Below are 136,985 nucleotides of genomic sequence, written 5' to 3'. Positions count from 1 at the left end.
TGGACCCCGTGTCAAGGAAGCTACAGCATGGGCCTTGCTGAAGGGGTCGGTGGCTCCTCAGAGCCAGAGAGGTGCCCCTGGTCTTGTCCCCGGTGCCTCTCACGGGTGCCTGGAGCTGCCCACCTGCTCCTGCGGCGTAGGGTCTCTGGCCTCGTGGAGCCTGGGTCCGTGTGTGGGCAGAGCCCCCAGCGCTCTTTGCTCTTGGTCACTTGGCAGATGCTGAGCTGGGACCTGGCTGTCCCCTGCTGGGTAGAACACCACCCCCAAACACCACCCCCCAAACACCGCCCCCCAAACACCGCCCCCCAAACACCACCCCCCAAACACCGCCCCCAAACACCGCCCCCCAAACACCGCCCCCCAAACACCGCCCCCCAAACACCGCCCCCCAAACACCGCCCCCCAAACACCACCCCCCAAACACCACCCCCCATACACCACCCTGTGTCGCAGCAAGCGTTTGATTTTGCCCTTGGTTTGGGGACAGGGAGAGAGGGACAGGGAGGGAGGTGGGCAGACCACCCGCCCACATATCCAGGCCCCCTCTGGGGCTGGGGGCTGCAGCCAGCTGGTGTCCACGGGCTGAGGGGAGGGCTGTGGGTCAGAGCCCACCTGTGGCCCATCTGGCTTGGGCCTGAGGGCTGGGGACCTCTTACACAGCCCAGTGTCCCCCAGAGTGTGCCAAGAGGACCAGGTGGAGGCTGTGTGGCCCCCTCCCTACTGTACTCCCCTCTCCCCTGGGACAGTGGTCCTTGTCCCCAGGTTCAAGGGCAGGAGGGGACCCCACCCCAGAGTGGCCTTTGGAAAAGCGGCTCAGAGCTCCGTTCTGACCTGCTTCTTCTAGAAGATCATCCCTACCCAGTAAAGTGGCCAACTGGGGTCCCAGGGCCCTGCATTGTGACCTTGAATGGATCTTGCTGCTCTAATAAGTCAAAGTTCATCCTGGAGGGGGGCTGGGCCTTCAGGCCCACGGCGGGAATGAGAGGGGATCTGGAGACCCACATGAAGGGGGACCCTGGGAGCGTCCAGAGCTGGGAAGGCAGCAGGTGCCACCCCAGGGCTCCAGAGGGGGCAGGGCCTGCGGTGCCCTGTCAGGCCCTGTCCCCGGGCCAGGCACAGGATGATCTGACATGTCGGGGGCACAGCTGTGGCCGTGCGCTTCGGCCATGGACCGGAACTCACCCCTCGCCCCTCCAGTGGCTCCCCCCCACTGCCTACGCCCCTGCAGGGTGGTGTCACCTTCCTGCCACTGTGAGGGGCCCAAGGAAGTCCCTGGATTCGGTGGCCTCTCCTGGGAGCTTCCAGGCTCTTGAGGACACCCCAGAAGAGGATCCAAGACGGGTCAGGTTTTGGCAAAGAGGCTCCCATCTCGCCCCGTCCCTGGGCTGGGCCTCGCCCGTGGCAGAAGCTCCAGCAAATGGCTGGGGTGGGTCTCCCTGGAGGTCCCACCTGCAGGGACTAGGCAGGCCCCCACCCAGCTCCCCAAGCCACAGAGACCCTGGGCCTGCTCGGGCCGGTTCAGGTCCGCACGGCCTTGAAATGGGTCTTTGCTGACATAATAAGTTAAAGTTCATCCTGGAATTGGGCTTGGAGGGTGACCAGCCCCCGCCCCGCCCTGAGTGGCCACTGTCCTGGGCACCTGCCCCGCTCCTCCACCCCCCAGCCCCCCATATGGTCTCTGAGGAGTCTGGAGATACCTTGGGAGGGCTGTGGAGGGGGCGTCTGGGCTCCAGGGCTGGGCTGGACCAGGCTCTCCCCAGGGCAGGTCGAGTCAGGAGCCCGGAGGGAGCTGTTCCTTCTGCCCCGCCCAGGACGGTCCAGGAGAGCTGCCCTGCAGGGAGGGGGCAGGGAGGAGAGGGGCCCTTTATGGTAACTTGGGCAGAACCCGAGCAGACATTATGTGTCTTTCTTTGCTCCTTGGTGTGTCCCCAGCAGTTCCCCTGTCTGATGTCACCCCGAGGGTGTACCAAGCCACCTGTGGGGCACTCGGGCGAGAGGCAGTGATTCTTCTGTAAACCTGCAGCATGAAGGCGGCTCCCTGAGCAGGTGGCTGAAAGTGTGCATCTGAGCACAAGTCCAGTGGAGGCCCACTGTGCCTCCTGGGAGGCTGCAGAGGCAGCGAGGGTCCTGCCTGGGGGGTGGGGGCTTCGCTCGTGTGTAAAGGAGCCAACAGGAGCACGTGCGGTGGATCCTTGGCGTTGTGATGTCACGGGAGGGAGTTTGCTGGGTTTCCTCCTGTTTTCCCGTCGTGAGGAACTCAGAGGAGTCGAGGTGCTTTTTTAAACAAACACCCAGCAACCAGAGGGAGGCACGTCCCGTTGCTCACCTGGGATGGGAACCTGGTGTCAGGTGCACCTGTTCTGCTGGCGTGGAGGCTTCCTACCCAGGAGGCGGAGGACTGCTGGCACAGGAGTCCAGGGCCATCCCTGGACGTAATGAAACCACATCTCAAAATAAAAAGGGTTGGAGATGTTAGTGACAGAGCACCCTGGGGTCCAATCTCCAGCACCAAAAAAAAAAAAAAAAAAAAAGAAAGAAAGCACAGATGGCCAAAGAGTCAGCCAAAAGTCAGGCAGGAACGGAGTCAGGACTGTACACGTGAGCTGCACAGCGTCATGCAGGACAACTGACACGAAACTGGTGTCCCGAAGTACTGCAGGGTACAACCTGTGGAGCTGTGCCCGGAGGCCCCACCTCAAATTTTGAATTGGTTCTAGATGTTTAAAAATGGAAAGTTTTCACATAAAAATCCAGCTCTCAACTCTTTTTGGTGTCTATGTGGCAAATGTGAAGACCTCAATAACACGGGGTTTATGTTCCTGCAGAGTGCCCCGAGGCCAGGCCTGAGTTATGGCTGCCTGAACAGATGGGGTGCCCCAGGGATCCACTGAGCTGACTCCGTCCTTCCGCTGGGTCACTGGGTCCTGGAAGCATCTGAGTGGGTCCCCGCTGGATGCCGCTTTTCATATCTGTTGAATGGGTGGAGAGGAGGCTCTTCCAAATCACCATAGTTAGAGACAGAAGCCGGTTCCTGCATCCCGACCAGATGGGGGTTGCTATGGCAACTCCAGCACGTGCTCTCGCCTGCTTCAGGGCCGGTCACAGAGCCTCCCCCCAGAGGCACGCTGGGTCCCAGGTGCTGGTGAGTGAACGTGAACGCGGAGGTGGCTGGAGAACAGCTCGTGCACACAGGAGGCAGGAGTTCTGAGACTCGGTCTCCCCGGGAAGGATGCCTCCTATTATCCACCTCCCCGTGGAGTCCACATGGTGAACAATTGCAAACGAGCCGCGTTTAGGACGCAGAGATGTGTTTTCTCATTTACAAGAAAACCAAAATGAGTAGCGGCAGCCAGTGCGGCAGAGTGGTTGAGCGAATGGGTTCTCAGCCTGGCTCTGCCGCTCCCTTGCTGTGTGACCTCAGACAGACCATGAAACCCCTCTGAGCCTCAGTTTCATAATAATAATGCAGTACCAGCAGCCTGCCTCTCGTAAGATTGCTGTAGCACGTGTGGTGTGTGCAGGGCGTGGCTGGGCGCTCGTGACCACCAGCGGCTCAGCAGTGGCTTCCGTGCAAACACAGAGACATCTAAGTTGCTTTGGGCCTTGCTAGGTTGCTGAGCCTGGCTTTGAACTTGTGAATCTCCTGCCTCAGCCTCCTGAGTCACTGGGGTGACAAGCGTGCGCACCACCATGCCCAGATGCCATGCTGACCGGGTCTAACCGGAACCTGCTCTCACAGATGTTCTGGTTGGGGAATGGTCCCTGTCTCCCTGGGCTCTGGGATCCGGTTGGTGTGGGGGTCAACCTCCCCCCTCTGGAGTCAGATCTGCAGGCAGGCTGCAAGTGAAGTGCTTTTTAAAGAAAAAGGCACGTGGAGTGGGCATGGTGGACCCCATTCACGGTCCTTCCGTTCACCTCGTGTGCCCACTGCTCACGCCTGTCGGTGCCATCACTGTGGTAGGCAGGCCTCTGTCATACCCCATAGTGACAACTGCCTGGTGTGGGTCAATGCCCTCCCCTTGGGTGTACAGGGAGCCTTTGACACGATGGCCATCCCCTGTGGCTGGGTCACGCTGCGTGGCCTTGACTTGAAGAAAGGGGGATTATCCTTGGTGGGCCTGACTTAATCAGGGGAATTCAAAGGAGGGAGCCGACCAGGGGGACCACAAGGAAAGGGCCCAGGAGGGGCCTCCAGGGGCTGAGGGCGACTCCTGGCCAAGTGGTCACACGACTGCCAAGACATGAATTCTGCCCACAGTCTGGGTGAGCTGGGAAGAGGTCCGGGGCCCCAGGACCTGATGAGCTCCTGGGCCTGACCTCTCCATGCCCTGAGCAGAGACCCCGTGTGTCTGCCGGGACTTCTGACCTCAGAACTGTGGCCCACGAAGGGCAGGTGCTGGTGATTCGGGGAGACGGAGTTTTAGGCATCAAGTTTGTGAATCTTTCTGATGCAACAATAGAAAACTAACAGGGCCTCTGGATTGTTCCCAGAATTTGTCGACTTTTAATTTGCATCTCTGCCTGGACCCTGGGGGCAGGCACGTTCTCCTTCCAGTTTCTGTGGATGGACTTCTGACACATTCAGGGCTGACCATTCAAATCAGAAACCTGACCTGCCAAACTGCCCTCCCGAGGCCAGGCTCGGATGGGTGCTGCCCGGTGTCCCCAGGCCTGCCCCGGGCTGGAGATCAGCTACCTTTTTAAAACATTTTATTGTGATAAAATACGTGTCACTTGCAGGGAAATGGATGGCACTAGAGCAGATTATGCTCAGTGAAGCTAGCCAATCCCTAAAAAACAAATGCCAAATGTCATCTTTGATATAAGGAGAGCAACTAAGAACAGAATAGAGAGGAAGAGCATGAGAAGAAGATCACCACTAAACAGGGATGAGAGGGGGGAGGGAAAGGGAGAGAGAAGGGAAATTGCATGGAAATGGAAGGAGACCCTCATGGCTATACAAAATTACATACAAGAGGAAGTGAGGGGAAAGGGGGAAAAAACAAGGAGAGAAATGAGTTTCAGTCGAGGGGGTAGAGAGAGAAGATGGAGGGGAGGGGAGGGGGGATAGTAGAGGACAGGAAAGGCAGCAGAACACAACAGACACGAGTATGGCAGTAGGTAAAAAAGTGGATGTGGAACCGGTGTGAATCTGCAATCTGTATACGGGGTAAAAATGGGAGTTCATAACCCACTTGAATCACATGTCGAGAGCTTTGTCATGTTTTGAACAACTGATAATAATAAATACATAAATAAACTAAAATACAAGTCACACAAATTTGCCCTTTGACCATCTGGGGTGGGTGTGAGTGGCATTTGGTCCAGGCACAACCCTGAGCAGCCACCACCAATTTCTGGTTCCAGAACTTTCCCTTCATCCCCAAGGAAGCCTGGTGCCGCCAGCCGTCCCCCCACTGGCCGCCCTGGCCCTGGCAGTCATAGCCGCCATCTGTTGCTGGTCACCGTCATTTGACTCCCTGCTGGTGGACGGGCTGGGTATCCGGAGGACAGCACTCAGCCCCGGCTCCGGGACGCCTGCTCCCCTGGTGGGACTCGTGCCCATTGCCCCCCAAGTCCCATTGTCACCCCGATCTTTCTGGCTTGAGACCTGCATGTGTCCTGCCCCCTTCCCTGTCTCTGCCTCCCCTGCAGAGTGGAGGCCTGCCCTGCCCTGCCCTGTGCTGGCCTCCCAGGGCCTCTAGGTCTGGCAAGTCGGGAAGGGGGTGCCCAGGAGAGAGTGGGGGGACGTGGGGACTGCGGCCCAGGGAGGGGCAAGTGCTTCTGAGGCTGGCAGCTGCCGTGGCCGGGTGTTCCCCAGGAAATCCCAGGTGGGGTATCTATGGGAGGTGAGTGGCATCTCATCCCGTAAGTTCCCTTGTTCTGCCAACGCAGAGGAGCGGGTGTGGGGAGCAGGGCCCCCGCCCCACGCTGGCCGCTTTGCTGGGGAAACAAGGTGCGTGGGAGGCAGCCGGGCTCCAGGTGGCTGCAGGAGACCTGTGCACCCAGCTGTCTCCAGGCCTCTCCCTCCTGCCAGGCCCTTGGCAGAGTCCAGAACATTCCCTCCAGCCGCCCGGGTCCCTGTGACTGTTTCCGTGGCACCAGGAGCCTCTGAGCGAGCTCGGGGTTGTCCTCCTGGGCCCCGCGAAGCCCCTTCCAGCTGAACACCCCACCCGTGGGATGGAGGCGCCCTGGGCCTGGGGCCAGCCTGGACTGATGAGCTCCCTGAGCAGTTGCTGGGGGAGGCCCTGACCGTCCAGCCGGGGCGCTGGGGGCTGGGCAGCCGCTGGAAGAGAGGGAGAGGGAGAAAGAACCCCCACCACAAAGCCCGGTCTTGGGGACGGCTGGCCACACCTGCTGTCGGGGCGGACCTGGTGCCAGGGGAGTGAGTGTCGCAGGGAGCCCTGGCCGCAGGCTCATGGCCCTCACGAGGACAGCACCCCATGTCCCTCAGCTTGTTCTTCCGTGGCACTTATTGCCACTTGCTTATTCACTTCCTGTCTTTCCTGTCTTTTCCTCTGGGAGAGCAGGAGTTTTGTTCGCTGTATCTCCCCAGCTCCCAGACCAGCTGCAGGCCTGGGGTAGGTCCTCAAACCTCCGGGCAGGTGGTGCACGTCTGTGATCCCAGCATTGTGGGAGGCTGAGACAGGAGGATCACTCACGAGTTAGAGGCCAGCCTCAGCAATTTAGCAAGTCCTTTCTCTAAATGAAAAAAAAAAAAAAAGAAAAAGGGCTGGGGATGTGGCTCAGTGGTAAAGTGCCCCTGGGTTCAGTCCAGGCATGGAGTAGGTACTCAGTTAAACCATGGAGTGCATCTCTATGCCAAGAAATAGCTTAGCGTTTGCAAAACAAAACAGATCAGGATGCACACCTTCCCGCCATCTTCCTCACTGGTGTGTCTGGGAAGCCCCAGCACCACCACCAGGGGGTCTCAGCCCTGGCAGTCTCACCCCCTGGGAGCCCTGGGCAATGTTTGGACACATTTGAGACAGTCACACCTAGGGCTGAGGGGCTGCTAGCCTCTGGGAGGGAGAGGTCAGGGATGCTGCTGGCCGGCCTACAGAGCTGAGGATGCCCCCAGAGTGTCCAAGTTCATGTGCCAACGTCGAGGAAACCCGACAGACACGGCATCCTCTGTGCCGGCTCCTCACCCTGCTTCACAGCAAGTTCAGATCCTGGCTCTGCCACTTCCAGTCCTGAGGGTTTTACCCTCCAGAGCCTCACGTGCTCCATCTGTGAAATCAGCCAACGATGGCGCCCGGCCCAAGAGTCACTCCTGTCAAGCCCCTGGGAGCTGAGCCATCGGTGGCCCTGGGCTCCTGCCAAGGATGCAGTCTGTGTGGAGAGCCGAGCCCAGCCTCACCTGGGGAAGCGCAGGGTCCGCCGCAAGGGCAGCCCGGGGCTCTACGGCTCACTCCCCACGTTTCAAAAGTGATTCCAGCACCAGGCCTGGGGTCAGCCAGGAGGGAGGGGAGGGAGAGCAGCCCTGATGGAGGCCAAGCCTGGAGCTGGCCTGGACGCGGCCCCAGGGAGGCTTTTAAGCCAGGACCATTATCCTGGAGTGGCACGGTCAGGGGCTTCCTTTTATTTATCTCTCTGTCTATCTATTTATTTATTTGTAGTTGTAAGTGGGCAAAATGCCTTTACTTGTTTATTTGTTTATCTTATGTGGTGCTGAGGATCAGACCCAGTGCCTTGCACACACCGAGCTGTAGCCCTGACCCCAGTCAGGAGTTTTCTACCATCTCCAAGAAGAAGGGGCGCAGTTAGGGAGAGACCAAATTTTGTTTTGGCATATGTAAAGCAAAATCCTCCCGTGGACTCAGCAGTTGGAAGGAAATGCGGAGACAGGTAGTGGAAGGAGGGGGGCAGCTGCTGGCCATGCGCCAGGCCCCGCCCCACGCCAGGCCCCGCCCCACGCCAGGCCCCGCCCCACGCCAGGCCCCGCCCCACGCCAGGCCCCGCCCCACGCCAGGCCCCGCCCACCGCCAGGCCCCGCCCACCGCCAGGCCCCGCCCACCGCCAGGCCCCGCCCACCGCCAGGCCCCGCCCACCGCCAGGCCCCGCCCACCGCCAGGCCCCGCCCACCGCCAGGCCCCGCCCACAGCCAGGCCACGCCCCACGCCAGGCCCCGCCCCACGTCAGGCCCCGCCCCACGTCAGGCCCCGCCCCACGCCGCCCAGGCTCCTGCCCTGGTGCGGGGAGGTTCGTTTTCCTTGCTGGCTGAGGTTGGATGGTTTCCTTCTGTGCGGACAGGCCCGGTGTCCACCCCCCCACCGGGTCTGGGGCACTGGGGTCACAGGCAGTGTGCAGTAAATCAGTGCTCCTCCCACTTTTGCCACCAAGTAGTGGCAGTGTGACAGTGCCGGGGAGGGAGTGTGGGGACAGCTTCGGGGGGTGTTCTGCGTGGGCTTTGTAACATCAAACCTGGGGAACATGGGATGGGTGGTCCGGGTTCTCCAAGGCCAAGCTGGCAGTCTTACCTGTTCCTTCAGTGAAAGTAGAAAGAGTGTTCAATGAGCCCATGAAGGGTGGCCAGGGACGGCAGGCGGAAGGGCCAGGTCTGCGGACCTGTTTGTGCTCTGTGTCCCCCTGGGCAGGCGGCAGCAGGACCCATGTCTCAGGGGTGCCCAGCAGCCAGGACCCATGCCGCGATTTCTTTTCTTTTTTTTTTAAAGAGAGAGTGAGAGAGGGAAGGGAGAGAGAGAGAGAATTTTTAATATTTATTTTTTAGTTCCCGGCAGACACAACATCTTTGTTGGTATGTGGTGCTGAGGATCGAACCCGGGCCGCACGCATGCCAGGCAAGCGCGCTACCGCTTGAGCCACATCCCCAGCCCTCCATGCCGCAATTTCAGAGTGCTCTGGGGGCCCCTGGGAGCCCAGGCCAGGAAGGACAAGGTGGCTGGTCAATTATTCACGACTCACCCTTTACCCCAGGTTTTTAAAAAGTGAATGCCAGCGGCCATGGGCCCTGTGTCCTCGGGTTTCACTCTGTGTCAGCAGCTGGGCCCCAGATTCAGTTTCTGATCCCACCCCAGGGATGACCTCGTGGCCCCTTTGCCTTCTGGATGCCAGGTGTCCACACTGCCCCGTGGGGCCACAGAGGGGGGCCTTTGCACGTTGCCACTGCCCTGTCCCACCGCAGCCTCCTGGTTCTTCCTGGGGAGCGCCCACTCTGGGCGCTGGTGAAGATTCCTCCCTCCAGACCCCGGGCTCCTCGTGGCAGGGAGGCCTGGGCCCGCTGTCCCTAGAACCCAGCACACAGTAGGGCTCATCCACTGTGGTTGAACCTGACAGCGGCTCTCAATAAGACCCAGAGGATGCCGAGGCCCCATGACTCCAGGCATTGAGCTGCTGGCTCTCTTTGGTCATCTCAGGCTTCAAGTGTTCCAAAGTCCCATTGGCACTGGGGCCAGCAGGAGGAGGACAAGCCCTTGGGGGCAGGGCACCGAGTCCACGCTGTCCCTGCTTAGATTTCCCCTCCCGTGTCTGGGGAAAGACTTACCATCATTTTCACTTTGGATCGAGGGCAGGGAACACAGTGCAGCGTGCAGCGGACCCGGCCACGGTGACCACAACCATGTCCCCATCAGGTCAGGAGGAGCGTTGGCAGCCCCCTCTGCTCTCCGTGCCCAAGTCAGCTCCTGACAGGGCAGGACAGGCCAGCTGCCCGTCTTCCCCTGCAGCCACTTGCTCTGCATCTGGCCGTGTCCTGTGTCAGCAGCTCTGTCACACACAGGTGTCAGTCCTTCTGCATGGCTTCCGCTCTCTTGGGAGATCCCACTTGGGCCCCCTTTCTACCGCGGATGGGCACTGAGCAGCTCTCCAGGTGGAGCGACTGTGAGGGGCTGCTGAGAACATTCTCTCATGAAGGTGCACTCTCCTGTGGGTGGATTCGAGGAGTGGGGGAGCTAGGGTGTGGTGACTCTGTGTCCAGCTTCAGTGGACACCTGAAATCATTAGCAAGTGTTTACCTAATGCACACCTTTCCCAAGTCAGGGTGCTCTGGCGTGGGCACACAGTCCTGTAATCCCAGCAGCTTGGGAGGAGAAGCAGGAGGATCACAAGTTGGAGGCCAGCCTCAGCTACTCAGTGAAACCCTGTGTCAAAATAAAAATAAATAGGAAGAGCTGGGGGTGCGGCTCAGTGGTGAGCACCCCCTGGGCTGAGTCCCCAGTGCTGGGGGCCAGGTGGTGGCCACAGCTGCAGCTGGCCTGGCCTTGTGGGTGGCCATCTCCCAGCGCCGTCACCAGGGCCCTGTGTGCAGAAGGGTCCGTGCTTGGGACCGAACGCTGCAGCTGCTTAAAGTTGCTGGTGGCTTAACTGTGGGACAACGGGCATGTCCCTGTACTCCCACCCATAGCCCACGGTGGGATGCTGGCCATTCCCTGGGGTTGGCACAAAGGGCCTGAGATGAGGTGGCATGAAGGGGGGGCACAGCATCCTGAAGGGGCCGAGGGGGTCTCCTGCAGCTGGGAGCCCAAATCGAGGAGCAGTGGTTTCGGAGAGCAACGAGGTCGCCATTCATAATGCGCGAGAGGTCGCCGGGGCCCCTGGTGGACACGGGGCCTTTGTCCCTGAGGACTGTGGACTCTCTCCTCGCAGTCCTCTGGGGGCGGAAGGAAGTGGTAAAGACAGAGCTCACCCCGGCCACCCAGCTCCCTGTGGAGGCTCTCTGTGTCACCTGCAGCTCTGAATGTCCCCAGAATTCCCCGGGGCGAGTCAGACTTCCAGGGGCCAAAGAGATAAGGCTTGATGCCAAGGGCTTTAGGAAATGTCCATGGTGTGTGTGTGGGTGGGGGCAGAGAGAGAGAGAGAGAGAGAGAAACAGAGAGAGAAAGACACAGAGAGAGAGAGAGAGAGAGAGAGAGAGAGAGAGAGAGAGAGAAATACAGAGAGAGAGAAACAGAGAGAGAGAGAGAGAGAGAGAGAGAGAAATACAGAGAGAGAGAAACAGAGAGAGAAAGACACACACAGAGAGAGAGAGAGAGAGAGAGAGAGAAATACAGAGAGAGAGAAACAGAGAGAGAAAGACACACAGAGAGAGAGAGAGAGAGAGAGAGAGAGAGAAATACAGAGAGAGAAACAGAGAGAGAAAGACACAGAGAGAGAGAGAGAGACAGAGAGAGAGAGAGAGAGAAATACAGAGAGAGAGAAACAGAGAGAGAAAGACAGAGAGAGAGAGAGACAGAGAGAGAGAGAGAGAGAGAGAGAGAAATACAGAGAGAGAGAGAGAGAGAGAGAAAGACACAGAGAGAGAGAGAGAGAGAGAGAGAGAGAGAGAAATACAGAGAGAGAGAAACAGAGAGAGAAAGACACAGAGAGAGAGAGAGAGAGAGAGAGAGAGAGAGAGAGAGAGAGGGACATAGGGGAGAAAGGGAGAGGAAGAGACAGAGAGACGGCGCGGCGGAGGGACCAGGGGGCCTCCTCTCAGGCCAGCCACGCACAGATGCCCGTTGGGTGTCCTGTCAGCTCCGTGAGGACTCTGTCTGCTGCTGAGAATGGAATGACAAGGGGACGGGTTTCTCCAGGGCCACGGCCCAGGTGGGCAGCTCAGCAGGACGGGCTGCAGGTCCAGGTCGGCCTCAGTCCTCGCTGCACCCCAGGGGCCTCCTGTGGGAGGCTGCGAGGCTGCCCAGGGCAGGGCCAGCAGGGTGCTTCCTGGGGCTTCTGGGCCAGTTTGTGTCTCACCAACGGCCGACTCTGTTTCTGCTTCCACGTGAGGCCACGCTGAGACGGAGAACCCTCCACCAAATCCCCTGGACCTGCCCTGTACAGCTGCCCCAGGCGGGGCCGGTTGGACTATCTGTCCCATGACGTGGCCGTGGGACTGAGGTGTGGGAGAGGAGATGGAGCCTGGGTGGGACCAGCCTCCAGAGAGAGTCAGACAGAAGCGCAGACAGGAAAGCTGGGCCGGCGCCTCCCTGGGCCCCTCTTGGCTTTGCGGGCCCTGCCCGGCCCTGACCCCGGCCTTGATCTCCCACCCCCTCTTCTCCTAGTGACCCTGGGACCCGGGTCAGCAGAGTGGCTTCACACAGAGCCAGGCGCACGGTGGGGGCGCAGTGCCAGGTGCAGTGGCCACACCCCTTCTCAAGACGTCCTGGGGCTTCCCTGTGAGGGCAGAGCTCAGGCAGGTGGGGCCTCTGCTGGCGCCCCCCAGGGAGCTGGCCAGACAGAGCCGACAGCCCCAGGGCCCAGAGGGCCTGGCACAGGTGTGAGGCTGGGGCTGGGGTCTCAGCGAGGGGTCCCATCTGCAGCAAGACAGGGGTGCTTGGAAGCCCGTCGGCACCCTGTGGAGGGGTCCCTGCCCACACACGGAGCCTCTGTTGGTGCAGCTCGCTCACCGGTGAGCCGAGGCCGCTCTGTCCTCCATGGGCCAGCGCCCTACATGATCCCTTAGGAGCCACAGTTAAAAAGGGAAGGAAAAGCCCACGCACGTGTGTGTGTGTGTGTGTGTGTGTGTGTGTCTACATGTGTGTGTCTGTGTGTGTCTGAGTGTGTGTGTGTCTGTGTGTGTCTGAGTGTGTGTGTGTCTGTGTGTGTGTGTCTGAGTGTGTGTGTGTGTGTGTGTGTGTGTGTGTCTGAGTGTGTGTGTGGTGTGTGTCTGTGAGGGTCTCATGCTGGGCTAAGTGCCGGGCTGGAGTGTGGTGTCCAGCAGTGGACATTCCAGCTGGCTGCTGTCCTCCTCCCTGGGCTCTGTGGAAGGTGGGGGTTGAGGGAATTGCCTGTGCCCCGCCTTCTTCCTGGTCACTCAGGCCGTGGGCCAGGCCCTGCCCCTGGCTGCCCTCAGTCCCGCCCTCTGGTCAGCTGGTCTCCCAGGGGTCTCTCTCCCCCTGGACTCCACCGGCTGGGACGAGGTGACAAGGAATCATGAGACCCTTTGTCTGTCATCTCGGACACCAGGCTTCCCGCATCTGTCACCCCTTCCTGGCTTCCTGGCTTATGCACCTGCTGGAAAGGGTGATAGGTTGAGCTGTCCTGATGCTCTTGGGGTGACAGGACATCGGGCTGAGTTGGCACACATCTGGATCTGTGTCCCAGCATCTCTACTGAAAGCTGTGTGGCCTTGGGAAAATCATTTAACCTCTCTGAACCCATTTTCCTGGGATAAAATGAGGATAATGGTATTTCGATTCCCAAGGCAATCATGACTTTTAAGGGAGAGAGTCAGACACGCTATCTGGGGTGTAGACATGAGGATTAAGGGAGAGAGTCAGACACGCTATCTGGAGTGTGGGAATGCCGATTGTCATCATTCATCCTTGTTCACTCTTCCCGGTGAGCACGGCTTCTTTCCAGGGTTTCCAGTGCTCTGTTTGGGAGTCCATTCTGGAGCCTGGCCTGTGGTCAGCAGCCAGCTCATCTGTCAGTCTCTCTCCCAGTGATGACATTCCTCCAACTCTTTAGCCGTCGCCACCGCCCAGTCTTCCAGGCTGGCCACAGTGAGTGCCATTAGGAGACCACCGTGCGCGGTGACAAGCTTCAGAACATCTACTCGAGGCCTTCCCGTGGTGTGGAAGGAGGAGCGTGGAATCCGGCCATCCTGGGGGGCTTCCCTTCATGCCCAGGGTCCCGGGAGGGGAGGAAGGGCGGGCAGTGGAGGGAGGGGGCAGGTGGGGGCAGGCCGGGCAGCTCTCCCGGAGGCCCCGAGTGCAGAGCTGGTGGGGGAAGCAGGCCCCGGTGCTCGCTGCGCCCAGAGCACAGTGTGGCCGGGCCAGGGCCTGACTTCCCAGAGCCCGGCGCTTGTCAGGCAAGGGTGCCCACGGGAGGAGCCCCAGGAACACTCTGAGGCCAAGTCCCCGAGTCCCTGAGGGGCTTCCCCGGAGGGACCGTGACAGATGCGCTGCTGGGCTGGCGAGCCGTGAGCCAGGTGTGCTGAGGGCTCAGGGGCCTCCTGGGATCCCCGGGCTCTGCTGGCATGGAGCCCCCACACGGCCAGATGTGCTCCTACTGTGTGCTGCGATGGGCCCTGGTGTGGACACACTGTGTGGGGACCGCACTGCTGCAGCAGGTCTGTGGCCATGGGTCTGCGGCCTCCCCGGTGGAGGCTGTGGTCTCTCAGGGAGAGAGGAAGCAGGGACTGAAGGTGTGCGGAGGACTGCTGCCAGGCCACACTCCCGTGCTGTCCTCAGGCAGCATCCTGCACTCTGGACCACGTGGCTTCCTTCCGGCCCGCGTCCCTCCCTTCAGACAAGATCGTCAGTGTCCACCACGCTTCCCTGTGAGCGGAGCTGCGGACAGGAAATGGCCGGGGTGTCCTGGATCCAGGCCCTTGCCCGGACGTGAACTGGACACGAACACAGGAGAGGAGAGTCTTCGCAGGCGGCCTCAGTGCCGAGCAGCAGAGTCTCCGTCAGAAGCGGTGCCAGGTTCTCGGCCGTCGAGGGTCCTCCGGGAACACCCAGGCTTCTGGAAAGGTCCTCACTTGCCTTTGCCCAATGTCCTGCTGATGGCCTGGCAGAGCTGGAATGAGCAGCAGGCCAAGGGGGCAAAGGGGCACGGGGCCTCCCGCCAACCCGCAGCCCGACGCTCCCCGGCACGAGCCTGTCCTGTCTGCGTTTCTCTCTTCTGCTTCTGTCCACTTGGGGTCAAGGCTGGCCCAGCCCTGGGCGGAGGCCGAGGGGGTGGGTGCACAGAGGGGGTCGCCCAGGACCCGGCCAGGTCTGAGGGGACGACGCAGTGGACCGGGCAGGTCACGCCAGGGTGCCCAGAGGTGTTCCTCTTCCTACCCTGTGACAGTTCCTTCCTCTTCCAAGGGGTGCCCAGAGGGGAGGCAGGGAGAGGCTGCTTCCTGCGGACGCTGGGCAGCCCTGTCCGGGCCCCTCCTCGGGTTTCCCCTGAGGCACCTGGAACTTTACCTTTTATTTAATCCAAACAAGAATCCCTGGGAGGCTGGGCAGGGCTTTCAGAACGTCCTCAGAGGGCTGCTAGGGCGCGGCTCCTGGCCCCGAGACCCCGCCCCCACCCCCACCTCCTGCGCTGTCCCTTCTCCATCTGTGGCTCTCACAGCAGGCAGAGTGACCTTTCAAAATGCAAATCGCAGTGTGCCTCCTCGTCCTCTGTGAATGACTTCCATTGCTCTCAGGACACAGTGGACCGGGCCTCAGGGGACTGCCCGGCCCAGCCTGTGGCCGTCTGCTCCGCTCCAACTGGCACCTGCTTCCTTTAACCCCCCTTCCCAGGCCCTCCGGCAGCCTGGACTCGGGTCCCCTCGGTCCCTTCTGTCGTCCTCCACCCCCTTCCTCAGGGAAGCCCCCACCAGGCCCTGCGCTGAGTCCCTCTCCTGGCCCCTGCTGGGCTTCGCTCCTCAGCCCTGTGATGGGGGCAAGTCCAGGTTCACCTCGATGTCAGGCGCGGAACCCGGGCCTGGAAGGTCACCTGTGCTCAGAATCACGCAGGGGGCTCCGAGCTGGGCTCAGACCTGGGCCTCTCCCGAGTGCCCAGAGCCCCTGAAGGCCCCAGGTGCCAGCAGACAGATCCGCAGAGGCTCCCCACCAGCCCCCATGTCCAGCTCTCGGCCTCAGGCCCGTTGCTTGACACAGAGGAGTGGCCACGTTGTCCCTGCGAGGCACCGGGAGGCCTGTGGCGCTGAGAGGAGAGAAATGAGCTCAGATGCGGTCAGACCTCCAGGTGGCTTCTCACAGAAGTCGAGGTCCTCACCGGGAGCCCTGTGGTCCCGGGTGGACGTCACTAACTCCGCCTGGGCAGAGGCTGGTCCAGGCCTTGAATGATCCCAGGTTCACCCTGACTTTCAGAGGGTGGTCGGGCTGTCGTGGGGGACGTTGGCTTAACAGAGGCTCCACTCCACCTGGGAGGAGCCCTGGCGGAGCGACGCTGCCCTTCCGGGCGCTCCACTCGGCTCTCGGCAGGAGGGAGGTGGGGTGGCCTCGCCTACCCTGACCCTGGTGCCTGTGATTTTGGTTACCTGCGGTCACCTGCAGGCCGGAAACCCCAGAAATGAACAATTCATAACTTAAACTCTATGCCGTTCTGAGTACTGTGACGAAGACAGCGCGTCCCGCCAGGGACAGAACCAGTCCTTTGTCCAGTGGACACACACCAGGGACAGAACCATTCCTTTGTCCAGTGGACCCACACCAGGGACAGAACCAGTCCTTTGTCCAGTGGACCCACACCAGGGACAGAACCATTCCTTTGTCCAGTGGACCCACACCAGGGACAGAACCAGTCCTTTGTCCAGTGGACCCACACCAGGGACAGAACCATTCCTTTGTCCAGTGGACCCACACCGTATCTGCTACCCACCCGTTAGTCACTGAGTAGCGGACTTTATCAGATTGACGCATCGAGGTGCTTGTGTTCTGGTAACCCTGACTCAGTAGCCTCTCTGTCCACACCACTGGCCTCACCTCATCTCATTTATAAGCATCCTAATGTCTCTCCCCACCACAAAAGGGGAGAGTACCGTAGGAGACATTTTGAGAAGAGAGACCACATTCACCCAAATTTTATTATGGCTTATGGTTATGATTATTTTCTTTACTATTCATCATTACTGCTGCTCCCTTACTGTGTCTGGTTCATAAATTAAACATTTTTATAAGTAAGTGTGTATGGGGGAAGAATAGTGGACCTACAGATTGGTATGTCTTGGGAACACACCCCCACAGGTACGGGGGGGTACCACATCATCAACCCCATTTTACAGATGGGAAAACTGAAGACGAGCAATCACCCAGTCCCTGCGGGTTTGCAGCGCGTGGTCCTCGTCACTGGCTCCTCGTGCCCTGTCTGCTGCTTAGGTTGACGGTGCTCTGTGCTCCACGGGATTTTTAGATCCTTAATTCAGTGAGTCTTGATCCTACACACAGGCCCAACCCGTGTCCCTTTCCTTGGTGCCTGTTCTTTTACCTGCCACGGGGGGGTGGGGGGCAGTGGCCAACGGTGGGGATTCTGGAATCCGGTGCCCAGGTGTGCATCCCAGCTTGGCCCCTCCTGGGAGTGCATCTGCAAGCCTTCCTGGGCCTGGGGTCTGCATGTGCAGAGGGACTTGGGTGAACCTGAACATGCCCATGGACTGGTGTGGGAGACTGAGCGAGTCGTTGCTGGCCAGGTGATTGGTCAGTGCGTGGCCCACAGTTCTCTGTGCACTGCTGTGTCTAAAGCAGCAACAAACCCACATTTTTTCCAAGAACAGAATGTGGTAGGGGAATTCTAATCTGCCCCTGGGTGGCCGGCTGTGCGATTGGCTTTGCTTAGGGTCAGGAGACCCAGGCTGCAGAGTTGGCCCCGCCTGACTGGCCGAGTGCCCGTGGCCAGGTCACTGGCTCTCTCTGAGCGCCGGCTCACGTCTGTGCAGCAGGTTTAGCTTCTCCCGAGACTCCTCCCAGCATCCACAGAAGCCCTGGCCCCGAAGCCATGGCTGAACCCGGGGGCCATTCTTTTCTTTATAATCAGTGGGTTTAAGATCCACGCGTCAGAGAGGCACCGCCTGCGCTTGGCCACGGGCCCCCGTGGGAAGCCGGGAGTGGTTAATAACCGCTCAGATGCAGCCGCCGCGTCATTCCTATTTTCACTTCGTGGCTGATGAGGGGCCGGGGCTGTCATTGGTGGTGGGGTCCTGCCGGAAGCGTATCAAGGGGCCCTTGGGAGCTCTGTGCTAACAAAGGGGACAGGATGCTGTGCTCTCCGAGGCCACGGCCTTCTCTGGGCCTAAGCTGGGGCCAGTGCTGCTCGGCCCTTCCTGAGGCGACCTGGGAGAGCCCCTTCCTGTGAGTGGTGTGGGGCCGCTCGGGTGGGCTGGGCTGAGCCGGGCAGATTTGTGCTGGTGACAGCCCAGGGTGGTGGCCAGCGGAGACTGCAGGAGGCCGGGAGGAGGCCCTGACCACTGAGGTTGGAGCACTGTGTCTGGGAGCCCGGCCTGGAGAGTCTCCCTCACCAGTCTCAGAAGGAGTCCAGCCTGTGGACATCTTGGATTTGGACTCATGGCCTCCTGGACTGTGAGGCAAAGAAGTCTCTGTTGTTTCAGGGCACTGGTTTGTGGTATTTTGTTATAGCAGCTGTAGGAAGCTGATACAGACTGACCCCAGAAAACACACTTCAGCCCCAAAGGAGGACGCCTACCTCTCCTCTCCGCTCCGAGGAGGGTGGGCAGATGGGCTGGGAGGGTGGCACATGCATTCGCCTGCACGGCTCTGTTTGGGCCAGTGCTTCTCAAACTTCAATGCCGATGCTGTCACCCGGCCTGGATGCAGACCTGGCTCCCTGGGGGTGCCGCACTGTGGCCTGGACCAGGCACTGGTCCGCACAGGTTTGGAGCCAGATGTGTCTCCAAATACGCAGGAGCCGTGGAACACCAGGCGCCCTTCAGGAGGTGGGACAGGCCAGACCTGGTGCAGGCGCCACCCCGTCTCCCACTGCTGATCCCTGGCAGGAAGGGAAGGGCTTGGGTTCCTTGTCCTGCTGGAGTTGGTGAGGGGAGCTGGCTGAACTTCAGGATTGGCCAGGGCGTTCTGCTGATTGACAGGCGTTGGTCAGGAGATCCTGCTGATTGACAGGTGTTTCCGTGGGTGCCTGATGGATGTTCCTTTCCCGGGCAGGCTGCTTTGTTCTAAGTCACCACCACCAACCTGTCAGGTAGCATGTCTGTGTTCAAGGGCTGCGGGGGGGAGAGACGGTGTTCCCAGGACTCGGGAATCCACACAAAGCCTGCAGCGTCCGCTGCCTCTGGGGAGCAGAACCGGGCGGTGGAGGAGATATCCCCTTTTTCTGATCTCTTCTTTCAGGCTTTGGAGACTGTGCCCGTTTGTGGGCCAGGAGGGAGATGCCCTGTTCGGGGCCATGGGTGTAGGGGCTAGTTTGGAGGCCACGGAGTGCAGAGGGCCAGGGGCCAGGAGGCTCCTAAAAACAGACCTTGTGGGTGGGGGCGGGGGCTGGGGTTGTGGCTCGGTGGTGGGGGGCTCACCTAGCCACGGGAGGCACTGGGTTCCATCCTCAGCACCACATAAAAATAAATAAAATTAAGGTATTGTGTCCAACTACAACTAAAAAAAAAAACAAAAAACAATAAAAACAGGAACAACAACAAAGATGCCACCCAGGGCCTGTGGGTGGGAGGTCTGGGCACAGGTGTCTGGGTTTAACGAGCTCCCAGGGGCCTTGACTGAGCCAGGAGCCGGGCGAGGACCCTGAGGAGGACACTCGTCCGCCCTCCCCCAGTGGCAGGTGGGGCTCACCTGCCCACCTCCCTCAGGGCTGGAGGAGGGGAGCAGGGAGTGGGGCTGGGGCACCTGCAGCCCCATGCTGGGCCCCACCCCAGCTGCTCACAGCTCAGCTCTGGATAGGGACCCGTTCCTTCTCCTTCCCGGGGCCATACAGAGCACCGAAGCCCCGGCTTGGCTTTCCCGGAGCCTGCCCCCCTCAGCTCTGGGGCCAGCTCTGAGCAAAGCGTGGGCAGCTGGAGTCCCCCGAGGCCCCTGTCCTCGAGAGCAGATGGTCTTGCCTGGGACTCTCCGTGTCACCTCCCCTGTGTCTGATCTTTTATGAGGAGCCAGTCCTGCAGGGTAGGGGCCCACCCCCACTGCGGTGACCCTTTTCCCAGACAGCCTTGTCCCGAGGTGCTGGCTGGAGAGGACAGGATCTAGCCCAGAGACTGGGTACAAAGTTCTCTCCTGGAACGCCCCTGAGCACCCCCATGGGGTGCCGATGATGCGTGATTTGTGGTTACTAAGAATGTGTCTTTTCTTTTCTTTTCTTTCTTTCTTTTTAAGCTCCTGCATGCAGAGGCTGCAGGCCAGGCCCAGCTGCCCCCACACAGACTCCAAGAGCGAAGGGGCCTGGTGTCCAGGCTGCCCACGTGGCCTTGTCTTGTTGGTCTGCTTGTCCTCAGGTTCAAAACTTCAGGTCAAGACTTTTTAAACAGCCCTCCAGGTGAGCCCGGGTGGGGCTGGGGCTGAGCCCCGGGGCGACCTGCTCTGGGGGTTGGGGGTTGGGTGCTGGGTTCTGTGGCGGCTCTCAAAGGCTCCGCCAGGAACAGTCACCCTGGGTGCGGCACCTTCTGGGGGCTGGGCTCTTTCTGCCACAGTCACTTCCTTCCTGTGTCCTCTGCATGAGAACTGGTAGGTATTGGCATTGAGGGTGGGATTGCAGGTCCCCTGCTTGGGGACAGGACAACTTGGGTTTTCTGAGCAGCACTTTTACCTTTGCTTTTGATCTGCAGGGGCCTCTCACCGTCTCCCCGGGGCCACTGTGAGTGTGTCTGTGCTGTGCTGCAGCCGGGCCTCGCCTCGCTGGTTCAATAAACCCTGCCAGGCCCCCCACCTGGCTGGGCCATGGACACCCCTCTCCATGTCCTGCGTGTGGACTACACAGGACACCTCTGGTCCCTCAACAAGGACACGGTCTCCTTCTTCTGTGTTCCTGACCTTTAGCACATAGTAGGTACTCAATAAATGCATTGAATGCACAGATGTTCGTGCTGTGACTTGAGAGGTCTGACTCTGAGGTGCCACGCTGGGGAGGCCAAGCAGCTGTCCACCCTGGCTGAGCAGGACCTGGACTCCTAAGCCAGAGCTCTCTGGGGGGAGACAGAAGCTCCCTGTGGGCGCCTCACCTTGCTGTTACTCACAGTTAAAGGAAAAGATATGTGGGGCCTTAACTTTAATAGTCTATCTGACCCAGCCCAATATTCCCAATGTGATATTTTAGCATATAATTTGTTTTAAGTGTATCCAGGGCTGGCTCATCTGTCCGTGGGACAGCTCTAGATCTGTATTGCATCTGTGGTCCTGCAGTTCAACACTCATGACGGAATGACCTAGGGGTAGAGCCATGTGTCCCGCCCCATCCTGGTTTGGATAGTGTGTGACAAACACATCAGCTGTCCCCCTGTTCCCGTGGGCAAAGCTGGATGAAGGGCATCTGTGACCTCTGCAAACTCTTGCCACTTTCCATGAACTTAGAATTATTTCAAGTTTTGAAACAGCTTTGACATTTGACACAGTTTGCATTCTTTGAAAAAGAAGTCACTGAACTCTGGTGTGTAATTCCCACCTGTTCCCTGGCTCAGTTCAGAGGCGGCTGCTTCCACCCCTCCAGCCAGGTGTTCCCGGGGGGCGGAGTCCCAGGGGCTGTGCCTCTCTGTGGATGAGCTGCTGATGGCGGGGAAGGGGCGCCTCCTCCCAGCCTGGTTTGAATCTGTTAAGTGGGGATGACGGTGCCCCAAGGAGTGAAGAGGTAAATGAGGTACCGCTGGCCGACACCCAGCCCGGGTCAGTGGCTGGGAGCCGATGTTCCCTAATTACAGATTTGAAATCCAACATGGCAGCTGTGTCTGGCTGCACCTGATGTCGTGCATCCTGCTGCCTCTCTGCTCATCTTCCCCAGTGATTAGGTTCCCTGATGTCTTTCTTCATTTTAAACGCTGGGCAGGAAGGAGGATGAGCCCCCGTTAGCTTGGGCACCTGACTCTGCTGCCTTGGACACACTGGCCCTTCTGGAAAGACCTAGCTCCTGGTGACACTCAGCACAAAGCCAGCCTTGCCTGAAGGGCAGACCTGAAAGAGCTGCATAAAGCCTCTTAGGAAACCGGCTTCCTTCAGGAGCCCTGGGCTGCCGGCACCATAAAAGGCCAATCCCCCACCCCCGCCCAGCAGGGCATAGGTGAGCAGCAGCCTGGCTCAGCTAAGCCGCACAAGCTCCTCCAGCAAGTGTGTGCACACAGGCATGAGCCACAGGAGATCTTGACACCTTTTATGGCTTTAGAGGAAGACGGAGGGCCCCGCACACCACAAAAGCAGAAACAGCCTTAGCCTGTGAGACGTGGTTGAACTCCCGGTGACACTCAGCACAAAGCCAGCCTTACCTGAAGCCAGAGGTGGCACTGCCATTGCCAGGCAGCTGCACTACAGACTTGAGTGCCTGTGTGGCTGCCGTCAGAGGAACCAGAGGAGTCAGCAAAGTCTGCAGGGGTTCCAGGTGGCGCCCATGTTCCATGCCTGGGCTCCGGTGGCTTGTCCCTGCTCCTACAGGCGGGGCTTGCCCTCCTGTCCTGTGCAGTCGGCCACGGACTCCGCCTCTCTCCCCCCACCTCTTCCTCTGTGGAGGGGAGTGGGCAGGAGGTCAGGTGTGGGTGGCATTCAAACCTGACGGGAAGGGCGGGTAGAGAGTGGGAGCCTGTTCTGGGCAGAATGGAAGGGCAGCCAAGCTGAGCCGGGACCTGGGGGTGGAGACCCTAGGCCAGAGCGTGGGGCCTGAGCGGGGGTCTGCCCCAGACAGTGGGCAGTCACAGAAAGTGCCGAACCCCGTGGGCGGGATCTGTTGGGTTTGCCTGGCGGAACTGAGCTGATATGGGTGGGGCAGGGCGAGAGCCGCCATCCATTCACCCCTGGGCTGAGCACCTGCTGTGGCCCAGGTCCCCACCAAGTGCAGGCGTCTTGAGGGCTTTGCCTCTTGGTTACTTAGAGGACAGTGACACTGTGCCTTTCTCACTCTGCCTTCCCCAGCTGCCTCCCTGGAGGCCCCATCACCCCTGCAAAGAGGCTGGCCAAGTTTTGCTTGGGTAATTTCAGGTAGGAAGCAGAAATCGCCTGGTTGTTTTAGGTTCTGAACTTTGAGATCGCTGGGCCCTTCCTGCCAGGTTCCATTTCTTCTTTGCACCCCGTGCCCTAGCCCCTCCCCCGCGTCCTAACCGAGCTGGTGGCTCTAGGGCCAGGGACCAGGGACGGGAAGTCGTTTTCAAAAGAGACAAAATAAACCTTCAAAAAGCATCAGAGCAGCACAGAGGGAGAAATGGGGGAGTAGTGTCACCACGGAGACCAAGGTCCGTGCTCATGGCGGGGAGTCACGTCCGCCGTGCTGACCCTTGATGTGTGATGAGAGGGCACTTCGCCTCCGCGATTCTCGTCCCCCAGCTCCTACCACCAGTGGTGGGCACTTTACAAAACACCTGACCACACTGCTCAAAGCCCCCAAGGCGACCACAGCCAAGGACATTCTGAGACACCTTCAACCCAGAGAAGCGTAAGGGGGACAGAATGACTAAATGACATCTGGGATCCTGGAACGGAAGAGGGACATCAGGAGAGGGAAACTGAGGCGGTCTGAAGAGGACGCAGCCTTGAGTGACTGGCAATGTGTCAGCATTGGTTCACGGACCGTGACACACGAGTCAGGGTGACCTAAGACGTGCCCCGCAGCTGGAATGGGGTGGGGGTCCCGCAGGCGCTCTCGTATCACATCTACGGCCACCGCATCTACTGGTTGTATTTGGCTTAGCCCTGTGTCTGGTGGTGACCACGAGCACCACCTAGTGGCCACATGGCTACGCTGGCCCTGGTCACCTCCGCAGGAAGAAGGGTCAGGAAGCGCAGCCCTGTGGTTCGGAAGGGAAAAGAGTCTGCTTCCTGCCCTGTAGTGGCCCCTAATCCGGGCAGGGACACAGGCAGGGCACCCGGGGGCGGCTCATCAGAGGCAGAGTCGCACCTTTGCCTTGAGTTGGTCTGAGTGACCAATCCTGTGGCACGTGGCCCAAGACGTCCTCCTGGGGGCACCGGGCCACATTTCCTGCTGCCTCCCACGGTGCTTGGGCGTGGTGGCAAGGGCCCTTTGTCCCCTGGGAAGAGCTTAGACCCTCCCCATGACTTTTTTCCTGTCTGTTCTTAGGTCCCAGGGTCACTGTAGCTTGAGAGCGACCTTGACTTGTTAATTTAAAAAGTGTGGTCCCAGACGGTGACACCCGGGCCTGGATTCCACTATGTGGGGGCATTGGGGCAGAGTGGGGAGTGGGAGGCTGGGGGGGGGTTCTCTTCCTTGTGCCCCTCCTCTCCAGCAGCTGCTGTTTTTGACTAGGGTTGCCAAATAAAACCGGGATGCATATATTTAAATCTGAATTTCAGATAAACAACCACAATCATATTTTTAGTGTAATTATGTCTCATGAAATGTTTGGGACTGTTGATATTAAAATTCATTATTTACTGAAATAAAACTTCGCTGAACATGCTGTGTTTTTATTTGCTCCAATTCTTTCATTTATTTATTTATTTTTTGGTACCAGGGATTGGGCCTGGGGTGCTTAACTCCTGAGCCACACACCCAGCCCTTTCTATTTTTTTAAAAATTTGAGACAGGGTCTTGCTAAGTTGCGGAGGCCGGCTTTGAACTGGAGGTCCTCCTGCCTCAGCCTCCCGAGGGGCTAGGATTACAGGCCTGTGCCACCAAACCCGGCTTTACCCCGATTCTCTACCAGCCCCAGTTCCGACCCCTCTGGGTTGGGGCAGTGACAGGGATGAGGTGGTGGGGGCACAACACCTCTGCCTGGTTCCGGGGCCTGTCAGTTTCTGACGGCTGGTGGGGTCCGAAGCTTAGTGACCGAGGACACGTAAGGTGTTCTCTTAGAGTTCCCCAGGTCAGAAGCCTCAGGTCCGGGGTGGGCAGGGCCGCACTCGCCCTCGAGCTCTAGAGAACCCCCGCCCCAGCCCCACCTGGGACCCCCCCTCCGTCTTCCTGCAGAGTGCGGCATCTTCCACTGTCTCCGTCCCTCTGCGTCTGGCTTCCACCTGGACCTCTCCTTCTCCGTCCCCCTTCTGTCCCCTCCCTCCATCGGAACCCCTGTGGTGACAGGGACCCACTGAGTCACCTGGGACAATCTCATCTCAAGGTCTTTAACTCTGTGGGGTTCTGGGTCTTCGGGTGGATCTCGGCCCCCAGGTAGCAAGCTGCCTGTTTCCATCTGACCAGGCTCAGGGCCACCTCCCTGCGCCCTCTGCACCCCTCCCGCTGGGCTTGCCCAGGCAGGTCCCCTTGCTGTGGATGCTGCTGCTTTGGCATTGCCCTGCTTGCCCTGTGTGAAGGTCCCTGCAGCCTCTCGTGCTGGGTTCCCGTCACCTGGGAGGCCCTGGAGGGCCCTTCTGTGCTGACTCCAGGACCGTGCTTTCCTGTCCCAGGTTCCCACGCTGACTGGAGCCCCCGAGAGGAGCCACCCAGGCCTCAGGGGACATGGAATGCCACCTCTGAATCTCTCCCAAGAACCCCTCATCTCCATGGCCTTGGGCCTTTTGCACCACTGTCTGGGGGAGGGATTCAAAAAATTGTGTTCTTCTTTAAGGATTTTTTGGTGAAATTCACATAAGATAAAATTAACCCTTTTAAAATGTACACTTCAGAGGGCTGGAGTTGTGGCTCAGTGGTAGCGCGCTCTCCTAGCAAGCGTGAGGCCCTGGGTTCAATCCTCAGCACCACATACTAACAAACAAAGGTATGGTGTCCAACTACAACTAAAAAATAAATATTAAAAAAAATGTACACTTCAGTGACTTTAGCTGGCTCACACCTGGGGTGACTTGTGTCTAGTCGGGAAGCATTCTAGCCTCCAAGGGTCCCCACCAGGACCAGGTGCTCCCACTCTTCCTCCCGCCCCCGCCCTGGGCAGCCACCAGTCAGCTCTCCAAGGCTCTGCATGACGGACAGGTCATGTGAATGGAATGAGCCCTGCGTGGCCCTCCGTGTGTGGCCCCTCCCGGTGTCCTGTTTCCCAGGTGCATCTGTGTTCCTGCCTGTCTGTATTTCATTCAGCACCTTTTGAATGCCAGGCGTAATCGTGCACAGAGAGTCCATACGGATCTGATGGAAAGTGTGAGTCCACCTTTGGGCTGCTGTGCCCGTGCTGTGTCCCTCCTTACGCAGTGTTGAATACCTGGGCTCAGATTTGGGTGTACATAGGAGAGGAATTGCCGGGGTCACGCAGTAATTGCTCAGCTTTTTGAAGAACTGCCAGACTTTTCCTGTTCGTTGTAACATTCCCACTGTCAGGGTTCCCATTTCTCCATCTCTGCGATAACCCTTATTTCCATTAAGTATTAGCCATCCCAGTGGGTGGGTGTGTTTTTTATTGTTTATTTTCTACTATGAAATGCTGCATAGGGTCCAGCAGGCTTTGTGCCATTTGCTGTGAGCTACATGTGGTTATCTAAACCTGAGTCAAAACTAACTGACCTTCAATGAAATGAAGACATCTGTCTCTCTCTGCTCTCTCCCTCTAGCTCACATGGCACAGCTGAAGTTCATGGGGGCAGTACTGAGGGTCCCTCCCTTGGAAGGCAACCTCGCCTGTATTTCCTGCTGGGTGAGGGTCTCCCAAGCGCCTTGCCAGTCCAAACTTGGAGGATCCTAGGATAGCTCCAGATATGGGCACGGGGGGCGTGTGGTGACAGACAGCAGGGGCCCAGCTGCAGAGGGTGCTGGTGGGCGGCTCAGCCCCTCTGAGTTGGACTCTGTCTCACCTGCCAGGCTGGCTAGCAGGGCCGTCCCCATGGCTGGCAGGACCAGAAGCCAGGACCCTGGGGCGCTAAGGAGAGATCAGTGCTCAGAGTCAGCCTACCTGGGGCCAGCCCCGTGTGCAGCTGCAGCCTGTGGGGACCCCCCTGGGAGTGGCTGGAATAGCGCAATGGCTATTCAAAAAGAAAAAGAGACAGTCTTTTCTTCATCGGCGGCGGCGAAATTTCAGACACTTTAAGTTTCACCCAATTCAAAGACCGCGGAGAGTGCGTCGGCTGTTTGTTATGTACACGCAGCTGGCAACGGCTCCCTCCACATCAGCTCCTGCCCCTGCTGTCGGCACTTGAGAGGCCACTACTCTCTCCCCCCCCCCCCCAGCACATCTCACTTATATGAATTTGTCTCTTCATCGGCACCACAGCTGCTCCAGGGGCCACTGCAGATATGCTCGAGAGCCTTGAGGCAGGACTCAGGGACCTGCTCCGTGTTCCAGTACCAGGTGTCTTGGACATCAGGAGTCCTGTGTGCAGGTGACAGACACCTATCTGGAGCCAGCAGAGGGGAAGACTCGGGGCTCTTCACCCGTGTCATTGGCATCCGTGAGAAGGCATTGGCTGGCTTGGGGACGTAACACTCTGCTTCTCCTGGTACCTTGGGCTCCGGGGTCGGAGGATTTCTCCAGGAGCGGCCATGTCTCGTGAGTGGTGGGCAGTCAGGCCTGCAGCCCTCGGGCAGGAAGGGCTTCTGTTTTTGTTCTAACCTAAATGGCCAGGAAGCATCTGATTGGCAGACAGCAGGGGTGCCTGGGTAGGTGACCAAGCCGACCCCAAGCAGCTGATGTGGCTGGACTAGGAGTCCCCCACAGGATGCTCCATCCTGTGTGCAGTGATCGGGGCTGCAGGCTGGAAAATCAGGCTTCACTGTTGACTGTAAAGCTCTGTTCATGTCCCTGAGGACCAGCTCATTGGTGTCAATGTCACCCCAAGTGCAGGCAAACCTTCCCTTCCTGGTTGCCCCTTCCTTGGATCTCACAGGAAAAGTTGGGCCCCCCAGGCTTTGCCCAAGTGCTGGGGATGGCAGGTCTCTGGTGACCTCTCCTGCCCTAGTCACAGGAGGGCCGAGCCTGGCCCAGGCTAAGCGTGCTCTGGCCAATTCTCCACTTCGGGCATCAGCCAGAGTCCTTTGGCTTCCTGAGGTCACCCCATTCTTTACTTCTTGAATGGCCACCCCTTGGTTCTGCTAAGGAGACTGGCAGACCTAGCAGGGACATTGGCTGGGGGCCTGCGTTCTCTTGGGGAGACGTAGGAACTAAATACAGCAAAAGCACTCGGCAGCGGAGGGCAGCAGGGCAAAGCAAGGCACTGAGGAGCCAGGCAGCCTCCCAGGTGGCCAGGGCGGGCACGTCCTTGGGGGCAGAAGGCATGTCCTTGGAGCCAGGCCAGGTGGAACTGGGACAGGAGGGGACCAGCACCTCCCACTCCTTCAGCAGATGGGGGCTGGGAGATGGAGGAGGCCCGTGAGTGCCAGGCAGGGCAGTGGTGCTCACGGCTGTGGTGGGAGTGCCACACACACAAGTAAACTAGAAGACAGTGCTGCCTCCGTGGATCTTACAGCTGTCCCAGCCCAAAATGCCTGGCACCCCTGGGTTGCTCCTGTGCAGTCAGGTGTGCTAACTGGGGCCACTCACCTGAAGAGGCCAAGAGTTTCCACATGACGGAGCTCAGGTCAAGTTCAGATGAGGCTGTGTGCGAAGGGCCAGCCTCAGGCCTCTGCAAAGTGGGCCTCTGAGTTAAGACGCTGTGGTTCAGGATGTCCAGAAACTGCTGCAAGGAGTCACTCTGGGCTAGAACCCCGGCGGCCACTCCAGTCACTGCTGCCACCGTCTTCCAGGGAGAGCCGCTGGGTCATTTGGACCCACAGAATTTCAAACAGCAAGTTTCTGCTGGTGGGTGACTTTAGAGAGCAGAGTCCTCCGTAGGAGCAGTGTTGTCATTCAAAGGGGTCATTATGGAGAAGTCAGTCCTGCTCCTGCTTTTCCTAGCTTTTCAGTTGGTTTTATCTGTCACCCCAGCTTGGTGAGTGGCCAGGAAGGTGTTCACAGTCGTGACTGACGCGGCCTCGCTGTCCAGAGGGCAGGTCAGATCTGGGATTCAGTGTGAAGTGCTCCAGTGGCAGCAGCATGGGGAGGAGGGCGTATTGGAGGAGGCCAGGTGGCCATTACCAAGGTCCAGCCTGAACCACCAGGTCCTTGGGAAGTGAGCAGACCAGGCCATATCTTAGAGGTAAAGTAGATTTACTAATCAAAATGGGGAGAGGAGGAGGAGGTACCCTCCAGGTCTCTTGTTGGGCCATGGGAGGTCAACAGGAGAAGCAGTCTAGGGACTGCTAGGCTGACCGGGCTTGCTAGGCTGAGTGTGAGGTGCCTACAGTGGACCTATGGGGTCAGAGTCCAGGTGAGCAAACCTGCTGGACCTGTAGGTTAGTGCTCAACACAGCGGGGGGGGGGGGGAGGGGGGAAGGGGGCTATCTCAGGAGGATGCAGAGGGTGGAAAGAGGGGAAGAAGCAGGAGGAGCTGAAGCCAGATGGGACTGGGAGAAGATGGGAGCAAGGAATGAGCACCCCAGAAGCCCAGGAAAGAGCTGAGGAGGCAGGAACGCCCACAGGCAATGCTGCATGCCAGGGCTCAGTGCCCCTTGGGGTCAGTGACAGGGTCCTGGCCAAGACAGGCTTTCAGTAGGCTTAAGAAATGGGCAGAGGGGAAGAAATGGAGGCTATGTGTCGAAACACTTTGGAATGAAGGGGTGGTGAAGCTGAAGAAGGGCACACACAGGTCAGGGAGTGTTTACCAAACTGTGCCACCGGGAGGAACTGGACAGATCCTGTCCTGCCCTCTGGACAGCGAGGCCACATCAGTGAAGACTGTGAACACCTTCCTGGCTACTCACCAAGCTGGGGTGACAGATAAAACCAACTGAAGAGGTGGAAGAAGGCCTCAGGACCAGCAGGTGGGGTGTCCAGGACAGGGCGCTCTGTCTTCGGAGGCTAGCAGAGCAAGTCCTCAGCTGGGTCCCCTTTTGGGTCCCCCTCCTCCCGGGAATGTGCTCAGCCCCCAGCTCAGCCTCGCTCCCTCGCCCCGCTCCTCCGCTCCGCCCCGCCCAGGGCCTCTCCTCCCCAGCAGCCCCGCGGGCCAGGCACTGCCTCTCCCCGCTAGCCAGTTCCCAGTGACCGCCCGCAGCCGCTCCTTCCCGCGGACCCGGTCCACGAGCCCGGCCCCGCCCACACCGCGCCCCGCCCACCCCCCGAGGCGCCTCGCCATTGGCTGGCTTCGTCCCTGGGCTCCGCCTCCAGATTCTGCTTCCTGGATTGGGGCACTCGACCGCCGGTCGGCACCGTTGCCAGGGAACGCGGCTGGGGAGACTCCCCCGAGCAAACCCCTGCTGCCGGACCCACTGGGGTCCTTCAGGTCGGTGAGCTGAGCGGGAGGCGCGGGCCGGCTCTACTGGGGTGCGGATGCGTGCGGAGCGTGTCCCCAGTGGGCCTGAGCCCTGCCGCTCCCCTAGTGTCCAGGCCTGTCCAGGCCCCTGGAGTGTGCCCGGGGACAGCTCAGAGGGAGGGAGGGCCTCCGGTGTGGACCTCTGAGCACGGAAGTACACTGGCCTTCTGCCATCTGTGCGATCAGATCAGAAGTCCCTAGAAGTGCCCTCCGCATGGTCAAGGCCAGCTGCCCGGAAGGGAGAGCCACGAGAGAATGCTGGCATTGACACGGGAAGGAAGCGCAGCATCTGTGGAGGCAACAGGAGTGGGATATATGGAGGATGTGCGGGGATCTTCTTGGCCTGGAGCTGATAACTAAAATGATAGCTTAGGAGGGAAAAGCAAAGGGCCCCCCGGACACGGCCCTCTGAGCCCAGGGTGGAGGGAGGGAAGCCAGCCTTGGGCCAGGGGAACGCCTTGCTTGGGTTCAAGCTGCCCCTTGCAGAAGGGGTACTGGACTCTGGGGCATAAACAGGACTTAAGGTGGGTGGGTTCTGATGGAGTGGTTAGAGTGTCCCCAGAAAGGGGACAGGGAGGGCCATGTTCATGGCTTTAAGGGTGATGGCTCCTCAGAGGTAGAGGGTTGGAGGTTGGCCAGCCAGGGTGGAGCCTCCTCATGATGACAGGACCGGTCCTGAGAAGCTTGGAAAGGAGTCCACAGAGCGTCCTGGGACACCAGCGGGAAGTGTGCCCAGAAAAGGCCCCGTCGTCTGTCTCGCGTGGCGTGGGATCCCGCTGCAGGCCCTTAGGGCAGGACTGCTTCCCTTGTTCCCAGGCCTAGACCCAAGGAGCTACCTCTGCTTGTCTTTGGCCTTCCCAGTTCCCCGGGTTGCTTTATTCAATCCTTTGACCTTGTGTTAAATTATTCACTGATGGTTGTGAGAGCACGCCAAGCCAGGCTTCATTCAAGAGCCTGGCCATAGGTACAGGGACATGGCAGAGGGGGCAAGGTGGGGGTCTTCTCGCCTGGGCAAGTGGGAATTTACAGCCCAGGAACAGGTGGGGGTCAGTGGACAGAAAATGACCAGAGGCAACACCAGGAGGGAGGGGGATTCTGGCTAGCCTGACCTAACCAAGTGTTTGCAGAAGACAGGCCAGGCGATGAGCTGTCGCCCAGGGGTTGGTGGGGGATGAACCTGGCTTTCTAACAGGGGTAATGGGCTGTGAGGATAGGGTCCTCGTGAAAGGTGGATTTTACCTGGAGGAGCACAGATAGGAGGAGAGCCTGACTAAAATTTGGTCAAGCAAGCAAGCAATCTGTCACCTTGGGCTAGTGGACTTTCTTCCATTTTGATTAAGGGTTGAAAAGAGCTTAGTGACTTGTCCCCTAGTCCTAATATGGAGTGATGTGATTTGAACTCAGATCTTTGCCTATGCTTAATGGCAGGGCCCGGAGTCCCATGCAGAGAGGGGCAGGGTGTGAACCAGTGTCCTAGGGGTAGGAGGGACACCATCCTGTTGGCCCCTGCTCACGTCCTTGAAGCCACAGCTTCTCACCTTCAGCCTGTGAGCTTGAGGGCTGTCCTGTTCGCTGTAGAATGGTCAGCAGCATCCTGGGCCTCCGCTCTCCAAATGCCAGCAGGATTCTCTTCTCCCAGTTATGACATCCCAAATGTCTCCCATCATTGTCACATGTCCCCTGGGAGAAGAAACCACCTCCAGGTGAAAGGCTGCTGGTACTGTGATCTCAACGAGCTTCTTTCTCTAAGAGGATGTGACATGGGTCAACGTGGCAGGACGGTGGCTGTCCCAAATACCCAGGTGAACCTATGAAAGTCTGATGAGAAAGCTTGTCTGGGACTGAAGTTCGGGAGCTTGCATTTGGAAAGGGCATATCAGAAGCCTTCTTTTCCTCCCAGACATTGCTGGGAGGTTGGACACTGTTGGGAGATTTCTGTCCTGTCACGTTTGTAGTGAGAACATTCAAAATCCCCTCTTCTGGATATTTTGAAACAGACAGTTGCTGCAATCATCCTGCTGTGGGGAGGCCTCCTTTTGGGTCTGCAAGGATGCATCTGTTGGCCAACCTCCCGGTGCACACCCCTGACATCCGGTGGGTGTTTAAAAGTTGGTACGATGCTCCCTCTCCTGGTTGAGCCCTGGATGACAGTGTTATTTACTGGGGCTTGGGTTTGGACATTTGGCCTGCCCCCTGGCCCTTGGGGTCTACTTGGCACGGCTGTGCCCTGGGGCTGGGACTCCTCTGAAGCAGCCCCTTTGCCTCAGAGACGGGGCCAGCCTCGGCCACTGGACACTGAGCCAGGCCAGAGGTTTTCCTTCTTGGCTCTTCTGCTGTTGTGAAACCTGAGCAGAAGCATTTAGATCAGATGGCATGTGAGTGGCACCGCACACTGGGCTGGGCGACCTGACCCAGCCTGCCTTGGCAAGCCCCGCGGGTCCTGCTCTGGGGAGGCCCCCCCCCCCAGACGCGCTCTTGCGGGTGTGTTAGCAGTGAAGCTGGTCAAGGCAGGCCCCTCGTGGACAGACGACCTTAGTCAAAAGAGGGCGATGGCAGGGACATGGAGGACTGGCGCTTTGCAGGGGACTGTGAAGTGGAGTGCCGTGTGGCAGTTCCTCCAAGTCAGGGTCACCTTAGGAGCCAACAGCTCCAGGGCTCGGCATCCACCTTGGGACTGTGAGAGATGGCTGGAGCGGATGCGGGCTCACCACGGCCCACTCACAGTGGCCAAGAGAACACCAGGGCCCGGCTGTCCCTGCACAAGCGAGGACCTGTTCACATGGTGAAGTGCCAGTTGGCCATAGGAAGGGGTAAAGGGCAGACACCGGTCGTGGCTGGGTGGCAGGACAGCAGGGCACTGGGCGAAAAGTGGGAGGTGGGGAAGGCCATGTGCTGGGACCCGCTGGAGGACCGTCCAGAATGGGAGCCACAGGGGCAGAGCTATGGTTGCCTGGGCTGGAAGTGACAGGAGCGAGGTGCCCCGCGGCTGATGGGCGTCCCTTGGCACACACAGGCGGGGGCTGACAGCACCGTCGATGGCCTAAATGCCCCTGGATCGTTCTCCTTAACATGGTTGGCGTCGCGTTGTGGGGCTCTCACCTCAATAAAAGGAAAGACAGACCCCTGGGCACCCACCTTTGGCCGTCACATCTTGATGGGGACACTCGTCATGCTCCCTGCCACTGGGATGGCCTCCTCCTGGCCCAGCCTCCTGGGAGGTGGCTTCCTGTGGCACAGACCCCGCTGACCAAGTTGCCCGCGCTGGTGAAGGGTTTGTCACCTTGGCGGTGTCACCAGTGCAGTTCCCAGGAAGCCGGGACAGGGGATGAATGTCACAGACTTCACCTTTCAAGAGGCGTTTCCTTGCTAACTGTGCTCTTTTTTAAAAAATATTTTTTTAGTTTCAGATGAACACAGACCTTTATCTTATTCATTTAGGTTTATGGGGTGCTGAGGATCCGACCCAGTGGCTCACGTGTGCCAGGCGAGTGCTCTGCCTCTGAGCCCAGCCCAGCCCCCTCTAACTGCTCTTTTGATGGACCCCCTGCCACCTGGCTTCTTCCAGGCCTGTGACAATGAACCAGGCCCCCGGGTCACCTGCTTTTGGGTGTCAGTCTCTGTTTCTGCCCCTCTGACACCTCAGATGAAAGAGGCCTGCTGGCTAGGACCTGAAGGGCCCGGCCACACAAGGACCGTCCCTGCCCTTGGCTTTGCTGACCCAGTGCAGTATCCCAGCGATGCTCCGGGCATGGCTGGTGCCAACTAGTAATATCTACCACACGGAAGCCCCACTTCGAGGTCTAGTGCATTTTAGCTGCATTTTCCAGGAGAATTGGCACTTACCGGCTGGACCCCAGAGTCGTCGCTGCCTCGATGGTCACTTTGACCTTCCCCTAACTTGTCTCTGTCCTTCTGCAGAGAACCCGCTGGGTCCCAGGAGAGATGGGGAACAGCAGGAGCCGCGCGGAGCAGAGGTGTTACTCCCAGTTCCTTCCCGAGGAGCAGGCGGAAGTCGATGCGCTGTTTGACACCCTGTCGTTGGACAAGGACAGCTCTGAGGCCTCGCCCAGGTCCTTCTCACTGCAGGCGCTGAAGGCAAGGACGGCCGCCGGCGCCCCGTGCGAGCTGGGCCCAGGGTCTGTGCACCCTGGTCCTGGGGCAGGGGGAGCACTGAGGAGTGGGCCCTCTGAAAATCTGAGGGCCGCGTGGTGTCCCTGGTGGCTCCTCTGCCCTGCCTTGCAGAGCCGCCATTGGTCACAACTAAAGGTCCCCTCGTCTTTTCTTGAAGTCACTCTAGTCGTATTTGTATGGAAGAAAGGAGCTAGGAGTAGGTGGAACTTCCACAGAGTTTGGGGTGTTTCTAGCCTGAGCTGATGTGGGGCATGGGGAGCAAGGGGGGCCACTGCCTCCTGCCCTGGAGCCGAGTCTCCTGGCCGCCCTCCCTGACACAGGGTGGCAGCTGGGGACAAGGCTGCTTCAGTGCCTCGGGCGCATCTGTGCCCCTTACAGTGCTCCTGACGCTGTGCTGAAGACTCACGTTCCAGGGTCTCCTTCAGGGAGGTGAAACTGGCCATTTCTATAGGACCCTCGAGTGCTCAACCTGGGCAGGACACTGACCAAGGACTGCATTAGTGCGTCTCCCCGGGAGCGGGCAGTGTGGGTCTGATGGGCATTGGGCCCACCCACAGTTTGCAGACGAGGAGGCTGGCCAGGGAGGCTTTGGGGCTCTAGTTCATGGCGCAGCCCACGTGTGTGCCCATGTGTCTCCTTCAGACCAGGAGCACCCAGTGGGCCTGGGCACACACAGCTGGAGCTGAGAGGACCAGGCAGGCCAGGACCTGACCGTAGTGGACGGCTGAGGTGGTGCGCCCTAAGAGCTGACCTCAGTGCCGGGGAGGGCGTGCGTAGAGCGCTCTGCGACAGAACTCTGGAAGTGGACAGAAACAGGAGTCTCCTGAGAGCGCCCAGGAGAGCTGCAGCCACTGACGCGGTGACAGACGGCACGCTCTGGGGCTGGTGGGAGCCCCGCACTCCGACCCTGCGCAGACCCTGTGACTCTGTTCACGACTTGTGCTCTTTTCTGCTTGCTTGCCGTCCCTGGTCAAATCACATTTGATGTTGAAGCCAAAAAGAAAAACAGTATTTGTATAATGACATCATTAAAGTGCCGATTGAGAAACCCAAAAGTCTAGTGGAAGTGACTAGAAATGCATCTTGAGCACACGAGTTGGGCTAGTGCAGCGGACCCAGGCACTCGGAAACCCTAGTGTGGAGGCCAGATGGCTGTGCACAGACAGGCCACGCAGGCGGATAAGCTCAGATGTGGCAGCACAAGGCTCTAACCCACATGATCTCCTAAGGGGGGGACAAGCAGGAGGAGTGATGGGCAGAGGCAGGAAAGACGTGGCCAACCGGGGACACTGGACAGTATGGCAGGCAGGGCAGGAGCAGAGTGGAGGATCTGATGGCCAAGGCAGCTGCGCTGGGCCCTGTGAGGGTGGGCCCTGGGTGGGGGGGGCTGGCTGCTGAGAGCATCAGGGCCCCAGCCCCCAGCTCACTGCCCTGGGACACTGCCAAGTTGACCTTGTGCCCCTCCAGCCCTTTCTCCCACCTGTCCCCAGCAGAACCGCGTTGGGGAGGCTCTTCCCGCAGAGATGGTCAGCAGACTGTATGACGCTATGCAGAGAGTCCACCCGACTGGGAGGGCTCAGGGGCCCAGCAAGGGCGTCTCTCAGGAGCAGTTCACGGCGTCGCTGTCCCACCTGCTGAAGGGCAGCTCTGAGGAGAGGAGTCTCATGATTCTGAAGATGATTTCTGCCAAGGAAGGTCCCGTGAAAGCCAGAGACCTCCAGAAGGTAGGGGACGCAGGCCCCTGAGTGGTCTTGGCCATGGGCTTGGAGCTGGGGTGGGGACTTGGCTGAGATTTCTGCTCCTGGGGAGCCCTCGACCATGTACCCTGTGTCCAGGGTCTGAACTCCTGGACAAAGGCGGGGGCAGGACTTGTAGGTCAGCCATGTGTGTCACCAGAAGGATAAGGACCTATAGGGGTTGGGGACTTCCTGTCAGCCATGTGTGCCACTGGAAGGGTGAGGACTGTGTCAGGTGGTGACTGCCCCATATTGCGGTCCATGGTGCGGGGTGTTGGAGAGAACTGGCCGGCCCACGGTGGTGTGGTGGGGTCTGGGTCATGTGGACCGTTGTTACAGGTGGAATTGTGGGCTTGCAGTTCACAGAGGATCTGGTTGGCTCTGTGGAGCATGTGCTGGCCCACAGGCAGGAGCTGAAGGGCTGGACCCGGAAGAAGGCCCCAGGAACCCCCACCAGGGTGCAGGCACTGGCCGCCCACCTGCTGTCTGAGATGAAGCTTCCAGGCAAGTGCCCGGCCATCCTCAGCGATGCTGGCCTTGGTGGTAGACTGTGGCCTTGCAGTGGCCTTGCAGCTGTGCTGTGGCCTTGCAGCGAGTCTATCCAAGTGGGGGTGGGAGTAGGGGTGGCTGAGCCCTTGGGTGCGTTCTGAGTGTCATGGGATTTCTGTATGATTCTAGCGATGGCCCCACCTCTGTTGCTGATGTGAACAATGTTTCTCTATTTTTTTGTGGATCTCCTCAAATAACCAGATTTTGATTCTATTGATTTTTTTAAAAACTCCTGTTTTTCTACTATTCCATGTATTTTGCCGTAGTCTTTTGTTCCCCTCCTTCTGTTTGCATTAGGTTTAGTTTGTATTCTTTTCCTGATTTCTTAAGATACAGGTGGAGATGATTGATTTGAGATCTCTCTTCACTGTAGGCAGCGTCAGCGTAGGCAGCTATGAATTTCCCTCTAAATGCTGCTTTAGCTGCACCCATGAGTTTTAGGTTTTGTTTTCATTCATCTTAGTGTTTTCTAATGTCCCTTATGATTTCTTCTTTGACCTATTGGCTATTTAGAAGTGTTATTCATTGGGCTGGGGATGTGGCTCAAGCGGTAGCGCGCTCGCCTGGCATGCGTGAGGCCCGGGTTCGATCCTCAGCACCACATACCAACAAAGATGTTGTGTCCGCCGAGAACTAAAAATAAATATTAAAAAATTCTCTCTCTCTCTCTCTCTCTCTCTCTCTCCTCTCTCTCTTTAAAAAAAAAAAAAGAAGTGTTATTCAATTTTTACATGCTGTGAATTCCTCAAATTGCCTTTGGCTACTGATTTTTAATTTTATTTCTTCATGGTTGGAGAACATATATTGTATGATTTACTGGGGCATCTTTTCTGGCCTAGAATATGGTCTACTTGGGGTATTGTGCATCATACAGTTGAGAAGCATGTATTCTGCTATCATTGGGTGAGAAACAGTATATATTTAGATTTACTTGGCATTTGAGATTTTAAAAAACTTCATGGTGAAGTCTCTCTGCAAAGTAGAGTTACTTTATAAATATGTTACTCTTTTATTATAAAGCCAGGTTTTAAAATACAATTTTAAAATAAGTCATTTTTCAAATATTTAGGAAGGTATTTGGAATGTGGAAAGATATACATATCAGTATCTTGTGGGTGAATTATTTGTTTTATTTTAAAGAGAGAGAGAGAGAATTTTTTAATATTTATTTTTTAGTTTTCGGTGGACACAATATCTTTATTTTATTTTTATGTGGTGCTGAGGATCGAACCCAGCACCCCACGCATGCCAGGTGAACACATTACCGCTTGAGCCACATCCCCAGCCCAATTATTTGTTATTTCAAAGTCAGTAGTTTTAAAAAGAAGAATCATAAAAAGAGAAAACTTAAGTTAACTTGTCTTTTAACTAGAAAAAGTTAAATCAAACAATTAAAATCATCCTTAAGATTTCAGGTAATGAACAGGTAGTGAGAAATGTATTTGAAACTAGTTTGATTAGAACTGATAGGAATTTGAAGCCTCATACAAGTTGGGGAGAGGATGATCAAGTAGTTGGGTTTCTACATTTCCTGGACTTTCTGTATGATTCTGGTGAAATGGGCAGGAGTTAGAGGAAAACCATTATTTGAGGTTAGACCCCAAGTTTCCCTGGGCTGGGAGTGATAGCAGCTGTGAACGGAGGCTTCGCACGCACCAGTGAGTTTAAAAACAGAAGTTCCCTGGGCCTGGCGGTGACCGCACGGCGTGTCTGGAATCGCGTCCCTCGTGCCCACAGGGAAACCGAGGCTGCTTCAGGCCCAGGTGTTTCCTGTGACATCACCGTGTCACCTCACTCTGTAGGTGAGAGAGGGACAACAGCATTGGCTTTTCCCAGATCAACTAGAGGGTCCCCGTGAGGGACCAGCCACCCCACCCTGGACAGTTGACCCCTGGGGTTGAAGCCCTCACAGGCCCCAGCTGCTGAGGCACGGGGGACGCGGCCTCCTTGTCAGGGCCTGGATGTGAGGCGGCCAGCTGAGGGGCAGCTCGGTGGGCAGCTCGGTGGGGAAGGAGAGGACAGGGGTCTCGAACTCAAATTGTTGAGACCAGCACTGGAGAAATAAAGCAGGCCCCTCGTGGAATTCCAAAACTTCATAGCAGCCACATTTGAATAGTGGGAAGGACAGGGAAGGTGATCTTAATACACCCCGAGGGGATCTCGGCAGGTAATCAGTGTGAACAAGAGGCTGTGAGCTATTTTCCGGTCTTTTCCATACCAGGCTCATCGCCAGTCAGCCGAGCCGCCTCCCGTGTCCAGGGTCCCACTCGGTCCCCAGCTCCTGTTTCTGTGTGGCTCAGTCGCTGGAAGGTGCCGTGCTGGCCCAGTGACACCATTTCCCCTCCTAGATGGCAGCAGGCCGCTGGGGCCTCACTGGCTGGACCACGCCTGTGACCGAGCCACGGTGGAGGACTGGGTGTTCAGGGTCCCCCACGTGGCCACGTTCCTGAGAGTGGTCATCCACCAAGGCTTCCTGGTCCTGCGTTCGTCCCTCGATCTGGCCACGCTGGTGCCCGAGCGCCAGGTGGGCCCCGGGCGGGAGTTTGAGAGCGTCCTGGACGTCCTGGCGGCCATCTACCTCAACGCCCACCTGGCGCAGGAGCAGCGGCACCACTGGCGCCTGCTCTTCTCCTCCCAGCTCCACGGGCAGAGCTTCTCGCAGCTGTGCGGGCACATCACGCACCGGGGGCCCTGCCTCGTGCTCCTCGAGGACCAGGACGGACACGTGTTCGGTGGCTTTGCCTCCTGCCCCTGGGAGGTCAAGCCTCAGTTCCAAGGTGAGCCTGGGCGACCGCGCTCCCCGGGGCAGCCCAGCTGTGGGGGCGCCCGCCCGCTGCTGCTGCCCTGGAGGCTCTGGGCAGTGGGGAGCAGGGGCGCTGGCAGGCCTTCTCCTGGCCTCTCCGGGTGTCCTGGACACGAGGGGCCTGACAAGCCAGGACACCTTTCTGGTGCGCAGACCTCCTCCGGTCCTGGCCATGGGATAAAGTAAGCAGGGGCAGCCTGAGGCCAGCTTCCAGGTGAGGACACAGAGGCCCAGTGTCACCCACCCCACCAGGTCTCCAGGTCGTGGGAGAGGCCGGGCTGCGTTTGTCTGGGAGGGACCCACAGATGACTCTTCTTTCAGAGGGACATTTTTGCTGCCTGGACCGACTGGCCGCCCTCCTGTCCCCTCCTCCCTTCTGTGGGCGCTGCCTCCTGGTCTTGTAACTTGGTGGAGGTTGGAAGCTGCTCGCCCAGTGCCAGAGGCCGGGGCAGACCTTCCCCTTCCCCGGGAGAACCTGCTGAGAGCATCCCCCGGAGCGTCGTCAGGCCACGGCCCTGTCCCTGGGATTGGGAGGGGAGAACCAGCAGGTGGAGGGCTGGTGCTCTGTCCCCCTGATCTGCTTGTTTTAGAACCTGATCATCTCTGAGTGCTAGTCCTGACACTGGTGGGCACTCTCCCCACATGGTGTTCTCGCACGCGGCTGCCCTTGCATGTGGACTTTTCTGGAAACCACCGCCTCTGTACCTCAGCATCTGGGGTGGGGTGTCCTTCCACCGGTGACTGTGGCTCGGGGAGCCCAGCTGGGCTGCCTTGCTGTGGCTCAGGCTCTGCTTTAGGACACGAACAGGCCAAGAGTCGGGACCACAGATGACCACAGAGCCACGAGGACACTTCAGTCCACTGCTGGGCCTCAGTGGTCCGCACACGCTGACTTTGGCCCCCTGGTCCAGTGGGGGCGTGAAGAGCCTCGTGCCCTTCAGGGTGGTACGTGGGGGAAACGCGGGAAGTTACGCAGACCAGGCATCACGTCAACGGCGTTCTGCCCTGGAACGCGGGACGAAGCTCCGGCCCAGGGCAGCCTAGGCCTGCGGTGGCCCGGCCCTGGGCTTTGGTCCCCTTCAGGGCAGTGTCCACCTGTGCACCTCCAGCTCTGAGAGGGGAGCAGCCGCACGGCGCTTCTCTTTGGGTCGTTCTGAGGTGCTCTTGGAAAGACTCCAGACTTGGGTGACGGGCCTGGTCCCCGCTCTGGCCCTCGGGGAGGTGCTTGGGTCTCTGCGCCTCAGTTCCCAGAAGCCTGTGACGGTCGTGTACTGACCGTGTTCACAGCTCGGCCGGGGGCTCGATGGGGAAACCACAAAGGAGCCCTCCTGTGGGGTCCACTCCAGCAGGCAGAGCGACCCTGGGGTCTTCCCCATGAGCTGGAGCCACTGTTTCCACGTGGCTTCCCCTGTCAGCAGCCCCAGCTGGACGGGGGGGGGGGGGTCCCTGCAGCCGTGGCCCACGCCGTGGCCCCGGCACCTCTCCTAGCAGGGCCCAGTAAGCGTCAGTCGAATGACAGCTTCAGGACCACAAAGCCCGGCGCCCAGGAGGGGAGGCAGGAGCGGGGGGACCAGGCAGCTCCCAGTGCCCCAGGCCCTCTGCCTCCCGGCTCCGAGGACAGGCGCCTACCAGGCCTCTGTGTGGTCCCAGGTGCCGATTCAGACTTTCCTTCCCCACCTGGACACCCACAGGTGCTCAGGGGGAAAGACTGGCCCCTGCTGTGCCCCAGGCTCATCCCTGTGTGGGGTCCTTCCTCCATGAGTGGCTGTGGCCCCGCCACCTCTGTCCAGCACGTCCTTCCCGCCCTTGCAGGCTGTTGAGGCGCTGCCTGAGGGCCGCCCTGACCCTGGCCACGGAGGCCCCCACTGTCTGAGTGGCGGTCAGGGCATTATTTGCTGGCACTCTGCCTGCTCAAGAATGTCCTCCTCCCATGGTCCCTGGGCCTTGGATGCCCCCTTGTGTCGTCCACGTGCTTCCTGTGACCCCTTCCCTCCTCGTGGCACCCCCCCTCCGTCCAAGCTGCCGAGGCTTGTCCCTCCAGGCCTGGGCGGTGGCTCTCACAGTCGAAGGCATTTCAGCCACCAGGGTCCAGGTGCAGGCTCTGGGCCCAGCAGGCAGCTCTGGGGTGGTCCCTTGACAGAGCTTCCTGTGGGCAAGGCAGGCCCTCCTCCCACCCAGTGCTGAGTGCTGGTGGGGCAGGGGTCACTTCCAAGGCTTTGACCAGTGCTTCTTATTAATCTGGGGATTGAACCCAGGGTGCTTAGCCACTGAGCCCCATCCCCAGCCCTTTTTACGTTTTATTTAGAGACAGGGTCTCACTGAGTTGCTTAGGGTCTTGCTAAGTTGACGCTGGGCCCCAACTTGCGACCCTCCTGCCTCAGCCTCCCGAGCCCTGGGATTACAGGCGGTGCCACCGTGTCCGGCCAGTGCTTCTTGAAACGGCCTGTGTGCTCACACCTGTGCCTCCTCCTGTGTCCTTCCCCTCCCCGAGGTCCTGCGCTGTGAGGGGCTCTGTCTGCAGCTTTCTTCTCTCCAGGGTGGGGGTCTTTTAGGTGGGGACGGCCCCACGTCTTCACGCACACACTCCAGCAGGCTCCTCGGCATCCTAGGGGCCACCTGCCTCTGCTCCTGATTCCGAGGAGGCGGGTTCCTCCCGACTCTGCACTTCCTGAGCAGGAGCCGTGTGTCTGCTGCTCTTGGTGCCCAGTGCACACAGTGACCTGGTGTCCATTGCTCTGTGGCTTCCAGGGGACGAGAGGTGCTTCCTGTTCTCCGTCTCCCCCAGCATGGCCGTGTACCGGCCCACGGGCTACAACGACCACTTCATGTACCTGAACTGCGGGCAGCAGACCATCCCGAATGGACTGGTGAGAGCTGCAGTGCATGGGGTGGGGGTGGGGTGGGTCCCTCCTGGCGCTCAGTGTCACCTCTGCCACCAGGCACGCGCATCCGTGGCTTTGGTTCTCACCTGCACTGTGTCTGTCTGTCCTGTCTTGGGGCTGGGAGCAGACACTCGGGCCAGGGTCTCCCTCAGGAAGGCTGTGGCCTCTGCGGGGCTTTCAGTGGTGGGTGCAGAGGGTGAATGTCGCCTTTTCCCCTGGCTCCTGTGGCGGCCCACGTGGGTGGCAGACCCGTCACGAGGCACCCTGCCCTCCTGCCTCACAGCTGGCACATAGCCAGGCTGGCTGGTGGCTCGTGAAACAGCAGGTGGGTCCACACGGGGGTGGCCACGGCTCCTGGCTGTCCTTGCTGCCGTGTGGCAGCTGCAGGAAGCAGCAGAGGCTGTCGGCGGGAGGAAGACGGGCTGGCCTCCCACTGCGCGCTGGGCCGTTCCTGGAGGGGAACCCCGAGTCGCTGAGGCCCTGGGGCTTCCTCTGCAGGGCATGGGAGGACAGCACCATTACTTCGGGCTTTGGGTAGACGCTGACTTTGGGAAGGGACACAGCAAGGCCAAGCCCACGTGCACCACGTACAGCAGCCCGCAGCTGTCCTCCCAGGAGAACTTCCGCTTTGACAAGATGGAGGTGTGGGCGGTGGGAGACCCCCCAGAGTCGCAGCTGGTGAGTGGAGGGGCTTGAAGGTGGGGCTCCTCTGTTCCTCCACACGGGGGTGGTTGGTCCTGCTTGGTTTCTGGGGACGCTGCAGGCACCCGGCACAGTTGGTTTTGGGCCCTGTCCTGGAAAGCAGGGCCCTGCCCGAGGTGTGTCCCTTTGTCCCCCCTGCCCATCTGTGAGATCAGAAGGCCTGGGCTCCTTGTGGTTGCCTGGCTCTGCCTGGTTGGGCCCTCTGCACCCCCGCAGCCCCTCATCACTCTGGAGAGTGGAGCACCCTGGGCGGGGCCTCGGGGCTTCCTGCAGCAATGGCGGAGCGTGGCTCCCTCTCTATAGAGCCGACCCAGGGCCGGAAACCACGGCTCGGTTCCAGTTCTTGGGAGCTTCTCGCCTCTCTGCACATCATGAATACCCTCTCTCCTTCTCCCCAAGGTCCAGGGCAAAAAGAGCATCCTGGACGTCGATCCCGAGGCCCGGGCCCTGCTGGAGATCACTGGGCAGACTCGCCACAGTGAAGGGCTCCGTGAGGCCCTGGAGGAGGACGCCTAGGCGGGGGGGCTTCCAGAGCCTGGACACGGACATCCCTGGTGCAGCGCGTGCGGCCCTCCCCGGGGTGTGTGTGAGCCTCAGACCCCCCCTCTCCTGCCGGGCAACTCCATGGAGCCCTGGACGGGCTTGACCAGAACACGCCGTGCCAAGAAGGTCCCTCTGCTGCCACAGATAGGATTCTGGGAGGTGACCTCCCAACCTAAGTGTCAAATTAGCAGCTCAGTCTTAAACTTTGCTCATTTCTCATCAATGATGTCCAAAGACACAGACGTTGGGAACTCGGCTGGAATTGGCGGTTCTGGGGGATGTCTTGTCCTGCAGGAAGGAGGGCCACTGGGGCCACTGGGCCTCTGCTCAGGCCATCCCAGTTAGTGCCTTGATGGTCCATTTTGACTGGTAACAGATGGACGTTTGGGCGAGAATCTCGGTGCTTGGTGGGGACAGTGTCCTCGGGCAGGAGCGTGTTTGTGTATCGAGGCCCAGCCGGCGGGGGGTGGGTGGGGCGCTGGAGAGGGGAGAGGGGGGCGTGCAGCGCTGTGGTCCCGCTGTGTGCGTGTCAGGGTCTGCGTCTGCCTTTCTCGACTCTTTTACACAGACCTGCCTCGTGAGCAGATGGGGGCTCACGGGCGCGAAGTAGCGGCTCTGTTGCCAACTCAAATGTGGGGGACCCTTGGGGGTCCTGAGCCTGGAGCTTGCTTGACAGCTGCAAGCAGCCCACCCCGAAAGTCACTGGCGAGTGACATCCAGGGCTGCTGGGGGCCGAGCCGCTAGCCACCATCCCAGCCCTCGGAGTCACTCCTGGCCTGGGGGTTCTGCCCTGGGAACGGGGCGGGGTGGGGGGGGTGAGATGCAGACTCGCCCTGAACCCCAGGGGTTCCCAGATGCTGAGGGCTACCTGGGTGGGCTGCGCCTCCATGCACATCGCTGCCTCTCCTCTGCCGTCTGGGGAGTGGGTGCTGCTGACGACCCTCCGTCTGCCAGGAGCCGTGAGCTCCGAGTCAGACTGTCCCCTTTGTTCTGGGCAGAGCTGCTGCACTGCGGCCCTTGTCCCATACTTGCCTGGATTAGAAGCCATACTGACTCAGCTGCCTCGTTTTGGGATTCTTGGTTTCCCCCAGAGGCCGGGCGGGTCTTCTGCCGAGCCCCACCCCGACCAGGCAGGGCCTCGTGGGTCCCCTCACAAAGCCGCTCGGTGCACAGAGGGTGCAGCGGGCCCAGGGACTTGCTCACTGTCGGTCCTCTTCCCAGGAAGCCAGCTCTCAGGGCTTGTGGGGCATTACGTGGTCTTCCGGATAGGACAGCAGGTGCCCTCCCCACTACGGATCCCAAGAGCTAGGTCCTCAGTGGTCCCCTCGCTTTGGACTTTTTAAAAAAAGTGCAATTAAATACCTCCCAGGTCACACGGATGTGCCTTGATTTCCTTTGTCCTCGGTGTCAGGGGCTGCCACCCGTGCACCCGCTGGCTGCTTGACCTTGTGTTCTTCCTCCCCACTTCCCAGGCAGCACCCCTACACCAACAAGGGGGGCACTGGGAGTGTGGGGGCGCGGCAGCCTCTGGGGTGGCGGGGGGCAGCCTCTGGGGTGGCGGGGGACAGCCTCTGGGGTGGCGGGGGACAGCCTCTGGGGTGGCGAGGGGCAGCCTCCCAGGATAGTGCGGGGCGGCCTCTTTGCGTCCACACACCTTTGTCCCCATCTTCTCCGCACACCAAGAGGCTGGGGTGTCAGCGGGGTGACAGGCCTAATCACACCTGGGTCTGAGAAACTCGTGACCTTGTTTTAACAGATGAGGAATGTTAGGGTTTAAGGTGTCCCCTGAAGCTCCTGTGGGACAGTGTGGGAAGGTTAGAGGTGAGTGAGAGGTGGTGAGACTGTACCCCTCAGTGGGTCAGTCTGTTTGAGGGACTCATGGTTTGAGGATGAGTAGGTGGTAACCGGAGGCGGTGGGGCCTGGCGGGAGGGAGCAGGTCACGGGGCGTGCGCCTGGGGACTGCAGTACCCCTGTGCTGCGTGCTCTCTGCCTGCCGGCTGCCCCTCCACCATGGTCTTCTGCGTGATGCCGGGCCTCACCTCCAGCCCAGAGTGATGGAGTCGGCCGACCACAGACTGAACCTCTAAAACCATGAGCAGAGTACGTTCTCCTCCTGGACAAGGTCCTTGTCAGGTCTTTAGGTCACGGAGATGAAAGGCCAGCACAAATCCGAACAAGAACTCGGTTGGTAAAGGCTGGAGGTCTCCCTGCACCTGAGGACCAAGCACAGCCCAGAAAGTGCTGGAAGGAAGAGGTAAAGCAATTTTTTCTTATGAAAAAGCCGCATGCGTACAAAGTTACGTGTGCACACGGAGGGACGCATCTCGGCAGTGAGCCCTCTGGCCCAGCAGACCCCTGGATGGTCCTCCCAGGGGGGACGCGTCTCGGCAGTGAGCCCTCTGGCCCAGCCCACCCCCGATGGTCCTCCCAGGGGAGCCACACCTGAGCAGAACTCACCCACTGACCGACCCTCATCCGCATGTCTCTGACAGCCCTGCTCCGTGACCCCACCTTCTCCACCTGTGGTCCCTGGTCACTCTGTCCCCGCAGCGCACAGTGTTCTGCTAGGGCCGAAGGCGCAGTGAGGCCCGTGGTGCGTCTTGGTGGGGCCGGGCCGGGGTGAGCCGCAGGAGCTGCGGAGTGGGTCAGAGGCGTATCCGTTCCATGATTTAGATGTCCATCACCCTCCTGCACTCCCTTTAGACCTAATGTGCAGGGGACTGTTGGTCACCTCCGCAGCGACGCCGTGGTGAGAGCTCGCTCGTCCTCTGCTTCTGAAATCTCTCCTGGGCCTGCAGCGGCCCACCCTTCAGGAGCTGCCCTCCTGGGAGGCAGGTCTTTCCTTGGTGACTTCAAGGTGCTTCGGTGGACAAAGCCAAGAGCCCCTGCCCTGCACGGCCCACGTCCTCTGTCTGTCCACCCTGTGGCCTTGGGCAGCATCTCTGAGGCGTTCTGGGGTGGTCTGCTGGGGAGATCTCTCCTCCCTGAGGAAGACAGGACTCGTCCTTCTGCTCCATGTCGCTGAGTCCTAGAACGGGCCTCATCTCACCCCAGAACCAAGCCCAGCAGGCTTCACAGGACGGGGTACACCTTGTCCCCGCTGACGTGAACGGACACGGGCTCATGGCCTGCATTTCTGGGTTGAGGTCTCTTTCATCTTGGTAGCTGGAGTCTCATGATAAGGAGATAAGGCAGAGCCATTCCCCTCCGGCCGTCTTCTGGAACCTTCTGGTGTGTTTGCTTCTTATTTTTCTCTGCACTTTGGTGGCACCGTGACCACTTCTGAAGGCTGGTGGTGGTGTTCTTGAGGTAGCTGCCCCTGTTAATGGACGTTTCAGGCTGACCGGGCTAACTGAACTCTGGTGTCCAACAGCAGGAACCCGGGGCCTGCTAGGTGAATCTCTGTGGTCATTTCTGGAGCTGTGAATGGACATTTCTCCTAACAGGTGCCGTTTGAACACAGGAAAGCTCTTTTGTACACAGCTTCATCCTAGTGATGTCACGGAGCTCTTCTGTCCAGTGACTGTCCCGAGTCCTGGAGGTGTCTCCAGTGTGGGGTTCCGTTCCCGGGCTGATGGGTATGCCTGGGGGACCTGAGACGTACCTTGCTAGTGAGTCCCCAGCTGCTGTTCTTGACAGTCTATGGAGTCTCCTGGAGTCTGACACCGTCACACAGCATGCCTAGAACTAGGGACACTTGCCCACTCTCCCGGGGCCGAGCCCTGTCCCTGCTACCCTGTACAGAATACCTCTAGGGCATTAAGAACATGCCACCTCCTCATTCTGACCTCAGCTCGGTGCTGGCGTCCGCGGAGCTGTCTCCTGTGGCCTTTCCCAGGACGGAAGCCCCCGTGTGCCTGGGTCTGGAGAGCTGGTCAACAGAGGCTGAATCTATAAAAAGCTTTGGGTTTTAGCATCTGTGGTTTTCTTCCTTAGAATTATTAACAAGGAATGTGAAACTAAGGGGTTCACAGAGGTGACCCGTCCACAGCGTTGTTAGCCTGGTCCGGCCGCGTCCAGCGCTGCTGGTGAGCGAGGTGCTCTGGGCACCTTTAATCAGACTTAAGTAAATCATGCTTCAGCCTTTTGCGTTGGTGCTGGAATTGAGACCAAAATAATTCAGGCTCATCCTCGCCCTTCATAAAAGTACCCCAAGCCGTCAGCTGCAGCCTCAGAGGACGGGCAGTGTGGTCACCCTCGGCCGCCTCTGGAAGGGCCCCGAGTGTCACCAGTTGGGCTGCGTGGCCTCAAGCTGTGCATGAACAGGCAGAGACGCAGTTGATAAAAACAAGGTGATTTAATAAATAAATGCGGCCCCTCCCGGGCGTCCCGGAGCCCCGCAGGGGGAGGACGGCAGAAGCAGCCTCCAGGTCTCCCCAGAGGACAGTCCACGCCTGCAGCTGTGCCGCCCTGGCAGCCTCCCTCTGAAGTCCACGCTGAGCCAGGGCCACGGCTCCGAACACAGAGGGCACGGGGACGCCCCTCGGGTGGGGCTCACACGTCCTCTGGGTGCGCCCCGGCTTTCCTGGCTGGGGAGCAGCACCTCTCGCCAAGCTTGGCGAGCTCCGACAGAAGGAAGACGGACGAGGCCAGGCCCGTCAGGAACAGCAGGTCTGCAGGGAGGCGGCGGAGGGGTCAGGGCCGCGCCGAGGTCACCTCCCACCCGAGCAGGTCCCTGGGCTCCCCGTGGATTTGGCGGGCAGACCCTCTTCCACCCGGGGAGGCCTTTGCTAGAAACCGCGTCGGGGGCTCCTTCTCTTCTGCCTGTCCCCATCCCTGCACGGTGCCCGCCGGTGACCCCCATGGATGCTGGTTGAGGACAGGCACCGTCCTCCCCTGCCGAGGCCTTAAGCGCAGCCCTGTGCAGCCTCAGACCTCACCGATCATCGCAGGTCCCTCCTGAGCAGGGACAAGCCACAGGCCGCCCTGTGCTCAGCCCTGGGGACCAGCCCTCTGCTCCTCGGGGGGACGGGCCAGGGCCAGACTGAACCAGGAGGGAGAGGGGCGAGCCCTCTGGACACTGCTGCCCTTCAGGTGACCCCCCGCACAACCCTTCCTTGCTGGGGTTAGGGACTGTTCCCTCCCCTGCCAGCCCGGCTGGGGACATGGGAGTCCTGGGTCCCCTACCAGGGGTCTCGGGACTCCATGTCACTAAATCAGGTCTGTTTTAGCAAGAACTGTAGGGTGGCCCGGCTTCTGGTCTCTAGAAATGTCAAAGTCACAGAAGGCTTGGGGTCCAGGCCACACTCCCCAGCTGAGGGGACATCGAGGGCTGAGCTTACAGTCCCACCCGCTGTAGCCGGGGCCTCGTGTGGCTGGTCCTCCTGCCCTAAGGCCGGATGTGGACCCCTCCCAGGCCCTACTCCTGGCGAAGGGGCCTCTTCCTGAGCCTCCTGTGTCCTCTGCGTCCCCTTCATGCCTCCCTCCTGCCCGCCTGCCGCGGTGTGTGGGGCTTCGGCATCTCGGGGCGCACCACCCACAAGCCCTCGGGCCCTTGCCTGGCGGGGCGGGGGCAGCACCTCCAGCCTGTTAGTGACCTCTCCTCCAGCCCCACACTCACCCAGCGCTCCCAGGTTCTCCGTCTGGAAGATCCTCTGCAGGGGCGGGACGTAGATCACGGCCAGCTGCCCCAGGAGGGACCCGAGGACCGAGTAGAGGAACATGCGGTTCCTGAGGAAGCCGATCTCGAGGATCAGCTTGGTCTGCGGGGAGGAGGCTGCGTGTGGGACCTCACCGTAGGGCAGCGCTGCCCGGCGCCACCTGCTCTGAGCCGCCCAAGGCCTGGACAGACCGGGGCTCAGAGGTGACCCCGCAGGGAGGAGGCTGGCGGCAGCTCTGCTGAGCCCTTTGCCTCCCAGGAGGACGCAGGGCGTAGCCACCGTCATACCTGGGAGCGGCAGGTCAGGGCGTTGAAGAGGTCGAAAAACACGAAGCACGTGAAGGTCATGGTGGTGGTGCGCGGGGTGCTGGCCCCGTCGTCCGGGATCTGGAACGCGCACAGGCAGGGCCGGTGGGGCAGCGGGTCCTCAGGTGCACCATCCTCACCCGGGAGCCCAGGACAGAGCCTGTGCCACAGACCAGGCCCTGGCCAGCCACCGCCTCCGGCCCCGAGCTCCATGGCGGGAGCTGCAGATGCATCTCCTGACCACAGCTGAGTGTGGCCACTGAGGACCTGGCTCTGGGGGTGCCGTGAGCCCTCTAGGGGGCAGTGCTGCCTGTGGAGGGTGGCCCACCTGCAGGGTGGCCATTCCAGGAGGTAGACAAGCTAGCTACCCGCGAAAAGCCGTCGCCTCCAAGGAAGGAGGACAGCTGGCTGCAGAGGAAACCATGGCCTTTGAGGCCCCCAGGGTGGACGCAGAACCCTCCCCAGCTCTGCCACGCAGCATCGTGGGCACAGGTTTCCGGGCATCTCTCGCCTCTACCTCCCCCTCCTGCATGGGACTCTCCCTGGTCCTCCCAACCCAGAGGGATGGGCACGGTGGCACACGCCTGTAATCCTAGTGACTCAGGAGGCCGAGGCAGGAGGACCTCAAGTTGGAGGCCAAATGGATTCCCGGCCTCACTGCCCAGCCTTGCCACTGTAGGACCCAGCCGGGCCCTGCCCCTGCAGGCCATGACGAGTGACCCATGACGAGATGCCACGGAAGGTAAGACAGGAGGACTCTCTAGGTCCCCAGTTGCTTTCTGGTGACAACAAAAGCGGAGGGGGCTGTGTCCCCTCGAGGAGGGAACCTGCGTCTGTTGTCAGCCTCCATCCGTTCACGCCCCGCTGCCGCCTGGTTGGGCACCCACCCACTGGCCTGTGCCCTCCCGGCAGGCGGTGGCTCCCCCCGGCTCCTGGGCCACCCTTCCCTGTGTTGCGTGTCCCTGTTCCCTCTGGTGGCCCCAAGTTCTCCATCTGCCTCCGCGTCTCTCCCCTGACCAGGCAGGGACCATCCAACCCCAGGGTCAGCCGATGGAGCATGTGACTCACCTCTTTCCAGAAGACGAACAGGGTCCCGCTGATGATGGTGGCAGCGGACAGGAGGGTCTTCAGGATGAGAGCTCGACTCAGGATTGTGTCCCTGACGTTCCGTGGGGGCTGTCTCAGCATGTCCCTGTCCACGGGCTCCACCCCCAAGCTGTGCCCAAGACAAGCGACACTCTGATGTGCCCCAGAAACAGAGGAGGACCTCGGCCCAGACACAGGCCTGAGTCCGGCTGCCCACCTGCTGCAGTGCCCGCCAGGATCTCCCGGCCTTCCCCAGGCCCCTCGCCCCTGGCCACCTCTGCCTGTCCTCGAGGTAGCAAGGGCAGGCCACCCAGTGGGTGATGGCACTGGTGCCCGCCTTCCCACCACGCGGTGATCCCAGTGACCTGGTCTTTCCTAGTCTTTAGGCGAGTCCCAGCTCCGGGGGGCCCAGCTCTGCCCACTGCAGGGCCCCTCAGTTCCAAGAGACTCGCCTTCTGCTACCAACCAGCAGGATGGGGGCTCACCCCGCCGTGGCTGGCCAGGGCCCTTGTAGAAGAGGTGGCTCCAGGGCTGGGGGGGTGGTGAGCTGGGCCGTCCCTCCCTCAGGCTGTGCTGCTGGTCACATAGGACAGGTCTGCCCGGGGCACCACCTGGTGTGCCACTCAGCAGGGTGCCAACCCCAACCCATCTTCCCCGGCGCCTGTCTGCACACAGCCAGTGGCGCATGAGCCCCCAGGAGATGCCAGCCCCGGGCCAGCAGCCAGGGGACAGCCAAGACCAAACCCCACCCCACCTCTGCAGTTGTGTCACCGCCCCACCCCGCCCCGCTCCTTCCCCTCAAAGCAGGTGGTTCTCTGGCCTCCTCGGGTGGGGCTGGGCCTGCGTCCCTGCTGCAGGCCTGGGGTGGGCCCGGCCCCACTGTCCGCTCACCTCTGTGCGGGTGGCCCGTCCATGATGATGTTGACCCACAGGATCTGCATGGCGTTGAGGGGACTGGGCAGGTTGAACACGGTGGAGAGGGTGAGCAGGCTCAGGGCCGAGATGCTCCTGCGGGCACAGCACAGAAGCCGCCGTCAGCGCCACCCCGCGGACAGGTGCCTGGGCCGCGGGACTGCGGGCCCCACTCACGTGCTCAGCTGGAACCGGACGAAGTTCTTGATGTTGTGGAAGATGGCCTTGCCTTCCTCCACGGCGCTCCTGCGGGGAGGGACGGGGTGGGGAGAGCGGTCCTGCAGGCCTGGCCTCGCGCAGTGCTGGTGAGCAGGCGGGCGGCCCTGCAGGTACTCCGGGGACACCCTGCTGCCCTAACCGTGTCCACCAGCCTCTGGGGACCTGCCCTGAGGCCCCGAGGCCCTCTGTTCACGAGGTACACTCAGCGCCTCCAATTACCGTCTGGCTGAGCCCGGGCCACTCCTTGGCTAAGACCCTGCAGTACTTAAAGGCCACAGCAACTGGCCGTCTGAGACAGGACCCCAGGAGACGGCATGAGGGCACCTTCCTGAAGCTGCAGAAGGCTCTGCCTGGGCTCAACCCCATTTTTATGGGATGGCGCTGCCACCGCCCCAGGACCCTGCTTTGAGAGGCACCTGGGGACACGTGCCAGAGTCTGGGCCGAGCCTCAGGAGGCAGCTCTCTGGGGACCATGGACCCCTCCTCAGCAGAACCCTGCCCCGCCCCATCTGTCACTGCCGCAGGTCCCGGGGGAGCTGGCCACCGCAGCTCTGGCCACCCATGACCTGCCGGCGCACCGCTCACATGATGGTGGAGAAGTTGTCGTCCACCAGGATCATGGTGGCGGCCTCTTTGCTGACGTCAGTCCCCGACTGCCCCATAGCGATGCCGATGTCTGCAGACTTGAGGGCCACCGCGTCGTTCACACCGTCCCCCGTCATGGCCACAATTGCCCCCGACTCCTGCAGAGCCTTTGGGAAGAGCAGGCGCCGGAGGCTGCAGCCAGAGGCCCCCTCCAGCACCTCCTCCTGGCCTGGCCCTGTGGGCTGTGCGTGGCCGCAGAGCCCCTGGCTCGGGGACACTGGAGCCACACGAACCTTTCCTCCTTTTTAAATGTTTTCTCTCAGGTACTTTGTCACAGCAACAGGACACTAGCAGATGAGGAATCTGAGCCCTAAAACCGTGATGTGCCCAGTATAGAGATTTTTTTTTTTGAGGAATAACTAGAGATTATGCAAGTGACATCAAAAATACCAAAAAGAACTCAATCAGCCCCAAAATAACATGAAAGAAAAAACCACCCAAGAACTCAGGAGCAGGTCTGAAGCCCTGTGCCGGGAGGCCAGGAGCACTGCCGGGACCCACTCGATCCTAAAGTGACAGCCTTTTCCTCAGGACCTTGCTGTGGGACAGGAGGCGATGACATCAACAGTGCCCCCGTTCCACAAGTGAAACCAAGACGTGGGGCAGCTGTCAGGCCGGGCTCCCGCTCCGCCCGGCCACGCCCAGCTCCCAATGACCCCGTTTCCCCTGTCGGTGGCCGGCGGCCCCGAGTCCCATTTCCATCTCCTAGAAGGGTCCCTGGCTGTCGTCTGGGCTTGTGCCTGCCCTGCAGAGGGGACATTCCCCAGAACCCGTGCAGCTAAACGTGGCCACGTGGCAGCACTCGGCGCGGTGGCCTGGGCACTGGGTGAAGTGGAGCCACGGCTGGAGACATGGCCGCCCACCCTGGACTGTCGCTCGAGGGACAGTGAGCCCAGGGGCCACGTCGGGCAGCGCTCACCTTGATGATCTTGAGCTTGTGCTGGGGGCTGGTCCTGAAGAACACCGACACCTGCACCCGCAAAGGGAGGAGGGTCACCACCCGGGGCGCCCCCGCCCCCGCCCGCCGCGCCCGGGACAGCCCACCTGCCCGACGCAGGCCGCCAGCGCACGCGGCTCTGTGCCCGCCACCTCCTCCCCAGACATGGCTCTCAGCGTCCCGTTGCACAGGCCGATGCTTCTTCCTTCAGGGAGAATCCGCACTGAGGACCACACGGGCCCCGGATGGTGGCCCACCCCCCCGCCTGTCATTCCATGTCCCCGATGTCACTTCCTACTTGAGTGTGGAACGACAATAAAACCACAATGGACACCGTGTGCTGAGCACCTGCTACGTTCCTGATCTCAGTCCCACCCCAGGACGGACGGGCAGCAGGCCTGGTGCTCCCCACTTTAAAGAGGGGAAACAGGTGAGTTCTTCAGGGTCACACTAGGACCTGAAATGGTTCTGACTCAGAAGTCTGTGATCCTTTCACACACTAGACCACCTTGGGACAGAATGGGGGAGAGCCGACGTGCGACGACACTCACAACAATCGTCACTAGAATAGGAGGAGGAGACTGAGGGTCAGAGTGGTTCAGTGATTTGCCAAGGGTACACAGCTAGTGGCAGAAGCCAGGCGGAAACTGTCCATTGTGCATGATGCTGCCTGCGAGGTGAAGTCACATCGCTTCATGGACATGGGTAATCGCAACACGGTTGGTCCTCACTTTCCATGAGGACCCCTTTTGGAAAACCTGCCGATATTTTGCAAACAGATACACCTTGGAAGGTGGAGCAGTAGGGCACGGGTCAGTGAATCTCAGATTCTTTTTTGGGGGGGAGGGATTGAGCCCCATCTCCAGCTCCCCCAACCCTTTTTCCTTTCTTTGTGGAGCTGGGATTGTAGCCAGGGCCTTGTGCGTACCAGGCAAACACTCCACCACTGAGCCCCAGCCCCAGCCCTCCTCCCCGCCTCTTTTGGTTTTTAATATTTTTTAGTTGTTGATGGCCTTTATTTTATCTGCTTATTTGTACCTGGTGCTGGGCATCGAACCCAGTGCCTCACACGTAGGAGGAAAGTGCTCTACCGCTGAGCTACAACTCCAGCCATCCCTTTTTATTTTGAGACAAGTATCTCCAGGTTGCTGAGGGTCTCGCTAAGTAGCCCAGGCTGGCCTCAAACCTACAGTCCTCCTGCCTCAGCCTCCCAGGTTGCTGGGATCACAGATGTGGGCCACTGCACCCAGCTTTGTTGGAGCACTGGCCATGGAGCCCAGGGCCCGCTGCGTGCGGGACAGGAGCTGGCACTCAGCCTCATCCTGGCCTCTCAGTCCGCTCAGCACTGGGAGGAGGCTGTGGCCTCCTGGCCAGGTGCCCTGAGGACTGAGGGGCTGTGGCCCTTTCTGCTCCCGCCCCTTACCGACCGCCAGGGCCGTCTCCAGGGCGTCTCCTGTGATCATCTTCACGGACACCCCGGACTCCGTGAGCACCTCAACGGCTTCCTTCACGCCGGCCCGCGGGGGGTCGATGATGCCCACGAGACCCAGGAACGTCAGCCTCCCGAGCTCGGGCCCAGAGGCCAGGGCCAGCACTGCAGGGGGACCAAGACCATGAGGAGTCAGGGCCCCGCAGGTCTGTTCTCGTCCCCACCAGCCCCCGTGGGTCCAGATCCTGTCTGCAAGGGGCTTGGGCACACGTGTGGACTCCAAGGAGGAGGGAGGGTGCCCGGCACAAGACAAGTGGCAGAGAGTGACACTTGTGAGCACTTGTGGCTTGGGATCCTGACCCCGCCAGCAAGCGTGGCCCCCAGAGAGCCCTGCGGGTGTCTGCGGGCCCCATCCCGCCAGGTCCCAGAGCCTGGATGGCAGCGCCAACCCAGCCGCAGCCCCCAGTGGTGCCCGTCACTGTGGCTGCTCTACTGGGTGCCGGGCCCTGAGGGGCTGGAGGCCCGGCTTCCCCACAGAGGTGGCCGGGCAGCTGGCGGGCGCCGTCCTCCACCTGAGCAGCAAGGGGCAGCCTTTGTCCTGTGGGGGCGCCTGCGCTGGCGGAGAAGCCCCAGCCCCCGTCTTCACCTGCCCGGACCCCAAGCTGCGGGGCTGCCGCAAGCACGCGGCCTGCCGGCCACTCTGGCAGATGGCCGGTGGCTAGCCCGGCCCTGTGCCTCCCGCGTCCAGGCCACGTGCGAGCTGAAGGCCCGGCGGGCCGGCACTGACCCCGCAGGCCCAGCGACCCCATCCTCTTCTCTTCCTGCAGGCAGAAGGCGCGCTGCTGGGGCGTCAGGGGCAGCGGGAGGCCCCCGCTGTTGTACGAGGTGCAGGAGCGCATCACCTCCTCCAAGGCCCCCTTCATGAAGTAGACGTCGTCCCCGTCCTGGAAGACACCGCGAGCCCGCTGTCAGTGGGCGCCTGGGGACAGGGGGCCGCCACCGTGAGCCCGAGGGTCCAGAGACACGCAGGACGCTCTCGAGAGCTGCCACCGTGGATCCCCCAATGGCCGACACGGGACCCCGTGCGGGGTTTGGGATCCACGTGCTGCAGCGAGGACAGCCACCCTGTTCCACGGCAGGCCCCTTGTCCCCGTCACAGCCTCCTGCGTGTTTCACTGGTGAAGCCCCCAGCAGCGCGGGGTGGCGGCTGCCTCCGAGGGCTGCGCTGTCTAGTCTGCTCCCCGCTGTGCCCGAGGGGGACCCTGGGGGGCCCCAGAGAACGGAGACCCCCGCTTATTAGGATCCGCCTCACACACATGCAGCCCACGTGGGCAGGGCCGGTCCCCACCATGTCCCCAGCGTGGGCACAGTGCCCACCTGGCTCACGGTGAGGGGCTGCACGCTGAGCGGTGTAGAGGGCTCCCGGGACGCGGCACTGTGCCGAGGGCGCGTTAGAACCTGAGCAGCCCGGCCATGCGGTGAGGGACACTGCCTTGGGGGACGGAGGGTCGGGAGAGAAGGGCCGAAGTGGAAGGAGCTCTCATTTCATTTCGTCACATTCTGTGTTTCGTATTTTCTCATTGGAACTTGTTAGCATTGTATTTGGGGGGGGCAGTTAGAAGGCGGAGGCTGAGGCAGGAGGATCGGGAGTTCCAAGCCAGCCTCAGCAGTGGCGAGGCACTCAGCAACTCAGTGAGACCCTGTGTCTAAATAAAATACAAACTAGCGCTGGGATGTGGCTCAGAGGCCGAGTGCCCTGAGTCCAAAACCTGGTACCAAAGTAAAAAAAGATTAGAGAGCATAAAAAGATCCACTCAAGGCCTCTCTGAAGCATTCAAGATCTGCAGGTGTGTCCCCATGAGGCAAGGGTCAGGCACGTGCTGACCGAGCCACCCAGAGCCAGAGGGGGGAGAGGAGGGCAGAGGGCAGGTTGGTGAAGACAACCTGGAAAGCCACAGGAAATCTCCCGTGGCAAAAATAAATGAATAAATGAACGGAAGCCCGGCTGCGGAGCCCGGGGAGCCTTGCAGTCTGGGCATGCGCCCCAGTCGCCGCCCGCAGCCGGCACAGCAGCGGGGTGCACCTGCGTGTGTAAGTGTGAGCCGGACACTCAGCTCCGGGGTGAAAGCAGGTGCCTCTGGGGCCGCTCCAGTCACAGCCCAGAGCAGCCACATCCCCAGGGAGCTCGGGGCCCTGGTCCCTGACGGGGAGGTTGGAGCGGAGCCTGCGACTCTGCATTCCTCACAGACTCCCAGGTGAGGCTGGGCTCGATTCCCAGGTGGGTCAGTGCCGTGGCTGCCACCGACGTCCCCTTGACCCCTGCACTGAGTGGCCTTATTTTGGAGCAGGGGACGTGAGCCCAGGAGCAGAGCTGAAGCTCACCTCGTTCTTGCGGCTGCACCTCACGGCCATCCACTTCTGCTCTGAACTGAAGGGGATCTCCTTTCTTCTTACGTAGGAATCCTTAATGTCACTCAAGTCCATCTGAGATCACAAAATGGGACATCTCAGGTGTCATTCTAAGCTGGTCTTGATGCAAAGCTCGGCTCATTTCAGTCACTCATTCAGCCACCTCAGGAGGAGGAACCAAGCTCGCAGCTCCCAGGTGGCCATTGGTTCTCAAGTGTCCCACCCAGAGAGAGACGTCTCTCTTCTGTCCCCCGACAGAACCCATGGTCTCTGCCTGGTCCCCACGGGAAACCTGCTCAGGGTCTCTGCCAGGACTTGAAGGGACAGCAAATTCCCAGAAAGGATCCCTGTGTCAGGGAGGTGGCCCTGCTGCCCGCAGCCCACTGGCCAGGCCTGTCACCCATGTGCTCTCTGGTGGCTTTGGGTCAGTTACTGGGAACCCTACCTGAACCTCCCCAAACACAAACTAGTCCCAGCCACGCACAGGACTCAATGGGACGGGGCGGGGTTTAGAAGAGAGGCTTCCAGAGAGACCCCAGAAGGGACGGGGTAGGGGTCGAGGGATGGGAAGTCCTCATCCCAGACCCGTGAACGTGGCCCCCTTGGAAGCAGGCTGCAGCTGTCAAGTTCAGCCCAGGTGACATGGTGGCTCAGATGTAAGGAGAGGGACACGCAGGAGGCCACGTGTGACATGGGTCAGAGCCTGCGCGGTGCAGCTGTGGCCAGGGGATGCTTGGGCTCCGGCACAGCGGGGCTGCAGAACGACCCTGCCCCACCCCGATTTCCACCGCTGCTCACAGAACTGAGACTCCACAGGTCTGCGAGGCTTCAAGCCAGCCGGCATGTGGCACTTTGTTCTGGTGACCGTAGGAAACTCATCTAGGGGAGGTGAGGGCCTGACCCTGAGCCACTGGGCCCGCTGAGGCTACGCACAGAGCTCAGTCCCGGGCCTGCCCACAAAGGCACATTCTGAAAGCTGGCAGGAGAGGGGGGACCCAGGGTGTGGCCCCAGTGGGACAGTGAGGCCGGGTTCTCTCTTCCACTTAGGGGAATGAGTCCCATGCCCCCGACATGTTCCAAAGGAACTGTCTCCTGGGTCTGGAAGGAAAACAGCAAGGGTGGTACCTCAGGGTCCTCGAGTGGGGAGGGTCTTCGCTGGCCTGTCCAGGGACTCTCTAAGGGCCACTGGCACCTCCTTCCCACCCTGCACTGGCTTCCAGAAGTGGACCCGGAGGAGGCAGAGGGCTGTGCTGGAGGGAGGGACAGGTGGACAGGGAGGCACAGGACAGCACAGGTGCCCAGGAAGGGGACACTGAGGTGACATTGGAGAAGTCAGAGACAGTGGGAGGAAGGACAAACGGGGGCCACAGCATAGGCGGAGCGGAGCGCAGCATCTGGACGGGCAGGAAGCAGAAGGAGACAGACCTTGCTGGGTGAGCACCCTGAGCAGGCTTTGACCCTGACCCTGACCTTGACCTTGACCTTGACCTGGGTCTAATCAGACCTCCATCAGAGACAAAGTTCCCTTCTACACAGAGGGGTCCATGGATGTGCAGGGCTGGGGAGCTGAGGGCTCCTGCACCCAGGGCCCTGGCTGGCCCTGGAGAAGGACGGGGTGTTGGGGGGCACTGCCTCTTCCCTTGGTCCTTCTCAACTCCCTGCCTCTCCCACTCCCCTTCCCACCATCCTCCTCCAGTCTTGCTGCGACTTCTGCTGATTGGTCCCTCAGTACAGGGCACAGCTGCCCACACACTGACCGCTCTGGAGCTCCGCCCACCGTGCCCCACCTGCGCAGACCCTGGGAACAGGCCCTGGGCACTGAAGGGGGGGCATTCTGCAGAGCCCAGAACTCAGGAGGGACCTGCTGTCAATCAAGTGCACCGACAGGAGCCAGACCCTGCTGGTTGGGCCCCGGTGAGCAGAACAGTGATGGGTGCACGGATGGGTCCTGTCCCTCTGTCCGTCTCCCCGACACCCACAGGGGTCTGGGCCGTGGGGGTGCTCGAGATCCTTCTGGAGCCCTGGCAGAGGGCTAGAGATGTGGAGAACTCTCCAGGGCCACCAGCACCCTTGCCAAGCCCCCCTCCTCCCCGGTCAGCACTGTTACTGCACTTCCCCCAGCCGGGCCAGAGCAGGTCCTCCTGTCCCACCCAGCTCCTGGAGAGACTGTGGCTGCCTGACCCTACCTTCATGGCCAGCGCGATCAAGGCGCCCTCTGTGGGCTGGCCCACCACCGTGTTCCTCCTGATGTCAGCGTTGTTGGCGACACAGCCTGCCTGGAATGTCGGCACTTAGTACCAGGAGCCGCTCCCGGGCCCTGGGCTCGCTCAGGATGGAGGAGACGTCGGGCACCGCAGGCCTGCCCTGCGGTCAGAGCTGCCCGGGGACAAGCCATTCCTCCAAGCAAATCAGCACCTGGCTCTTCAGAAGGGACCGAGCACTTCCTGCCTGGGCAGAGTGTCAGCTCCCCAAAGCCCGGGTCTGGGACGCCAGGGAGGCAGGTGGGGTGAGGCTGCAGCCTTAGAGACGGACACTGACCCCACGGAGCTGCACTGGGAAGGAGTGGACGCTGAGCTGTGTGGCCCTCAGTTGAGACCCGTCTAGAAAACCCAAACTAGAAAGAGCCCGGGCCTCCCGGCTGCCCTCCAGGGCTGGCTGGCGGGGTGGGTCCGGCACTGTCCCGCTTCCCTGAGCCTGTTCTCCATCTGCAGAGCTGAGACACTGTCCTTGTCATCATGAAGTGGCACCCCGAGGACCTGAGCAGGAGGGTGCTCCCTGAGCCTCATGGAGGAGGAGGCTGGGACTCCATGGAGGGCACCGCCACGCGGAGGGGAAGGGAGCCACAGAGAGGACGGCCAGGTGTGACGGCCACAGTCGTGTGTGGCCTGCCCATTCTCAGTGGCCACCCAGCACCCCGAGCAGGGGCGCTTCAGAGCCCCAGCGGCCAGCCCTGAGACTCTCCTCTGTTTCCAACTGTGACAGCCTAACCTGGGTGTGGCCCAGCCGGTGCCAAGCTGCCCCCGGGTCTGTGAGCATCGCACCCCGCGGCCCCGACTCACCTCCACCAGCTTCCCCACGGAGACGTTGGAAAACGCCCTGATGACCTCCTTGGACGGTAGAAGACACACGGTCCCTCTGCCATTGTACCCGACTCCGCTGACCTGCCAGGGCACAGCAGAAGCACGGATGCCACCAAGAGTCACACCAGCTCCCTGGGCAGCCCACAGTCCCCCCCCGGGGTCCACACCGGGGACATCAGCCTGCACAGGAGGAGGAGCCCTGCTGGATGCCTGTCACTCAGGGGCTGAGGGGGCTGCGGCAGGGGTGTTGGGGGGCCTGCTGCAGGCCGTGAAGCCACGGTCAAGAGTGTCCAGCAGGAGCGTGGACGAGCACTCTGACCTAGAAGAGTGGAAGGTGCTTTCACACCAGCCAGAGGGCCAGTCCTCAGCCTGTGCTGCCCACCGGCCTCTGCCAAGACAATGCCCTGCCACTGGGGAGGCAGCCCCGTGGCACGTCTGCGGCACGTCTGCACAGGGACGTGGAGCGTGCCAGTGAAACTCAGTTGGTGGCAGGAGCTACTGGCCCTTGGGCCCTAATTTGCTGACCCCTGGCTGTGGTTCTGGGGACTCGCGATGGGCCGAGCCCCTGGCAGCGAGGAGCAGGCAGAAGCGGGTGCGTCCTGCCAGGCCCGCAGGGAGGAGGAGGGCGCCTTCTGGCCTTTACATCCGCGATGAGGCCGGGCGGTCGCTCAGCCTGGAGCCTCTGCCTCGCATGCCCGAGGCCCTGGTCCCCCCCCCTGCAAAATACTTAGGTACACTTCAAAACGTGATCCCTAAAAAACAACTAAGAAACAAAGAAGGCCACCTGACATCAGCCTGGGCTGCAGGACACCCAGGGCCCTGTCCTCACTGTGCTCCTGAAGTGGCCATGTGCCTTCTCCAGGAAGGCCAGGGCCACGGGGCGCACCACGGCCTCTGGCCCCACCAATCCCTGGTGCACTCACCTCGGCGTGGAGCCCGTCGGACGTGACGAGCTGGGTCACCGTCATCTCATTGGCTGTCAAGGTCCCCGTCTTATCAGAACAGATGACGTTGCAGCAGCCTGGCACCGAGACATTGGTTTAGGGAGAAGAGGGGTCACTGCCACCAGCCCTGAGCCCGTGAACACCGAGGTCACGGCCACCACCCAAAGCTCTGCTCCATGACCCACAGGGAACCCTCCAGGGGGCCCTCACCCAGCGTCTCCACGATGGGCAGCTTCCTCACAATGACCCGCTTCTTGGCCATCCGGAGCACTCCCAGGACCAGCGTCACCATGACCACGATGGGCAGACCCTCTGGGATGGCTGCCACGGCCAGGCTGGATGGACAGTCCCAGGAGCCCCACTTCACATGGACTCAGGGACCACGTGTGTCCCCCTGGGGCTGGCCATGCCTTTAGCTAGCGAGGCTGGTCCCCATCCGGTCTCGGTCCGCCATCCTGGGGCGAGCCCGCTTCCTCTCCATCACCTGCTGCCCCGCGCCCCGCTGCAGACCTGCTGGGGAAGGGACCCTCCGAGGCAGCCCAGCTCATAGGACTCAGCGCCTGTGGCTGTCTCTTAGTGCTTGTCATTTAAACCATTCTTACTTATCAGAGGGACAAAAGTCTTTGGGTCTTTGAAAGGAAATTCTAGAATCAGCAGTAAGTGGGAAGTGGCAGTGGGCTTGAGGGTCCCCCGGGTCACTCGAGTTTCGTCTTTCATTATTCTAGTGACTTAGACACTTCCCCTGAGGAACCGGGACGCGCTTTGCCACCGAGCGGATCCACTATGGGCGGCTGCTCTTTTCAACTCCTCTGGACCATGTGACCCCCGCCCCCAGAGCAGTGGTTGATTGGATGAGAGGAGAACATGTGACCCGGGCCGGGCCAATGAGATGCTTTCTCTTGGGAATGTGACTTGGGGCTGAGGCCCTTGGATGTTCCCTCCCTTGGGCTCCTTGGGTGTGTCCACAGGTGCAGGGCCACAGGAGAGGCCTTTCTGGCTTGGGTGCGCTAAGTCTTTGCCACACTGGGGCCAAGGGGTCCCACATTCCACACTCCAGGAGGGGACAGAGGCGCCAGGCCTGGGGTCTGGTCAAACTCTTGGGTGGGGCCCAGGACAGGCAGGACTGCAGTGGGCGCCACTGGGAGCCGCGGGCCTGGTGCTGCCCTACTGTGCTCTCTGCTTGGATGTGTGCTGGAAAGTCTCCTTTAAACTTAAACCACAAAACAAAGCACGACAACCAAGCAGTCATCAGGGACAGGAAAGACCTGCTGCCCGCGGCACCTGGGCCGACTCGCCAACAGGTCCGTGGGAGCCAGGCACCGAGGCCGGGGCACGGCCCGCCAGGGGAGTGTTCAGGACAGGTGACTCGCTCCAGAGACGGGAGGCAGGGCTGGCCGCTGCGGCTGGAGGGACAGAGGGCTCAGGGTTCCCCCTGGGTGATGAGGAAAGGTTCCAAGGATGGAGGGGTGGCCGCTAGGGGAGAAAACTCCAGCAAGCCGGGTGGGCGGAGAGCGAGTCGCGTCTCAGCAGAGCTGCTTAAGACAGGAGGACAGCAGCCCCCGCTGGGCCTGAGCACACCCTCCCGCAAGCTGCCACCGGGCCGCCGAAGTGTGGCTTCAGTGACGCTGCAAGAACGCAGCACTTGGAGCCACGCACCTCAGTTTATAGAGACTACCTGGGGGCCAGAGGGACAAGTGCCAGAAGAACAGGGGAAGGGCAGAGGAACCCCACAAGACACGCCCGGGGGCAGGCCTCCCCAGAGCAGCTGAGGCGTCCAGTCTGGGGCCAGGCCCTCAGGAAGTGAGCCCAGGGCCAGTCTGAGAGGTGCTGAGCACCGGAACCCCACAGCTCAGGACCTGCCCAGAACAAACCACCACGGCCATGCCCAGCCACACCAGAGCTGCTCGGCCTCCCAGGAGAGGCCCGACACCAGCAAAGTCCCTATTTTCAAACATTGGTAACAAATAATAATAATAATAATAATGCAGTTCAAATAAAGCGCCCTTCCTGACTGCCTCCCCAGGCGGCCCGTTTCCCCCTCTGCACCACCAGAACACCCGCAGAGGGGCTCCGCCCGGTGGGTCTCGTGACGGGGTGAACGTGAGCAGGGACCCTTGGCCGCACACGGTGGGGCTCGGCCTGGCTGGGGACGCTCACTCAACTCAAACCACGCACGGGCCTTGGGCACACCAAGAAAGCCCGGGGCACGGCCAGGCTCTGCATCCCCCGACCTGTAGGAAGTGTCTGACTCCAGAGGAGCAGAGGTGGAGGAGAACGTGCATCTTGGAATTAAACAACACAGTGCATGAATGCGCCTTTCACCCGGGACAATGGGCCATTCAAGAACACGTTGCATAAACCAAGACGGCTGCGGGTGGCTCAGGGCTGTGCCGGTTTCCAAGGGGACCGTGAGACCGCTTCCCAGGTTTATGGCACAGGCTGGCAGGGCCAGCTAAGCAAACCAGTACCGAGAGTCGTGACGGGCACTTCCTCTGGATGCGTCCACAGTCATAAAAAAAAAAAAAAAAATCCACGCACTTGTAAAGGTAGAAGGGGCGTGGAAAAGCACCTTCCTGATCATCCTGAATGTCAGTCGGGGCTCGAAGAATCAGGGAACACTTTTATAAAGTGTAATTCTCTCATCTTACCCATTTTGGAAAATCCCCTCTGTGGTCGCTACCTCTGATTGACGTTTGAGGTGACTAATCTGCCACTAGAAACTGGAAAGCAGGATCCTATTTTTTCCTTTTTGGCAGTCCTGGGAATTGGACGCTGCCCTCCGCGCAGGGCGAGGGCTGTCACTAGGCGGCAGGCCCACCCCTCCCCTTCGGTCTTCTGAGGCCAGGTCTTGCTGAGTTGCCCCGGCTGGTGGCTTGAACTTGCCATCCTCCTGCCTTGGCCTCCCACGGGGCTGGGACGCCACCTTTCCACAGCAGAGGTGGAGGCAGCGGGTCTCTCTCGAGTGTGAGTCCCCGTGGACCAAGGGGGACGGTGAACAAGTTGGAAAGGAGCCTTAGGTCAAGGGACCAGGAATGGCCGCCAGCTCTGGGGGTGGGCTGGACCCAGAAGCCTTTTTGGTTGGCTCACAGAACTTTGCCAGTGGGTGAGCTCAGGACAGGACGCCTCCTTCCTGCAGAGAGATGTCTCAGCACTTGGCGTCTGAGGCTCTGCCTTGTCCGGGGGCCCTTGAGGCCCAGACCTTCCCTCCCGCCCCTGTGGCTGAAGCCGTGTCCCCTGAGCACGCTGTTTGGGTGGCTCAACCCTGCTCTCATCCTGAGCTGGGGGCAGTTTCTGATCACAGTCGCGCGGCTCAGTGGTCTCCTGGCCACTGTGTCACCTGCCCTGAGAAGTCGAAGGCTGTCAGCCCCCTGCTCCCAGAGTCAGGGGCTGGAGAGCCGTGAGCTGCCTAACCGCAGCTGTCTCCTGGGGATGCCATGGGGCCTGGGCAGTTGCCTCCGGGAGGTGCTCGGAGGCCAAGCTCTGTCCTCGCCACCCAGCCTCCACGTGGGCCTCCCCCAGCCTCACTCGCCCTTCCTGCTCTTCCTTAACTGGCTCCCTCTCGAACCCGTGCCTCTGACTCCGAATGGAAACCATCCCTGGCCACCTCTCTGGGTCACGTCCCCCTCCTCCCTTTCAGTCTCCTCCTGGGGCAGCGCTCACGCTGGACTGTGACCAGCACCCACGCGCACTTAACTCCGTGCGTTGACTTTCCCCCCGGCCTGAGAGCCATGGGCAGAGACCGCAGCTCAGGCCGCACTTGGGGGATGGACACAGAGAGCCCAGGTGCTCAGTGAGTGTCTGGGGGGCAAACCCGCTGGCTGCCAAGGGCCGGGCAGGGACAGCGGTGAGAGGGAAGGCTCTACCCTGCCCGGGCGCAGCATGGGGCGCGGCTTGGGGCCTGGGTGCAGAGGTTCTGAGTCCTGCTTCCACTCCTAGATTCGGTCGCCCCGACCAAGGGTGGAGCCCAGACCCTCCCTGACTCTGTTCCAGGAGACGGTGGCCCCTGAGCAGCGGTGTGAGCGCCAGTAGGGCTGGGCACCACATCTGCTCGGCTCCATGTCCAGCACCAGTCCACCCAGGACACCCCTTTAGCTCCTCCAAGGTCCTAGTCCTGACTTCCTTCAGCCTCTCCCCCGGCACCACACTCCAGGAACCTCCAGGAACCTCCGCCTCCACGTGGGGGTCCCCTGTGCCCTGGCTCTGGCTCCCTTCCCCACACCTTCCCCAGCCCATCTGCTGTTACGGTGACACATCCAGGTCCTAACCCTAACGTGGCCACTGTGGCCTTATTTGGAAACTGGGTCCTTGCAGGTGTGATCAAGTTCAGACGAGGAGGCCACAGGGTGCCCACCCTAGTCCAGTGTGGCTGGCACCTTGCTGGCCAGTGGCAGAGGCAGAATCCCAATGGAAGCTGGGGGCCAGGGTCCCGCTCTTAGCCCACGAGCATAGGGGGACAAGAGGGGCTCGAACACCAGCCGTCAGCATGTTGCAACAGCCGCCAGGCCCTTCCCCGCCAGGCAAGTGCGGGGCCCTGGTGCGTCTCCCCACCCCTGCCCCCCACCTCTGCCCGGGAGCCTCACCTGACCGCGATGGTGAACATGCCGAGCAGCGGTTTGCCTCGCAGCCAGCCGAGGAGCAGGAGCAGACCTGGGGGGACAGCACCCCGTGGGCTCTAGAGGCTGCGAAGTGAGCCGCGCCCTCGGGGACCCAGCACCACCCCTCCTTTTTAAGGAAGGTATTTTATGCCTAAAAATCCTGCTTCACTTTTCAGGGAAGGCTCCGGCCAAGTTTGAGTTAAAGAAACAATGGGGGCCGGGCCGGGGCTCAGTGGCCGAGCGCTTGCCTAGTGTGTGTGAGGCCCTGGGTTCGATCCCCGGCACCACATAGAGATAAAGATAAAATAAAATAAATACAGGCATGTGTCCACCGACAACTGATAATAATAATAATAGTAATAATAATAAAGACAGAAACGGTGGGCCCCTGCGGGCTGTCTGCGTATTCGCAGCCCTGGTTATTACGTGTTTCACACATTATTCCAATCGTTTCCCACGTGCCGTGTGCAGCCAGGACCCCCCTGGGTGCTTGGTGTGGTCCTGTGAAGGGCAGATGGCCACTGCTTTTTCCTGTGAGGGCCTGGGGATGGGACCCGGGGCCTCAGGCCTGTGAGGCACGCGCTCTACCACAGCCACACCCCCGACCCTGGGCTCTGTGTCCTAAATCATTTCATCCTGTGTGCTCCTGGTTGACTTTCCCATCTTCTCCTTCAGCATTCACCAAACGACACTCAACGCCAGGCCCTGCCCAGGGCACTGGAAACATGGGGGTCACTGCAGACAGATCCTTGGGGCGGAAGTAGCCTGATCTGGGCTGGGACCCGTGAAAGATGTTCGGGCACCGGGGGAAAGCACGGGGCTGCCAGGTGTGGCCTCAGTTTCCCCATCTGTCAATGGGGACTGTGACCACGCTCCCCTGGCGGAGCTGCTGGGGCCCTGGGTTTGCTCCCTGGTGCTGCAGAAGTGCTCAGCACAGCCCTGGCCTGTCCGTGGCCACCTGTCACCATCCCCCGCAGGAGCAGTGAGGAGGAGTAGCATTGATGGTGCCCTGCTAAAGAACACTGGCTTCTTGTCCGCCGTGACTAGAGCCCAGGACGTGTCATGCCGGGAGGTCGCCCCGTGGGGGCACAAGCCGCCATGAGCTGTGCAGCTCAGTCCTCAACCGAAATCTTAGCAGCAACCCAAACGCACTGGGGTGAAGCAGATCAGAGGGGAGGGCACTAGAGGCACCAGGCTGTTACCACCCTCCCTGGTCCAGGACGCTGATGCTTGCCTTGCTCCCAGGGACCCCCGAGAGCCACTGGGAATATCTCCCCCAAATCCATGTTCAGGGACAAGGCTGGTGGCTTGGAGGTGGCCAAGCTCAGAGTATTTATGCCAGGGGAGCTGGCAGTATGCCCACCCTGAGGGTGTTTTCCAGCTTCCCTGCCTGCCCCTGGCATGGACGTGCCCACTGAGCTGTGCTCCGGCTGACCGTGGAGTAAGGGTCACGCAGGGCAGCCACCCACCAGGCCTTCACGCTGGAGGGCTGATTTTCCAAAGATACTTAGTCTCTTGGAAAGGCCTGTCCATAGTCTACTTCGACAACCTGCCTTGAAGTGCATTGACTGCGTATTTGTTCTTGGGGTGCCTGAGGGGGGATGTTGGGGTTCATCCCCTTGGCAAACCCTGGTAGGCAGGGGCAGGGGCCAAACGCTTTTGGAAGGGGAGCTGGGGAATGGCTGGGCTTTGCCTGTCACCTGGTCTCTGATGCAGTCCGTCTCTGCCACTGCAGCTGGGACAGCCCCAGCAGAGCTCTCCCATAAACCTGACATTTGAATCTCCTACGGCTTCCACACCGTGAAACACAACTCTTCTTCTGAGTTTAAAAAGATTGTTTGAGACTTTAGAGACGTCCTCTGCCGCTGGACATACAGAAACAGGCAGCAGACCCAGGGTGGCCTGGGAGCCCCGACTTCCAACCCCGGCTCTAGGATGCAAGAGAGGCCTGGGGGCAGCCAGGGCCCCTGGGGCCTTCCATTCTGCCAGAAATGTCTGGTCTGTGTGCAGCCCCAAGTGCTGCCCTGGGCGGCCAGGTACACAGAAAGCCTGTGGGTGGGAGGGGCTGTGGGTGGGAGGGGGCGCAGGTGGGAGGGGGCTTCGGGTGGGAGGGGGCGCAGGTGGGAGGGGGCTGCGGGTGGGTGGGGGCGCAGGTGGGAGGGGGCTGCGGGTGGGAGGGGGCGCAGGTGGGAGGGGGCTGCGGGTGGGAGGGGGCGCAGGTGGGAGGGGGCACAGGTGGGAGGGGCTGCTGCTTCTCCCAAGAACTTTCTCTGGCTCGGGTTTTGGCCAGACTCGCCAGCACTTCCCCTGCCCCCCCACCTGCTCCCTTATCAAGCAAATAGAGGTCTGCTGGCTGAGAATCGAGGGCCAGCCAGGCACTAATCCTGAAGGCTGGGAATGGAGGACTGACTCAAGGCCAGCCCCTTAGCGAGAAGGAGGTGAAGGGACCAGTGCAGCCCCGTGGGATGTCAGGGCTGAAGGCCTCCATTTAGGGTGATGCTGTTTGGTGTGTTGTCAAAGGCTGGGCAGCACCGGCCCAGGCACAGCCTGCTCCGAGGCACAGATCTGTGGCTGCTTCATGGCTGAACTACATTTCCCAGCCTCCTTTGCAGCTAGGCAGGTCTCCTAACTGTGTTCTGGCCAAGAGAAATGGGCAAAGGCCATGGCTCCCCCCCCCCCCCCGTGGGTGCCTTGAAGCCTGTCCCCAGGAGCCCAGCTCCTGGTTCCCCACCTGCTGGCTGGGAGGAAGGGCAGCCTCCAAGGACCAAGGGGGAGGCAGAGCAACAATACGGCAGGGGCCTGGGCCGGGGCAGCACTTGGAGGGGAGCTACCCAGGAAAGCCCCTGGACCAGAACGGGCCCTGGACTGCAGTGAGCCAGAGGCAAACGCCGACTCTGAGGCCGCCTCGGCGTGGGCTGCCTGTCAGTCACTCCGCCTGCTCTGAGGCAAAACCTCCTGCTGCTGTTGGAGCGTCCCTTACCCCAACCCCAGCCTCATGCATCTGAGCAGCAAGATCCTCGAGGGACACCAGGTGCCCTGCCCCAGGACAGCTCCCCATCTCTGGGCCCAGCAGGGCACCCCCTGACTCACCAATGATGCCGAAGGAGAAGAGCGTCAGCTGCTTCCCCAGCTTGTCCATGCTCTTCTGCAAAGGGGTTTTAGGCGTCTGAAGGGGAGAGGACGAGGGGCTTAGTAGACGGGACCCCACAGCGTGCCCTTGCTGTCCTATAGCTTGCTCTGAGTGACAGCCACACAGAGCACACAAGGGCCATCCACTGGCCTCTGCCCTCAAGGTCGGTGCCCGTGGACGTCTGAAAGTCACATCGTGGTGAGCACCCTATTCAATGTTCTAAAATGAAAATCAAACTAAAACTTGGCTCACCCGCGCCCGCCTCCGTCCGTCCCCAGGCTGGGCAGGGCCAGTCTGCACCCAGGGCAATTTCAAACCCAGGCCGAGCCCCGCCCTTACCTCTTCCGCCTGCATCATCCTAAACACTTCGCCGAACTGAGACTTTTCCCCTGTTCCGATCACGACCCCCTGTGTCCAGGAGAGGGGGAGGGGGAGAGGTGTCAAGGGAGGAGCGAGGCTGGGCACGGGGAGGCCCCGGAGCCCAGGGCTTACCTGGCCCTTCCCACACTGCACTAGGGTGCCCATGAAGACGATGTTGGTCAGCGAGCTCAGGTCCTCCCCGCCTGCCAAGGGGGTGTCCGTCTTGCTGCAGGGCTCGGCCTCCCCAGTAAAGCTGGATTCGTCCACCAGGAGGTCCGTGACCTAGGGGACGAGGAGAGACCCTTGGAGCTCCCCTCTGGCACTGCCCGTTGGTATCAGGAGTCCAGTGGCACCCAGCACCTTAACAGACGTCCAGCAGCAAAGGGCCGCAGCTCAGGAATAAGGATCGACTCTAGCAAGAGGAGCTTCGGACCAGGGTCCCTGGCTCCCGGCTTCCTGCCTCCTGCCGTCCTCAAAGCTACTGGAAATGCCCCCGTAACTAGAGATCACCGAGGACTGGTTCTTCCAGAACAGCTTCCCAGAGCCCCTGGACCTCCTCCCAGACCCCACCGCCACCCGCAGCTGAGGGTCCCTACGCTCCTGCTCCGTGACCGTGACCCAGTGCTCTGGTTTGGATACGGCTTCAGGGTCCCCAAGGGCTGAACTCTGACCCCCACCATGAGGTAGTAAGAGGGTGGGGACTTGATCCGCCTGTGTTCCGAAGTGGCCGCCCGAGGGACAGGACTAGGCGGGGTCAGCACGAGAAGAGACACACACGCCCCCCTCGTGCCATCTGACGCCCCGGGTGCTCGGGGACTCTGCCAGCAGGAAGGCCACCACCAGACGCAGCCCTTGACCCTGACCTCCGAACCATGGGCCAAAGTGGACCTGTTTTCTGGAGAGCGGCCCAGCCTCAGAGAGCTCGCTGTGGTCACAGGGAGCGAGGTCCTCCAGGGACACTCTGACGTTAGGTTACGGCAGGAGCACCCACAGGGCAGGGCCACACCCACGGCCCCAGGAAGGAGAACGAGGTACCCCCCGGCGGGTCACCTGCCACCGTCAGACACCTCCACGGAGCGCGGCTGCAGCGCTGTCCCCCCGCCGCCAGTTCTGTCTTCATTTCAGAAGGGCAGGGACAGCGAGCAGGGCCCACTTCCTGCTGAGCCATGAGGCCGCCCATCTGACCAGGGAGGAGAAGACGGCGCCTGCTCTCCCCGTGGACAGCGCGAGAGGCGTGGGTCACTTTAAGAGCTTTGTAAACCTAGTGCCTCCTGCACCTGCCTGGGCCTGAGGTGCGTGTCCAGTAAAGCTGGACCAGGAGCCTGGGGCTGGCAGAACGCTCCCCGGGGTGCACAGAGCGCCACTGTCCAGCGGAGTAGCACGGATGGACGGCATGGCCTCATCAACACACAGGGGGCACCTTGATTCCCCACGAGCAGGGCAGGAGGGAGCCCGCTGAACTCAAGACGCCCTTTCAAAGACCCACTGCAGAGACCTGGGACCCGAGGCTGCGCTTGCCAGGGAATGTTGGGCACTGTGCATCCACAACCACCCTGCGGGCAGCATCGCCCTCTTTAACAGGAGGAGACGGAGGCACAGAGACCTTAAGTGATTTTCTCAAGGTCACACAGCTTGGATTACAGGCAGGGTTCAAACCCAGGCTCAAGCTCAGGCCTACGGCACCAACCGCCTCCATCCGTGGCCTCTCCCTGTCCTGCAGTGTCACCTGAGGTGGTCAGGCGTCCTCCTTATTGGCTGCCTGGAGGAGCCCCTGTGGTACGAGGCCTCCCAGAGCAGTGGTTCCCAGTGGACCTGTGGACGGGGCTTGGCCACGTGACGGTGGTTTCTCCGTGGTTTCTCCCACACGCCCCAGACACACAGCAGACGCTGAGGGCGAGCGCTGGGCACGAGACAGAGGGGGAGCCCACCTGGCGCCGGGCGCAGCTGCTATGGGTCTGTCCACAGGGAGACGCCGGCCCTGCCTGGGGTCTAGCAGGGGGACTAGTGCTGGCTTCCTCCCTCTCTGCCCCTCGAGGGTCCCCACGTGGCCTGTGGACACACCGGGCAGGCCGCCTGCCCTCACGCCTGCCCCACGGCCGAGAGCTCGCTCGCTCTTGGTGGGATCCCAGGACAGACCCCCATCCAGCGCACGGCCAGACGTCACTTCCCCTGAGCGCCGGGAGCCCCGCACGGCCCTGCAAGGCTGTGACAGGGACCCACAGGGTCGCAGACTGGCCCCCGCCCCATGGAGGTGCCCCTCTGTGTTCCGGCAGCCCAGCCCACGTGATCCAAGGTCCACGGCGCCCTCACCCCCCCCCCCCCGGCTTAGCGCCCACAGTCGCTCCCGCTAGAGAGCCCCTCACCAGCCTCGTCCTCGTCCACGGGGACACGCTCCGAACCCCCTGTGGGTGTCTGGACCTCAGGTGGCACCGAACCACACAGAAGCCGGTCCACCCCCCACCCCCAGCACACCAACTCTGGGGACGCCGAGCTCATAAACTAGGCGAGTAGGTGACCAGCATTGGGGACCGTCAGTGGGGACCAGCAGTGGAGACCAGCAGCGAGTGGAACGAGGACAATGAGTGGCTGCCATTCAGCTCTGAGGCAGTGTGGGACGGTGACCCAGGTTTTCAGACCGCGGCTGGCCGTGGGCCCGGGGCAGCCCTGGTGACAGGAGCACTGCACTAAGAGGCGCGGGCGACCTGTGAACGGGGACCCAGGGCGCAGCGCTCCGTCGGCTGCCTCGACTGGTGTTCGCGGGCGCGTGTGCATGTGGGCAGGCGTGGGTGCAAGGTGGGCAGGGTGTCCCCCGCAGTCCCCGAGCTCACCTCGGTGAGGCGGATGTCCGCGGGGATCCGGTCTCCGACGGCGAGGGACACGACGTCCCCGGGAACCAGTTCTCGGGCGAGCAGGTGCTGGAGCTTCCCGTCGCGGACACTGCGGGGCGGGAGAGACGGCCGCGTGGGGACACTGGCTGTGACACCCCGGACGGACGCAGCAAGGGCAGGGACGCGGGCAAGCCCTCGCGGCTTCAGGGCCTTGTGAGGCTTCAAACTCGGGGACACCAAGAGCCTTGAGGACCCTGGGCCTCCTCTGAGCAGCGAGGCTCTGCCCCGCACTCTGCCTGCGAGCAGGGCCAGGCTGCCGGCTCCCCGGAAGCTTCCGCAGGGCGGGGTGGCCCCTGTCAGGCCTCCTAATGAGGCCACCTCCTGCGCTTAGAGGAGATGCCCCTCGGGGGCAGAGCCCAGCTCAGAGGCCGGGGGACAGGCTGGGCAGAGCTGGAGGGCACCTAGGTGCCCCAACACCCAGGGCCGCCTTCCCAGGGCACAGCCACCTGCCCTGGGTCACGGCCACCTGCCCTAGGTCACGGTCACCTGCCCTGGGTCACGGCCACCTGCCCTGGGTCACGGTTACCTGTGCACTGCTGGCTCCCCTGGAGTCCCACCCACTCGGCCCAGCAGTCCCCTGGCCTCCTGCCTCCCTCTGCCCCCCTGGGGTCCCCCGACACCTGGCAGCCAGGCAGGAGGCCGGTCGCTGCTCCCTCCCGCTCCAGACTCCAAGCCTCTCCCAGGACCTGGGAATCAGACCCCAAGTCCTGCTGAGTTCCTCCGCAGCCACCACCTGCCACTCCTGCTCCTGGTCCCATCCCATCCTGAACACACCCAGCACCTTCTAGTCTCAAGGGCTTGGAAGGCTTTGAATGAAGGGTGGACGTTCCTCCTTGTGTACAGAATTGGACCTTATTCAGGATCCACCCTTCTCCCACAGCCATCAGGAGCAGGTCCTCCCTGGCTGAGGTCAGCAGGTGGTCCCATCTCCCGCCTGTAACAGGGTTAGACATGGACACTTACGCAACCCTGGCCCCTGGGGCTGATGACAAGGCTTTCCTCACTCTGTGTACGCGCGCGCGCGCGCACACACACACACACACACACACACACACACACACACAGCCTCTCCTGTGGGACCTTGGCATGTTTGGCTATGAAGCCTGGAGCTGTGGCAGCCTTGTTGGGACCATGAGGGGGCCCTGCAGAGAACACAGCTAATGAGCTAAAGATGGCAGAGCAAAGGGGTGAAGAGACCAGGCCCTTGGTGCCAGATGAACTAACTCACTGCACTGTCCCGGCCTTAGATCCCTTGCTATGAGACAGTTCAACTTTCTTGTGATCTGAACCAATGAATTTCCTGTTCCTCGTCGCCAAGAGCGCCTCTGGAGGGCCCGCCTGTTGACCCTGCCATTCCCCCGTGGCTGGTTCCTCTGGCTCGGGCCCCAGCTAAATGTCAGCTCCTCCACAAACGTCAGGGCCGGGCAGCTGGTGACAGCTATGGAGAGCTTCCCCTTCCTCCTCGGGGAACCCACGTCCAGCGTCCCTCCTGAGCTCCCCGAGGCGGGGCCGTCCCACTCCGGCCTCGGTGTCACCTCAGTGCAGTCTCCCAGGCACACAGCAGGTGCTCAATAAACATGGGGTGACGGCACGGGTCAGAGGCGACACTGGAAGGGCCTGCCTGGCCGTGCCCCTCTGCCCGGGGCTCTGCCACCTCTTCAGTGCTCTTCGCGCTCCCCCGGTGGCCCGTCCCTGCTGCGCTGCGCGAGATTCCTTAGCAGTGGCTTCTGGGGACAGCAGTGATGTGACGGCTCCCCTGCAGGCCCAGCCTGGGGCTTGGACCCTCAGCTCGGGTCATCAGACCACACGAACCACCCACGTCCCCTTTGCGCACGCGGCCCTGGCACGTCTGCGCGTGCGACTGCCCGGCTGGTCTGACGAGGGGGCCCATGGCCGGCACTGTCCCCGGCAGCGCTTCGGGCTGGCTCTCCTCCCGCGTGCCCGGCGCTGTCCTCCTCCTGTCCTCCTCTGCCTGTGTCTCCGCTCACACTCCCTGGAGTGCTGGTCCCGAGATGGCTGTCCCCCACGAGAGTGACCAGCCTGCTGCCCGGGCTTCAACTCACGCCCCAGGCTCTTCCCCAGGTCTGCCCCCCAGCCCACAGGGAGGTGCCACAGTCTGGGTCCTCTAGGTCCGCGCCCGGTCTGGGTGGACTCCAGGATGGCGCTCCGCCTGCACCGCGGGCCACCTCAGCAGGGGTGAGGGAGAGACCTGGCCCTCCGCGGAAGCTCTGCTTTTTACAAGGAGGTAACCAGGAGTCCAGCTCAGCAGAGGCCACTGCCCGCTCCTCGCCCGCGAGCTTCCTTTCAGTGCACAGAGGAAGGGCCCTGGTGGCCGTTCCTGGCCGGCGCTGGCCGAGGCGCCCAGTGCTTACGGAACTACAGTGAGGTGGAACCAAGACCCCGTTCCTGCGTCACCCAGCGCATCTGGTCCTCGGCAGGCACATGCTGCGGGGATGCTGGGCCGTGAGGTCTAGGACCTTTCTGGAAGCTTCTACAGCACTGAGCCCAGGAAGGACAGTCTTCTCCTCTGACATCGTTGGTCAGCGCAGCAGGACAGCACTGTCCAGCTGGGAGCGTCCAGGCAGGCAAGAGGCTCGGGGGGCTGCTGAGCCAATGCCCCGTGCTCACACTCCCGGGCCACCAGGCCAGCGGCTGACCTGCGGGCCAGGAGGACCCAGCCCTGGGTCCAAACCTCCTCAGAGTCTCCCTTTGAGAACCCAGCGGCCCTCCCTCCCTGTCCCCTGAGGTGACAGTTGCATAATGCAGTGAGTGGACTATGGTCCACTGCTTCCCGGGTCTACCCAAAGCCACTCCTGCCCTGTAGCCCCCAGGCTGAGAACCCCGATTTATACACCGATGACGGAGCTGAGGCCCAGAGAGGTTGATCAACATGCCTGAGGCCACACAGCCACCAGCGGTCGAGTCGGAGACCAGGTCTCATAACTCCTGGTGGGATATGGTTCTCCCGATGGACGGATGGACAGCACAAGAATACAACTTCTGCCGAGCACCTGCCGAGCTTGCCAGCCTGCCCGCCCCCCCCGGGCTCCTGGGATGAGCCCGAGGGTCCAGGGAAGCCCAGACTTACCAGTTACATTCTGGGGGAACCAGCTTGGTGAGTTCCTCCAGAGACTTCTCCGACCTATACTCCTGCAGGAATCACATGGGACACGCTGCTCAAAGGAGGGCGCTCCACAAGCACCCCCTGCCCAGGTCACCCCGCCAGGGACTGGAAATACCCACCTGGATGAAGGCCACAGTGACCACGATGAGCACAGCCTGGGGGAGGAGACAGGCATGAGCGAGGCCGGGGAGGCTGGGAGGCCGGGGAGGCTGGGGAGGCTGGGGAGGCCTGGAGGCGGGGCCTTCCAGACATACTTCCTCTCCTGAATTAAGCTCACTGTGTGGAAATTCAGGAAACAGACCAGGTCCCCTCCCACCCTGCACCCAGATCAGAAAAATCCCACTAGATCCCACTTCCTGGGGGACCCATATCAGGGTCCCCGTCTCGATTTTTTTGCATAGACACAACATGACATGGTGTGACACGGCATCTTCTTTTGTAAACTGCCATTTTTGCTCTCCATGACACGTGGAAGACGGGTCCCACGCCTGCAGATGAGGGTCGAACCGCAGCCCCCTACACAGAAGCTGGGCTGCCTTTGACTTTAAAAGAACAACTTGCACAGACAGAAAGTGGGTGCCAGCCACCCAGGGCGGCCAGCAGCGGCTCTCACACCGTGGCTCCGTCCCTAGGACCGGGCAGACCCCAGGACCAGGCAGGCTGCAGGTCACCAGGCTGGGGGGACGGCAGAGGGAAGGGACTGCTGATAGGGACGGGTCTCCTCTGGGGTTCAGGAAAGAGCTTTGGAATTCGACAGAGGCGACAGCTGGACCATGAAGTGAGTGGACTATGATCCTCTGAATCGGTCACTTTAAATTGACCCAGGGTTTGCGTGACTCTCACCTGAATAAAAGCTTTTACGAGGCGCACCTTACTTTTTAAAGGGGGTGATCTCAGGGTGGTGGGCCTGGGGCAGCCACGCCTGGTGGGGTGGACCCGCGCAGCTGGCCATCAGCCCTCCCACCCCAGGGGCAGGGGAAAGCGTCCACCGCCCCTCCTCCTAGCCACCTGGTGTCCGCCCAGGAGGACCGGCCAGCTTGCGCCTCGGTACCGGGACGGCAGGCGTGGACTGGCTTTCTTTCTGTCCACTTGTGTTTCTGGCTCACAGCCAGCTCTTTCCCCCTGGGAGCGGAGACGGGCCGCCCTGGGCAGCCCCGGTCGGGAGCCGGACGCCGCACACTCACCATGGCGATGCTGACCGCGTCCTCGTACTCTTTGGTGAGGACGCTCACCAGGGCGGATCCCAGCAGCAGCAGGATCAGGGGGTTCTTAAACTGCAAGACACGAGAGGGACAGGCAGGCTCTTGGCGTCAGAGGCCACCTGGGCCTCTCACCTGGGGACAGCAGGCCACTCGGGCTCAAGGCAAGGCCGGGCCTCCCTGACGCTGACCGAGAGCTGGAGGAGGGGCCACCCAAGCCCAGGTTCTCCCGGCCTGAAAGTCCACCACTGAGGTCAGTCCCCAGCCAGACCCTGGCCCCACCTTTGAGCCTCCGTCTCACCTTCCACCTCTCCACGTGGCCAGGTCGGGACCCCGGGCAGGGTGCAAGCCTGGCCCACCACGGCCACACAGACCCCCAGGCCTGGACATCACAAGCACCTGAGCCTGGACACCAGTCTGCTCCTGAAGCTGCCTCTGTGGGCTGCCATGGTGTCCCCTTAAGGTCCCCCAAGCACGCTCACGTACTGATTCCGTATCTGCCCCTTCACCTTACAGACACTCGACGGAGGCTCACGTTACAGAGGAGAGACAGGAAGCACAGGACGGGAAGAGCAAGGCAGAGGTCAGGACAGAGGAGAGTTCCAGTGTCAGGGCAGGTCACAGTGGGTTAAAGCTGGGCTACGTTTTGGACTCGGGGCTTCCCAACAGCCAAGGCACAAAGGGAAATGGGATCAAATGTGTCACTCCTGCTGCTCAAGAGAAGAAGTGCTTCAGCTTTGTGCCAGAGGGGTGTGTGAAGGGCTCCAAGCCCACCCTCACCCCCAGGGTCCCCCTGTGCTTCTCCCCTGCACGAGGGACGGAGCTCTTTGGGGGTCGTGTGCCGGCAGCCCTGAGCTGGCCACCCCAACTGTCATGACTCCTTAAGAAGGAGCAGCACAGAGACATCTCCCTTTCTCAGCTGCTCTCTCCTATGATCCGACCCATCGCCTCCACTGACTGCTACAAGCCGTTTCCCCAGGACTCGGACCACATCTGTCCTGAGGTCCCTCGTCCTCTCAGGACCCAGAACTGGTCTGAACCTGTGGCATGCTGGGCCTGGTCTCAGGAATTTGAGAGCCTCTACCGTGACCCGCCCAGAACCTCCCGCAGCCCCCGACTGCGCCAGGCCTCAGCCCGCTCTTGGCTGGTGACGTATGTGGCCATGAGGGTACGTGGCCTGCCCACTGGCCAGCACCTAGTAGGTATCTATAAATGGCGACCGCCAGGAGAGCCAGACTGACTAGGAAAGGTCACCACTGACTGAGTACAGGACAGTGGCCACCTGAGTCCAGAGAGTGGCCCAGATCAGGGCCTTGATCCAAGGGGAAGTTTGCCCCATCCTCCTTCCCAGGGCTTCACACCTTCAGAGAACCACACACCTCGCCGCCAGGGCCCGTGGACCCACACCCACCGCTGACCACAGGAAGTGCCGTCGGCAGCCAGGACAGCGGCAGAACTTCCCACAAAACCCCGAGACCTGCACCTCCGGGTCCAAGACAGACCTCAGGGGACAGAACTTCAGCCTTCGTCACAAGGGGACGACCTCCGTGTGCAGACCGACCACTGGCTCACTCCAAGGGCCTCACCCAAGGGCAGCGGGTCGGCTCTGTCGGACCCCAACTCTAGCAAACCGCCACGGAGCGCCGTGTTCCAGGCGGGGAGACGGCTCGGGACGAGGTGCCTCGAGGATCCCTGCCTGGAATTCAGCAACCGAGGCATCAAGGGAACTGAGTGGCCGGGACCCAGGTCTCGGAGAACAGCCTGATTCCAGCCAAACGGCTGTGCCCGGCCAGGGAGGGGGCCACCGTGCGGAGGGCAGGAGGCTGGGCTGAGCTCCAGCGCGCACCACGGGGCCAGCCTGCTTCCTGGTCAACGGCACGATGTTGGCATTTATTGTTCTCATTTTCTCACCAGGAAAAGCTTAGTCCACGGGAGAGGGATTGAGTAACACGCCCAAAGACGGGACTTGACCCGGGCCATCCGACTCTGATCCATGATTATTTTGTTTTATTTTGTTTTGGGGTGCTAGAAACGGAACAGGCGGGCAAGCGCCCCTCCACTGAGCTACACGGCCAGCCCCGGCCGTCCCCCTCCAATCTCCCCACCCCGGGGCCCTACGTCTTGGGTCCATAAGGGCCCAGTTCCCAGTGGTGACCCGTGAGAAGGCAGAAGGCTGCCTCAGGAGGTAGAGAGTCCCTGTCACCAGAGGCGGACCCCTGGCGCACAGCAGGAGCTGGACAGACAGACAGAATGGAGTCCAGGACCCCGGGAGCCCAGCCACACTCAGCCCCGTGTCCCTGCAGGCGCCACAGAGGCCAGCCTGAGCCCCCGGGGTGTGAGGACCAGCAGGTCCTCGCCGTCAGGAGTCTGACATGTGGCCCTGGAAGGCCCACGGCGGCCAGCCCCTGGTGGGAGGGAAAGAGGACCCCCTCCTCTTCCCAACACTGGGGTCCTGGGAGGCTGGAGGGCCGCCGTCACCCGCCCGGCTGGGAACCCGTTTGGTGCCAGAGTGCGTCCATGGAGCTCACCCTCAGGGCCCAAGAGTGACCCAGTGAGCAGCAGGGGCCACACGGACAGGAGATGGAGAATGCCGGGAGGACAGCGACTGGCCCCTCCGACACGGGACCAGTGGGACGGCAGCTGAGCCCAGGGCCCAGGACCAGGGAGTGGGGAGGGGCCAGCCAGGCCACCCCGTCCCCGAGGCCTCTGGGAAGCTGCCTGTCGACGGGCCGCCTGACCTCCTGGAGCCAGGGCGGGCTCTGTCCCCTGGTCCCGCTTCCTGCTGGCCTCGTCAGCACCAGGTGACAGCTGAGACCCAGGTGCTGGAGCCAGAGCCTGGCTGTGTGGTCAGCGTCACCCCTTCTTCTCTGTGTGACTTTAGGGTCGGTTTGCCAGGTAAAATATGGGACACCCCCTTAAACGTGAATCTCAGATGAACAAGGGCCAGTCAAGAAGTGTAGTTAGGTCCAGTGGGACAGACGGACACACCTCCAAACTGCCTCTCGTCTATCTCCATGAGATTCAGCCTGAGCAGGGCTCCCTGAGATCTTATTCCCCAATTCTGACATCCCCACACACCCGGGAAATAGGTCAGCGCCTCTGTCCTCCACTCTCCCCTCTGCAAAACGAGGAGGAGGGGGACCCAGTGGGCCCGGCCACAGCAGGAGCCCCGAGTGTCTTCAATATCCTTCCCGATCACAGCGCTGGGCCTCTGGTCACCACTCAGGGTGGGTGCCTCCTGCCAGCTCAGCGGCCTGGAGGGGGGCGGGAGACTGCTTATCTTGTAGAGCACCCACCCCAGCCCCAGGCAGGGCCTGTCCAAGACACCCTCGGTCAATATTTACAGAGTGCCCGGAGGCCCCACCTGCCTGGCCCGGGCACCTGTGGGCCTACCTGGTCCAGGTACTTTTTCCACGCGGGCTCCGCGTTGTCAGCCACAAACTCGTTCCAGCCGTGGACCATCCTGCGCTGCGTCACCGCAAACTCCGACAGTCCGTTGTCCAAGTCCACCTGGAAGGGGCCGGCCCAGCACCAGCTCACGGAGGGTCCCGCCAGGACCGGGGAGCCCCAGCTGCAGACCCCACGGGAAAGCCGGCCACTTCCGCAGTGGACGAGGAGGGTGGGGTCATCCCCAGAAGAGAGGGGACTTAATCAGAGACCCCAGCAGATGGGGCAGAGTGGGCAGGGACAGGCACAGACTTTTTCAGAAAGACCATAGGGTTCCTTCTACGATGACCGCTGGGAGGTGGCACTGGGCCCCAGCGTCAGCCAACGGGACTGCAGAAGTGTGTGCATGGGGGAGCGCAGAAGCAGGGCTTTTCTGAGTTTAAACATGAGCCTTGGGAATGCAACCTGACATTTCCTCCAAAAATTAAGCATAGCATTAGCTCAGGCCCAGCAATCCTACTGCCAGGTCCAAACACCAAGAAAACTGGACGTGGGTCTCCGGGAGGTCTGCACACGGCACTTCACACAGAGACGTAAGCGACCCCCTGCCCACGGGCGGGTGGCTGGAAGAGGGGTCTTGGGGTGCACACGCAGTGAGTGTCACTGGCTTTAAAGATTCTGACTTGTGCTACAAGGATGGACCTCGAAGGGGTCAGGTAACTAAAGACACCAGGGCTAGGAGGACACGGTAGGACTCCGCCATGTCAGATTCAGAGGCAGAAGAGGGTGGTGGCTGCTGGGGGTGGGGTGGCACTTGACGGGGACAGTTTCCACCTGGCAAGATGAAACCGGTTCCAAGGTGGAGAACACTGACCCTGCACACAGCGGTGAGGGATCCCAACACTAAAACGTGGGCTTGCAGGTGGCGCAATAGAGAGCGTCACGCCACGGGTCCCACGGCCGCCGGAGTCATGAGAACAGACCGTGGAGGCTGCCCCGGGCAGCAGTACTTGCCGAAAGGATCGCCTTGTGCATTCACGGTGCCAGATGCTCCTGAGAGCTCGTCCCTTAAACTAACAGAGCTAATTAAGAGTCACTGATAACGTGGGGCAGTGGTGATGGGCTGCCGGTGGCAGTTTCCTCGTTTTAAAAGGTCAACAAGGAAGCTGTACGTGGTGGCAACAGGGGAACTGGGCTGACTTCTTGGTTCTTCTGAAGAGGGAAAGAAAAGCCATCGGGCTTTCCAGGTGGGAAAATACAGGAGAGGAAGAAAACAGTTCCTCTCCTCTGAATACCGCCTGCAGGACTGGGGACAGACTTCTGTATTCCCGGGAACAGACTGGCCCGAAACAGGGACTTTCAGCTTCCTTGAAATGGTGACACGTGCCCTTTAAAACTGAGCCTGGGGTGCTCCGCCACGGAGCTCCACCCTCATCCCTTTTCATTTTTATTTTGAGACCGGGTCTCACTCACTGGCCCAGACTGGCTTTGGACTTGGGATCCTCCTGCCTCAGCCTCCCAAGCTGCTGGGATGACGGGTGTGCCCACCCTGCCCGGCTTTTGTTCAGTTTTCTGAGAAAATGGGAGAAGAGAAGCCAGCCCAGCTCACAGCCCCCAAGGGGATCTCCCCGGGGGCCGCGCTGTCCTGCGGGCTCCCATGCCCCTGAGACTCCCGTGAGGTTGGGTCTGAGTGTCTGGCGATTCCAGGGGTCATAACGACAGAGGGGGGACTCCAGAGGTGGAGAGCTGGCGCCGAGACCCCACCCCTGGGCCCCCCTGCGCTGCGCTGTGGCCCTGACCGTCTGCCTCCAGACCCTCGAGTGTGGAAGGACACTGGGCCTCAGTGAGGGTCACCGAGTGGCCGTAGCACTGATGAGACTCCACCCAGAGGCTTCCCAACACTGTCACGAAGATGAATGGCAAGAAAGAAATTCGGAGCCCTGGGGGGGGGCTGTGTGCTGCCCTCAGTCACGACCAGCGTCAGGGGGGTCGATTCTTACGTGGAACGCTCTGGCCAGGTCCTCCTTGTGGCACTTGCAGGCTTCCTTGGGTGGCAGAGCTGGGACCGACCTCTCTTTTTCGGAGGCTTTCGGCTCACGTGGCCCGTCGATCTGTGGAAGAGCAGGTCACTGTTAGCCAAGGGGCCCGTGGCACAGCATGCCCGTGGGAAGTGCCTGTCCTTGAACAGCCTGAATCTCACACACAGGTGGCCCGTGACCAGCCTCCTACAGAGACGGACAGTGGCCGCCCGGAAGCAGCTTCGTGAAGCCGCCCACCTGAGGGGAGACCGCCCTCACACTGTGCATCACCACAGGAGGGTTTGGCTGGGGTGTGGACCCTACAGGAAGGGCGACATGTGACAGACATCCTCTTCCACGCCTGGCCTCTTGCTCAGGGTCATTACTGGGGGTGCTGCCTGATGTTGCAGAGAGCCTCGGCTTGCCCGTTTCCAAGGGCGCTCAGTGCTGAACCTGGCGAGCAGATCACCACGTCTCTACCGTTCCCCTGTGGATGGACGGTGGTGCTGCTCCAGTCACGGGCTGTTACTGGGGCATCTGTGTTTAGCAAACTTATTGAACAGAAGAGAACTCGCCAGGCCGCAGAGCAGGGTGTGAGTTTTCATATTTAGAACTGGGACCTGGAGCCAATGGGAATCTCAGTCACATAGACACCGTGTTGTAGAGAGTGCCTCCTGCTGACTACAGGTGGTATCACAGCCTGGTTCCATGAGACACTAAAAACAACCCAAGAGAAGAGTCGGGGTTCACAGCCAGGCTCTGGGAGTCTGCGTATTCTCTGTGGGGTGCCAAAGGCCTGGGAAGAGACCACAGGGAACACCCGGAGGCTTGGGTGGCACAGAGGGACCTCAGAATCGGGACAGGTAGGTGGTTCTGCCACACTTCCCGGTGTTTGGCCATCCAGGACACGATAGCCATCTCTTCCTCTTCCAGCAGGCTGTTGCAAACTGGGAAGGAGGAAGGCGGGGGTGGGGGGTATTGACCAATTTCTTCCTGTAGCGGGAATAGAACTTGCAAGCACCTCTTTCCTCCTTGCCAATCATCTCCTCCCCAACCCCAAACCAGGAAGCGCAGCAGTGAGCACCGGGCTTATTCAACAGGCTCCTGTCTCCTGGGGCTACTTCTCACATCAGCAGCATGTGCTCCCTGCACATTAAGGGAAGATGAGGGTCGCACACTGAGCCAGGCTCCCCAGCTCTCAAGACCCGGTTCTGCTGGACCAACCGCAGTGCTTGGTTCTTGCCCCCACCACCCTGGGGGGTCCTGGGCCCAGCCCCACCTGTTCTTGGTCTTTCCAGTTCTTTCTGGCCATAACTCTACCCCGTTCACTTTTCATGCAGTATCCAGAGTGACACTGAATGTCACAGGTGTGCATGTGCACACACCCCCCGCAGTGCACAACCTCCCGAGTGCACCCCCTCACAGTTGGAAACACGGGACAGACTCCAGTCGCTCTCAGGATAAAACACCCTCTTCGACACGCTGACACAGACGCCACCTCGCCCCGCCACCTCGCCCTGCCACCTCGTACCCATCACGCAGTCTTCTCCCCCATCGGCCCCTCCCTCAGCTCCTGGCAACCGCGGGTCTGTTTTCTGACTGTGAGGATTTAACTGTCTGCACCTCTCATATAAATGGAGCCCTGCCCTACGTGACCTTCTGGTCTCTGGGTTCCCTTTATGACCCTGAGGTATTATTTGTTTGCAGCAAACAGACTCCGTGGGCAGCTGGGGCTGGTAGAGCAGAGCAGGGCCTTCCTAGGTCCCACAGGGACAATCTAGGACATGGGGACTCCTCAGAGCAGCTTCACCAGCGTGCACAGCTCAGGGCTCCGAGGGAACCACAGAGGGCAAAGGCAGCCCTGCGACAGGCTGGCTGACAGGAGCCTGAGCTGTGCGGGGGGGCCCCCCAGCAAGTGGCCTCCCCTGCCCGGCCCGCTGCCCTCCCACTGCTCAGTGACTGCATGCCCCTGGATGCTGACTTACACCCCAGGGAGCTGGGGTGGCCGCTGCTGCAGGGATGCATTTCCAAATCCTCACGCCACCTGCTTCCTCCTCTACACAGAGGGGTCACCACGGCACAGAGGCCGTAAACAGGACACCTGAGCCCAGTGCAGGGCACCTAGGTGCCAGAGGTGCTTGAAGGGCCAGGACTGTGTGGCTCCCAGGCGCCCGGGCTTCTCTCTGCTTCACCGCTCCTTCCAGAACCCAGGGCCAGAGCTCACTGGGGTGCTGAACAGGGTGGCAGGCTCAGCACACAAGAGCCCAGCAGGCCCTGGGGACAGATAGTGTTTTCTGACTCTTTGGCATAAGGTGCACCAAATACCACACAGGACATGTGTACACTCAAAAGCTAGTTGTCATTTATCTGAAACTCAGATGTGACAGTGTGTCCTGTGTTCATCGGGCCACACAGGTGTGAGCAAGCTGAGAGATGCTCACGACCGTGGTCACAGAATCCAGGGACCTGGGAGGTGGAAGGGGGCCAGGGAAAGCTCGGGAGGAGTGAAGAGGGACCTTCTGTCCCAGGAGGAAAGGTGGGGAGGTGCCGAGAAGCAGTCAAGGCCTGGGAGACTCAGGGCCTCTGGCTGGCCAGAGTGCTCGGCCCGGGTTCTGGAAGGAGCCGTGGGGCAGAGAGCAGCCCGGTGCCTGGGAGCCACACGGCCTGGCCCTTCAAGAACTGCTCAATGGTCAGCTGTTAGGTCCATGAACGGGAAGGGGGCAGCGCAGGGTCATGATGACCAGGAGCAACCGGAGGTTTCGCTGAGCGGGATACCACAGACCTCAGGACAAGCGCACCCACGAGGTACACACCTGCCTTCCTCCAGGCACACACGTGCCAACTGCACACACCTGCGAACTGCACACACGTGCCAACTGCACACATTGCCAACTGCCTAGCTTTGCGTCACTCTGGTGGTCCTTATGGTGTGGGCCTAGGCCAGCGTCACCTAGAACCTTTCAGAAATGCAGCTTTCTGGGCCCTGTCCTGGACCCATCCTCCAGGGGCTGCAGGTTGGGTCGGCAGCCTGCGTTTCAGCGGGTCCTCTGGGCACTCAGAGCATCCCACAGTTGCCGCACGTCTCTTGTGAAGGTGCACCTGCCATGGCCCACGCCAGGCCCACCGAGGAGCGGGCAGCGGCCACAGGGTGTGGAAAATCCCCCAGGGCCCTCCGTGTGTCCTGAGTGCAGGACGCCTGGGCTGAAGTCACACTCAGACCACCCACTGGGTCCCTTGAGGGCCTCCGTCTTGGAGAGGAGAAAGGGCTGGGTAGCTGGCCAAGGACAGAGAGAAGGGCCCGCGGCCCCAGGAACACCTTGGGGACCAAGAAGGGCGGGGCCCCTCTGCTTCCTAGAGGCCATGGGTGGGTGACGTCTCCAGGCAGCTGGTGCCCACAGTCCTTCTAGATAAGGAAGGAGAAGGCCTGGGGCAGAACAGCAGCCAACTGAAGGTCGTGGCCATAAAACGCCACCCCACCCAGGCCTGCTGACACTAAGAGGTGACATCGGGTGCCAGACACCCTTGAGCACCTGTTTCCCCCTCCCTCGAGGCAGGTGCGGTCTCTGCCCACCTCGCAGATGAGGAAATGTGAAGTGGGCGCCTCAGGGGCTCCGCCACTGCTCTAGGAAACAGGAGGAGCCTCTCGGTGGGTGGGGTGTGTGGAAATGGGAGAAGTGGAGGGGAAAGGCCCTCCTGGGTCTTCCACCAGGAGCCAAAGGGGGGAGACAGGAGACAGGCAGGGAGACAGACACGCTGAGCTGGACCCCGAGCCCCTCCCACCCCAATGCCCAGGCACAGCAACCCGGACCCTGGGAACGTGCCGCCTGGCGTGAGAAAAGGACTCCTGATGAAATCGAGGACCGTGGGAAGGTCCTGGCTCGGGGCTGTGTCACCACGAGGTCCTTGGGAGAGGAGGGTCGGGGAGAAGCTGCAGAAGGCAGGAGCCAGGCCCCCCGGGTGCTCCAGGAGGACCCGCCCCACCCACACCTCCATGTTAGCCCTAGGGACCCACGCCGGACCTCCTCCTCCAGAACGGCACTTGGGTCCTGTTTTAAGCCACCAAAGCTGTAGCGCTGCTACAGCAGCCACGGAAAACCACCCTGTCTGCCCCGGCAGGAACCGGCTCTCTGAGCCCCCGACTCCGTGCCTCCCCCGCCCAACACGCTGCCCTCCTGCCTGCTGTCCTCAGAGGTGGCCGACACTGGGACTTCTGTCAACAGGGTCTGCTCGGCTGCCTTGGAAGTCCATGCAAGCGTCAGACTCGTGCTCTTGAACTGGCTTCTCTTGCTGAACATTGTCCTGGCGAGACCCACCGGGTGTAGCCATTAAAGGCTCACTCCTTCTCTGCTCCACCAGGGTCCCACGCCTTCGGCTGCACGGGGACACCGCAGTTTACCAAGTGGATTGTGTGTGGTTGGCACATAGGCTGCGTCCAGCTTGGGCTGTGACAGCCCACACAGCCATGACCAGTCCCAGGAGAACGTTCTGGTGGATGCGACCCCTGGGACATTCCCGGCTCGGCGCTACTGGGCCACAGGGCAGGCAGGGTCCAGTTTCAGTGGATACTGCCAGGCCCGTTTCCCGAGTGTGGAACCATGACCGGAGGGGGAGGGGGAGAAGCAGCCCCAGGACACCGCGAGTACACTGGCCTATGCAGAGCAGCAGGCCAAGGCCTAGCAGGCCGACCTTGGGCGGAATCCACAGGACGCTGCGACTTGGGCGGTCTCTGGGCTCGGGGCAGAGACTGGAGGACACTGTTCTGGTGCCCTCTTCTTCTTCTTCTTTTTTCTTATGTATTTTCAGATGTAATTTTACTTCATTCAGTTATCTCTTTGTGGTGCTGAGAAGCAAACCCAGGGCCCCCCACATGCTGGGCATTTGCTCCACCACTGAGCCCCAGCCCCAGCCCCAACCCCGTGTTTCGTGCCTTCTTGAACCTAAGCCACAAGTGTGAACTGCGATTCCAAGGGGGAAACCAGCTCTGTGCCGCCTGGGGCAGCACCAAGGGAGGAGAGGCAGAGGCCCCCCCATGCAGGAGAGGCTGAGCTGCTGGGAGAGGGGCAGAGCAGGAAAGGGCTCCGGGAGGGACAGTGTGTAAGGGCCATGACCGGAGGGCAGAGGGCACGCTGGGCAGACAGCAGCACCCAGTAGGGATCCTCCCCTGCTGAGCTGCGGCCCTGGGTGCAGGCAGGGAGAAGAGCACCTCAAGGAACTCAGGGTGGCTGCCCAGGGGTCTTTAGGGGAACAAGATCCAAAATGCAGCAAATGGGGCAGGAGTGCCCCACGGGGCGGAGGGAGTCCATAGTGTGTGTCTTGCTCGGAGAGGACAAGAGGAGGGACCCGAGGAGGCTGAGCTGTGGTGGCCAGTGTCCCTGGGGATGGATGAGTAGTCGGCAGGATGAGGAGACCGGTTACACACAGAGGCTGTGCACACAGGAAGAGCCCCGTGGCAGCTGGGATCCAGCGGAGGGAGTTACCAGAAGCCTAAGTGGACTCAGTTACTGGATTGGAATCGATGGTCGAGGTCCAAAGTGAAGCAAGATACAAAACTAAACAGACCTGACGGGGTTCACACCCCTGAGAGGGCCCGGAGGCCAAGGCAGCCCCCGGAGGCATCAGCAGCTGAGACTCGTGCAACCGCTCTGGATTTCTGCACACGCTCCCTCCAGCACCCCGGAGCAGAGGCCGACTTCCCCGCTGGGGCAGCGAAGGGACCGAGGAAACCTGAAATTTCCCCGTATCTCAAAAAGGATGAGATGGTATGTGCAAAGAGTGCTCAGGAGAGTTGAGAGGGCCAGGAGGGGGCTCTGCCGGCCAAACAGGGACACTGTGAGCGCACTGAATACACACGGACAGCGGCAGACCTTGTTTAATCAAAGAGGGTGTGGGCTCACAGCCATGTGACGATTGAATGGCCGTTGTTGCGGGGCTGTTTCTTAGAGCAGAACGAGAGCAAACAGAGGGACGTGGAATTTGGAAACCACTCGGCAACACTTGACAGCAATGGTGTCAGGCAAGCGCCCTCCATGCACGCGGGGACAGCGGTAGAAGGGACTAGGCCAGGACACCCGCACACTCTCAGCGTCTCCCCTTGAGATGTTACTGTGCAAAGGGGACACACTAGCTTTGGGGAGGAGGACCAGGCAGACACCACCTCAGCCAAGGGCTGGGGACAACAGCGTCCCAACCTCCTGAGAGGCAGGAGCAGGACATGGCACCGCCTTACGACCATAATTGCATAGCCCGAGTCCTACCACAAGGACAATCTGCAAAACTGTGACCTTCAAGAATGTCAAGGACATGAAAGACAAGGAAGACCATGGGACTACTGCGCCCCAGGGGAGGGTGGGAGATGGACGGCACAGGCAATGCACCCTGGATGGTCCTTGTGCTGTCATCGAGCAGCACGTGGGTGGAGTCTGCAGACGGGATGGTGACAGTGGCGCATGTTCAGGCTCCACTGTGGACACAGAGGCGCCCTCGGGGAGAAATCCCAGGGCAGTGGAGCCCCTGACTGTAGTCTGTGTGCGGACGCGGGCAGCAAGGGTGGGTGGTACAGCACCAGGGAGATCCAGGCCAAGGGGTTCGAGGACTTGCACTGTGCCCTCGGCAGGTCCTCTCCCAGATTCAGGTGGAACCTGCATTTATGGAGCCCCAAATCAGTCTGGCTGGAGCCAAAGACGGGGAGCTCCCAGGAAGCACACGGGCTGTCCCGGGACAACACGTGGAACAATCAGAACTGTCCAGTAGGGAGGTGGTACCGGGGTTGGACCAGAGCACGTGACCATGTCCACGTCTCTTTCCCTCCAGATTCAGGAATCTCACACTTTGTCCCTGTCTGTACTTGGGTCCACCTTGGGCCAAACCACGTGTGTTCTGCTGGGCCCTCCTCCCGCAGCCGGTCAGCAAAGCCCCACAGAAACCCACAGCAATGCTGTTCCGCCAGTGCTGTCCCCACCAAGCACCTGGGGCACATCAGGGACTTCATAAGCATGACCTCAGGAGGCTCCGCAGCCACCAGGGAAGACCACCCATTCCCCCACTGTGGCCGCAGCCCCCCAGGAAAAACACCCCTCCACAAATTTCCTCCCAGGAACTGTCCTGGGCTGTCATTCTGCCCACCCATTCCTGTGCAGGAGCCTAACCCCAGGACCCCAGGACATGCCTGGACTGCAGACAGGGCCTGACCGGGGTCATTACAGTGGAGTCCCATCCAATCATGCTGGAGTCCTTATAGGAACCGAGATCAGGCCCCAGACCCGGGGAGAACAGCAGGAGAGAGGCCTGGCCATCCCTTTCTCTCCTCTCCATGTGCCCCAGGCAGTGGCTGGGAACGTGTTCCTGCCTCCCAGCTGGGCAGCTGCGTCCAGGCCTGGCGATGCCACTTACAGCCCCTGCCAAGGCCACCAGTCACATTAGCCCTCAAGACACCCTGCAAATGCTCTGGGATTGGGAGGCCCCTGAGTGCGCGTTCCGCTGACTCTCTCTGGCTGACCCTCAGTGGAAGAGAGTGCAGATTCCGAGGCCTTCAGACACCGGTCAGAGCCTCCCTCGAGCTCCCCGAGACCCCACTGACGGAAGCTCCCGGCTGCACAGCTGGTAACTCAGAACCGTGATGCGACACAGTGCACACACTCGCACCCGTGACAACCACACAGGCTGCTAGCAGAAGGATCAGGTCACCACAGCTCAGTTGTGGAACTGGTGAGTCAAGTGTGAATTACCTGAATGCGAGGGCGGAGTCCCAGCAGGGGCCTGCTCAGGCCCAGGCCTCACACAGAACCCTGCCCTGCGGTGAGCGCCAGGAGTAAAGCACAGCCAAGCACAAGAGAAGAAGCACTCTCCGGGCGCCCAGTGCTCTCCTCACCTGCTGGTGACCCGCCGGTTCTGCAGTGACCAAGTGGCCTTTCAGAGCAGGCTGCCTGCTGACAGGCAGCGGGTTCAAGACTTAGGGTGATCTTCCCAACTAGCAAAGGAATTCCTGGCCTATTGAAGTGTGATTTTGTGCCTAAACATGGAAACAGATGATCTTGGCAGGAGGGTTATCAAAGTCAAGATTCAGGAGTCCAAATGAAGAGCAGAGCTCGACAGAAACACCAGCAACAGCAGAGAGCTTGGGCAGACTCCAGGTCGGGCGTGCTTGGCTCTTTTATCTAAATCATCCAAAAAATACTTCTTTCCACATTGTGGAGGGCTGCCTCTGAGACAGCCCTAAACCTGTCCCTGACCACCCCCGCATGCATGCACAGCGGGGAACCCTCCAGTTGAGGGTGGACAGGGCCTGGACTAGCTCCAATGAGCAGAGGACGGCAGAAGTCAGGAGACCTCATTCCCTCCCCGAGTTACAAAGTGCCGTGTGCCCGTCTCTCCACGGATGCTCTCTCGGCCTCTTGAAGATTCCACCTGCCGTGTCACAGGCAGCCATGTCGGGGGGAACAGGCCTGCCCGTGGCCACGGGGTGAGCTTGGAAGTGGCCTTCAGGAGAGACTATGGCCCTAGCCAGTGAGACCCCAGGGCCAGGCACTTTTGCCAGGCGGCATCCAGACGGAGCCCACGGTTCCCAAGAGAGAACACAGGTTGCAACATGGTGGATAACCTGGTATCCAGCACTACATAACTAAGCCAGCCACCTAACATCAACATCACCGATGGAATTTTAGTAGATCCCCAGTCCCCTTAAATAAGGTTGTTATGTTTGTAGTTTATAATTTTATTATAAACTTGGTTTTATTTTATAGCTGAGTTAAAAGCACGTAGCTATTTTTATTGCAGGTTTTTGCCTATTTTTATTAAAGCCACACTTCAATGCATCTAAGACAATGCTGGGGCCTGTAGGCCATTTCCTTAAGATGTCCACAAGTTTGAGAATCACAAATGATTCCTGCTGAGTGTGGACCAGGCCAGGCTAAGGATGTGTGTGCAGCCCCCAGAACTCCACCCCGTACTCTGTCTCCCTGCGGCGGGTGTGATCTCGTAAAACGCAGCTCTGCCTGTGACTGCTCTGTAACATGCTCCTAATGTCCTAATGAATGGCACGTCTCTGAATGACAAGTGCCGCATCCTGACTTAAAGCCCTTTGAGGTCCTGACACTTTATGGATGAAGCCCAGATTCTTCCTAGCACGGATCTGGGGGCCACGTGTGCAGCTGGGTCTCCCTCCAACTCTCCACCACCTGCCGTGCCACTTCTACTCATCCTAAACATCACTTCTCCTTGACAGCTCCTAGGTACCTGTCACTGTGGTCAACTGTAACCTGTGGCTCGGCGCCCACCCTGCCCACTGGATGATGCCCTGAGGGCAGGGAGTATGTGCATCTTGCTCAGCACCCATCCCTGGGCAAGTTCTGGGAATCTGGGTGGGATGAGCAGGTGCCATGGCAGGTGTCCATCTGCTGGAACTCAGGCCTGCTGTGGAGTGCCCAGGAGGATGAATGGGCTCAGCAGCCCGGAGGGCAGCACAGGCACCAGCCAAGCCTGCCTCGGGGAAGAGACGGGAGCCCCGAGGGAGAAACTGCTTCCCCAGAGTTGGCACCGTGTGTCATCCCGGAAGCAGGAATTTCTGGTCCAACGTTCTCCTTCCCTTAACGTCAGGTCAGCAAAGAGAAGCTTTTTCCATTCACAGAATCAAGGAGTCTCTTAAACACCTTCCTTCTCATTTCCCTGAATGTAGCCAGGGCAGCCGTCTCTGGAGTCAGGAGGACGGTGCTGAAATTCGGCCTCCGATGCCTCTGTCTTGGGACCTTCCCTGTCTTGGCCACCTGTCCCCTGTCCAGTCTCTCTGCTGCTAAATTCTCCTTGCAGCCAAGACCACCAGGTCGGAAATTAAACAGCTCTTGGTTTCTCTGCAGACGGTTGGCCTCCCCAGTGGACTTTGTTCTGTGCACACCTGCAGCCCAGAGCCTGGCAAGACTGGCCAAGACTTAGTGGGAATGAAAACTGGCCCACCTGTGAGCCTCGGTGTCCACACACACTGCAATAAACGTCACCTGCAGGCAGCGGCCCTCGAGGAGCCCCAGCTAGTGCTCGGGGGTAGCTCCTGTTCCAGCTGAGCCAAGTGCTGGGAGGTGTAGGGGCAGCTCGGAGGCATCCAGGATGTGGTGTGCTAGGTGCTCATAGAGTCACAGTGACTGGGATCACCTTGCAAAACAACACTTCTTTTCCAAACTTTCTTGAGAAAGAGAGTTCAGAGGGCACAAGTATGGGAGCTAAGGAGCAGCCGTGACCTGGCAAGACAGTGCCTCCCAGCTCCCTCCCTCATCGCCCTCCCCATTCCCCTTTATTGGGGTTTCCTGTGTTCACATGAGCTGAGCACCTTTGGAGACAGCACACCTGTCCCTCAGCTGGCCTTGTGCCTCCCAAGCCTCCCTGAGACTCCACACTGTGAATTATCCCCTGAACCAAGGCTCTCTGGGTCCTTCGGGATGCTGCTGAACCTGGGTCCACAGCTGGGTGGGAGGCCTGTCCGACCTTGGGGGGCCCTTCTGGAAAGCTTTGGAGGAATGAAGTCCACCTGGCAGAGAGATCAACCCAGCATCTCCATGTGGGTTACACTGTCCCTGTACCTGAATTCCTGGATATCCTATACAACCTGATCACAGCCAGCTAATATCAGGAGTTCTTGCAAAATACCCAGCCAGATGCTAAAATCAAAAGACGGGGAAAAAAAATTAGGAAAAGTAAAAAAGGCAACCCGTGTTGGCAAATGACTTCAAACTCCTTCCACAGAATGTTGTGGTTGGGAAATGATTTTGGCAAACTGCCACAACACCAGTTCCTATCAATGCCCACGCACCTCATGACTGGGTCCCGCCGTCTGCAGTCCTTACTACCCTAACACCAGGTCTCTCTTGGCAACACTGATTTACCACCTACTCTTTGTAAATGAACACATATTTAAGGATCATGCAACCCAAATGTATTGACTATTGGCATTCTTTGGGAGAAAAAAATTTAAATGTCGCAAATATTTTTCAGCAGATTTTTTTCTATTAAAAATTAAATTTAACCTTGAGGGTTCTCTTCACTAGTGAGAAGGCCACTGCAGGGTCTTTTCCTGAGCAAGCTCAGGTAGGGACTTCCAGAAGCTTCAGTGTTGCTTGGCCAGTTAAACTCAGCCCTTGGATCTTGTAAGGTGCTCTGCTGGCGAAGGGAAGGGGTGGACCCCGGCCTCTCGGAGTTCGGTGGCAGGAAGGGCTTTCTTTGTCAGCTGGGCCAGTTGGCCCCCTGAGAAGCTCTGGGGCCTAGGACCCTGCTGGTTTGTTTATCTGAGGGGCCCCTGGAGGCTCAGAGTCCACGCACACAGTTTTAAAAGCACATTCACGATATAGGAAGAGAAGCCGGGAGGTCACTTTAATTTTTACTACTATTGCTCAACAGTTGGGCTTTTTTTTTTTTCCCCTTTTAAAGATTCCTCTAATCCCCCTGCCCTCCGGTTCCTGTAGCCTTTTTACAACCCACCAGCAGACTGGGTCTGCGGAGGGAGAAGTGAATTCTCTGAAATCACAGAAACCTGGCTTAGGTTCCTTGCTGGGTCCCTGGCTCTCGGCCATTTCTCATCCGCAAAATGGGCTGTCGCGGCAGGTGGCCCGCGCGGTGCTGTTGCTGGGACAGCTTCTCTCTAGAGCCCGGGAGGAAGCCGCCCAGGAGCGCAGAGCCCGGGGCGCAGCGCGCAGGGGGACCGGGGCGGGTGCGGGGTCGGGACGCACGTCCCGCACCGGGTCGCCCAGACTCACCAGGGTTTCCACCTCGTCCCTCTCCAGCGCCTGGTACTGGTGGCCCTGGCCCAAGAAGGCGAGTTTCTGCAGGAACTTGAAGCGTCTCTCGGCCATGGTGAGCGGGAGGAGTCCCCGACGGCCTCGCGTCGGGCCGGCGGCCGCCCCTGCCTGCGTCTCCGGGCCCCAGCGAAGCCGCCGCCGGCTGTGCGCGCCCGAGCCTCCCGGGCCAGTCCAGGTTACCAGGTAGCTACCTACCTGCCCGCCCAGGTGAGGGCCCGCCCCTGGGCGGGGATGCGCACGGGGCGGCGCTCGGCATCCCTGGCCCCGCCCCGCGAGTGCTCGGGACCCCAGATCCCTTGGGGACTGCAGCAGCCGACTGACCGCCACTGACTGCCGCCCAGGGAGCAGCTGTGGGCCTCCGATCCTGGGCTGTTTCCCAAATTTGTCAGATCACAAGAAACACCTGGAGTGAGGAACCCCCGGGGCCAAGTCTGGTTTAAAGTCCTGTTCTCCTACCTCCCCACCCTGAGTCTTCTGGATGACTATGCGTCAGGGCAGGACAGGGAGTCTATTGAGGAGCCAAGCTGGTTAACACTAACATATGGGCAGCAGCGTGGCCTGGAGCTGAGTCAGATCCCTACCTGCTGCTGTGTGGCTCTGGATGAGTCACCTGGCCTCTCTGAGCCACCTGGCCTCCCCTGTAACTGACATGGAGCACAAAGCTGAGACCTCATCCCCTGGGCCCTGGGAGGGAATCCTAGCAGCAGGAGGCTGGAGGACCACTTCTGCCTTCAGCCAACATGGCCCTCGTCCTCATCTGCAGAGGGTCTCTGGTGCCTGCTAACAGTGGGCCTTGGGAGGTCTCCTGAGTTTCTGTCAATGGCCACCAGGACAGTGCCTCCTTCCTGGTGAAATTCAGGGTCCAGGGGGCAGTGTGGCACGGGGCTGGGGCAGGACTTGGCATGCAGCGTGTTCTCATCAGGCCGTCACAAGGAAGCCGCTGGACTCGCATGGCCCCCAGGGCATGACAGTGGGTGTGCAGTGTAGACAGTTTCCTGCTGCCAAGTGACTTGGCTTTAGATGGGACTACAGTCCATACAATGAGACCCACCACTGAGTCGAGGGTGGCTTTGGGAAAGGACATGCCACTCTGTGCCCTCAGCGTCTTCATCTGTAGAGGGAGGTGCTATGGGAGGTGACATGTGTGTTTGTCCTTGCAATTGAGTGGCCCCTTCTAAGCAAATATTTGCCACCGACTTCAGCTGCTCCCCGAGGGTGGCCACCCAGCCCGGTTCCACCTGATGGAAATTCTGGTGGCTCTTGGTGTCTCTCCTGCACCTCCCCCTTTAACTGAAACTAAAGAGGTCCCTGCACGGGCTGCACCCCCCACCTGCCCCCTAGCTTCGGGAAGGGGCAGGCTCCTGCTAGAAGCAGAGCTGGGCAGCTGGGTGGGCCAGATTGGAATTCCAGGCCTTTCCTTTCTGATGTGTGACCTTGTACAACTTTCTTCACCTCCACGCTCCTCAGTTTTCACATCCATAAAATGAGGATGTCACCACCTATCTGGATGAATCAGGGTCCCAGAGTTTGAGAAACAGGGTTCCAAAGGAGGGCAGGGCACAGAGAGCAGAAGCAAGTGCACCTGACTCAGGTCATTAGCAGGGAGAGTGGCTGCTGTGCAGGGCCTGGAGGGCAGTCACCTGCAGAGGGCAGCTGTGTGGATGCGAGAATGTCCCTGGAGGGCATGGCTCTGACACAAAGCCAGCTGTCAAGGGAGCCAGGGACACAGCTCCCTGGGCCAGGAGTGGGGAAGGGTGGACAGGGCTCTGGGGGGTCAAGGGGAGGTGCCCAGAACTGACCTCAGGTCCACCACGCAGGTCAGGCTGAAGCTTGCACCCGGAGGGCCTGACCTGGCGAGTCCCCAGGAGAGTCTGTGGGTAACACAAAAGACCAGGGTGAGCTCGCAGGGTCTTTCCCACGAGCACCCCATGATTTTAAGCTAGTGCTGATCCGGGACAGAACTCCTGGGGGCCAGGAACTCAAGGTTTCCTAAGAGTGCTGACCAGGGAGCCTTCTCCAGGTGGCGTGGCACCTGCAGCAGCAGGTAGGACCCCGGCCTCCGCCTTCCCCCCGAAACTTCCATCTCTCAGATCCCATCACCACGGTCCCTGTCCAACCCGGAGACGGCAAGGCTGGAGAGTGCCCCGGGCATACGGGAGGGAGTTCTCCATGTGGGTATTGGGGTGGAGAACAAGGACATCGGAGTGGACCCCAGAGAGCGCAGCTGTGACCGGGCACCCCTTGATGGGCACGGGTTTTGCCTGGTGATTAGTCAATGCAGCCTGCCACACATCTGCTGCAGGTGCCTTTCCTGGGCCTGTGATGGACCTGTGAGCCCTTTCCCTAAGCGTTTTGATGGCACTAGAGAAGTTGGCGTGTGGGTGGAGCACTCCTGGAATCCCAGCGACTCTGGAGGCTGAGGCAGGAGGATGGTGGGTTCAAGGCCAGCCACAGCAACTTAGCAAGGACTTAGGCAACTCAGTGAGACCCTCTGTCTAAGTAAAATACAAAAAAAAATGGCCAGGGATGTGGCTCAGGGGTTGAGTGCCCCTGGGTTCAATCCCCAGTACTCAAACCAAAACCAATCCAGACGAAGTTGGTGCGTTCTTTGTACATTGTTGGTGTTTTCTCTGTGAATAGGTCTGCGTCTGTTCACCCTGACTTTCTGGTTACGGGGCTTGTGCCCTTGTTTAGTGGAGACTGCTGGTCAGACACGGGAAGGAAGGCAAGAGAAGCGCGTCCCCTTCCAGCGTCTTTCCTGAGCCGTTTTCCTCGGTGCCCGCTGGTGTTCCCCGGGTTCTGCTAAGTCGTGGTGAGTCCACTGGCTCTCGGCCCCTCTCACGCCTCCTTTGAGGCTTCTTGAGGCAAGCACTCTTCTCCTCGCCTTCCTCTTTCACTTTGATTTTGGAACGAGCAGGGTGTTCCAACGCCCCCGAGCCCAGCGGTCACACCTGCTGTCTGAATTATCTTCAGGGTCCCTCTTGGACTCTCACCTCCTATAGAGTCCACGGTCGTCTTGGTCATCTTCAAGATTCTCCTTCCTCTCGGAGTTTGTCTGCTGGTTTGTTGTTTCTGTCTGGAGAATTCTAGAAGCCACGCAGCTGCCTGGGCTTCCTGAGAGTGGCAGCTGAGCGTGACCCCGCCTGGCACACGGGCGGGACCTGAGCAGGCATCCAGTCTTTCCTGAAATGTCTGCCGCGGGCACCGCGGGCATGGAGGCCTGGCTCATCAACCCCGTCTCACTCTCTCTGAAGGTGGTGTCACCCCATGACCCACCACTGTCTCCTGACAAGGCACCTGTCGCAGAGGCCCCTGGAATTTATTGGGCCATTAACTTCACTCACAAGGCTGGCATTGAAGGCGACCTTTCCAGGAGGGTGCACCATACAAAGGTGGTTTGAGACGCCTGTTCAGGTGTGAGAGCTGGCTGCAGCCCGGGCTTCCCGCACAGGCCCTCTGTGTTAAGGACTGTGTGCTCAGCACCAGGCTCTCACAGGCGGAGAGACCTGGACGCTGCAGGTAAAGTGCATTTCATCCAACACATGTTTTCAAGCAGCAAGCACACGTGTGCCCCGTCCTGATCCCGGGAAACGGAGTGTGACCTTACTGGGAGGGGTCTGCATGGATGTACTTCTGCCGAGGACCTCCAGCAGGCAAGCTGGCTCGACTGGGTGACAGTGAACTCCAGGGACAGGAGAAGAGCCACGTGAAGATGGAGGCAGGGCTGGAGTGACGGGCTTTAGCCGAGGGGCACTGGGGCGCTGGAGGCTGGGGGAGGCAGGAAGGAGCCTCCCCTGGAGCCCGCACAGGGAGCTGGCCCTGCGAGCCCTGGGTTTGGAACTCTGGCCTCCAGAACGGAGGAAGAACACTGCATCTGCCGTGCCGGCCACCCAGGCAGTGGCCATTGACTGCAGCAGCTGGGAGGCCACTGTACAGGCAGTGCCACCAGGGAAAGTAAACAGGGCACCCCAAGGGGGGGGGGGGCTTGTGCAGAGGACTCCAAGCAGAGAGGGACAAAGCCAGCCCCAGGCTAGGGGACCCCTGATGAGAACCAGCCCCTCATGTTCGCCACACTCAGGTCAGCCCCGGGGCCCCCAGGGACCAGGCCTCATGCTTCCATTGTCACTTCCTCCAGACAGACTTTGGCCAGCACCTCCCACAGCTGTGACCTTGCTGGGCTTCTGGGGGCTTCATTCCCTCCCCACCAGGAGGGACAGGTCAGACCTGTGGAACATGATGCCAGGGCCCAGGGACACGGAGACCTCGAGGTCAACATAGCCAGGATGCCTGGCCTCCCCCTCCTCCCACAGAGCAGCAGATGCCAGCAGCCACTGGCCAGCACTTCCCCTGGGCTGGGCAGGCCTGGGGCTCCCTGTCACCTTCAAGGAGCCACCATAATGGTTGGCACCTGGCACATGAAGGAGTCTATTTACCAAAGGCTGCTCAGAGGAGGAAGGAGTGACCTTGGGCAGAACCTTCTAGAAGGTGGAGATGTAACTGGAGATCTCCCTGCGGGGTGAGAGGGCAGAATCAACTCCTCGCCGCCCTTCTCCAGGGCCCCTCTTCACACACCTTCCCCAGGCCAACGGCTGATTGGGAGGATTTTGTCCACGAAATAATTTGGCATTTGTGAAATTTAAATGAAATATAAATGGCTCCCTTATTTTTGGAGCAGATTTAGGTTTATAGAAAAATTGTACGGAATATACAGAGTTCCTGTGTGCCTCACCTTGAGTTTCTCCTGTCCGCGTCCTGTGTCCGTGTGTGTGTGTGTGTGTGTGTGTGTGTGTGTGTGTGTGTGTGAGACAGACAGCATCCCAGCCAGCGATGGACATGGCCTGCAGAAGTCCACTGTTCCCTTCCCTCAGGGTCCCACTTGGTGGGTTATGACGCGCACCCACCGCTGCAGTGTCGCAGGGAATGCAGCCACTGCCCTGAGCCCCCCGCGCCCCCCATTCTGCCCCACCTCTCCTGGACCCCTGGCACCTTCCGATCTTTTCACTCTCTCTGCAGATTTACCTTTTCCGGACGTTAGACTGTGGGAAATTTGACCCCTTTGAAAATTCACTCTCATTTTGAAAGTTCAAAAGCGTCTCCCAGAGCTTCGAGAATTCCCATCCAAAGCACAGCGGCCCCAGGGGGTCCTGCTGAAACCCGCCAGTTCTTGCTCCCCCACCCCCCTCATTCACGGAAGTATCTGTTTTGAGGCTGAAAGTCCTGGCACCCTGGTCACGTCACATACTGGATCCTGTCACCCCCGGCATTAGAGTCCAGTCCCCTCCAAGGCCCATCAGGCCTCAGTCCCAGACTCTGTCCCCATCTGTCCACCCTGCCACCCAAGCCCCCTTCCTCCCACAGCCCCTGCCTGACCTGTCGTTTGGCCCCGCTGCCTCCTGCTCACCCTCCAGGTTGTAAGGGAACGTGGCTTCTCTTCAGAGGCCCTGGGAGCCCTGTCCCACAGGGGCAGTCCCATGTCCCCGTGGCTCCCGCAGAGTGGTGGCCCTTTATGAGCTTCAGTTTAAAAAAAGGCATTGTGTGCCAAGAACCCAAATGACACACAGTGGTCTCTCCACGTGGAGGACACTCCCTGGCCTCGGGAGGACCAAGGTGCCAGCCCGCACTGAAACGCGGACGAGCCTCGGAAGCGTCACACTGAGAGAATCCAGACGGGGAAGGCCTGGACCACAGGCTTCCGTTGACAAGAACCGAGGGACACTCGTCCACAGGGACGGGAAGTGCACCGCCTGCTGCCGCTGGGGCGGGCCATGTGGGGACGTGGAGAAGCTCCTCTGGGTGATGAGAATGTTCTGGAAGGGGAGAGAGGGCATGGTTAAAGCCCACTGAATCGCCCAAGTTGGTAAAAGTGGTGACTTTTATGTTCTGTGTATTTTTATCTTAATAAAATATTTTGAAAGTGGCCTGGACACGGCGTCACCTGGCAGAGAAGCCAGACTGCCCATCCTGGCCACAGGCCCCTCAAGCCTCCCTCTGCTGCAGCCCCTGTCTGGCCATTTGCCACACAAGTTGAGCTCCGTCCTGCCACCCTCCCGCGGGGCACCAGGCCCCTCCACCTGGCACTCTCCCCAAGCTCTTCCTGGGGTCCTACCCTCCCTTCTTTCAGGCCTGGGCGTCAAGCCTTCCCTCGGCACCCCAACTGGAGAACATCCCCCGCTGCCCTGCTGCTGGCCTGACCACTGACTGGAATTGCTCGTCCTGTGTGTCCCTCCAGGGAAATTCCTGTCCATAAGAAGCTGTGACCCGGGAGACAGGCAAACGGCTGAAGGAGTAGGCGGGTCTCTGGGAGGGCGCGGAGAGTGTGCCCAGGTGCTTGGCAGCCACAGTGGGAAACAGTCGCCTTGTCTGCAAGGTGTTTAGAGGACCCTGGCAGACCCAGCCTGAGCCAGAGACCCCCCGTCGCCGTCCTCGGGCACCAGCAAAGGATGTATGTCCCTGGCTCCAGGCACGGGGACGCACGGCGCTTCCGCCCCGCCAGCGTCTCATCAAGAAAGAACGGCCTCCTTCCTTCAAGGAAAGGTGGTGGAACGTTCCAGATCCAAGGGGACTAACAAGTCCCCACAGTCACGTGCGACTCACGGTCCTCAATCAGATCCTGGATCAGGAAAATACGTCTTTCTCTTCTGCCACCAGGGGGGTTAATGGGGAGGGCAGGGGCCTGCGGTAAGGTCTGAAGGTGCCAGCCTCCTGCCACGTGGCTTCTGTACTGTGACACTGCTCCTCCGTTATGTAAGAGAATGTCCCCGGCTTCGGGAAGTACACCATGAAGTGTTCAGGGGCCGAGGAGGAGGGGGTGAGAGAGCAAGGGAGAGTGAGATTGCAGAAGCCAGGGAGTCCAGTGAAGGACATCTGTGAGTCTCCAGGTCACACACCGCAGGTTCTGCTCACATCACGTTCTTGAGATGACAGGATTGTAGAGATGGAGTGCAGAGTGGGGATGGCAAGGGTGTGGTGACAAAGGGACAGCCTGGGACATCTGCGTGGTGCCAGGACAGACCTGCGTCCTGGAGGTGGTGGCCACACGTGTCTCTGCCAGTGACCAAACAGCAGAGATCGCACACCCACGCAGCAGCAGGGTCACTTTCCTGGCTCTGATGTGGCACGGCCGTCAGGTAAGATGTAATTCCCAGGGAAAGTGAGGGAAGGGTACCCAAGACTTCTCTGTCCAATCTTTGTAGCTTCCTATAAATCAGTAATTACTTCAAAATAAACTTTAGAGCTAAGCAGTACCCACCTCCATCTCCCGGCCCCAGTTCCTCTGCTGTGTCCTCCCGAGCATTTCTGCTCACTGACCAGACCTGCTGTTCTGCTCCTGGTCTGTCCCCCAGGGTGGTCAGCTCCATCTGGACCAGGCGGACTCTGTCTTCAGTTTAATTCCCAGTTCAGGGAGGAGAGCGTGGCACGCAGTAGGTGCTTTAAATTTAGTTGTCTTGATAATTGAGTGAGAAAGCTGTGGCCAGAGGTAGCAGAACACCTTGGCCTTGGTGAACCCGAAGGAGGCCAGAGCCATGACCATGTTCATGCACCTTGGAAGGCCCCATGCTCCCGGGGCACAGGACGAGATGCCACAGCTGCCATAGAGGTCAGCTCCCTCCTCAGCTGGGTCTTGATGCCATTTGTTCCAGGCCCACTGGACACAAGAGACTTTGGAGGGACAGTCTGGGTGGCGAAGGGGTGAACCATGAGCCCCGTGAGCAGCAGGGAGCTGGCCCGTTCACCCAGCAAACAGTTATCGAGGGCCTGCAGAGTGGAGGGGCCTCGGGCCCTGGCAACATCAGTGACCAGTGCAGCTGACCTGGCTCTGGGTTCCCCCCTCCCCCGGTCCTCATGGCTGATGGTACTTGTGCTCGTATCCCGGTTCTACAGGGGGGACCTGGTGGCAGCAGCCAGGGCCTCCTCACAGTCATGCTCCCTCTGACACCAAGACCCAGGGCTTTGGAGGCCGCCCTGGGCTCCCAGACGGCTCTGCCTGGAAGTGGGGGTCAGAAGGGCAGCAAAGTTCCAGCCCCCGGCGTCCCTTGACCCACGCTCAGCTCCTTCCTGCAAGGCAGGAGAACTGACTCCCACCTCTGGTGGGGACCCGCCTGGCCCAGGCCTAACTGACCTGCTCGCGGCCTGGGCCTGTGACCCGCCCCACTCCACCTCCTTCACTCCAGGCAGCTTCCGCTGGGGACACTTCCTCAATCCGTCACTTGCACACCGTGTTTGTCTCAGGGCCTCTTCCGGGAACCTGACTCAAGCCAGGGTCCAAGACCTGCAGGGGTCGCGGAACCCAACCCAGCCACGCGGTCAGAGGAGACAAAGCCACGTTGTGCATCCCGGCCTCTGCCGTCCTCCTAACCATCAGGCTACACTGCCTCAGATGAGGGGCTCCACCTGTCCACCTGCCCACCACCTGTTTTGAGTGTCCCCTCCTGCGAGCATGGAAGGACGCCACAGCGGGACCGAGCCTGGGGCAGATGAGCGCGACCGGGATTCTCAGGTCATTGAGGAAGGCAGTCCCAGCCGGTCACTGCCCCGAAGTGCCCATGAAGTCTCCCCTGTGGGCTGCGTCGGGCTAGAAACTGGGGTCAGATGACGGAGACAGGGGTCTCCACCCTCCAAGAGCTCTGAGAACCACATGGCAAGGGTTCCGATGTCACCATGCAGGGCCCTGTGGTGACACAGAGGGACATGTCCGTGTAGCGTGGAGGCCCAGGGAAGACTTCCAAAGCAGTGATGTCCAGCCTGGCTGGACGACAGGGAGTAGGGTGAGACCCGGGTCCAGGAGGGTGCTCCATGTCTACGGCTGTTGTTTGGGCCACGGTGAGGACAGGAAATGAGAGCCAGCATGGTATTTGGCTGGCTCTGGAGGCAACGCCCTTAAAGGTGGCCCTCTGCCCGTCCCCAGAAGAGGACTTGCGTCACACCCTCCCCTGGGAAAGCCTTTGGGGAGGGCGAGCCAGGCCCCAGCTAGATTCCTCTGTGTTCTTGGGACCTGGCTGTGCCCCTCACCCTCCCAGCCTCAGCCTCTCCCTGGAGGGGTCCGTCAGCACGGCCTGCAGGTGCTCACGAAGGTGACAGGAATGAACTGGCCCCAGGGAGCCCAGGTGGATCCTCAGGGCTTCCAGGTGTGCGGGGGCGGGTGGGGGTGCTCTGGGGAGCCACAGCTCTTGTCGACTTGTGTTCGCTGATGGCAGAGGGTGGGTACCTTCCTGACCCCCAGGAGGCATCAGGTGGTCTGCAGTGCTGACCGTGACCAGGGGGTCCCGCTGCCGGGGACTACCTAGGGATGGGGCTCTTGGAGCCCCACGAGCTTCAGGGTCTTCCACGGGGGTTTGGGCCAAGTTGGGGAGTGGGGAGAAGACGGCGTCGGGGTGTTGGCAGATAGAAGGGCTGATGTGGACATTTAGGTCCACTCTGCCCCTACCACTGACCTCCTGAGTCCTTGACAAACTACCCTGAGGGTCACTTCTTACTAACTCGATCTAAAGAATCAGACTGCCCACCCCCCAGGGCTTCTAAGGACAGGAAGGTGAGGGGAGACTCCCAGTTCAGCACCTGCCCCTGACCTTGAGTCTCAGAGCTGCTCCTGGGAGCAGATTTCGTCTCCCCAAAGTTTCTACGTTTGAGGATTTTTAAGGGTTTCACACATTTGCTTTAGTTGAAAATTACAATTCTGCTTCTTTGGGGCCTGGCTGGCATCATGAGATATGATGACTTCAAAGGTAAACTTTCCTTGCTTGATGCTTCTGCACGGGGCATCAGGCAGCAGCCGCAGGACACCTCTCAGGTCCACTGCTGGTCAGTTAGAAATGTCCCAGCTGCAAGCAACAGAGACCGTATCTGGGTGTGTTAAGCAAAAAGAGTCACAAACCCGAGAAGGGCAGAGGCCAGGGCGGGAAGCAGGAGGGCCCTCTGCTGAGCAGGGAGCGCCACAGGCACCCAGCCCAGGGGAGCTGTGACGCTGACCCCACCTGCCTGCCTGGCCTCCTGGCCACAGCCACCAGTGCCACGTGGGCCTGGCACCGTGGGCAAGGCTGACTGCAAAGGCCGCGTTGTCTGCTGGACCCAGGTTCGGACGCTGGCCTTGTCCTCCCCCTCCTCACGCCCAGCATGGTCTCGCCTGGGGTCCCCTGAAGCTAACGCTGAGGCGAGGATTAAGAGAAGTGGTGTTGGCAGGAGGCGGCCCTGGGGACACTGCTGGGGAGCAGGGAGCCTGGGTGCCGATCCCCAACTCCCCTCCCTCCCCCCCAGGTTGGGGGTCTCGGGCCTGTTGGTACCCAGAGTGTCCCTCACATTCCCTCAACCTCCAGGTTTCCCATCGGCTGCTCCCCAGTGGCTGCCGGGACCCAGGATCACAAATTGGTGTCAAACAACACTAACGACCCTCTTCCGGTTGCCTCGGAACAGCCGCCCTGGGCTGGGGCCAGGGGCATGGGGTGGGCCGGCTGCTCCTCCGGAGGCTCCCGAGGGTCTGTTGGCTGCTCTTCTGCCGCTTCTCCAGGGCCTGGGTCCCGGGCGCCCCCCTTCAAAGCCAGGGCATCTCCGCTCCCCTCGCCCACGGCTGACCCCACCTCTCCCTGTAAGGACCCACCTGGCCACGCTGGGCCCCCGATGGCCAGGGGCGTCCCTCCAGCTCCTGACCCCCACTGCACCTGCACGGCCCCTTTTGCCACGTGGGCAGACACGCCTGCAGGGCCAGGACTGGGACGTGGACTTCCTGGTCGGCCATCCCTCTGCCTGGCACGTGGCCCCTCAGGACAACTCTGCGTGCCTGGGGACACCTTCCTCCAGCGGCACTCGGGTCAGCAGTGGGCACGGGAAGGGCAGAAAGACACAAAGTCCTGCCCTTTATTTACCAGTTTTCAGGACAGTGTCCCGGCCCCTCCCAGCCTCTGAGGCAAATCACTCATTTTTAAAAACGCCTCTGCACTCCGAGATGGGCCTCCGTCCCGGCCCCTGTGGTCCTGTGGAAGCTCAAGTTCTGTGGGCCGCGGGGTCTCTGGTTGGCTTCGGAGTCCTGGGCACATCCTCAGTCCTGGCCGCCTTGCTCTTTGCTCTGGTAAAGTGCCCCACACCATCACCCGTGGTGGGTACCGAGGAGGCTCCAAACTCTCTGATTTTTTTCTAGAAAAAACAAAAGCGAACACACCATAGCTACACTGCTGTCCTGGGCCTCTGCCGGTCACTGCTGCTGAGCTGGGATCCAGCTGGGCCCCAGCCTGGGCGGTGCTGACCCCTTGGGCCCAGGAGAGAATCCGTCAGGGCTCCCAGGGGTGCCACAGCCCTCCAGCTCAGCGGTCCCCTCTTGTCCTCTGAGACTCTGGGGAGCAGGTCCTCAGCGGCCCCTCCAGAGCATCTAAAGAGCGTCACCCAGGGCAACCAGGGCTCATTCCTGCCATCTCCTCCAGGTTGCTGTCTTACAGCCTCCCTGCCTGGGGACTCCCTGCCACCCAGCGCCCCAAGATGAAGGCCCCTTAACCCTGCCCTCCCAAACCTGCAGGGCAGCCTCCACACCTTCCCATCCTCCCCCAGCCCCTACTCTGCAAACCAGCTCCTGGTGACATGGCAGACCTCGTCCCAGCCCCTGCCCCGGGGTCCCTAATGCACGTAGGCCAGGCCTCCTACGGTGCCCCTGCCACCCCTGTTCAGGTGGAAGAGCAAAAACTGGCACCACCCTGGGACACCTCGGGCAGCCCTGGGAGCCAACGGGCTGCTTCCGCTCTTGACTGTCCTGCGCCTCGCGGTGGCCTGGAGGCTGGTGCTACCGTTTGCTTGTTTTGTGGCCTGGGAGGAGGGGGGGGGGTCCCCTGGGCAGGGAGAGGAGCCGGTTTCCCTGGCTGACAGTAGCCTTCCACCCACCAGGTGGCACTGCCTGCCACCAGCCTCTTTGTCCTCAGGGAAGGAGCCAGACCTGCTCACAGAGCCACGCTACTGGACACTGGACGCCAGAGCAGAGCCTTCCCCAGGCTGCCCCTCTCCTCTGGCGGGTGTTAGGCCCAGGGCCCCCAGTCGGGCCTTCGTGGGTTGGACAGGCCTGAGACTCTGCATCTCACTCGGGGCTGGCGCTGCTGGTTCCGGAACCTCACTGTGGGAAGCTCTGCTCTCGTGAGCTGACCACCAAGTGAGACTGGGACTAGGTTGGGACCGTCCTGGTCCCCCCAGGACACATGGCATGGTGTCCTCGAGAGTTCCATGGGGACTCTCCAAACCAGGGATCCTGTGCTGAGGACCTTCCAGTTATGTTAAGACCAACCAAGCGATAGTCCTCAGCTTTGGGAGCACCTTCCAGCGCTCACAGGTGCCGAAAGTGATACCAAAGGTTTGCTTTAAGCCCCCCGCCCCCGCCTAGCACACTCTGAGGGCAGAGGGGAACGGGCGACGGGGGGAGGGGCACACGGCTTCAGGGCGCCACCTCCACAGGGGCTTGTAGCTGAAAATGTCAGAACGGACCTCGTGGGTTTCAGCTCAGGAACTGTCCTGGACTGTGGTGGCAGCGGTGCCTCGGCGGACAGGGAGCAGTGGGGGTGGCCGGGGAGACTGGTGTTGAGCAGGCGGCACTGGGTGCAGTGCTGGGAGGCCGCGATGGCCGCTTCCCTCTGCTCTCCCTCCTCACAGGCTGGCGGGAGCAGCCGCTCCTTGCCTACTGGGAGGGTGTGACCTGTCCAATGGGTCCCTGGATTGAGTGTGGAACTTGCCAGAAGCCGGGCCTCAGGGAGAGGAGGCCTGGGCATGGGGTGCAGCTGGGCAGGCTGTGAAGGTCCTGGTAGGCGCAGGAGATGGCCACCGAGGAGCTTCTGCACCGCCCCACGCCTGGGCCTGCAGGCTTGTCTCTGTGGCCACTGGGCCTGGGGCAGGGTTTCCCTGGCCTCCAGGGGAAGGTGGCTGGGCTCTGACAGATTCCCTGGGACCCTCAGCCTGCCAGACGGGCCAAGCCAAGTGTCTCAGGTGCCTTTAGCACTCACCTTGATTTTTGTTGCATCTAAGAGAAGCCCCTTGCTTCTGGCCTAAGACAAAAACCAGGGGCAGCTGCCTACGGGCTGAGGACTTTGCATTGGACCTCAGGACAGGGGGTGCACAGTGGCTTCTCCTTCCCTCTCCCCTCCTCCTCCCTCCCCCCTCCTCCTCCCTCCCCCCTCTTCCTCCCTCCCCCCTCTTCCTCCCTCCCCCCTCCTCCTCCCTCCCCCCTCCTCCTCCCTCCCCCCTCTTCCTCCCTCCCCCCTCTTCCTCCCTCCCCCCTCTTCCTCCCTCCCCCCTCTTCCTCCCTCCCCCCTCTTCCTCCCTCTCCCCTCTTCCTCCCTCCCCCCTCTTCCTCCCTCCCCCCTCTTCCTCCCTCCCCCCTCTTCCTCCCTCTCCCCTCTTCCTCCCTCCCCCCTCTTCCTCCCTCTCCTTCTTCTCTCGGTCTCTTTCTTCTCTTCTCCCCACCTTTCCTCCTCTGCATCTAAAAGGTAGGAGGTGACCTCCACCCACACAGCTCCAGGTGCCCCCTCCGCTCACACAGCCAGCAGACGCGGACTCCGGTGCCTGGCGTTCTCTGCATGCCAGGGCTGGGCAATGCCCTTCACTGTGGGATTTCCACTGATCCCTAGTCGTCACAGTGAACAGTGACGTTTCTTGCCTCAGAGAAGGGAAGAGAAGTGTCTGAAAGTCCAAGAAGCTGCCTGACCCTCCCAGGTGAGAGCCCACTCCAGGGCCGGGCCCAGAGCCCTTGCTCCGTTTCTGCTGTTGAACACCACCCAGGTGGGGGCACTTGTGACAGCAGCCCTGGCCCCTGCTCTGGAAGCCCCCTGAGCCCCAGCCCCTCCTGGAGGCCCAGTGCCCACATACAGTGTCTTCCTGGACCTCGCGCTGCAGCCCCTGTGCCCCCTGTGCCTCCCACTCTGGAAGGTGAGTTGAACAACAGGGACACAGTGAATCGTCACCCAATAGGCCTCAAGGCTGTGGTGGGGTGACTCTGGTGGCAGCTCCTGGTGCCTGGGGGGGCACTTTGAGCCTTCCTTACTTGTGGGCCAGGCACCTACCCCCAGGTATGGAGAAAGCCCTCCCTGGGGGTCATAAGGGGGTGTCTCTCCTGCACTGTGGCCCCCTAACGGGGGCCTGCCTTCTCCTTAGACCAACTTACAGATCTCTGTGAGAATGTTCTAGAAAAAAGACAGGGTGTGGGGGTTAATCCTGGCAGCTCTGTTGGAAAACCCCAGGAATGTGCCCGGGTCATGCTGACCTGGGCACAAAGGGATCATTCAATTAAGTTTCTTCCTGCAGGGAAGCTGCTTTTCAGGGGCCTGGGCCAGGTGAGGCCATTGGCCTGAACCGGGCAGGAGCAGGGCCTGGCTCGCCCACTCTCTCCCAGCTTCCTGGTGCCTCTCCTGGCTCTGTCTGCTGGGGGCCAGGAGCACCCAGGGCCCATCCTGCAGCTGTGCTCGGAGGAAGCATGAAGTCCTCGCAGCCCATGCCTGGCCCTCCGCCCGTGGCTGTGGAACCATGCCCAGGCCAACAGAGAAGCCACCCAGCCTTGACCACCCTCCCTGAGCCCTGGCCCCTCCAGGAAACTCCAGCTGGGGATTCTGGGAAGAGAGGCTGGCCTCTCCTGCTCCTGGAAGCGTGGGAGGATGGGAGGCCATCTGGCCACCCCAGTAACCGGCCTGACCAGGTGCTGGCCATGCAGCCCAGGGCCGGTTGCCACCAGTTCAGCGTCTTGCAGCCCTGTGAGCCAGGGAGCTAAACCTCCAGCCAGGAGGAGGTGACAGTGCAGTCAGCATCTCCTGGCAATGGCCACACGTCGGGTAAGATCAAGACGGCCAGCAGAGGCATGTGAGGGTGCTCTGGGGACCGACTGCCATCCGCTCCTGCTCTGACGTGAGAGACCTTTGCACAAGACGTGGCCATCGGGAGAGGAGTGAGGGTACACCTGTCCCTGGCGTGCCTCCGCATGTCCTGTGAATTGATCATTAGTGAAATCTGACCCCTGACTTCAGCGACGTGTCACTCTGGAAGGATGACGATTGAGCCAGTTGACACTGACAGTAGCAGACATGAAAAAGGGCGCTGGACTCTGAGAGCCTGAGCTGGAGCCCCAGCAGCCCAACGCAGGGCCCTGACCACACCCCTGCAGCTGGTTCCAGCTGGGCTCTGTCATTGCCTCGGCATCCTGTCTGGTCCCGGGTGGGGCCCCAGTGCCCCTCTGTCCCCCTCTTTGGCCTCTCGGCCCTGGAAGTCCCCACTGTTTTCCCCCCTCCTCTCATGGGGCCTGTGGGGGTCACGGCAGCTGTGAGCTCCCTCTTCCAAGGGATGGAAACTGAGGGCTCAGGACTGACCCCTGCGTCCAGGGCACACAGCTGGGGCCCAGCAGGACCACACGGGACTCAGCTCCAGAGCGAGCCCTCTCTGCTGACCGTGCAGATGACCAGGCCCTCTTTGGCAGGTCTTGGGAGGACCAAGAGGACTGGTGCTTGCGTACCAGGTGGGTGATCATACCTGAGCCCGTCCTGAGTACCTACTACGCCCACCCCTCAGGGCCCATCCCTGGTGACTCTGGAAGGCAGCTGCCCTCATCACGCCCATTTCACAGCAGGGAAACGGAGGCTGAGCAGGGAAACCTGCCGAGGCCAGCACTGGACGTGGTGGAGTAAGCTCTGCCTGCTGGTCTTCACCCCATCTTGTGGGCAGCCCCCTTCAGGAAGAGGGGACAGAGTTGGCCTCCCCTGGATGCTAGGGCCCCTGCAGGACTGCTCATCACCATGTACCCTGGCCCCTGATCCCTGGGCTTTGGAGGCAGGGAAGGGAGGCTGGGACCTAGGCTTGGGTACTCACTGGCTTTGTGACTTGGGTGAGTCCTTTAAGATTGAGGTGACAGTGTCCTTGTCTGAGAGACGCACACCTCCCGCCACCCCACGCACTTCCTCCCACAAAACCGCTATTGTCCTGGAGGATCTGCAGGCTGGGTGGCATGAGGGAGGCCGGGGCCTCTGCCCGGCTCTGAGCATTAGCGGGCTCGTGGGGCTCAAGGATTATCATCTGGTTCTGCGTGTGGGACACGAAGGGAGACATCTACCTTCTACCGGGGCAGATGGGGACATTCGTCACCATGCCTGGGGGCGATCCTGGCTTTCAGGTTGTTGGGAAGAAACAGCTCCATTTGGGAAGCCAGGTTTATGTCAACTCCAGCCATGAGGGGCCTTGGGGAATCGGGCACATGACCTCCGTGGGACAGGAGAGGGCATGACCAGGCCACCGCTAACTCACTGCGTCCTCTGTCCTGGAGGGTCTGCACCCACTAGCCTGGGGTTGGCGAATGCCCCTGGGAGTTCTGATGGCAGCCAGGGCCATGGGGGCCAGGGACAGAACCCAGGAGCCACACACACAAGGAGAAGTCCTTTCATCCAGCAGAGGCTCCTGGGGCACCCTGCCCCCACGGATGGGTGCCGGGGCCTGTAAACACTCTGGCTCCCTGGCCCAACCCTGACCGCCCTCTCCACGGTGACGCAGGTCGCCCATGTCGTCTGCGAGATGACTAGGTTTCCAAGTCCAGAGATGTCCGCAGTGACAGCAGATCACAAAGAGCCCCCGGGTCCTTCTGTGGGCGGCACACCCGGGGCAGCCTGTGGGGTCAGGCGTCTTGAGGTCCTGAAGCCAAGCTGCCCTGGCCTCACCCTCAGTGCCCACCTCCGATCCTGCTCTGCTTCCCCTCCCTGCGGCTTCCCCCAAGAACCTTCCTGGTAAGTGGCTCTCAGCTGCCCTGTCCCCAGGATCTCCTGCAGAGGCTCCCACGCTGCAGCAGGCAGCCGCGTGGCCCCCAGGTTCCCGGACCCCAGGAGCGGAGCAGAGCTGACATCTCACCCTGACGACGCCCTGCCTGCCCCACAGCAGCTGCACAGGGCAAAGGTCTACAAACCGCCCGACACCCAGCGTCCTGTCCTGCTGTACTTGAGTCCCCTCCCGCTGGCTCCTACGAATCAGGCATCCACTGTAAGGTCCCCGAGGGAATCTGCTTGAGCAGGAAGCTCATTTCCATTCTATCAAGGCGGATTTATTTGGAGAGCACTTGGGAGGGGCATGTGCCTGCCAGAGTCACACCTGGAAGAAATCTGCAGAAAGCACCGCCAGGCTGAGCCCTGTCCTGGGGAGGGGCTTCTGGCCTCACACCCGCGGAGGCGCCTTCCCAGGCAGAGATCACGAGGCGCTGCAGGGACCTGTGTCCAGGGTGGTGAGCAGGGACCCAGAGCTGGCCAGGGGCTCCCACTGAGTCACCGCTTCAGCCAGGGCCAAGCTGGGATGGGGGCCAGGAGCTCTGGGGTCATGTTCTGCAGTGGCCTCTGGGGGTCAAACCACTTTCCTGCATGGAGGCTTGGTGGGAAGAGGAGGAATGTTCTTGGGCCGGGACTGCGAAGGAAGCAGAGAGGACTGTGAGCCGAGGGGGAGGCTGGAGGGGCCGCAAGCCTGCCCCGTCCCTCCCTCCCTGGCCCAGCACGAGCCAGAAAGACCCCACCTCCAGCCAGATGTGACTCTAACTCCCGGGGAGCCTGGGGGGCACCTTCTGACTCAGGTACTAGCACACCCTGGACATCGGTCCCGTTTCTCAGGTGGGGTCACCAGTTTAAGGTCACAGGGCGAGGAGCGGAACTTGAGGCCAGGCCCCTGGCTCCCCAGTCCCTCCTTCCACAAACATCCTCAGCTGATCCTGGGCCCGACTCCCTGGTGAGACGTCGCAGGCTGGCGTCAGACACTCCAGAAAGGGTCCTTGTCACCAGCAGGCAGTGGACACCCTGATGGGTCCCCCGGGCTCCTGACCTTCCTGGAGGACTCAGCCCTGAATATCCTGGAACCTAAAACCTGCTGCTTTCCTTTCAAGGACACCTGGAAGTTCCTGCCCCGTGTGGACTGTCCATCCCGTGGGCTGCGGCTTTCCCAGGGCCGGGGCAAGGAGGGGGTCAAGGTTCGCGGTGAAGACCTTCTGGTGGCCGACCCCACAGCCCTTCAGGGGGCACCTGTGCCTGCTCCCGGCTGGCAGCACCTGGGGGCAGCACCTCACCTCACCCGCCACCACCTCTCGGCAGCCTCCGCACGCCATTCCCTCCCACCCAGCGGCCTCCTTGGATTCCTCGGAGCCCAGACCCCCGCCCCAAGGGATTCCCCAGCCAGCTGTCCCCACGCAGCACCTTCTCGTCCTCAGTCTTGGCCCAGTGTCACCTTTGGCAGGGCTTCCCTGACCCCACGGGGGCAGCTCCCTGCCCTGCTGGCTCCTCTGCGCCATGTCACCAGCCACCCCGCCATCTACCTAATGGCCCCACCTACAGCCTGTCCAGTCTCCTTCCAGGACGTGAGCCCGGGGCAGGGGCTCTGCTGGGCTTGTTGACCGGCCGCCCCAGCACTGGGCCTGGCACACAGCAGACAGCCCGGAACTGGGGCCCAGTACCAGCACCTGTGGGACAACGGCCCTCCATGGTACTGCTGGGCAGGCGTGGGCAGGCAGGACAAGCAAGGGGACATTGCAGGTATTGCCAGCCCAGGACTGGTAGGGGAGTCACCACCCTGCTGGTCTCGGCTTAGGGTCCCCAGTGCCATAAAATGCTCCCTCCCACTAGGGAAGGCTGGAGCTCTCGGATCCCTGGGAACCTTCGAGGGATCTGAAACTCCACCAGCAGGTGGAGCCCTCCGCCCGCCCGCCCGCAGCCAGCTGATGACCGCTGCTTGGCTCCTGATGACCGCTGCTTGGCTCCTGGCCCTCAGCACCCCTCACCTGCCGGCTGGACGCTGCTCTACTGGAAGCTCCTCGGCTGCCCCTTTCCGGGTTCTGCCACGTTCTTCGAGTCACCCTCTGCAAAATGAAGTGTCCCATCCTGCTGAAATGCCTGCCTCGCCGCACAGGTGACGCCAAGCTGCCTCCCCGTGCCTGGCGACCTGGCCTGAGCCCCGTCCCCAGGGGGGCTGCCCAGCTGCCTGCAGCCCCTCCCCTGGCTCAGCCAGGGCCAGCCTCACCCCTCACCGCCGGCCACCCACTGCCCTGCCCATCAGGCAGTCACCCAGGACTGTCACACAGGCCCTTCCGCTGCCTGCTGTTTCTTGGTCTTTAGGCGCAGCTCCCTGTCCCCTCCTGAGGGAGGCTTCCTTGACAACCCGGTCTAAGGTGTCCTGCTGGTATCCAGTACGCGCGGTCAGGAGCCTGCGTCACACTGCCCTCAAGTGGCCACTTGGGCCCAGGTAATGGCTGGATTTCCTCCTGATAGCAGCTGCCTGCTGACAGCAACTGTGGCACGGTGACAAGTGTGGCCCCAACCTCCAGCCCAGAATGATAAGCAGTGCTTGGTAACGTGTCCATTCCTGATGGCGAGGTTGGCTGGGTGGAAGAAGGGACGGTGGACGGTGGCGGTGGATGAAGAATGGCTGATCACACAGATACTAGATGGGCGGGGGAGGGATGGAGCTGGCCACCTTTTCCAATTCCCCAAATAAGAATCCGGGGACAGTCCCGGGTTCTGGCACATCTAGCCCTGGGCTCTGACCTTCAGCAGGAGGCCAGGTCGTCCAGGAGCCACTCAGCCTGCCATGCCCGCCACCGGACAGCACGACTTCGTCCATATTTCCAAACCTACTTCCTGTCTGTCCCCTACAGTTCAGACCTGGGCTTTTATTTTCCCTCTACAGCTGGTCAGTGCTTGCTGACCCTTTTCATGCCCTCTGCAAGGAAGGAATGGCCTCTTCTCTCACCTGGATATTCTTTGTAAAATCTGTGTCTCAGGAATCTCCCATCTGGAAAACAATGAGATCAAACTTGTTTCCAGACTCATGAGGCCGAAGCCCGAGCCCCTTCTCTCCTTCTCCTTTTCCTCCGGGTCCCACGGAGAGTGACACCGCAGCAGCTGAGCAGACGCACAGGAAGATCTCCCTCTCCATTCATGAACTAAAGGGCGTGGCACGACTGTGGCCCAGTGCCCTCTTCTCGCTGTATATATTTTTGTTTTGGAAAATATGGTTATTTGTAAGAAAACTGATACTTGGGTTTAATATGTGATGGGCTTGTCGTCATGTTTAAATGACAAGCACAGGAACGTCTTCAGCGTCTGGGCTTCAGTTTCTGTGTGACGCCTGCCCACCAGCCCCCAGCCCCGCTGTGGGGAGGAGCGTGCTGTGTGAGCCCCTGGTGAGGGATCCGGAGACACAAAGCCTGGGAGCCACTGTCCAAGCAGACCAGCCACCGTGGAATTTCCACGTCCTGTTCAGCCAATGCCATTGCAAAACACGCTCACACACAAGTAAGTGGCACTGTGAGTGTGTCTGAGGGGACTCCGGGGTCACCATGGGGAAGGACAGTCCTCAATCGATCTTCCTGCCCTGCTTCCCCCACCCCCACCTGAGCCTCAGCTTCCTACCAAGAAGGTGCCACACCTGTCCTCCAGGTCACTGCCAGCCTCCGGGAATGATTCCCTGAACACACACCAGGGGCCACGGGACACTGCCACTCTCCGAAAAGAGCGGCTACTGCGGGCAGTGTCGACTCTGTGGCCCCGTCCTTGAGCCCAGCCTCTCCCCCAACACCGCCCGGCTGTAGCCAGAACACGTGGGCACGTGGGAGGGTGGGAGGTGGCAACATCCTCCGTCCACGCTGTGCCCTCTGCTCTCCTGTGAGTCACGGGGACATGATAGGAGACATTTTCTCCTGTTTTGTGGGCCCATAAAGATCACTAGGGACCAGCGCTGGCATTTTCAGTGCGAGGCAATGACCCCGTGTGACCCCATCCTTGTGGACCTTGGCAGCAGAGGCTTGCCCTGTCCTCGAGCTTCACAGCCAGCTACCAAGCGAGTCGGGCGGCAGGGCCTGTGGGGTTAAGAGCAGGGCCCAGGACCTGCGGCCTCCACCCTGGCTGGCCTGGGGACGGCGGCAGCTGTAGTTATGAGGCTTGAATGAGAGCTGAGGACAGCACCTGGCACACACCAGGTCCTCGGTGCATGTGCGATCCCTGTCTTAGGAAGAGGGAGGCTTGAGGTGGGGAGCCTGCTGGCCGTGCGCACAGCTAATGCGAGCAGGGCAGGAGTCCTGGCCTGCGTGTGGGCCATTCTACAGGAGGAGACCGAGGCTCCGCCAGGGGAAGAAATGGACCCCAAGGCCACCCAGGGGCAGGGTTCCGTCTCCGCTGTGCGGGGCTCTGGGGAGCAGGAGCCAGGCCCAGGGCACCACTCACCTGCTGGCCGCCGCTGCTTCACACACTGCCCGCGGTTGGGGATGCCCTCGGCCACGTCCCCGGGGCTCAGGATGTGGCACTCGTAGCCTGAGGGACACTGCAGTGGCTCTGCGCCATCCTCGGTGGTGCTGCATGCTTCTGCTGTGGGGGACACGCCAGTGCCTCAGAGGCAGAGCCCGGCACACACCACGCCCTGTCCGGCGAGGCGCCCCACTCCTGCACCTGCGCCCCCTCACGGCAGCTGTCACCCCACCTGGAACCACCGGTGTGCACTGGCAGAGGCCAGCCCATCACAGATTCCAACACGCCTCACACCCTCCCATTCATGGGCCCACCCTGAAACAGACTCACACCCAGCACACACGCACACACACATCCCGACACAACCACGCACACTCATACCATGCTCACCCCACAGACCATGCACAGCAATGAACCCCTAAAGATGCAGGGTCTGGGAAGCAGCCCTAGCCCCTGCCTTGCCCTCTCCACCCGGGAAGGAGGCCCCGTTGTTAGGGAGCATCCAGGCCCTCTTTCTGTCCTGGGCTGTGGGACAGCTGAGTGACAGCTGGCACCTCTGAGCTGGGCTGGGGGATCCGGAGGCTGAGCATTTGGCTGAGGGCCTGCAGGGACAGACAGCCTGGGCTGTGGTTCCTGCTGGCACCTCAGGAGGGGGAGCCTGGCTGTGCCCCCCACCCAGCCCCCCGGGGCCCGCAGCTACCTTGTAGCACCTCCTCGGGGCCGTCCAGGAGCCAGCCATTGCCACCAAGCCACCGCGGTTTCGGCTGCACCAGCCAGTCTAAAACTGACAAAGGACAGGGTCAGGGGCCTCCCCCGGCAGCCTCTGGGGTAGGAGCCTCCCTCTCATGACCACAGAGGCCCTGCACACCCAGCCCTGGGCTGACACCTGCAGTGCCCAGGACAGGCTGCTCCCCCTCAGCTCCCGCGTCACACCGTCACGGCTGGGCAACCTTGTTGGCGCTGTGACTCGGAGTTTTTATGACCCACCGGCGCTGAGCGGCTCTTGCTGCGGGCCGTGAATGAATGGTGAGTATCCGAGCAGCTGTCATGCACCAGAGACTGCTTAAGGTGCTGGGGACACCCCAGGAAGAGAAGCAGACAGACTCTGCCCGGGGGGGCTGACCCTTGAATCGGGTGACAGCCAGCGAGCAGGGAGGAGGGGGCGGCTAGAGGAGGGACCTTCGTCCCCAGAGGAAAGTCCCCCAAGAGAGCCGTCTCTGGGCCAAGAGCTGAAGGTGAGGAAGAGAGGCTGAGGGCAGCAGGGAGGAAGTTCTGGGTGGGACCCTGCACAGGGGCCCAGGTGTCAGAGCAGGGACCCCCACGGCCCTGCCCTCTGAGCTATGTGCACCTCTCCTCAGCAGCTATGCTGCTGTTTAATCTTGAGCAAGTGACCCAGGTTCTCTGAGTTTCTGTGTCCTCAGTTGCAAATGAAACTGACCCCGTCTCCACCCATGGAGCTGTCTGAGATGAAATGCCTGGGAGACTCTTGGGGATGCCCGGCACCACTGTATCCTTTGTGCACTGCTCAAAAGCACTTGGCCTAGGGAGCAAGGCTAATCCCTATGCCTGGGCGCATTCCACAGGAAGGGACACCCCCAGTGGGGGCTGGTGCCTTATGTGCTCTTCTACCAGGAGGGGGTGCCGTGCCACCTTTCTTATAAAGGCTGGGTGGGAGCCAGCTGGTCCCTGAGCGCCCGCCCTGTCACTGCTCAGAGGCAGACCCAGAGTCACCCAGCATAATAATGAGTGTTATTAAATGTGCTGAGTCCCTTGTCATCCCTGTGACCTCACCCCAAAGAACACAAGGTGTGGTCACTTCCGCCTTCCGCCATCTCCCGGGCCTTGGGAAGGAGGTGGGCCCTCCTTCCGTAATTACTGCCCTTGGGAACCTGGTGGTTCCGGAAAAGGAGAGTCCAAAAGCCCAGCCTGTCTAAAGGCCCTGCCTGGAGCAAAGCTGGCCCCCTCCCGCCCGTCCCACCCACTTAGGGCACATTTTCCCCACCCACCCAGGCTACTGCCTGCCCGCCTGGCTCGGGGCCCCTGGCAGCTCTCCTCCCTGCACACCCCAGACTTCTCCCCACAAAGGATCTGGAACTCCTTAGACCAGGAGCACCCCAACACTGTCCCTCCTGTGAGAGGGAGTCGAGTTCAACAGCATCTCCTCAGTGCCCCGGCCCTGGGGCCCTTTCCCACGGTTCAGGCTCTCCGAGAGCCGCAGGTGCCTTCAGCCCTGCTCAACTGGAATCTGAAGGATTTGAACCTCCCAGGCCCCTGCCTCCCAGACACCCCACCGCCCTGCTGAGCACCCACTCTCCTCCAGACACCCCGGGCACTAGATCCAGGAGCGAAGGGGGCTGGTGGGGTCCCAGGAATGTGGGACCTGGGGAGGGGGAACCTGGCGGGATATTTTTAGGGAAAGCCTCAGTCTGGGTGTTTAGGGGACTCTCATCCCCCCCCACCTCCTCCCAGGATGGGCCTCCCGGGCTGTGGGCTCCGCCCTCGGGAGGTGCTCAGTAAGTCCCTGGACCTGTGCCCAGGGAGCACGGGAGGGCAGTGAGCCGCGGGTAGAAGAGATGCTCAGAGGGTCCTGTCCTCCGCAGGTGCTCTGCGGCCCCCAGGGGGGGCTCCGGGCCCACCTGCCCCCTCCCGCGCCCGGCCTACCTGGCGGGGGCGGCACGGCCTCCAGGCAGGCGTAGGCGCAGCCGTTGTAGCAGCAGCGCCGGTGGCGCGGGCACTCGGAGTCCGCCTGGCAGCGCGCAGCCTGGCAGGCGCCAGGGGGCAGTGTCCGTGGGGGCGGCGGGCAGCGGTCAGCGCGGGGCTGCCGGGGGCCACCGGGCGCGCCCGCCTCCTCGGCCTGCGGGACAGGGGAGGGCGATCAGCGGCGCCAAGCCAGCGCCTTGGAGCTGTGCGCTGCGCGGTGTCCTGGGACCTCTCGCAGCCTGCGCTTCCTGGCGTGGAAAACTGATCCCCGCAGACCCAGCCTCTGAGGGTCGGTCTCGGGGTTAACAGACGCCATGCTTGTCTGTAACCGCCCCAAATTGAGGTGACTGAAGGCCACCAACAGCTGCAGAAGTGAATCTTGGTGGCTTGCTGGAGTCTTGCACTTTAGGGACCTACCTCCTTAGAGATGGATCTCCTGAGTGTGCACCCGCGTATCCATGCATGTGTGCACACACATACACACGTCTCTGTGTGTATATAGATAGATGGATTGATTGATTTCTTGTAATCAATGTTTATGTAGAGCTTTGAGAATTTACAGCTCACACATGAGTGAATGGACTCACAGCACAGCTTGGCTAAATCTCACACACAGCACATGGAAGGGGGAAAGCCAGGTCACAAGGGACAATGTGATTCACTGCAGTTTACAGACAAGCAAAGCGGTGCCCTGTGGGGAGTCTCTGGTGCCTGCCTGTTGGGGCTGGCTGGTTCACCTGGGGACCTGTGGCCCGCTCTGCCTCTTGACCTCACGTGGATGACACAGGGGGTTTAATTTGTGGGAACTGGACACTTAAGATTTCTGTACTTTTCAATATTGCTTCAGTAAAAGGTTAAAAAATAAAATGTAGTTAACACTTTATTAGTGGGAGTGCGCACGGAACAAGCCCTCTAGAGGCAGGGCCCGAGACTTCTCCTTCAGCCCCGGATGGAAACCACCCAAATGTCCACCGGCTGATCAATGTGGTCTCTCCACACAGTGGAACCTCATTTGGCCACAAATATAAATGAAGGCCTGATACACAGGACCACCTGGATGGACCCTAGAGACGATGCCCAGCAGGCGGACACACAGGGCCACATACTGTGGGGTCCCCCTGCATGCACACAGAGCAGGCAAATCCGTAGATACAGAAAACAGAAGGATGGCCTCAGGGGCAGGACTGGCAGTGAATCATGGGTGCAGGTTTCACGTTAGGGACCTACCTGTGGGTGCAGGTTTCTTTTGGGGACAATGAAAATGATCTAATACTGACTTTAGCATTGGTTGCACAGCGGTGAATGGGCCAAAGGCACAAACTGCACATTTAAGTGGGTGGATTGTGGAGCATGTGACCTGTGTCTAATGGAGATGTTACTAAGGACAGCACGCTGAATCCCCAGATGCGACCCTCCCTCCTCCAGACCCCCAGGGCTCCCCTTGGGGCCCTGAAGCCGTGCTACCTGCACAGTGGCGGTCAACAAAGGGGAGCCTGTCCTCCTGTATGCCACCTGACCCACCTCCAGGGGACCTGGTGTGGGCAACGCGTGCTGAACTGAGGGGCATGGGACGCACCAGGAGGAGCCCAGGACAATAAGGCTGAGCATCAGGAGGAAGGGGGTCTCAGCCCAGCCAGGACACACCGTCCAAGCCCCCGCTACATCTAGACCTGAGCACACAGCACGCACCCAGCACGCACACAACTGCAAGCTTCCTTGGCAGAGTGCCCCCAGCCCTCCAGGCCTTGCCCGCGGCTCCGGGGCCTCTCCAGAGGGAACCTCGTCTAGGACTCAACTCCACTCTCCTTTGCCCCAAAGCTCCCAGCCAGGATCAGGGCCCGCACCCTCCCCACGGCCCTGCGCCCCACCCTCTGTGAAGCTGTGTGAGCACACCTGCTTCCTGTTCAGAAGGTGAGCAACCCCCCGGGGAGGTGCTGAGTCTTCTGTGACTGCCTCTTCAGGTGGTGAGCAAGCCCCCAAAGACACCCCTTGTCCCTGGGGTCTGTAAATGCAACCTCATACGATAAAGCAGGCTCTGTGGGTTTGATCCGGGATCACAGGAGATCCTGGATTATCCAATTATAAGTGTCCTATAGAGGGGGCAGAGGAAGAGCGCACACATGTGCACACACACACACACACACACACACACGCACTGACAAGGAAGGCCACTCGAAGATGGAGGCGGAGACTGGGGTGGTGAGACTGTGAGCCAGGAGCGGTGGTGGCCAGCAGCACCCAAAAGCTAGAGGAGGCGAGGAGGAACCTTCCCCGGAGCCTCGAGAGGGGGCATGACCAGGCCAAACGCCATCTCCACACAGAGACTGATACTGAGTTCCTGGCCCCCCACACTCAGAGGACACGATGCTGCTGGCTTAGGCCACCCTAGTTTTGGTCATTTGTCCTGGCACCACGGGAAACTGGGCGCCGTGCTTGGCATGTTCTACCAATGTTTGTGAATGAAAGCCACTGAGGCCCAAGTCCCCATGGCCTCCACAGCAGCTTCCACCTTGGCCTCCCTGACTCCACGTCTGCCCCCTTTGCATTCTCCAAACTGCAGCTCAAAGGGGCTTTATTTTTTATTGTTTTTTAGTTGTAGATGGACACAATACCTTTATTTTATTTATTTTTATGAGGTGCTGAGGATCAAACCCAGGGCCTCATACGTGCCAGGCAAGTGCCCTGCCATCTAGTCACAATCCCAGCCCTCAAAGGGGCTTTCTGGAGGGCACCTCGGGACCAATGTTCTTGTGCTCTGAGGCTTGTGGTCTCCCAGCACCCTTAGGGCCAAATCTCAGCTCCTCGCTGGACCTTCAAGTTCAGTGCTGGTGCTGCCCTCCTCATACCACCCCGAGTGGCTGTGTACCTTACCGGCCCTCCCCCTTCCTCACCCGCCCTCCCCCTTCCTCACCCGCCCTCCCCCTTCCTCACCCGCCCTCCCCCTTCCTCACCCTCCAGCACAAGCCCACCCAAGGCCTTTGCCCCTCGGGAGCAGCCCCATTGCCCTCTGGATGGCTCCCTCCTGTCCTGCTCAATCAGGACCTCCAGACTGAAGCCTCTGACCCTGTCACTGGTCAGCACCTGTCCTGCTGTCCTCTTCCTTCAATTGACCTGTCTCCTGCAGCACAGCAGAGGGGCCACCTGCCTGGACTCTGCCGCTGGTGGGCTGGGTTCAAACCCAGCTCTGCCACTCCCCTGCTGCCTCACTTTGTGCAAGCCCGTTTCCCTGCAGGGAGTGGTCACCAGCACTCCCCACTGGAGCTTTTGAGGACTGACCACCCGCACAGCAACAGAAAGGTTTCTGCCCCAGGACAGGAGCCCGGCCTCGGCCTAGAAGATTCTGCTGCTTCTCTGTTCTGTTGGCCAAGTCACTCCTCAGCCCCAGCTGAAATACCCTCCTGAAGGCGTCCCTGCCAGGACTCGCTGAGGTCGTGGGTGTTTCTGGTCCAGGCCTCCAGTAGAAGCCAAAAGATCACCGAACGCCCTTTTGCGCCTGCAGAGCGGAACCAGCACACTCGGTGCGCTGCTGCCGACGGCCTGCAGGGGGCGCGCGCCAGGGGACCAGGCACAACCCAGTAGGTGGCGGCAGAGGCCAGCGCTTCCGGCCTCGCAGCGAGTCTCCAGGGCCCATGCAAGTGGGCGGGGACAGCCGGGGAGGGCGCCTGCGTCCTGCTTCACCCCAGGAACCCCTTTGTGCAAAGCAGCAGTGAGAGCTGGGTGGGAAGGGGAAGGAAGGGGAGGGGACGGGGACTTGCGGGGCGTCTGTGACCGGGGCAGCCTCTCCGCACCCGCCCTCTCCGCACCCCTTCCCGCGACCCGCGCATTCCTGCGCCACCGCCAAGCACCCAGGCACGCAGGGGCACAATCCCACGACACTAGCCCTCCGTGCCATTTGCTGCAGAATTAACTAAATTGGACCCGTGTTGGGGCCTCTCCAGTTTTAATCCTGATCCAAGGCGACGGCTGCCCAGCCCCCTCGGAGGGCAGCGCGGGGCCTCATTTACAGAATTAGCGGAGCCCGGGTGAGGAGGCTCCTCGCCTCCCCTGCCTCCCATCCCGTGACTCCCTCCGGGTGGCCCCGGAGGAGGGGGCTGTGCAGAGATCAAGTTTAGATGTCCCCTGTTCTCCGAGGGAAATTCAATGCCGGTTCTCAGAATTTGGACAGAACAAAAGAGATAAGCCCTCCGCTGGCTCTCCCCGTTATTTACCAGCCCGCTGAGCCAGCAGATGGCCTGGGTGATAAAGAAGCGATTTCACCCAGGGCCAGATTAAGGGCTTAATGTTGGAGAGCGCTCCAGGGGCGCCCAGGAGGGCTCTGAACAGTGGCTGAGCCCTGGGGCCTGAGAATGGCCCTTCCTAAAAGAGCTCACCCCACCCTCGCCCCTCCCCAGCGTCTGAAGGGGTCAACAGCCCAGTCCTCCCGGCCCAGCAGGCGGGGTCAGCAGGGTGGGGGCCGCCAACCCTCCCACCACTGCCCTCTCACCCTGTCCAGCCGCCTACCCCCTTGAGGTCCCCAGAGCACATGAGCCCAGTCCACCTCTGGATCTTTGCACCGGTTGTCCCCATACTCCACTGCTCACTGTCCAGGTCACAGGCCCCGCCAGGCATCACCCCCAGGCCTCTGCTCACATGGCCGTCCCTCTGCGCTCCACTCTGGCCCCACACAGCTTCCAGCCCCTGGCCACCCTCGGCCTGTGTACTGCACCCTCATCTATCTACTGTCTTCCTTCTGCTGTGACGTGCCCTGCTGGGGACAGGGACTTGCACATATTTTCACATGTGTCCCAGGCTCCTAGAAAAGTGCCCAACACCCATATGTGTGGCCCAGTGCATGCTGGCACCAGACGGTGACCATGGGCATGGCTCCTGGCAGCTTGCCAGACCCCTTCCAGGAGAGTGACAGGCACAGTCACCATGCGGAGCTGTCAGGCTCAGAACCCAGGCCCTGGGCAGGAGACCCACACACCACGGGCGGAGGCGGCAGCCTTTGGAGACGGTGGACTCCACCCTGCATGCCTGGTGCAGCCCTTGGAGGCCGCGGGTGTTATGCCCACTTTTGATGGGGAAACTGAGGCAGGCGTGAGCTGAGGCTGCTGGAGTGGGGGGGAGCAGGCTTCTGACCGTCAGAGCCTTCTGGCCCCCAGAGTCTGGGCCTGGGAGGTGCGTCCCTCCATGTGGGCATCTGTCCCACCCCAGGCCTCTGCCCTCCGCTGCAGTAGCCCCAACTCAGGGCACGGTCAGAAAACCGCTGCCCCCCCCCCATACACATTCTGGAAAATGCTCACCACTCCCAGCCAGCCCCCCTCCCCCACTTACACTGCCACTCAGCTGAAAAGGACATTACGCACATTAAGTCCCCCTGAGAAAAGAGGCAGGTCCTCCAGCTCCCTCCACAGAGGCCACAGAGTGGCCTCGGGTTTCCGTCTGTACCCCCACTTCTGCTAAGGGACTGTCGGTGAGTGCCCAGCCACCCGGGGCTTCGGGCTCTACATTCTGACTTGGAGCAAACCCCCTTCCCCCCCCCCAGGCTTCCCACCAATGGCATCTCCCCACTCCTGGGCAGACGCTGTTGGTGGCCTCTAGATTCACAAAGCTGCCTCCTGCGTCCTTAGGAAGCAGTGAAGGAAGTGCCAGGGCTCAGCAGGGAGCCCAAGTCAGCGGGGCCATTCTAAGAGGTAAAGTCCAACTCAACTAAGCTGGCCTCCAGCCAAAGGAGGCCAGCTGGGGACGGCACACCCCTGCGTCAGGACATCACAGAACTGGGAGGGGAGGACGCGGACCCACCCATGCACACACTCACCATGTGTCACGCACGGTGTGAAAACGCAGAGGTGGGAGACGGTGTGAACCAGCCAGGGCCACCAGACTCCACTGAGGCGAGACACCGGGACACAAATCCAGGGCTGCAGGGGGTGGAGCGACCCTTTATGGGACGGGGTCTCCCAGGGTGATAGGCATGCTCTGGTAGTAGAGAGGTAGGGGCTGCAGGAGGCACGGACGTACCAAGTGCCACTGCAAAGTCTCCTCAAAGGGTTCCTTCACCTCCTGCAGATTGGCCCCCCGAAGAGAGTCTCAATGCAGCGCCACTAAGAAATGTGCGCGATTGCTTCGTGGAAAGCCCTGGACCCCGCATTGCGTCTGGTAGGAAGAACCGAGGTCATCTGCACTTATTTATAACTTTCTGTGCCGTCTGATTTTTTTTTTAACAGTAAACATCACTATGTAATAATCAGAAGAAAACGTGCTGAGCCATTTCTATGCAGGGAAAAGGCACCAGCCTGCAGGCCACCCATTCACCAGGACCCTCAGCACCCACACCCTTCCTTCCCTGAACAACTTTACCCTCCTTTGGAATGTTCCAGGCCAATAAAAATGTACCCCAGACTGGCTTGCTTGGGGGAGGAAGAAAGCCAATTTTCCTCTAAGCAGTATTTGTTCTTCCTCTGGAATTTGGACGTCAAAGATTTAAAAATAAGTTTCTCCCTGGAACAGAGGGCCGGAGTTCAGCGCCTGCGTGAATGCACTTCCCGGCACCCGGGGCTCGGCGCCGGCTCTGGGAGCAGGACTGGGTGCAGTGCAATGGGACTCTCTCAGAGTCATCAAAAGACCAGCATCTCGCAGGACGGCAGACTCCAGCACGCACCCACCAGCGCCCCCCAAGGCTGCCGAGCCCCCCCGTGCCCACACAGGGCCCTGGGACACCGAGGTGGCATGCCCACACCCCTCCCGCGGCCCTGGGCGCCTTCACGCATCCCCATGTGATGTCGGCACACACCAGGAGGATGCGGCTCAGGGCTGGGCGCAGAGCTCCTGTCCTCACCAGGCCCTGCGTGCTGTGCCCTGGGCTGCAGCTGAGGAAGCCGAGGCCCAGAGGGGACAGGGGAGTCACTGCAGCTGGAGGGCAGTGGGCCGAGAGCCTCCTGGGGGACCCCAGGGGGATGTGAGGCCAGTGTGCTGCCCTCTGGCCATTCTGTGCCTGGACGGCGAGATGCAAATGGAACTCAGGCGATCAACAGCCCCCCCCCAAGAGATGGGTCCCCAAACCAAGGTCATTTTGCCAAAGGACAGGGCTCAGAGACAGGAGTCTGGGTGGTGACGGCGCCTTGTGCAGGCAGGGTCCCGCTCCAGCTCTCTAGGGCGGATGGCCAAGGTGTGCCACCCCCAGCCTGGCAGACTTCGGGCCACCCCAGGAGCAGTGAGAAGAGATGGCCTCCTTTCCCCGGCTCACAGGCCGCGGGGCTCCACCAGGGAGCAGGAGGCAGAGGACGGGAGGAGCCCCCGGGGGTGAGGAGCCCCCGGGGGTGAGGAGCCCCCGGGGGTGAGGAGACTCTGGGGGTGAGGAGACTCTGGGGGGGAGGAGACTGTGGGGGTGAGGAGACTCTGGGGGGAGGAGACTCTGGGGGGAGGAGACTCTGGGGGGAGGAAACCCTGGGGGGAGGAGACTCTGGGGGGGAGGAGACTCTGGGGGGAGGAGACTCTGGGGGGGAGGAGACTCTGGGGGTGAGGAGACTCTGGGGGGGAGGAGACTGGGGAGGAGGAGACTCTGGGGGTGAAGAGACTCTGGGGGGGAGGAGACTCTGGGGGTGAGGAGCCCCTGGGGGGAGGAGACTCTGGGGGGAGGAGACTCTGGGGGGAGGAGACTCTGGGGGGAGGAGACTCTGGGGGGAGGAGACTCTGGGGGGAGGAGACTCTGGGGGTGAGGAGACTCTGGGGGGGAGGAGACTGTGGGGGTGAGGAGACTCTGGGGGGAGGAGACTCTGGGGGGAGGAGACTCTGGGGGTGAAGAGACTCTGGGGGGGAGGAGACTGGGGAGGAGGAGACTCTGGGGGTGAAGAGACTCTGGGGGGGAGGAGACTCTGGGAGTGAGGAGCCCCTGGGGGGAGGAGACTCTGGGGGGAGGAGACTCTGGGGGGAGGAGACTCTGGGGGGGAGGAGACTCTGGGGGGAGGAGACTCTGGGGGGGAGGAGACTCTGGGGGTGAAGAGACTCTGGGGGGAGGAGACTCTGAGGGGGAGGAGACTCTAGGGGGAGGAGACTCTAGGGGGAGGAGACTCTGGGGGGGAGGAGACTGTGGGGGGGAGGAGACTCTGGGGGGGAGGACCCCCTGGGGGGAGGAGACTCTGGGGGGAGGAGACTCTGGGGGGAGGACCCCCTGGGGGGAGGAGACTCTGGGGGGAGGAGACTCTGGGGGGAGGACCCCCTGGGGGGAGGAGACTCTGGGGGGGAATGAAGCCAGATTTAAAGTTAGGTAGTCAGTGTAGTTAGGTAAATCGGGTCTAATATCGAGTGAAATCTAAAATGGAGGCCATGCTGGGAATGACTCAGGGAAAACAGGACAACTCATGCAGTGTTAATAAAGTTCCGAAAAGGCCCTAGGCCAAAGTCCACCTGGGAGAAATGTTAATGAACATCCCCCAACAGATTCTCAAAGACAGCCCATCCCAAAGAAATGTTAATGAAGCCCAGGATACAGCCCCCAACAGATTTGGAGGTAGCTCATCCCAAAGAAATGTTAATGAACAGCAAACTTGACTCGGAAATGACCAGATTACTCCTTTGTCCCAAACCCTTCCCACCTACATTCCTTCACCAAACCTATAAAAAGGGAAACACATTGCCCGCTAACTGGATTCCACCTTTTGGGTCCCCTTCTTCCTCCGGGAGAAGTCTTTTCTTCTGTCCTTTAATAAATTTCTAATTTCTACTCTGGCCTTGCCTCGGCGTGCTTCTTTGGTGTTATTCTTCAACATCGGGGAGCAAGAACTCGTCACCGGTCAACAGCGGTAACAGGAGGAGACTCTGGGGGGAGGAGACTCTGGGGGGAGGAGACTCTGGGGGGAGGAGACTCTGGGGGGAGGACCCCCTGGGGGGAGGAGACTCTGGGGGTGAGGAGACTCTGGGGGGAGGAGACTCTGGGGGGAGGAGACTCTGGGGGGAGGACCCCCTGGGGGGAGGAGACTCTGGGGGGTGAGGAGACTCTGGGGGGAGGAGACTCTGGGGGGGAGGAGACTCTGGGGGGAGGACCCCCTGGGGGGAGGAGACTCTGGGGGGAGGAGACTCTGGGGGGGAGGAGACTCTGGGGGGTGAGGAGCCCCTGGGGGGAGGAGACTCTGGGGGGGAGGAGACTGTGGGGGGGAGGAGACTCTGGGGGGTGAGGAGACTCTGGGGGGAGGAGACTCTGGGGGGAGGACCCCCTGGAGGGAGGAGACTCTGGGGGGAGGACCCCCTGGGGGGAGGAGCCCCTGGTGGCCCTCTCCAGCCCGTTTGTGACGGTGGCCGTATTAGGTAAAATTGGCTCCCAGGTGGGCAGGGAGGCCCCAGCGCAGTACCAACTGACCTCTCCCTGCCCAGCCCAGCCACTGCCCTCCAGGGTCCAGGGCCAGGGCTGAGGGGGGGCGGAGCCACCCAGGAAGGCCTTGCCTTCGGGCCTTTGGGGCTGCCTCCCGTCCCCTCCCCATTCCCTGTGGTCACTTGAGGAGGAATTAGGCAGAGCTGAGGGCCCTAGAGGCCATCCAGTCCTCCACCTTCACCTCTCTGGGGCCCGGAGAGGGGCAGTGAGTAGCCTGCGGTGGCACAGCGCACTTGAGGTGACTTGTGGCGACCTCTGGGCCTGGTGAGCTGCCCGGCCTCCTGTCCTCTGAGGTCGCCTGTCCTTCCCCAGGGCTCTCTGAGGCATGTGCTTACACAAAGCTCTCCAGTGTCCACGCTCTGGGCAGGGACCAACGTCGCAGATCCAGGGACAGACTTGGGGCGGCCCCTGACCAGTGGTGGCACAGCACACCTGTGAGGGTAGCACCCACCCGCCACACCAGCGGAGGGTTCAGCGGGTGGAGCCTGCGCAGGGCCTCCCCCCAGCCAGGGCTGGCCCCAGGTCCCTTCCCAATCTCCTGATTCTCGGCCTTGGCGAGCTCTGGCCAGGGCCTCCTCCAGGAAGGCCTTGGGGCCCTCACCACCTGGAGTGAGCGCCCTCCCCACACACCTCCGTCACCTCCCTCCCTCCTGCCCACGCCAGCCAGGGCCACCGCCCCGAGCGTGCAGGTCCTGGAGTCCAGACCCGGCTTCATCCGATCCCTGGCAGGCACAGACCCTGCCCCTCTGGGGAGCTTCTACTCACCCCTCAAAGCCCCAGGCCAAACGTCCCCACCCCTGGCACCCTCCCCGACTCTCCTGGACATGCCCACGTGCATTTGCTCACAAGTCAGCCCCTGAGTGACCCAGTGCTGACCCAGTGGTGGCAGCTGGCGGGACCCGAGGTGGGTACATTGAATGGAGCAGGAGCTGGCCCGAGGGGGGCACCAGCCACCCTGGTCAGGAGCCTCCACGCGCTGCCGGCTGGCATCCTGCTGAGGGCATGACAGCACCAGGGCTCGGCTCTTGACCCTCTTCCTCCAGATGTCCTGCGGAGGATCTAAGCCCCTGAGTCGCCTCTGTCACCCCTGCCCCCAGGCTCCCTGCTGGTCCCTTCCTGCCCTGCATCTCTCCTGAGCCTTTGGAAGCTGGACACACAGTAGGTTTTTGTTTTCTCTCTCTTTTATTCTCTACTGTCCCCCTTGTCCTGTGAATTCCCCAGCGGAGACTCAATGTCCACGTCCCCGCAGCCCAGGCCAGCACCTGGTTAAACGGTGCTGTTGACACCTGTGAGCTGAGAGGAGTGCAACGCTTTCTTTTGCAGATGAGATTGTTGGAGCTCAGAGAGTTCAAGCCGCTTGCCTAAAGTCACACAGCTGGGGAGAAGCAGAGGCCGCCCTCGAATCCAGCCACCTGGCTTCTCCCGCTGGCTATCCCCAGCCCTTCCTCCGAGCTGCCATCATCTGCCCCTCAGGGCTGTGGTCACTTCCATCTCACCTACAGGACCCCACACTACCCCTTCCTCAGGGCAGTTTCTGAGTGGACAGAGGGCCACCTGGATTCACAGCGGAGCCCACCAAGGGGCAGTGGTGGTGGAGGCAGCCCAGGTTAAGTCCTCCACCCTGACCAGGTCTGCTCTGCAGAAGGCAGCTCTGGAGCCCAGCCAGTGCCAGGCTGGGCTCTGCTGCCCATCTGCAGGGTCCCTGTCCCTTCCTCCCCAGTGGGGGCCTCTGAGGGTTCCAGTCCCCCTGCCCACTGGGACCGACACACTGGGACCCAGTTTGGGGAGCCCCAGGGGAGGTGGCCAGCCTGGACCGCCTGGCCCGGCCGCCCCGCGGGACTGCGCGCCCTCCCGGCACTTACGTGGGGCTTCTCGGCCAGCCTCCCGGGCAGCGCCCGCGTCCAGAGCTCCCCCGCCGAGCCCCCTGCGAGCAGCAGCAGGAAGCACAGAGCCCAGGCGACCGTCCCTCGGCAGCTGCCCATCCCGCTGGTCACAGGCGTTTCCTCCGGGGCCGGCGACCTTGCACAGGCCGGGAGGAGGCTCCCCGCTGGGTGGGGCCAGCGCCGCAGCGGGAACTCCTCTCCCGTCCTCAGCCGCACGCAGCGGGGTCCCTGGGATCCTGCCTCTGCGCCCGGCACACGCCCCCTCCTCAAGGGTGGCCGGCCTGCCAGGTTATTTTTAGCTTGCCCTGTAACCTCTGACCCCAGAATGCAACCAACAGGGGCAGCTGCAGCCCGGGCAGCTCGGACGGCCACAGCGCAGGAGGAGGGGGCCCGGGCTTGCCGGAGACGTGGCGGGAGTGGCCCTGCCGCTCTCTCCCCAGAGGACTTCCTGGCAGCTGCGGCGGAGGACTGGGGGCTCAGCCCGCCCTCCAGGTCCTGAGCTGGGCCGGGGAACTGTCCACCCTGCTGCGGTGGGCTGGCCAGCTCTGCCTGCCCTGCTCACAGCTGCCCGCTCCCTCTCTGTGGGGGAGGGGGAAGGAGGCTCCTGCCACTCCCCCGGCCTCTCCGAGCTCCCGAGGTTCCCAGGAGCTGCACACGAGTGTCCCAAGGGCCCCGCAGGCGTCCCACGTGCCCACCCAGGGCCCCGCAGGCGTCACATGTGCCCACCCAGGACCCCGCAGGCGCGGCGTGCTCCCTGCACCCTCGAGGCACTGGCTTTGGCCCCCATCTGACAGGGGCAGAGCGGCAGGACCCGGGCTCCACGTCCTGCCTCGAGAGGAGCTACCCATGGCCCCACGCCCAGAGGGACCGAGACCCTGCCCCGACACTGGTCCCTACAGCGCCTGGTCAAGGTGCCCCCCCATCGGGGCCACGCGAGGCCCTGGAGCCAGCCCGGGAGGAGCGTCCCTTCTGCTCCGTGCCCCGGACACTCGCCGCCTCCCACTCCTCTTGGCCCGTCATCTTAGCCTGGGTTCCAGATGACCCTTTCATTTGTCCTGAGACCACCCCCATCCCCTGCACCCACTCTTGCTCTCTGCCCCGGGTTGAGGGGTCTCCGCCCCCTGCTGCTCCCGAGGCTGGCCCTTGGGAAGTCAAAGGCTCAGCAGAGGCAGGAGGCTGTCCGCCCCTGGGCCTCAGTCTCCCATCTGTGAGTCGGTCGTGGAGCTGGACCTGCCCCTCGGGGCCGTGGGGGCTCTGCTCATCCTCTCCCCCACCCCCTTCCCTGTCCTGTCCACACACGCTGGCTGTCACATTCTTGGCCCACTTCCTGTCTCTGCCTGTGGGTGGCCTCCTTCCTGCCCAGAGCCAACTCCCTCCCTTTGGGCGGAGGACGCCACATGGCGCCTCTTGTTCATGACCCGGGAGTGGCAGTGTGCCCCTCGGGGTCGAGTGAGCCGTGGTACTCACTGGAGGACGGCCTGGGAGTGGACAGGAGCCTCCTTCCCTGAGCAGCCTCTCTCGGGCAGCCCCCCCCCCCCCAAGCTGGGCTCTCCACCAGCAGCGCCTGCCTCCCTCCATCCTGCCCGCTCTGCTCTGGCTTCTTCTGTGGCAGCACCCGCAGGGCCTTTGCACAGGCGGCACCCCCAGGGCTCCCCAGAGTCTGCCCAGCTCGTCCTCTAGCTCCCCCAGCCTGGGTGCCAGCGTGGCTTCCTCACCAGGCTCCCCCAGCTGACTCCGCACCTGACTCCCTCCGCCCGCCCCACGGCTCTGTCACCCGCAGAGACCTGGGGACATGCACCTTAGGATTATCACTGATCTCCTTGTCCTTACGGCAGACAGAAGAGCAGACCCTCATAGGAAGCCCGTGTCCTGATGCCCCACTCCTGGGACGTCACAGAGGGACTAAGTCAGAGACCAGGAAGCGGGGAGGGCATGGGGGTCCACAGGTGGGGCCCATGCACAGGAGGGAGCAGGAGGCCAGGGTCAGAGGGCCCTGATGGCGTGACCAGAGGAGAGGGAGGCTGGGCCGAGCACAAGTCCCCGAAGACGTGACACTGTGGCTTGAGGGCCGAGCGAGGGGCCAAGAGCCAAGGAAGGGCCAAGAGCCAAGGCCGGGGGCCTCGGGAGGGAGCGTGGCCCTGCCTACTCCCAGAGTGTCCCCGTGAGACCCCGGCTGGACGGCAGGCTGCTGGGTTTCCAGGGACCTCCGTGTGTGCTTGGAGGCACTAGGCGGGTGCCATTTGCATAGAGAAGCAGGAGGCGCCTGGCCCAGCAGAACTCCTGGCCGCTACTGACCCCTGCCTGGCCTGGTGTGGCCCTTGGCACTGGGCGCTGCTGGCCTGCTGCGGAGGACTTAATCGTCACGACCTGCAAGGACTTATGCACGTTCCCAGGTCAAAGATGTGGACGGTCATAGGTTAGTTCCACTCTCCAAGTCCCAGGGAGTCGCTGACCTCAAAAGAACTTTCATCCACGACTCCAAAGGGCCAGGCACACAGCAGGAGCTCAATAAAAGCTCCCAGCTGGAGATATCCATTCCACACCAGGTGTTTGGACCTGAGGCCCAGGAGGTGCTGGCTTGACTGGTCAGTTCAGTCCCTGTGCCTTTGACCTCTAAAGCCATCAGGACTGAAGGGCAGCTGCTGGGGACGCGGCAGTGCTGCAGGTCAGTGGGAGGAGAAGCCCAGGAGGAGAAGCAGAGCGGGCAGATCCTCGCAGGAGGCCAGCTGCGGTCCTCTGATCAGGGCTGAGGCCGAGTCTCCGCCCGACAGCCCGGTGGGGGCCCTGCCAGCGGGGCCTGGGCTGCCAGCCCAGGCCTGGGTCCCATCACGATTCTGGGGCCAGCTCCTGCCAAGCCTCAGAACTCCGTGTCCCAGGCAGCAGAGGCCCTCCCCATCACTCCAGCTGGGCAACCTGAACTTGACCCCAGCCTGGTGGCCTGTCCCCCTAGGTGCTCGCCAGCTTCGTCCTGCAATTCCCTGTGGCTGTGGGCACCGTTCCCCGGGGAGCCTAGGGCTCGGCAGGCCTTTCCTGTCCTCTGCTGAGAGGGCCCTCGGGGAGGCCTGCCTGGGGTCTGCCTCCGGGGCTTCTGCTCTCAGGGGAAGGAGGGAAATGGTCCTTCCAACATCAGAGCACCTGAGTTCTGCCCCTCTACCCAGGAAAAGACTACCCCGCCTCCGTTAAACCCCTTCCCCAGGGAGGGGAACATTCTTACATGATGATCAGCGTGAATCGCACTTGACACTGAAGTGTGAGTGACTCCTGACGAGAGAGACCTGCTGGAGAGGAGCAGCAGACCCTGTCCATTCCTTCCTTCAGACATTTGAGCGTCTGCTCTGCCTCAGGCCTGGGGGGCACCAGGGAGAGTGAGACGGCCCAGTCCCTGCCTTCAGGGGCTCACTGCCAACCGCAGGAGCCAGACGCTGACCGGTATCTTAATGACACTTATCTGACACCTCCAGGGCCCTAATGTCTGGGGCTCCACCGGGCAGTGCTCTCCTCGTCCAGCGGTACAGGTGAGGAAACGGTCTGCGATTAGCCCAAGAGGCTTAAGGACTTCCACTGGTGAGTCCTCCAGGGAGATGGCCCCACTGCCCTGTCCCCAGTGAGGCTGAGAGCTTCCTCGTGCTGGGGACCATGACGCCACCAGATCAGGGGGTCAGATGTGACCGAGGTTGTCCAGCTGGAGCCGAGACACCAGCAGAGGCTTCTCCAGGGCGGGACCAGGGGCTGAGAGCCAGGTGACCAGCTGTGGGGGCTCCTAGCCAGGGGAACGAGGCGGGGCACCCCAGGGAGCACATGAGGCCGGGTGGGGGCCTTCCCTGGGCGGCTGGGGTCCCGCAGACAGCCGTTACCTACAGCCAGGGAGCTCTGCCTTTGCAGGCCTCTTCCTCTATTGAACAAAGCATCAACGACGATGTGGTCCAGGTGAGAGAGACACAAGAACCAACCTGGACGGTGTTCTTTCTCCCCTTTGGATTTTAAGAGACATTAAAACACCCTCCTGGGTGTTCAAAGTCTCCTGGACCCTGTGCCTGTGGTCCCCTGGAGGAGGGGTCTGTGTCCAGCACTGAGCTGCGTGGTCAGCGGCCAGCCTTGGCTCTGTCTCAGTGACGCAGTGAGATGGTGAACGCGACTCCAGAGCAGCTCAGCACCCGGGAGGCGCCCGCCCCACGGCAGGTTCCCTCCGGGCGAGTTCGCTGCTCAGAGCAAGAAGGCAGGTCTGAGGGCCTCAGCTGCATGTGGGCCTTCAGAGCACCTCTTGCTCCAGCCTGGGAATGAAAGCAGGCGCTGGGCTGGGCTGCCCGGCTCTCGAAGGGCAGGCCTTGGCCGCAGTCCACCCTGCTGCCCTGTTGCTGACCTCACTGGGCAGCCTCAGGTCCTCACCCGGCTCGGCTCGCTGTCCTCCCAGCCAGGGGATGCCTAGCTCCTCTGGGCCCGCAGCCTGCTCTCCTCCCTCCTGCCCACAGCACCCCCCGGAGCCAGACCACTGGGAACAGACCCCTGGGCTCTGGCCAACGTGGCCTCCCGTGCTTCCCTTAGCCATCGGATGGCTGCAGGGAAAGGGGCTGCTTGCAAGGAGGGGGCCACAAGGCCAAGTGTACTGAGACCCAGGGTGAAGCTGGTCCAGCCCTGCCTCTGCCCCAGGCTGAGCACCCCCCTTTCTGCAGGCCCCTGGCGCCCCAGCTGCAGTGGCCCTTCCTGGGACTCTCGGACCCTAAAGGTGGTGGGACATTTAATAGGTGGGACCCAGGGAGGGGTGCCCAGGTCTTGGGGACATGTCCTTCTGTGGGGCCTGAGTGAGCTCCCATGAAAATGGGTCTTTAAAGCTAGCCCACCCCAAGCCCCCTCCAAGCCCCCCCAAGCCCCCCGCCCTGGGGTGTCACTCCTCCCACACGCTCTCTTGCGCCTGGGAGGGATTCGAGTCACCCCCACCCAGCACCCAACTCCCCTGACCCACAGGACTGGACCCGCATCTGAGTGGCCCTGCCCTGATCTTGCTGGACCGTGTCCTAGGAGTGGGGACACTCAAGGGAGCGATGCCCTTCTGCGTGGTCCACTGCCCTGCAGCGCTTCTCTCTGCACCATTGACACTGGGGCCGGATCGTCCTTCAGCTGGGGACTGTCCTGGGCATCACAGGGTGTTCCACAGCCACCTACTGTCTGCCACTAAGATCCCGAGCATCCTCCCTGCCCAACCCCTGTCACGACAACCAGGAGTCTGCAGACATCGCCAACGTCCCCGACTCCAGCTGTCCCCCACTGAGAACCCTGCCTTCCGTCCACACAGCCGCCAGCCTGCGGGGAACGAGGTGGAGCCAGGGCGCCCCTGAGAGCTGCTGTCAGACATCCACGTGTTTATGCACCTTTCTGCAGCCACCTGCATGCATGTGGGCACCAGTGCACACACACACACACACACACACACACACACACACACAGTCTAAAGAAAACAACCAAACATCAGACTGGAAGGTGCCCTGAGGGCTCGCACGCTGAGACTGGGGCTCTGCACGTGGCGGGGCTCACCTCTGCCTTTCTGGTGCCGAATGCCGTCCTCTGCCTGCCCAGGCCTCATCCACAGCCGGGGACAAGCAGATCCCGGGTCCCACGCCAGGCCCAGCTCACCAGGGGCACAGGGCATCTTCCCGCCCCCTGAGAGCCTCGAACACAACTTGTCATCTGTGACAACGCCGTCCCACCCCTGGGGTTCCCAGCGTGTGATGGTAAAGGAGGCCGGTCACTCAAGCAGAGCTAGGACACAGGGGGGACACGGAACCCATGGGGGAGCCAGGCAGAGGACAGACGGAAGTTTCTTAAACTCTTCAGCAATTTTTACTTAAAAATCAGGTGGTGTGAAAAAAAGAAGGGCAGAATACGCAAGGAACTCGTAACTTTTAAAAAGCAGACTCAATTCAAAGATGGGCAAAAGGTTCCAAAAGGCATTTGTCCAAAGAAGATTTGCACATGGGCACGAAGCTCAGGAAACACACTCAGCCTTGTTATTCGTAGGAGAAACGAGGATCTTAGCCACCGGGAGCCCACCTCGCGTGGGGAGCCCGCCTCACGCCCACAGCACAGCGGGAATAAAAAGCAGGAACTCATCAGCTCTGGGAAGGAGACGGAAATCGGCCCTGTGCTGGGCGCTGTGGAACCAGCTCTCTGGGTCCTGAGAAGCCGACACAGAGCCTGGCCACCTGGGGAAGTTCCTCTTTCAGGACTGCAGAAGTGTCACACCCCAGTCCCTGGGCCACGAGGCCTCTGGACCCTTCTTGAGCATCTTCCAGGTCCTGGTCCCCAGCGTGGGTGATCAATAGCCAAGCAGCTCGGGAACACAGCAAGGTGCCTGGTGGGTGCCCTTCCTGCCCTATTCTAGACCCTTCTGCCTGACATCAGGCCACAGATCCTGTCCACACTGGGGACAAGAGAAGGGGCAGCTCCTGGACTCCCAGTGGCTGAGGCTCTGCAGCCCTGTTTCTCCTGCCGGGCAGCTTTGCCCCCCGTTTCCCAGGCCATGGCTCACGCCAGGGTCCCGGGCACACTGGGCCGCTTCTTACTCGTTTCCTGGGTTTCTTCTCCCAGCCGGGAGACATCTTGAGAGCTGGCGTAACGCCTGTGGGTCACTCTTAGTGACATTGGCCTCTTAGTAGCTACTTAACATGGAGCCTGCAAATCTGGTTGCCTTGGCCACTCTCTCCTGGGTTCAGGTGGGGAGCTGGACAGGAGGTGGCCATGGCCAGTGTCGTCTCTGGTCTGGGTCTCCACTCTTGCCCTGTGGCCAGCTGCTTCCTCACTGTGGTGCTGGCACAGGACACCAGGTCCCCTGCCTGACCCAGCTCGCAGACGGAGAGAGGTGCCTTTCATGGTCCATCTAACCAATGGTGGGCATGGAGGAACACCTCCCGGGAGGCACAGATAAACCACGCACTGACCAACTAGTCGCACTCCTCCACATGCGATGACTGTGAACCCCTACTTCTCCCTCCCCTCCAGCTGTCACCTGAGCTCTCTGGTGACCCAGCAGCCACACCTCTGATTCCCAATGAATGGACCCAGCGCAAGTCTGGGACAACTGGTCAACCAGAGCAGGCTAGAGTCCACAGAACTGAGTTAACAGAAAGGAGAGGGACGAATAATGAATATTGGCATTGCCAAGGAACGCAAAGAAAGTAAGGGACCCGGGATCTCCAGTGGGGACTGGACCTCCAGTCAGGAGGCAGGCACAAAGTGCCAGGTGGGGCTGGTGCATGACACCCCCTGCTGGAAACAGCCAGATGCTACAAGGAAAGAAGCCAGGCTTTCTGGTGCCGGGGATTGAATCTGGGGCATTTACCACTGAGCCCGTCCCCAGCCCTTTTTATTCATTATTTTGATACAGGGCCTCGCTAAGTTGCTGAGGCTGGCCTGGAACTTGTGATCCTCCTGCCTCGGCCTCCTGAGTCACTGTGTCTAAACAAAGAGTAACATGGTCTAGTCTGGAGTAGCTGGTCTCATTAGTTAATTTCTTATCTTAGTAGAGTGGAATTTGTCTTGCCTAGAGCAGGTCTGACTCCTCTACCACCTCCCCCTATCTGCTAAGTGGCAAAGAAGGTGACACTCTATAGTGTCTGTCAGACCATTATTTATAATCGTCAAACTCGGGGTGGTGACAAACGTGGAGGAGTTGGTTACATGACTGAAGCCCATGCCCCTGTTGATATGAAACTATTTATAGACTTAAAATTGTCCATAATGGGTTCCCACACGATAAAGTGAGCCGCATGGGGAATGTGGAGTATATTCCAAATCTGGCAAAAGTCCATATTTTTCTGTATATGTGTGCCTAGAAAAAAATGTGGAAAACACTCACCAATAAATCAGCATGGGTTATGCTGTGGCTGGCACAGTGAATCCTTATTTGGTCTCCTATTTGGTCTCCCATTTTTTTGTACATGATACAGTTTGCAAATAAAAAGTGATAAACTCTTTGGTGTTAGTATGGGATTATAGGAGAAGTATTTGATGGATGAAAAGGAATACAATGTTTTCCATGATTCTGCAAAATTCTGTGTTTGGGGAAAGTTCAGTTAATCCCGTTTATTCTGCTTCAGTGTGGGCAAGGACCAGAAGCTGATCCCCAGGTGCCACTCATACTGACCCGGAGCACCCTGCCAGCCGCTCCTGAGCACACGGAGAGAGGGGCTGCAGGTGTCTCCTGGGAAAGCAACCCTCTCTTTCTCTCTCTTTCTCTCTCTTTCTCTCTCTCTCTCTCTCTCTCTCTCTCTCTCTCTCTCTCTCTCTCTCTCACACACACACACACACATACATACATGTGCACACACACATACCCACATGCACACACAGGAGTGGGTAAGCCAGGTGCCACCTGGCTGGGAGGATGTCAGGATGGGTGGATGGGTGAGAGGATGGGTGGATGGATGGGAGGATGGGTGGAAGAGTGGATGGGTGGGAGGACAGGAGGATGGGAGGAAGGGTAGATGGGTGGATGGTTGGAGGCTGGGTGGCTGGGTGGATGGATTAGAGGATGGTAGCATGGGTGGATGGATGGGAAGATGGAAGGATGGGAGGATGGGTGGATGGATGGAAAGATAGATGGATAAGAGGAGGGATGGTAGAATGGGTGGGTGGGTGGGAGGATGGTGATTGGGAGGTAGAGTGGATGGATGGGAACCTGGGTAGATGGATGGAGGATGAGAGGGTGGGTGGATGAGTGGATGGATGGGAGGATGGATAGTAGGG

At 60.8% G+C, this 136,985-nt stretch overlaps 3 protein-coding genes and 1 long non-coding RNA gene across 9 annotated transcripts; 2 read left to right on the top strand and 2 right to left on the bottom strand.

Annotated features, from left to right (window-relative positions):
• The first annotated feature begins 9,520 nt into the window (after positions 1–9,520).
• On the top strand, positions 9,521–20,411 carry LOC113198602 (uncharacterized). Of its 2 annotated transcripts, XR_013342431.1 has the most exons (4): positions 9,535–9,596; positions 16,673–16,812; positions 19,734–19,893; positions 20,183–20,411. It is a non-coding gene; the product is annotated as an uncharacterized LOC113198602 (long non-coding RNA). The 2 variants fall into 2 exon arrangements; XR_003302860.2 differs by lacking the exon at positions 16,673–16,812 and having other exon boundaries at positions 9,521–9,596.
• An 8,352-nt stretch (positions 20,412–28,763) lies between these two features.
• On the top strand, positions 28,764–43,576 carry Meak7 (MTOR associated protein MEAK7). 2 transcript variants are annotated; one of them, XM_026411425.2, is made up of 8 exons: positions 28,764–29,244; positions 33,651–33,827; positions 35,357–35,587; positions 35,959–36,103; positions 38,497–38,925; positions 41,700–41,818; positions 42,332–42,511; positions 42,935–43,576. In XM_026411425.2, exons 2-8 carry the CDS (start codon positions 33,675–33,677, stop codon positions 43,049–43,051), a joined length of 1,374 nt encoding a protein of 457 aa, XP_026267210.2. In that variant the 5' UTR covers positions 28,764–29,244; positions 33,651–33,674; the 3' UTR covers positions 43,052–43,576. The 2 variants fall into 2 exon arrangements, with proteins under 2 accessions (XP_026267210.2, XP_026267209.2); XM_026411424.2 differs by lacking the exon at positions 28,764–29,244 and adding an exon at positions 29,612–29,702 and having other exon boundaries at positions 42,935–43,575.
• Positions 43,577–47,573: 3,997 nt separating this feature from the next.
• On the bottom strand, positions 47,574–93,174 carry Atp2c2 (ATPase secretory pathway Ca2+ transporting 2). Its single transcript, XM_026411395.2, has 27 exons — positions 93,079–93,174; positions 81,329–81,439; positions 79,335–79,451; positions 75,927–76,016; positions 74,862–74,897; positions 74,707–74,768; positions 71,559–71,667; positions 68,863–69,012; positions 68,710–68,778; positions 68,331–68,406; positions 65,226–65,292; positions 60,856–60,980; positions 60,625–60,722; positions 59,681–59,782; positions 58,808–58,897; positions 56,595–56,696; positions 55,000–55,156; positions 54,207–54,377; positions 52,891–52,988; positions 52,766–52,816; positions 51,787–51,953; positions 51,160–51,228; positions 50,962–51,078; positions 50,053–50,200; positions 48,967–49,065; positions 48,640–48,781; positions 47,574–47,692 (listed from the first exon to the last, which is right to left on the bottom strand). Exons 1-27 carry the CDS (start codon positions 93,172–93,174, stop codon positions 47,574–47,576), a joined length of 2,838 nt encoding a protein of 945 aa, XP_026267180.2.
• Positions 93,175–110,136: 16,962 nt separating this feature from the next.
• Wfdc1 (WAP four-disulfide core domain 1) lies at positions 110,137–128,699 on the bottom strand. Of its 4 annotated transcripts, none has more exons than XM_026411417.2 (7): positions 128,226–128,699; positions 116,976–117,168; positions 115,015–115,098; positions 114,294–114,434; positions 112,822–112,863; positions 111,854–111,931; positions 110,137–110,496 (listed from the first exon to the last, which is right to left on the bottom strand). In XM_026411417.2, exons 1-6 carry the CDS (start codon positions 128,343–128,345, stop codon positions 111,873–111,875), a joined length of 639 nt encoding a protein of 212 aa, XP_026267202.2. In that variant the 5' UTR covers positions 128,346–128,699; the 3' UTR covers positions 110,137–110,496; positions 111,854–111,872. The 4 variants fall into 4 exon arrangements, with proteins under 4 accessions (XP_026267202.2, XP_026267203.2, XP_026267199.2 ...); XM_026411418.2 differs by having other exon boundaries at positions 114,294–114,431; XM_026411414.2 differs by having other exon boundaries at positions 115,015–115,092; positions 128,226–128,426.
• Positions 128,700–136,985: the final 8,286 nt, after the last annotated feature.

The sequence above is a fragment of the Urocitellus parryii genome, chromosome 15, assembly GCF_045843805.1.
Source record: "Urocitellus parryii isolate mUroPar1 chromosome 15, mUroPar1.hap1, whole genome shotgun sequence".
Classification (NCBI taxonomy): domain Eukaryota; kingdom Metazoa; phylum Chordata; class Mammalia; order Rodentia; family Sciuridae; genus Urocitellus; species Urocitellus parryii.
Note: the sequence above shows the minus strand (reverse complement) of the source record. Positions and strands in the feature narration are given on the sequence as shown.

Coding starts and splice junctions, on each gene's coding strand:
- Meak7 (XM_026411425.2), top strand. CDS start 33,675: ATGGGGAACAGCAGGAGCCGCGCGGAGCAGAGGTGTTACTCCCAGTTC. Junction 41,819..42,331: donor AGACCATCCCGAATGGACTG/GTGAGAGCTGCA, acceptor CTTCCTCTGCAG/GGCATGGGAGGACAGCACCA. Junction 42,512..42,934: donor ACCCCCCAGAGTCGCAGCTG/GTGAGTGGAGGG, acceptor CTTCTCCCCAAG/GTCCAGGGCAAAAAGAGCAT.
- Atp2c2 (XM_026411395.2), bottom strand. CDS start 93,174: ATGGCCGAGAGACGCTTCAAGTTCCTGCAGAAACTCGCCTTCTTGGGC. Junction 69,013..71,558: donor CGGACATCCGCCTCACCGAG/GTGAGCTCGGGG, acceptor CTCGTCCCCTAG/GTCACGGACCTCCTGGTGGA. Junction 50,201..50,961: donor GACGGGCCACCCGCACAGAG/GTGAGCGGACAG, acceptor TCTTGGGCACAG/CTTGGGGGTGGAGCCCGTGG.
- Wfdc1 (XM_026411417.2), bottom strand. CDS start 128,345: ATGGGCAGCTGCCGAGGGACGGTCGCCTGGGCTCTGTGCTTCCTGCTG. Junction 112,864..114,293: donor GAAGCAGCGGCGGCCAGCAG/GTGAGTGGTGCC, acceptor ATTGTTTTCCAG/ATGGGAGATTCCTGAGACAC. Junction 111,932..112,821: donor ATTTTACAAAGAATATCCAG/GTGAGAGAAGAG, acceptor TTCATTTTGCAG/AGGGTGACTCGAAGAACGTG.